Here is a 144,179-nt window from a genome sequence, read left to right as displayed (position 1 = left end):
GAGTGGCTGAAGGCAGACCAGGAAGCGATACATGAAGGCTGGAGGTCTGGAGGTAGGCAGACCAGGAAGTGACACATGAAGGTTGGAGGTCTGGAGGTTCCCACAGTGGCACCAGCTGGCAGGAAGATGCACCTACACCTGCAAACTTGCACCAAGAAAGAAACACAAAACAAAACAGACAAAGGCCACTGGCCGTAACACCTCCCCTCCTAAAACACAAACCAAAAGGTTAGGGTACAATATCGTACACCATGTTATTTAAACAAGCTAAATTCTTGACAAAGGGTCTGCTAACAAGTTGGCTGCACCCCGTTTGTGTTTAATGTCAAGTTTATAATCTTGTGCCATTAAGGCCCAACGCATGAGTCTTTGGTTGTGGTTGTACATCCGAGAAAGGAATACAAGAGGGTTATGGTCAGTGTACACTGTAATGGGCACAGGACTAGATCCCAAGTACACCTCAAAGTGCTGAAGTGCCAGAAGCAGAGCCAGAGTTTCTTTTTCAATGATGGAGTAGTTCAGCTTACTCTTGTTAAATTTACGGGAGAAGTAACAGACGGGATGATCAGCTCCATCCTCACCTTCCTGTAATAAAACAGCTCCAGCTCCCACAGCACTAGCATCCACCTCAAGCTTGAAGGCTCTAGACATGTCTGGAGAAGAGAGCACAGGAGCATGTGATAAAAGTGATTTTATATTCTCAAATGCGACCTGACACTCTGGAGTCCACACAAAATCTACCTTTGGGCTTAACAGTGTAGTGAGAGGATTAGCTACAGTTGAGAAGTTTCTACAGAAGTTTCTGTAATAACTAGCCATGCCAAGGAAACGGCGAAGGGCTTTTCGTGTGGCAGGTACCGGAAACTCAGAGATGACTGCTATCTTAACATCTACTGGACAAACCTGGCCATTACCAACCTCTCTACCGAGGTAAGTAACAGTAGCTTTTCCAAAGTCACATTTAGCTAGGTTTAGTGTAAGGGATGCCTTTGCGAGTCGGCCGAACACTTGCTTTAAAACAGTTATGTGCTCATCCCAGGTAGAAGTATACACAACAAGGTCATCAAGATAGGCATTGCAGTTTGGCAACCCAGACAGAACAGTATTGACTAGACGTTGAAAAGTAGCGGGTGCATTACACATGCCAAAAGCCATGACCGTATATTGTAAGAACTGGTCTGGTGTTACAAATGCAGAAATCTCTGATGCACGTTCAGTAAGTGGTACCTGCCAATACCCTTTTAAAAGGTCTAACTTACTTATGAATTGAACATTTCCAATTGCATCAATACAGTCCTCTATTCGAGGAAGAGGAAATGAGTCAATGACTGTAACAGAATTAACCTTTCGGAAATCTGTTATAAAACGAGGAGAGCCATCTGACTTAGTCTCTAAGAGACATGGGGAGCTCCAGGGACTAATGCTTTGCTTAGCAATGCCATGTTCTATCATATAGTCTGTCTCACCTTTCATTAATGCCCTTTTTACTGGGTTGATTCTGTAAGGGTGCTGTTTTATGGGCTTAGCACCAGCAACATCAATATCATGTTTAATGACTGAGGTTTGTGTGGGAACGTCGTTGAAAAGTTCTGGAAAATTGTCAATTAAAGTGACAATGTTATTCTTTTGCTCTTCTGATAAATGTGAGAGCTGATTAGGCAGCATCTTTAACATCTCAGAGTTTGGCAATCGTGGAGTTTGGTAAGAGCTGGAACACAGTTTCAAACCATCCTCAGCTTTGGAGGAACTTGTTACAATCAGTGCAGAGGAACCAGTGGATGGCAGTGGTGGATCAAATAGTTTTCGGCTTATTTTTTGGCCTCGGGCATTGTAAGGCTTTAACATGTTGATATGACATACCCGAGTCTTCCTCCTCCGTTCAGGAGTGCCGATAACATAATCCGTGTCACTTAGTTTGTCATGAACCTCATAAGGTCCAGAAAACTTGGCAGACAGTGCAGAACAAGGCACAGGTAATAATGCCAAAACCTTGTCACCAACTACAAAAGATCGAGACTTGGCAGAGCGGTCATAATGTTTTTTCATGGTCTTTTGTGATTCACAGAGAGATTTCTTTGCAAGTTCACGGGTATGGTGGAGTCTCTCTCTGAACTGACAAACATAGTCCAGAATGTTCTGTCGAGGAGAAACAGTTTCTTCTAAAAGTTTTTCTTTAAGGGTTTTAAGAGGACCACGAAGTGTGTGTCCAAATACCAACTCCGCTGGGCTAAACCCTAGAGATTCCTGTACGGACTCTCGAGCTGCAAACAAGACAAAAGGTATGCCTTCGTCCCAGTCTTTTTCAGCTTCAGCACAATATTTCCGCAGCATGGACTTTAATGTTTGATGCCACCGTTCTAAAGCTCCCTGTGACTCGGGATGATACGCGCTGGACACAGTATGCTGAATGTTCAACTCTTTTAGGACTTGTTTGAAGAGTTTTGACTGGAAGTTTGTTCCCTGGTCAGTTTGGACTACCTTAGGTAAACCAAAAGTAGAGAAAAACTTTAACATTGCTTTTATGACTGTGCTGGATGTAATCTTACGAAGGGGGATGGCTTCAGGGTAGCGAGTTGATGTACACATCAACGTAAGCAAAAACTTATTACCAGTCTTTGTACGAGGAAGTGGACCAACACAGTCCATAATGATGTGTTCAAATGGTTCTCCAACCACAGGTATGGGATGGAGTGGAGCTGGAGGAATTACTTGGTTGGGCTTACCAGCTATCTGACAGGTATGACAGGTGCGGCAGTACTGGCTTACATCGGTTTTTAAACCTGGCCAGTAAAAGTGCTTAAGTATATTTTGGTAAGTTTTGGTTATCCCCCAGTGTCCTGCCCAGCTCCCTTCATGTGCCAAGGCTAGAATGTGTTGGCGGTAAACAAATGGAACAACAATCTGGTGTACCACATTCCAGTCAGCATCGGGGAGGACAACAGGACACCACTTTCTCATTAGTACTCCATCATTGACATAGAATGCTACTGGCTCAACTCTAGCTCTGTCAACACTTACCACACTAGAGAAACACTTCTGAAGAGCGGGGTCCATCTTCTGAGCTGCACAAAGTTGGGCACGTGTAATGGGTAGAGAATGACTGTCTTTAGTCAACAGCTCATCGTTGTCACCTACATGGTGAACTGCAGGCACCAGTGCATTATCCTGTGGCATTTTGTCATCTGAAAAGATTGGCATAAACAAACTATCAGACAAGTCAACATTCATTTCTTCAGTTTTCTTCAATTTCTGAGCTCGGGTGAGCACACAGGAAGTAGTAACATTCTTTAATGTAAAGTCTTCCTCCTTAGGAAGAAAACTAGGGACATCAGATATTTCCAGTGCAGGAGTCACCTTACCACCAGCAATATCATTACCTAGTAGAAAGGAAACACCTTTAATTGGTAATGCATTACAAACAGCAACTGGAAAAGTACCAGAAATCAGCTTTGACTGTAATTGCACTAGATGTACTGGCCGGGGGACATAGCTCATGTCAACTCCTTGCAGTACTACACTGTAGCCACAAGATGAAAACTCAGAGAAAGGTAAGGAGTCTGCCAGGATAATAGACTGTGAGCCTCCAGTATCACGCAAAATGCGGACTGTACGTGGTTCTGCAGACAATCCCGGAATGGAAACCAACCCATCCAGCAAAAAAGGTTCAAAACAGGGATCCGGAGTGCAGTCAAGTTGGGCTTTTTCTGGGACCTGTGGTTTGCTTTTTATTAAACCCACACCTTTTGGTTTGGTCTGGAAAGAGTTCCGCTCTTTTTGTTTTAAAGCTAAACAGTTAGCAATAACATGACCGGTTTTGCGACAGTAGCGACACTCTTTTCCAAAAAAGGTCCCCTTCTGGTTTTCCCCCTCAACTTTAGCAGACAAACTGTTAGCGGACATAGATTGGAAGGAAGACTTATGTGTGAGTACATATTCATCTGCTGAAACAGCAGCAGAGGACAAAGAGTCTACCTTTTGTTCGTTTAAATGCACAACAACCCGCTCAGGCAAACAGTTTTTAAACTCCTCTAACAACATTAGTTCTCTCAGAGAACTAAAGCTTGTTGCTTTATTAGAAGCACACCATTTGTCAAAGAGGCTTCCTTTCTCCCTGGCAAATTCTACATAGGTCTGAGTGGGACGCTTTTTAAGAGACCTAAATTTTTGCCGGTAAGCCTCAGGAACAAGCTCATAGGCTTTCAAAATGGCAGCTTTAACCACCTCATACTTTAAGGTGTCTTCAAGAGATAGGGCAGCTACAACCTCTTGTGCTTTACCAAGTATTTTACACTGTACAAGTAAGGCCCAAACATCAGGTGGCCACTGCAAAGCTTGCGCTATTCTTTCAAAAGCAGAAAAATAAGAGTCAACTTCTGTCTCTCGAAACTCTGGTACTAAAGCCACATATTTTGTGATGTCAAAGGGGCTGATTGTAGGGGACCCACAAGAACCATTAGTGGGGCTCACAGTTCTTGAAGGTACATTGAACCTTTGGGATTCAAGCTCCAACTGACGAAGCCTCACAACCTTGTCTGCTTCAACTTTCTCAGCTTCAACTTCCAACCGTTTAAGTTCAAGTTGAAATTGTCTGAGATGTGCTTTCTCCTCGGCCTCCATTTTCAATCGGGCAAGACGAACCTTTAAACGAGCATCCAGCTGGGAACTAGCTGATCCAGTAGAAACCGAAAGGGGATCAAACCGGGGAAGTGTGACAGGAGTCTTAATCCCACCAACCACCTCAGGATCAACCTCTGGTGTCTTCCACTTAGGTTCTTTTGCAACCGTTTCAGAGGGGCCAGCCGAAGATAACACTGCAGGAGGTACGGCAGCTGTTGGTTGATCGGCTGAAGAAGCAGGAATGAGGTTCAACTCAACCAACTTATGTACAATCAGATCCCTTAACTCCCTCTTGATAATCTGTTTTGAATAAGAAATTGAAAAGTGACTAGCAATCTGGGCTAAGTCAACTTTACGACAGCTAGTAAGCTGCTCAAGAGAGGGGTGTTCCAAAAACTGAACAATGTCAAACTGAGCCATCTTAAAGCAATAGCGCAAACTTCACAGGTGCACCTTTAACAGAAACAACTTAAATTGCAGTCAAAGGATTGTTGTAATTCAGCTCCCGGACGAGCCCCCATTAAATGTTACGCCCCAACTTGTCTAGGGGAGGGGAAGTAGCATTTAAATATCACAACCAGGAAGGTTTTTTATAAAAAGGTAATTTATTGTCCAGTTTGGGGTGTGAACAAAAGAGGTTGAAACAATAAATACACCCCCAAGGGACACAACACAAATGACAAAAGAAAAACCCACAATGACTTAAGGCCACAAAACCTAGTCCTGATGCTGCAAACAGCATCAAGGCTTAAGCAAAATAAAAAAGGGCAAAAGCCAAAATAAACAAAGCCTACACAAAGCCTTCAAGAGACAGCTATGAATAAGACCTTGTAGCACAACCGTCAGCAGGTTCACAAAGTATCAAATACAAACAATATTGTTCTGACAGTCAACAGGCTAAACCACCCAGCAAAGAGGCAAGCTGCTCTAAAACACAGCTGCCCTGTCTGGGTGGGAGAGCTGGGTTTAAATAAAAAGGTCTCTCCACAGATTGGTGGGGCAATCAGGTCACGTCCAATCCAAATGAGGATATTTGCAACAGGGAGTGGCTGAAGGCAGACCAGGAAGCGATACATGAAGGCTGGAGGTCTGGAGGTAGGCAGACCAGGAAGTGACACATGAAGGTTGGAGGTCTGGAGGTTCCCACAGTGGCACCAGCTGGCAGGAAGATGCACCTACACCTGCAAACTTGCACCAAGAAAGAAACACAAAACAAAACAGACAAAGGCCACTGGCCGTAACACTTATCTAGATATATCTACCCGGCTTATTCCAATGCCATTCCAAACAGATTAATTAAATCTATTAACCAAATCAACCTAAATTTCATTTGGAGAAAGAGACCACATTACATGAAGAAAAGCAGTATGGTTAAAGACATAAAAGATGGAGGTCTCAAAGTCATTGATTTTGACTGTCTAAATGGGACCATAAAAATAAATTGGTTAAAATCTTGGATCAAACACAGCAACTCCTTCTGGTTTTGTATTCCAAGGACCTTGTTCAAGAAAATTGGAGGATTGGAATTTCTTCTGAGAGCGGACTTTAATGTAGACAAATTGCCAATAACACTGTCAGAGTTTCACAAACAAATCCTCTTGTACTGGAAAATGTTATATGTACATAACTACTCACCCCACACAACTGTTCTCTGGAACAACAGATATATTCTGCACCGCAACAAATCTCTGTTCTTTGAAGACTGGTATGGGAGAAATATATGGTCCATAGTAGATTTGATGGATGCCAACGGAGCCTTTTATAATTATGAAAATTTTTGCATTAAACATAATTTCAAACCTTTAGAGTCAGACTTTAATAAATTACATAGAGCACTACCCCAAGAATTTGTTTTTTTAACCAAAAATACTTTGGCATATAGTCCAATTCACCCACAATTATCTACTCTGTCAATTCAAGGGATTAACATTATGGATAGGAAATGCACTAACCAATTCATTAGAAACTGTTTTAATGAATACCTTTATCCTGAAAGACAAAATAAAAATAACATCCTACAAAAATTTGATAAAAGCTCAATAACTAAAGTAAGAACAATGTATTTAGCACTTCCTATACCCCCAAAGGTGAAAGAAACACACTTCAAAATAATGAACAACATTTACCCCTCTAAAGAATTGTTGAGACTTCGATTTGGTATAGATGATAACACATGTACGTTCTGTGAAAATGACATCGAAACTACGGACCATGTGTTCTTCTCATGTTCAGTGGTGCAAACATTTTGGTGTGATTTGCATAGGTGGATTAAACAACAACTATCTTCATCCCCAACCTTTATCTCCAGGGACGATATCACTTTTGGTTTAATATTGCAAAGTAAAGCTGATGAGCTCTGTACGAATACGATTGTATGTCTAGCTAAATTTTTCATTCATAAATGTAGAATTCTCAAATCATCTCCCAAACTTGTTGTTTTTTTAAACGAGTTTAAGCTATATATAAAATCATTAAAAATTCTGAAAGGTCCTAAAGCACAAAAAATATATGATGTCCTAAAACACTTCCCTACAGAATTAAACAGCTAAACAAAGACTGAATTCTCCCCTCATATTATACTTTATCATAATTTTCTTTTATTTGTATCATTGCTTTTTATTTTTATAATTATCTTTATAATTTTCTATTTGTATATTTATTTGGCTTTATGTCTTTGAATGTTTATGCTAATAACCCTCTATAGCAAGTCTATGTTATAGATATATTTCAATTTGTGTGAAAAGATGCTCCCCCTGGCTATATTGTCTATGTAAGCTGACTTGAAGAAACGAACTCTATGCAGCCATGTTTGTTTGTAAATGTTGATATCTTCAATAAAAAAAAAAAAAAAAAAAAAAAAAAAAACAGACGGTGATTAGCACTCCAGTGTATAATATAGCTCAGTGGTCATTACCCTAGCAACCTTATCTCGATCGGCGGCCATTTTGCCGTGTTGCATGATGGGAGTTGGTGGCCAATTTGACCACATTGCATCATGGGTAATGCGGTCCGTCACGTCCCGAATTAATGCAGTTTTTGTCACGTCCCGTAATGGCATAACATTGTTCTTTATGAGTCTGTCACAAGGCTTGGAGTTGGACCCAAGCACAGAAAGAAAAATAGTAGGATATATTTCAGAAGTACCATCTAGGAGCTTAATTCCAAATGGAAACAAAACACTGAACCACTTCTCTGCTTCATTTAGTCTGAATCAGATGATCAATTGGTTTCCTAGCCAGAGCTTTAAAAAACTGGAGCCATACACATGGATTTTGGATATAAGCAACAACACTTCATCTTAGTTGCTGTCAATAATTCTTCGAGGTTGCTATTTATTTAAACTTAGAGAATACAGACAGAAGTTAATATCATGTATGTGAATGTGTGCATATGTGGGCACAAACGAAGCAATGGAAAGATGTGTGTCATACAGTTAAGAAAGGGAACCAGTGAGGCTTTTTCCAATATCCGTAGAATATGTTTAATACCCTTCAAATAAGTTGCTCAGCCTCAGGTCCTATTGTAGTTTTTTTTTTTTTTTTTTTTCAAATAGAGGGAGCATTGTCAGAAAAAAAAGTTGTCCCAAGACCTGTATGTCTTGGGACAACATTGAATGCAATAAAATCCTGTCAGCAGAGGCTGGATTTAGTCTGTAAAGGCGATTTAAAGGAAGCTGCATACACTGGTACAAAGCCAATTACTGATTTATAAATTAATATTTACCAATGCACTTGCATTGTTGTGGACAGTGAAGGCCAGATAATCAATGAATATTAAGTGCAATGGTGGGTAAGATTGTCACATCCTGGGATGAATCTCACTGCTCCATGATTATGTCAACCATCTGTAAATAACTAAAGGGAATGTTCAAATACAAATAATGTCACCAAAATCTACATGAGGTAACAAGGTGGCTGCAACAAGTGTTTTTTCCTTGTTAAATAAAAAACATGTTTTATTCTATAGAACAATCCAAGTTTGAATCTGAACTTTTAAATAAGATGTTTAATATGTGACTTAAAAAAAAGGATTTGTATTTATTAAAATGTGAGATATTTGTAATTGGAGACACATTTAATTGGGGTATCTTATGTTGTGTTTATACTTTCCATCATTGACCCAGGAGCAACAAACACAGGGACAACAGTGTAATGTAAGAGGTTTATTGAAGGTTGGGAAGATGGGGAATATGGAAGTGGTTCTGGGGTTTGGCCAACTGGCAAGGCTCTGGTCACCGACTGTAGGAAAATTAAAGGATTAAGGTGAGCACCAACAACAAGGAGGTTGGCAAGATTGCATGCCAGAGGCTGACTTACAGGCAGGATGATGAATGATGAGCCCGAAGGAATGAGGCAGGTAGCGGATGGTGTTGATGGTAGTAAGTGGAGGTGTGGCTCAGGGCTCGATGGTTCTGTCATGATGGAGGGTGGATAGGCCTGATCATGATCTTTAGCAGTGAGAGGAACAAATGGAATTAGCTGAGAAAGACAAGGAACCATGGAGTAACTTTAAGTTAGGATCTGATTAAGTACCCCTCAGGTGAGCTATTGCTCTGACGCTCTCCATCCATCACCAGCTGCCCGAAAGAGGCAAGGCAAGGCAAGGCAAGGCAAATTTATTTATATAGCACAATTCAGTACAAGACAATACAAAGTGCTTTACATGATTAAGATATACCAAAATAATAAATTGTAGATAGAAAATAGAATAAAAGCAAGTAGGGATAGAATGTAGTAACAAAAAAGAACATTAAAAACAGTAAAACTGTTTAACTAGAACAGTCAAAGGCAATTTTAAACAGATGTGTTTTTAATCTTGATTAAAAAGAACTCAGGCTTTCCGCACTTTTACAGTTTTCTGGAAGTTTGTTCCAGATAAACGGAGCATAGGAACTAAATGCTGCTTCTCCATGTTTAGTTCTGGTTCTAGGTATGTGGAGTAGACTGGAGCCAGAAGACCTTAGTGGTCTGGAGGGTTGATACACTGATAACAAGTCTGTGATGTATTTAGGTGCTAAGCCATTTAAGGATTTATAGACTAACAGAAGTATTTTAAAGTCTATTCTCTGAGATACAGGGAGCCAGTGTAAGGACTTTAGAACTGGGGTTATGTGCTCTACTTTCTTAGTCTTAGTGAGGACGCGGGCAGCAGCGTTCTGGATCAGCTGTAGCTGTCTGACCCACTTTTTAGGAAGTCCTGTGAAAACACCGTTGCAGTAATCAATTCTACTAAATATAAACGCATGGATTAGTTTTTCCAGATCCTGCTGAGACATCAGTCCTTTAATCCTAGAAATGTTCTTCAGGTGATAGAAAGCTGACCTTGTAATTGTCTTTAGATGCTTTTGAAGGTTCAGGTCTGAGTCCATCACTACTCCCAGATTTCGGGCCTGATTGGTGGTTTTTAGCTGAAGCGACTGAAGCTGTGTGCTAACTTTTGATCTTTCCTCTATTGGTCCAAATATTATTACTTCAGTTTTGTTTTTATTCAATTGGAGAAAATTTTGGCACATCCATGCATTGATTTCTTCTAGGCATTTACTCAGTGCCTGAATTGGTTCATAGTCACCTGGTGACATGGTGATGTAGAGCTGTGTGTCGTCTGCATAGTTATGGTAGCTGATGTTGTTATTTTTTATTATCTGGGCTAGAGGGAGCATGTAGATATTGAATAGGAGGGGACCCAGGATGGACCCTTGGGGAACCCCACATGTGATTTTTGTCATCTCTGATGTAAAGTTACCTACTGATACAAAAAAGTCCCTGTCCTTTAAGTAGGATTTAAACCAGTTGAGAGCTGTACCAGAAAGGCCGAGCCAGTTCTCCAGGCGTTCTAACAGGATGGAGTGATCAACAGTATCAAATGCTGCACTGAGGTCCAATTGAACCAGCACGGTGGTTCTTCCACAGTCTGTATTTATATGGATGTCATTAAACACCTTGATAAGGGCGGTTACTGTACTGTGGTGAGCACGGAAACCTGACTGGAAAACATCAAAGCGGCTGGTCGTAGTTAAGAAGGTGTTTAATTGTTGAAATACAACAATTAAGGCCTGATTACCACTCTGAGAGTACAATCTTGCATTTGCTCTTGGTAATCTGCTGCTCTTTAAAGGACACATATTATAAATTCAATTTTTTTCCTTTAAATACATGTGGTTGTGTACTTGGAGTCTCTAAGAATGCAAAAAATATGAAGGAGGATCAGGGTTTGAGCTGGAAAGTGGATGTCGGCATCCTCTAAAACAGGGGTCACTAATTAAAAATCAGCGCGTCCGAATAAAGAAAATCAACAACCAGTAAAGGTCCGGACACATTTTTTATTACAATCCGTTACTTTAAACAGTATTTAACACTGAAATAAAATGTTTGTGCATCCACCTTATACATTGACTTTTTAAACAAAAAAATAACATAAAAATAGAATGTTTTTCTATTTTAAAATCCAAAGTGCTTTTTGAAATAGAGAACCACAATCTTTCACAGTTTGGTATACAGACAATTTCTTGACTTTCACATCTTTTATAAAACAACTGAACTTTTTTAATTTCTTTTTTTATAGCTTAATGAGAGAAGTGAGCTTTAGGCTGCCCTGCAAGGATTTTAAACCTGGGTTTGATTGGCAACAAAGCCAACCTCAACCACATATCAAGGTGCTCATTCGTTCTGCGCCTTTAAATCAGTTATTTTCTCCGTATGTATGAGCAAGCAGATATGTTTGGGAACGCTCCGGAGGGCTTTGCCATATTAACAAGAGAAGCAGCCCAAGTGAAGTTAGCACAGGGGTTGAAGCAAAAATAATATTTGACTGAAAAACATTTTCTCGCCAGCCCATATATTCCCGGGGCCGTGGACATCATGCCGCATTAGTTGGCTCACTTGCTTAATGTGCAAAGTCAACCAAATCTGGTACTTTTAAAATATCCATTGAAAATTCCTGTATCTCTGCCACCTTTCAGCTTTAGAGCCTTTGCGTCATCCTGGACAGCCTCTCCATCACTTTCCACATCATCATCTGGGTTACTTTCATCTCTGCAGCATCAAGTTCTTCCTTCACACTGTTGACAAACTGGTCCACAGTCCACTTTACAATCCCAGCTCCCTTTCCTCCCCGTCCTCTGGAAAACCTCCATAAACTGCAGCTGATTCAGAGGACAGCAGCTTGAATCATTCCATCATCTACTTCACACCTGTACATCAACTCCACTGGCTCCCTGTCTTATTCAATATAAACCAATTTTATGATTATACAAGGCCAACCACAGCCTTGGAAATGCAGGACGCATCACCAACACTATCATGACATAATACATTTTAATTTGACACAGATTGCACATGACATTAATCAGTCTCTGCTTCGCCCGTTATTGTTCACCAATTAATCATTACAGTTTATAAAAAGGCATGATTTAACTTTTTTGAAGCTTAATAAAATTGTTATATTTTAGCCCAGTGACTGGAGACCTGTCTAGGATCAACCCTGTGTCTGCGCTCCACTTTAACTTCATAAAAAAACTCTCTGAGAATCGCTTTTCTCTGGCCTCACCCAGTTAGAACCGTTCTCAAGTCCGTGTTGTAGCTGCAGTTAATTTGTTTTATCTTTTTGATGTAGTTTTCTTAACAATCTGTAAGCATCAAAATCCTTGTCATTTTATTTAGTGTCCTGGAGCGCAGCTGCTCATCAGGTGAACACTGCTGCATAGCGACAGCCGATGCAGCTCTGCCTTCTTTGTTTCAGAACAGCTCAGGTTTTTTTTTTTTTTTTTTTACTTTTTCCGTATCGAACCCAGTCAAATGCGGCACATCGTTTCACATTCCGACTCTTCTTGTTCAAGGGTCATGTTAACTTACCCTGAGCTAACTGTTTTTCTTCTTTTTGTTTTAAATAAAACACAATAGCGAATCACGAGGAGATCCCTGTTGGTCGCCGCGTTTATCAGCAAGGGAATAAACGCTGACAGACGACATGGCCACAGGTGGAAATAATTAATTAATTAACTGCAGGAGCAGATTGACACGGTTACCGAGGGAAGTTGTTGTCAGCTGCTCTATCCGCTGAACTTTATGACCCGCTGGTTTGCATTAATCCAAAGAAAACCTTGGATTAATGCCGCTACTCTCATTCATACCATCTGTGGCCAGTTTAAAACGCTCTCCCAAAAGTTAAAACGATGAACACCGATAAACCTCAGACTGGAAATGTCGGCTTTGGAAAGACCCGCCCTGCTCTCTTTCTGATTGGCTAATGTCCCGGCTCTGCCAGGTTTGATTGGTTGAAAGCAGCTTCTGATTATAACCTTGAATAAACAAGTCTAGATTTTTTGCACTCAATTTCCAAATGAAGGAAATCCGTCACAGTGACGGAGAACTTTAACCCCTGAGTTAGACACTGTCGTTGGACAACATGCAATAATATATAAATGTTTTAAATCAGGTTTGGTCCGGATTAGCCAGCAGTTGGGTCCAGATCCGGACCCTGGTCCGCTAATCCGTGACCTCTGCTCTAAAATGAGACAGGGAGCTTTTCACCTCAGTAGCTGGAGTCTGCTGCAGAGAGGAGCGGCTGTCTAGTGGCCCTGCTGGGTGGTGAAACTCCTTCTCCACCTCCTGAGACAAATACTTAAACAAATTCATCCTTTTACTGCTGATACCAGTCGAGTCTTTTCAGGCAGGATCAGGCTGTGTCTTGGAAATAGGATGAAGTAGAAAGCTGGTGTTGCCGTCCCCTAATGATGAGAAGCCGAAAAGGTGGGAGAGCACAGGCTCATCTAGGACAGGTTCATAGAAGTGGGATCACATGCCTGGATCCCTCGAAGATGGCCTCTTGCCCCATCTCCTCCAGCTGCAGAGGGGAAGGCAAAATCTTCGGTCCCCAGAATCACAAAGATCCTTAGAGTCCTCTCAGAGAGCTCCTATGTTAGCCTGAAGGTTCCTGCCAAGAAGTCTTAGCTTAAGCGTGATTAAGATAGTTGCTGACAGCAACTTTAGTAAAGAGATGACAGAAATGTTTGTCTTAGTGAGGTGGTGTGGTTGAACCCGTTGCTAGGTGTGACACTGCCTTTTAAGAGCTATGATTGGCAGATAACATGAAACAAGCACACAAATGCACTCTTATTTATCAATGGAGAGAAATTATTGGATTACACTGAATTGAGAAATGTGTGACATGATGAATAAATTTCGTAAAATTAAATAAACGTCACACATACCCTGGAATCAATATTGCGATATATGGAGCAGTTCACCTTGATAACCATAAATGTACAATAACACTAACATCAACACCGCGCCCCCACCCCCCAAGGTTACTTCACAGCCAGTTATATTGATGGTATAATTTCCAGGGACAGTCACAGCTAAATTATCTTAATATAGGCAATTCTCAAACACACACATTTCCCTAACAGGGCATATAAATTAAAGATTAAGTGACAATAATAATGCTATGGAGCAGCCACACCTTTATACAAAGATAACTCTCATTAAGATTCGAGTCAATTCAATTCAGTTTTATTTATATAGCGCCAATTCACAACACATGTGATCTCAAGGCACTTTACAAAGTCAAATTCAATCAAATTATACAGATTGGTCAAAGTTTCCTATCAAAGGAAATCCAGCAGACTGCATCGATTCTTGACAAGCAGCATTCACTCCTTATGAAAGAGCATACACAGCAAAAATCAGAGTGTTCAATGTACTCCATATGAGTACACTGAACACTGGTTTCAGTGTATATATAGGTCCAACAGGTCGGTGTTCAGTGAACACTGTAAAAAGTGTAAAATATATACTCTCAAAATAGAGTTATATTTGAACACCTACAGAGTTCAAATATACTCTTATAACTAGCACTTTTGACACCCTTTTCAGTGTTTTTGAACACCTGCAGTGTAAACCTAGAACCTTTGCAAGCTCATAATTTAACACTTGGAGAGTACAAATATACTCTAAAGCTGGTACTTTTTTATTTAAGTTTCAATAGTTTTCAACACCTGCAGTGTAAACCTAGAACTATCAATGAATGAAAAAATACTCCGAGTCAGTGCTTTTTATGTCTGTTTTATTTAACAGTTCTTGGATTTTCAAAAACCATAAACTCATACAAACACATGTACAGGAACCACATATTGATAATCTCTATTAAAACCATAAGTAGTTTGCAGATCAAATGGCTTAAAGAAGTGCAATGTATCAACTTTAAGCATGGAAACATTCTGATCATTTCCCTGTGTCACATGAAAGCAGTGAAAATGCTCTTCAAAACAAAGTGTCTGAAAGTCCTCTGTTACCAGAAAATATTCTCGATTAAATGCAATGATGTCTTTTATCTGACTAAATACAGGCAAATCGTCCTCTTTGTCTGTGCAAACTAAAAGGCCTGGACGATACTCAGTTCCAAAACAAGTGATCCAAGAAGTCAGATCAACTTCACAGTCTAAATCAACCTGCAGTTCTTCTGCAATCATCTCACCATGTGGCAAGTCAATGAGCTGAACAGTTTTTACTGGCCCACAGTCAATACTTTTAAATGGCATTGATTCCCAATGGTATGCTATCGCCATCTGATGTTTTTGGGCCAATGACTTTTTATATTTTTGAAATTTTTGATTGTGTTTTTGAAAAACCTATGTTTGGCTTCAAATCTCATTGACCAAACATGTAGAATTGGACCTATTTTTCGAATGACTCTGGGGTAATGAACCATGAAGTGATGTTTAGGGATCATTCCTCGATGTGGGTAAAGCTCTTTGAAAAGTTGGTGATGGTCAACAATGAGATGCTTCAGACATACTGTCATTCCATCAGTAACAACTGGAGAAAATATAATGTTCATAATTTGCAACAGGAGCAACAAGAGTCTATAGTGAGCATTTCCTTCTCGTAAAACATCTCCAAATATCAAGGGCATATTCCGGATTAAGCAAAAAGTTTGAATGGCATTGAGACCAATTCCGTTTCCAGTCTGCTCCAAGTTTATTCTGGTTGGACGATTTTTTCGTTCAACAAAGCCATAATTGTATGAGTATATTCGGTTACAAACATCTGTCTTGGATATGATTTTGTTGTCTGAGAGGTAAGCAAACAGCAACTTCAGCTGAAATTGCCCCACTCCTTCCAATATGTCATGCATAATGTCTACAGCATAATTTTCAGAAACATGAAAGTACTGTAGATTATTGAATAAACATTGTCGCTTAACTCCAAATGTGGATGGCAGTGTAGGATCTACCATGAGGTCATAGCAATGCTGATCATGCAGTGCTTTATTACGCAATGTTATTCTTGGATCATCATCACTGAAAACCGTTTGTGAGGTCTGTTTGTCTACTAGACAAAAACGACAAAAATTGTTTGCACTGAATGATTCAACATACCCGAGTAATGTGTGCAATCCCAAATTGTCTCCAGTTACTTGTGCAATTGTTCCGTAAACTGGTTCATCAGAGAAAGGAACTTCAATTCCTGTGCACTCAAGGACTTTCAGATCACGTACGAGGGGCTGTAAGATTAAATCAAATCCATACTTCTTCACATCCTCGGTATGAAAAAGTGCTAAAAGATGAATATTCATAAGAGCGGAGTTTATCTTTGGGGATAGGTTTCGTAAAACAAAGTATACACTTCCAACCTTATGGATACCATGCTTGGATCCGAGTGGATTTGCCATTTCAAAATCATCGTAGAATATCTGTATTTGGAGAGAGTTTGGTTTTTCAGAGAAGAGGGGGTGATCTCTAAAATAGTTACCATCACAGAAGTCTTTGTAAAACCCAGTTTTCTCACAAGGCTGCACAAAATGATCACAGATCTCTTGGTTGGTGAATATAAACTTCAAAGTTTGTAATAGAGGAATATAAACAAATTTGTCTGTTATGGGAACTTGATCATATGTGCCAGTAGTTCGATTCCTTCTAGTGTCGTACCTCACTCCTAGGGCTACCTCAACAGGTTCTACAATACCCCATTTCTCACTGAAATGTTTTTTTCCTTTTTGCCTCAGTGTTCAGTTTGCTAAATGGATTTTCAAGGTTGTCAAAATAATCTTCAAACTTTGTTCTGATCTCCTCATCATTAGAGAGTAATTTTACAACATCATCTTTAACATTTGAATGCAATTCCTCTACAAGTTCCTCCATATTTTCAACAACAGTCATTATGACATTAGTAGCCACACCACAGCTTTGGAGATTTGCAATAAGGGATGCACACATTTCTTGGGCATGTTGCCTGGTCTCATTACAGCTTTGAGAATTATCTGGTTGCTCTGGAATTAAATTAACCATGGATTCGTCAAATACGTCAAGTATGACGGGCTCGTTCTCAACTATGACAGGTTCGTTTTCAACTATGACGGGTTCATTCTCAAATTGATCTAGACTTTTAGCGCTATGTTTATTGTGGAGATGTTTTCTAAAGCCTGAAAAAGTCCAAAATCTCTGGTGGCATCCACTCTGGTCACACATCAATTGAAACTTCTTACCAGGATAAAAGGCATGGAAAACTTTGAGATGACGGATCAACACTTGAACGGTAACAAAACTAGACTTGCAAACAAAGCATCTGAACATCTGTTTAGTTAAGGAGCTTAGCTCTTAGATCCTTGACTCTGGGAGTTTCGTGAGAATGACCTACATCAATGTTGTAGATGGTGGTCTGCACAAACGTGTACATGCCATTTAAGGCCTGGTCGTAGGAGATGCCGAAAACATAATGTGCTTTGAAAAGTTCATCAAAGGCTGACAGGGAAGACTTGCCCTTGCAGGGAATGAGATGACCATCCAATGCAATGTAGAACTCGTGGATGTGCTTTCTTGACGTCCCAACTGCCAGGATGTAGGGCTGCCTCTGCTGGTTTGGACCAGAGTGCTCCTGAAGGTTGCGACATGACTGTAAGATAACAATAAACTGAAATTCATCTACACTGAACAATACATTTTGATGGATAAGACACACTCTGATAGAAACCTTTGATGGCACAGTTAGCTTCCCATGCAGAATATATTCAGCATGTTATAAGGCAACCAAGGTTTTTGTACCACGGTCACACAAAGAGAAAGAATTAAACAGAGAGGTCATCAATGTTGGTTACCTTATCACATATCCCTGCAAACTCCAATACGTTGGCAAGACAAACAGACAACTAAAAATAAGAATGAACGAGCTCAAGACTGCAGTCAAAAGAGGTTAACCCCACTCTCTATTCGCTATGCACTTCAAGGAGGCAAAACATAAATTATCAGACTTAAAATTTTGTGGAGGTGACATTAAAAAGAAACCGATCAATAATCTGGGGGGTTACACAATTGCCTTTTGACAATGGCTATTGCCATGGGAGATCAGGACACACTGACCTTATGAAATTTGACTACATGGTCCACAGCTTCTCGGGTACTGATCTTTACAGCTCCCTTCTTTCCACTTGGAGGTGGTGGCAGTAGGTAGACCAACAGTAGCAGTGAGGCCATGTCACTATCCCAACCTGAGGAGGCAGAAGCACCTGCTTTAAGTATGATATACACCTGAACAAAACCTTTGAAACTACATCAATATTAAAACTCTTTTCAATAACAATACTAGTTCTGCAACTAACAATTTTTTTTGATAATCGATTAACCTGTCAATTATTAATCAATTGGTTGGATTAAAAGGCCTGTATTTTATCAGGGAAATTTTATTCTGCACAATGCTCTCCTTCAAACATTGTGCAAACTGAATCTAATGAAAACGCTAGTAAATTAATCTATGTGGACTATACACTGTGAAAAATATTCTTCGTGGACTATACATTATGAGGTGTGTGGTTGAATGTTCTACAGTAACATATATTACATTTTCTGTATTACAGTAAACAGTATTATTATTCAGTAAATGTATGAGATTTTTACCATTTATATACAATTACATAATCTCATTACAGTTACTGCTCTCATAAAAAAAACAATTAGTTTTGTTTCACGTAGAGTTTAAAGACAAATATAAAATCAAACAACATATTTGATCAAAATTAGTATTTTAGTCAAGGGTCATTGCTCTTCCATTCCGACCACCGTTTGATTGATGCACAGACTTGCGCTCATTCAGTGAAGTTTACCGAAGACTAGATTACTGTCAGGACTTTGCGTAAAATGCTGAGGAAAACACATCTCGAAACACATAAAACATCACACAGTGCAATTTTCCCGCAGCAGCAAATTCTGCGATCTCTGCTCTGTTTTTCAGATGCGTTTTATGCATAGAAATGCGTTTTTCACCATTGTGAAGTAACATCACTGACTGGGATTTTCCACAGTGACGTCACAGACCAAACTAATCGATAATGAAATTCTTTTTTAAAATATTTTCACTATTGATTTCATTGATTTGTTGTTGCAGCCCTAAAAAATATATTTGTCTACACAGCCATTTGTCATGCTAAAGAAATTAAACAAGTCGACATTTGAAAGATACACACCAGATTCATGTCAATTATTTACCTGGGACCTCGTCATCCTCTTCAGTGTTCTCCTCTGCAGACTGGATAAGGTGGTCAAGCAGGGGTGTCTTGCTGATGTTCTTGGCTTGCTGTATTACTTTGGCTTTCAGGAAATCCCATTTCTCCAGGAATTTTGATGAAGTCTCAACTCCAAACAACAGGTCAAAGTCTTGCGTCACCTAAGGGGAGGAAGCAAGCATATGTGTATTGATGATGGTGGTATAGTGGTAGTGGTTTTCATCGTTGAACAGCTGTTCTTGGCATTGCAAAAAAAATGTGCTTACAAAAAAAACTTACCAGGCCTTTTGTGTCTAGAAACCTTGGGAACACAGTAAGCACTGTGCTGCATTGCTCAGAATCATGGATCAACTTTTGCCTGTGCTGGAAGGTTTCTCTCATTTTCATGAAGATCTGTTCGTTGTCTGTGCTGTGTTTCAGTAAAGATATGGCCTCACGACACTGGTCTCCCTCCAACTGCTGCACTTTAGTCACTTCTCTCTCTAAGTTTGGTCCGCTGCTGCCTATAGTGCGAGAGCTCCTTCTCCTACCCCCATTGGTACCGCCATTGCTGAGTTCTTGCTGTGTGTTTTTAATCTTCCAGGCAATGTAGCCCTCATTGCTGTCTATGTCAAAAAAGTGTTCCTAAAGACAGTTTCAACAAAGATGGAAATGTATAAAAAAATAGTTTCAGCATGAATTAATAGAGATCTTTGGAAAAGAAGAGTGAGACTTCTAAAATGCACCAGAACATTATTCATTTGTTTATTAAGATTAAGATTTTAAATATGTACTCACATAGCCTTTTTTGGAGTAGGGATCTTTTAGAGAGGGGAACAGTGTTACTATCCCCAATGCATACTGTGCTCTTTTATCCATAGGGGGAGCACGTCTGTGGAATAAATGTTATGTATTAAAACCAACACACCGGAAAATCTATGATCTGAGCAAGGCCACAGCTCAATGGCCACAGTTGTCATTTAATGAGCTTTTTGATTACAACTACCATATATGCAATTGAATACTATGAATATACACTTTACCGAATCATGCACCATAAAGCATTTTACTTACCCATACTTTTCAAACATTTCAGCAACAACGATGCTGACGAGATCACGGCGTGCTCGGTCCTTCATCTCTTCTGTCATTGCATAGTTTGCAAGGATTTTCTCCCCTCCAGGCTTTTGTTCCAGAATTCTTTTGACAAGCTTGACAAGAGAAATAATTTTTGTGGTAACGGTAACAGGTAAATGTAATATTTACAACATAAATAGAAATGTTCTGAAATCACCTCTTTGGCTTGAGAAGAACTGTCATCAGTATGTAGACCTTTTGGGGACATCACAAAGGCGTCATCAATGCGCTGTCTTTTTGGGGACATCAGAGAAGCATCACTGTCCGATGAGGGTGATGATAGTGACAAGGTGTCTGTGCACGAGGATTGGATCGGAGAGTCTGAAAAGGGCAAAAAGATCATCATTCAAGAAAAGATATTTCAGTCAATGTTTCCACAGGTTTAAGTTAGGAGAGGTTAAAAAAAGAGCATGGTGAGACTGCTTCCAGGAAACTGTTTTCTTTGCCATTTATAAATTACATGAGTTTTGGTAGCGTAATGTGGCCAGACCTTAAGCAGTTTAGGCCATGATACAATAACTACTAGATGGCAAGACTGACTGTTTTTTGAGAGGTACTCGGGGCAACAGTCTTACCGGCTAATCCATTTTATCTCAAATGTAGTTTTTCACATCCTAATGTGAACACTGAACAGATAAGAGATAAGGTTAGAAATATGCAAAGAGGTACTTTAACAGAGAAAGCTCAAATCAAGACATTGGTGAGAAGCTACTGTTTTGGTTTTGTGATAGCAAATAAATTACAATGTTAACACATTGGTATTGTAATAGGGCTGTCGCGATAAACGCAATATTGCATTACCGCGCTACTGACAAGCCAACCGCAGAGGAATGCAAGTAATCCCAGCAATCGCGATATTCGCGTGATTACTTTTTTCATAAGGCAATACCTTTCTTGTTTCGAAATTCATGCATAGTATTGAATGTTAAATGTGTTAAAAAGGATAATGAGACTGTTTTCATCATGGTGATTTGTAGAGGCTTCGTAGATTTGCACTTAAGCCTAAACAGTGAATGAGATTGATCGATTGAGCGCGTGCGATGACCTGCATCTGTCTTTTAGATCAAGTCATACAGATCCTGTGAAAAGGTTGCAGGAAAGCGAAATATGTTGTGTCATCCTTTTAATCGTGTAAGGGCATTTACCATGAATGGCATCAGCAACATCGCTGGTCAGCATCCACAGCGCGAGGAAGCCACGGAAAACAAAAATCAGAGAGTCACGCATTAAATCGCATCAGCTTCAGCGTTACCCATGCGACGCATTGCTGGTCAGCTGAGCCTTGAAAAGTGGAGCTCAAAGTTAAAAATAATTAACACCTTGTGTTACTATCTTTTAATGAATCAGCGTTTTTGAGGGGTTATAATGACTCATTCAAAGACAGTGTGTTCCCATTGTAACTGTGGGCTGAGTGACAGCTTTTCAATGCGCAGAGACGCTGATAGATCCGGTTACATTGGTTACTAAAATGTACTCGTTTTTGTGCATGCTTACCACATCGTAACACTTATTTATAGGCCTATAGCAACAAATAAATCAAACATAAATAAAGAAATGGCGACACTCAAAATTACCCCAAGGGAAAATCCATCACCGCGACAGCCCTATATTGTAACCCTGCAATGTACATTGTAATTGTACAACCACTTACCAGAAACTGAAAGAACATCAACAATGGTCCACAGGATGTCTGCTTTTTCCTCCAGGATGTCGCTGAAGACCTCTTCGTCAACCTCTGTTCCACTGTCATCCAGCACATACATGTTTGTCTCAGGGGGTATGCTGAACTTCTCTTTAGCTTTGAGTACAGAAAAAACATAAGTTGTGTTTAAAAATGCAACAAAGTTGGAGAACAATAATGTTTTTTAGCACTATTTCTATCGTAATGGGCAAAGCTACAGTAGACTAGCATGGTGCTAAGAATAAAATTTCATATAAACATACATCTAAACCAGTGGTTGTGTAACTGTGCGTTCACACCAGACACGAATAGCGTGTCAAATTTGCGCCAACCACGTCTAGTTATACGCTTGACCACTTTGTGTCCATTTGCGCGTCAAGAGCGAAATTGACACGCGTAAAAACAAAAGTTTGAGGTGAAATTTATGCACGTCAGAGGCAAGAGTTTCGAAACCCCTTGGCGGCCATCTTTTTTAGATGTTTATCATTAGCATTAACTGAGAGAGTCACCGCTCGTATATGCTCTGGAGAGCAGAAACAGCTGCATAGGGGACATTGTTGCTGTACTCGGGTCCACCAGACCCTCTGGAGGATTTCAGGAGTTTCACAATTTGCTCCAGGAGCTAGGTTTGGTGGACCCAATGGTGAGGACGCTGACGAGGACAGCGTAGGCCATATAAGGCCTCCTCCTCGAGTGGTCACTGCCTGACGAGCCTGCGCTCTACAGCCCGGCGCGAGGTTCACCCTCGCCCGCACCCACCTAATCTATGATTTATTTTTGTTTTGATAATAAATGGAGCCAGCCTCCAAATGAAACCTGTCCTGTGCACCATAATTTATTACTCTATTTTAATTTTCATATTTTAATTATAAGACTATAAGCTATTAATTATAATAGCTTTCAGTTTAATTCACATTTTCATTTTTAATCATGAACTTACAGGATATAGGAGCATATAGGCTAGATTATGCAGTTTGTAATATATGAAGAGTTCATAGTCAGTGTTTGTACAAATTTTGATTATCTTTTCATTTTTTAAGCACTTTTCAAGCATTTTTAAGGTCCCTAAATCCATTTTTCAAGCAGCAACACAATTAAAGAATATAAATAGTATAAACAGCACCCCTTTAGAAAACTACAAGTTAAAATATTAGAATCTTCAATGAAAATACAACTTATGTATATTAAATCACTCTTTGGATATTTCTTAAAAATGTGGTTATATCTTTGTATATTTGTTGTAGGTTGAGTTTTTTGTAGATGGTTGGAATAATAATAATGATAAAAATGAGTATAATACATGAATATCTTCCTTAAATACCTTAAAATATTATTTTAATAAATAAACATTGTTAAGAGTGTTTAAGTGTTAGACTATTTAACAGAATCTAAACATATTCAGCCAACACTGGCTTGTTTCATTCATTCTTTTTAGTGGCAGCTCTATTAGTATGTATTTACACAGCAAGACATGATGCACAGATCTATATTGTCATATCAGATTTTCTTTGTCACGCCCGTTGCTATGGTTACTATCACGAATATTTACAGAACTCACTCTGGTAAACGTGGTGGTCACTCCCGAAAGTTTAATCTTCTAAGCATCATGAAAAACTAAACTTTCGATTGCATACAATGCTGCAGACGTTACAAATTTAAACTTTTACTTTTGTAAAAAGAAACCAGAGTGCTCACACAAAGGTGCACGATGGAAAGACCCTCTCCTCAACATTACAACTATATATATTGATTCGATATGAATTAATGTTTTTAAGGAATTCATTCAAATTCATAATTGTATTTCTATCTTTGTCTCCAATTACCTTTCAAATGGCTGGTGAAGGTTGATTCTCCCATAGCGCTCACATCACATTTATCATCTTCTGGTCAGTTATCGATAAAATGACAGCAAGCAACATTTCTTAATGTAGCTAGGCCTAGATGTTTGCGCGCCAGTCGAATACACAAGGCGCCAAATACATGGAATTACACGAGATGTGCATCGTAACAGAGGCTGCCTCACGAAATTAAACAAAAAATAACGATTACCAGCCAGTTTTATTTATATTTTTAGTTACATCTGACGTCCTGAAGAAATAAATTAAAATCAAGCATTTTCCAAACTTTCTAGACTTTGTAGGAACCCTGATTCGACCTTCAGATGTTTCCATCACTGCTAAAAAAAAAAATCTGTCAATGACTCGGTTTACACCACGTCTAATCTAAACTTAAATTATAAAGAGAACGAAGAGAAGAATGCCATAAACATTAACTTACCCTCCCTGAGAAATGCTGGATATGATGCTCCATTGAGTTTGATGTACTCCTTCTTTCCTTGGTACTGCACTTTGAAAAGCATTGCTGTAGTTTTCCTCACAGATTACTACAACATAAAAATGCAATTGGTTTATTGAACACGCACAATTCCAAATGTAGTGCAAATAAACTCAGACTCTATCATTTCAGGGAATCTCTAACTTAACATTAACTTCCAAGGCTAGCTAACGCAGTGTTTCCCCCAGCTAAGGTGAGGCGGTGAGTTGTGGGAGGGGGGCACATGCTTTGCGTGGACGACGTTTTGCCTGTTTTTTCCCTCCAATTCACTATATGCAGGCGCGAAAGCAACAACCAAAAAACGCGTATTAACGTCAAATACAAATGCAAGCACATCGAGTTAGGTTCGTTTTTTTTTTTTTTTTTTTTTGGAATGTTGGCGAGGCGTTAGCGCGAGTTTCGCCAAGATAGCGCTGCGGGAAACACTGGCTAACGTAAGTCAATTTTGCACAGGGCTGCGGTAGCTATGAGTGCTGAAAAAAAACAGTTTTACTAGATTTAACATTCGCAATTACTTTAGCTACCATTGGTATAGTAAGTTAGCTAGTTAAACTACTTCTACATTGGCGTTTTTAGTGATTTAGTTATGAGAATTAAAACAAGAAGACAAACAGGAATATTCGGCATGATTCACTTGGAGGTTTCTTACCTACAGTCCCGCGGAATCAAAATGTCGGTTTCGGATGTCCGTTGGAAACTGGTGTCCGAGGCTGCGTCATGATTCAACCAATGACAACGCATAGTCGATCTGATGACGTATCGAAACCTAAACTCATATGCGGACGGGAAAGTAACGACTCTCAAAGAGTTCATCATCCCACCATTCACACTACAACAGCTCCACATCAGCACTAAACCAATATACTAACACTTGAGAGGGTTTCTGGTGAAACCTGACAAGTGTACTTTAAGCCCAGTTTACTCCAAAGTGTATGAATTATACTCTGGTCATCCAAACTCTGGGATTTTAACACTCTGACATTTGCTGTGTAGAGCCACAGTGGACAGTCGTCTGCATTGTCGATGGCTTTGCAGCAATCCCGTATACTGAGCATGCATAAAGTGACAGTGGAGAGGAAAACTCCCCTTTCATAGAAAGGAAAACCTCCAGCAGAACCAGGCTCAGTGTGAACGGTCATCTGGCTTGATCGACTGGAGGTTGGAGAAAACAGAGCAGAAACACAAAAAAGCACAGAAGCACACATTGATCCAAGAATCCTTTCTAAGTTATATAGTAATAGCGGATGATCTGCTTCCCCTGGATGATGTCACAGCTAACAGAACGCCAGACCAGGTGTACCTACTATGAAGATAAAAATAGAAAAATAGAACATAAAGTTATAAGCTGAAATCACAAACAAAAAAGGCAAATTAGAGAACAGTAGGAGAACTCAGCTGAGTGAGAAAAATAGACCCTGATGTACTCTAGCAGCCTAAGTCTGTAGCAGCATAACTACAGAGATAGCTCAGGGTAACCTAAGCCACTATATCTATAAGCTTTGTCCAAAAGGAACGTTTTAGGCCTAGTCTTAAAAGTAGACAGGGTGTCAGACCAAAACTGTGAGTTGGTTCCACAGGAGAGGAGCCTAAAACATAAAAGATCTGTCTCCCATTCTACTTTTAGAGACTCTAGGAACAACCAGTAGACCTGAAGTGCTCTGTTAGGGACATACGGGGTAATCAGATCTGTGATATAGGATGTAGCTTGTTTATTAAGGGCTTTATATGTCAGAAGAAGAATTTTAAATAAAATTCTTGATTTAACAGAAAGTCAATAAAGGGAAGCTAAAATTTAAGAACTATGATCCCTCTTGTTGATTTTCATCAGATCTCTTGCTGCAGCATTTTGGATTAGCTGAATGCTTTGAACTGCATTTTGTGGATTTCCTGACAGTAAAGTTCCGCGTACACTGTACGAGTTTTTGCCCTTTTCCGGCCGATTCTTCAGTCGTGCGAGCATTTTTTGAATCAGGCCGAATTTCAGCTTGATCGTACAGGGGGGGGGGGGGGGGGGGGGGCGACTGGCTTCTCACGACCACCTCCCGATCAGGAATCGTACGGTCGGTTGAAATTAAACATGTTTGAAATTCAGTCGGCCGTTGTGAGGTTTTCGTGAGCGCATCCTGCTGTTCAAGCAGAGCTAAAACAGTTTATGAGCTGTTTTTCCCCCAACCTCGCGCAGTGCGCACGCACAAACAAGTACATTTAACTGACTATCGTGACATTGTTGATAAACAAAGAGGAAAAGGCTGGGGTGTTAAATGTGCACGGCCGCCAGCTTACCTCAAGTTATTTCTGTAAAACTGACAGACCATAGTAGTCACGTTTGCTCAGCCATGTCTTTGTCCAAATACGTCGTCGCCTTTTCTTTTTAGGGCTTTCTGCACACAAAATTGCACATATTGCCAAAGCAGCGCGTTTCTCTCCGGTAATGTTTACAGCATGGGTCTTCAACGTTATCCAGGCCAAGGACCCCCAAACTGATGGCGAGATGGAGCGGGGACCCCCTAATTTTATATATTGTATAAAATTGTGTTATATCAAACTGGTCCTATAGTGCCATGTGTAAATGTACCTTGTTATTGTGCATTCAATACTAAGATACTCAAATAATACACAGGTTCATATATTCATGTTTTTATTTTAAACATGTGCGAGGCACAGTGAGTAGGGTGGCCATGCCACTGCCATTTATAAACATAACATAACACAATAAACTGATACCTGCCAAGATCAACAATGTCTGTCAATTGCATGTAATCATGCATAAAAGCTATTTAAATGGACATTTTTAAAACATAAATGTGAAAAGGAAAATAAGTGATGCTTGTTAGTGCCACTGGCATGCATAAACATACCTGTTATATTGCATACAATACTGAACTATTAACATAACTGACAGATTCATGTTTTAATTTTAAACATACATATGGGAAGTGAATCCTCAAACCATCTATGGATGGCATACATACTCCCACATTAGTGAGATGTCTGACCCTGATGAGTAGCACACAACTTGTCTAACCTTGGACGTATGGAGGTTGTAAGGCAGAGAGTCATATCAGCCTCAAGCTGCAGTCTTGACCTGTATTTGTTTTTCAGGTAGGTGAGTGAGAAAAATCCACTTTCACAAAGATATGTTGTAGCAAAGGGCAACAGGCTCATCATTGCTTTTGCTGCCAGTTGTGGAAAGTCTTTATGGCAAGATATCCAAAACTGGGTGAGTGGTTTAGTTTCATATATGTTTCTGAACGTGCTGTCAGTGGACAGTTCAATGAGCTGATCCTCCTCTGTCACAATAACAAAAGTTTTGCGACCCCCATGCAGTACCTCCGCGGACCCCCTGTTGAAGACCCCTGGTTTACAGTATCCATCGACACTTCCGTCTTCTTCTTCTTCTTCTTCTTCAAATGGGAGGAGTGAGTGTGAAGGAGCGGAAGAGAGAGCGAGTGAGAAAATCTGTTTGAGTGGTTTTTCTTACTTTTTTCCATCCTTTTTCACTGGGTGAGTGTAAATATTGTGTATATAGTTGTTTTATTTTGTTTTTTTGGTGGGTTTTGTGATTGGACATGGTTCCATCAAGTCCATGTTGTTTGTTGAGCGGGTTGAGCAGGCGAACCTGTTGGTTGAGTCGGGCATTTCTGTGAACGGCTCGTTCCTCCAGGTGTCGCCGCTCACGCAGCCCGCTACCAGGGTGATTTTATCAAATGTCCCTCCGTTCATTAGCGACGAGTTCCTGGTTAAAGAGCCCTCTCGTCACGGAAAGGTGGTTTCCCCCACAGACATATATACGTAGACGCGTCATAGGGCGCAGGTTCGCACGTCAACGTCACCGCCATATTGTATGTGGCAGAAAAAAGTTGAGTTCTGTTATTGTGAACGTGGATCAGAGAAGATGCCTCATTCTTGTGCTGCAATAAATACACACACACACACACACACACACACACACACACACACATATACATATATATATATATATATATATATATATATATATATATATATATATATATATATATATATATATATATTTGTGTGTGTATGTGTTATAAATATAAGGATCAATTTGTTAAATCTAAACATTGTGGTCTTCATTATTTCATAAAACCGTGTCACATGTGAACCTTTAGGAACAGACTGTTGGGTAAGTATTAAAGAGGTAAAATTAATAATATGAGGAAAAAAAGTCCTAGGTCAATAAAGTAAAAATAAACAAACAAACACAAAAGTGATAATGTTATGATAAAAACATCATATTATGAGAATTAAGGGGGAACATTTCCAGAATAATCACAGTTTGCAGAATTATTTCACTCCTGGAGTAATAGGACCAGGTTAGATTATTTTAAATATTTTTATTCTTTAGGAGAATAAATTCAGGAGAATGAAGCTAACGGGATACGAAAATAAACTTCTAATATTACAAAAAAATACTACGAATACAAAGTATATTCAGAGATTAAAGTCCCTCTGATGCTGTTTAAAGCCGGGCGTACACTGTACGAGTTTTTCCCCTTTTCGGGCCGATTCTTCAGTCGTGCGAGCATTTTTTGAATCGGGCCGAATTTCAGCTTGATCGTAGAGGGGGGGAGGAGGGGGGACTGGCTTCTCACGACTACTTCCCGATCAGGAATCGGACGATCGGTGAAAATCAAACATGTTTGAAATTCAGTCGGCTGTCGTGAGGTTTTCGTGAGCGCATCCTGCTGTTCAAGCAGAGCTACGAGGGAGCGCCCTCCCCTCCTCTCCGTCCCCGCCAGCGGAGGGAGGGGAGCGGGCGTCCCTGAAGCGACCTCCGCCCGGCCCGCTCGCGGGGGCATTGGGGAGGGCGGCAACGCGCTGGCCGCCTGTTTCGGCACTCCTCCGCTCACGGGGGGGGGGGGGTTATGGGGACGGGGGGGCGGGCGACCTGCCGTGCCGCGCGGCCGCCGGTGCGTCTCGTCTCTCCCCTCTCTCCCCTCCGTTCCCCCAACGCCCGGTGCCTCCTGCGGGCCTCGCCAGAGCTGGGCTCGAACCCCTGCTCTGGGTCCCTGTCACCTACCGTCGCTCGCCTGCATCTGCCACCATAGCGAGCGGTCCCAGAGGGGACACGACGTACAGTGTGAGCAGTCCGGTCTCGTCCGAGCGTCGCGCTGCACAGATCGTGAGCGGTGAACTTTTTAAACCCCGCGGTTCCGTCGCACAGTTTGAGATGTATATAAGTACCACGACTGAAAAACTCGTACAGTGTACGCCCGGCTTAAGTGACTGAGTAACTGCAGATTTGCCACATTTAAGATGGCGGACGCTCTGACGCATCGCAGCATAGGCAGAACCCGCCCAATGACGCGTCTACTCTTATATTATGTCTATGGTTTCCCCCGTTAAAAAGATTCTGTCGGGGTGTAAATCACCTTTGTTGAAGCATGTTGTCTCCCACCGGATACAACTCTTTATGATTTTAAATAAACGTGACAAGGAGCTAAACCTGCTTTTCCGAGTGAGAGTGGACGAATTTGACTACGTCTTGTTCGTCACCTCATCCGGCATGAAGTGCTTCGGCTGTGGACAGGAGGGACATTTGATAAAATCGTGCCCAAACAGAGCCGGGTCGGCTCCGTCGGGCTCCGCGGAGCAGCAGCCTGCGGCAGCTGGGGAGCAGGTGGGTGTGTCCTGCGAGGCTGGAGCTCCTGCCGCGGCGGAGGAGTCTGGCGATGCGGGGAACTCCAGCGTAGCCGCGGAGGAAGCCGTGGTGTCGGCTCCGGTCGCTGGAGATCAGCAGGGGAGTTTAGTGGAGGAAAACTCTGTGGATAAAACATCTGATCCACAAAGGAGTGATTGTGTGGTGAGTGAGGGGAGCACGGTGGTGTGTGGTGGTGGGAAAACTTGTGTGGCTCTGCAGTTACTCCTTATTGGACTGGTGAGGAGGTGGAGAATCAGAGTGAAATGGAGCAGGATGGCGTGTGTGGAGAGCAGGAGGGGGAGACTGGTGGTGAGGTGACTAGTGTGTGTGGAGAGCAGGGAGGGAAAGGTGAGGTGGTGGCAGGTGGAGGGGAGGTGAGTGTGGAAGAGCCTGTAGTGGCTCCTGTGGAGGAGAAAGTCGAGGGAGAGCAGTTGATGGAACAGGAGGTGCCTATAAATTTAAAAAGACGCAGTAAGAGGAAAAATGTGATGACTGCTGTTCAGAGCAGTAAGCAGGTCAGCAAGCTGGCCACAGAGAGAAAGGAGGTGTCAGACAGCAGTGACAGTGAGGGTGAGCTGTCTGACAGCAGTGAGGTGTCTCTGTCCCAGGGTAGCAGTGCAGAGGCACGTTATCCTGTGGAGTCTTTTAATAGTTTTCTCCAGGAGACAAAAGGATTAAGAGGAATAAAAGTTGAAAAATATTGTCCTAATTTAAAAATATTTTGTTTCTCTGCAAGATGAAGATAGAAGAAAAGAAGAGTCTGGGTTTTCTGATCAGGAGGTTTTTAGACTAAAGAAAATAATGGGAAAAGTGAGAAAACAATTTTGAATATAATGAAGTGCAATAGCTTTTTATTATTTTTATTGTGCGTATTTTATTGTGGTGTTGTTTTTAGCCTTTTACCCAACATGGATAATTTTAGAATAGCTTCTTTAAATGTTAATGGAGCTAGGGAGGCTGTTAAACACACCATGATTTATGAGAGTTTTAGCCAACCTGCTGGAGTCTAAAATCCAAGGCGTGTTGGTCAGGTCTCAGGTTCAAAACATCACAGAAATGGATACTCCCTCTAGCTTCTTCTTCAGCTTGGAGAGGGAACGTGGGCAGAGGAAGGTGATCCATTCCCTACTATCCGACACAGGGCAGCAGGTGAGTGAACCGGGCCAGATTAGGAGGAGGGCTGTAGAGTTTTACTCCTCTCTGTTTGAGAGTGAGTATAAGGAGAACGAGGAGCTATTTGGGGAGTTCTGTGGTGGGCTGCCCCAGGTCTCTGAGGAGACCAACGTACAGCTGGAGCGCCCCTTGGGGGTACAAGAGCTCCACCTCCTGAATATGCAGGGCCAGAAGGCCCCAGGCATCGATGGTCTTACGGTAGAGTTTTTCAAAGCCTACCGGGACATCCTGGCGGAAGACTTGCTGGAGGTCTATAATGAGAGCTTGGCCACTGGTTCACTCCCGCTTTCGTGCCGCAGGGCAGTCATCACCCTCCTGCCCAAGAAAGGGAATCTGCAGGACATTAAGAACTGGTGTCCTGTGTCTCTCCTCTGCACCGACTATAAGATCCTCTCCAAAGCCTTGGCTACGCGACTGAGAGAAGCTATGGAGCAGGTCATCCACCGGGACCAGACTTATTGCGTCCCTGGCAGGTCCATGGTAGATAATATCTACCTAATTCGGGATGTTTTGGAGGTCTCCGGTTCATTGGGTTTAAGAACGGGCTTGATCGCAATAGATCAAGAAAAGGCATTTGATCGCGTCGAACACGGCTTCCTGTGGAAAACTATGTAGAGGTTTGGGTTCGGCGCTGGTCTGATCACCAAGATCCAGGTGATATACAGTGGCATTGAGAGTATGCTAAAGATCAAAGGTGGTCTGTGATAGACTGGCCGAGATAACAACTAAGTTCTCGTTTTTTTTCCCGCAGTTCACCCTCACAGAAGCGAAGCCCTGGCAGTGGGCGAATGGTGTGAAGGGCTCCCGGTTCTCCCTCAGGGACTTTTATGGAAAAAAGATGGTTTTAAATATCTCGGTCTGTTTTTAGGCAATGAAAAAACTGAAAAAAGAACTGGGAAAACGTTGAACAGAAAATAGAATGTAAACTGGAAAAGTGGAGATGGCTACACTCCCACATGTCATACAGGGGAAGGGTTTTGGTTTTAAATAACCTTGTCGCATCACAGCTGTGGCACAAACTTTCCTGTTTAGATCCACCGTCTGATTTGTTGGCCAACATACAAGCAAAAATGGTAAAAAAATTTTGGAACGGTTTTCATTGGATGCCACAGTCTGTTGTTTTTACCCTGAGAAGAGGGGGGCCAGGGCCTTGTCCACCTGGCCGGGAGAACAGCGGCTTTTAGATTACGTTTTGTTCAGAAATACCTGGCAAGGACCCCTGACTTAGTGTGGAGGGACGTGGCCAGCTGCATTTTAAGACGTGTAAATAATCTGGAGCTGGATGCGGCTCTGTTTTTAACAGATTTAAATCTTTTAAAGTTAAGGGGATTGCCGAGGTTTTATCAGGGTGTTTTTAAATCATGTGCCCTGTTCAAATTAAAGCCATCCCAAACAACTAACTCTCTGAATTGGCTTTTACAGGAGCCTTTAATCTGTGGGTCCAGGCTGGACGTGTGTGACGGCGCGGGACCAGGACCACAACTATGAAACAGCTAGTGGAGACTGCAGGACCGTCCCTCTCCAACGTTGAGGCCATGGGTTCCATGATGGGGGTACGGTCTGCCAGGCTGGTGCGGCGCTTCCTGGACCACCTGAGGGGAAAGATGTCGGCCAAGGAGAGGAGGCTCCTCCGTGCTTACTGTGAGGGACAGAGCCAACCAGACCCGATGGACTCCTTTCCTGGCCTGATCCTGGATCCTGAGTTTCCGGAGGGAAGTGGACCTCTGCTCTCCAGCCTGGACCCACAGAAGATGGTTTTATTCAGTATGGACCAGAAAACTGTTTATAGAGTCTGCTCTAAATTGATGAATCAAAGACACCTCGAGAACCGAGCAGTCTGTGTATGGACTAATAAACTTGCTGGTAGAGCACCCCAGTGGAGGACTTTATATAAGCCTCCAATTAAAAAGCGAACTGGTGATCTCCAATGGAGGATTTTACATGGTGCCATCGCCACAAACTCATTTTTATCTGTTATTAATTGGGGGTTTTTTAAATGAGTGTACTTTCTGCAGTCTGTCTGACAACGTTTTTCATGTTTTTATGGACTGCATAAGACTAAAGACCATTTTTAGCCTTTTAACAAATGTTTTTAGTCTTTTTGGCACAGTTTTTACTATATCTTTATTTATTGGAGGAGTGTGCCAAAATAAAAGTAATAAGGCAAAGGCCAGACTTTTAAACTTTTTAATCAGTGAGGCCAAGATGGCTATTTACTTGTCATGTAGAGACAGACTGAATGGGGGACCTCACCTTGATGCCGTGGCTCTGTGGAAGTGCAACGTTAAAGCCAGGATTAGGCTGGAGTTTCACTTCCACAGAGCCATGCGGAACATGGAGGATTTTATGCAGTTGTGGGGTTTTAACAAGATTTTATGTGAAGTGTCTGAAAGAGGAGAACTTCAATTTAACAAGCTCTTTATTTAAGAATTTTATGTAAATGACACTTGTTTTTTTTTTTTGTTTTTTTTATGAATTATGTTTATTTGGTATTTTTAAACATTTATACAAAAAAAAGAAACAGAACAGTAACAGGGCAAAACTTATACAGCACTGATACAGAAAACAAGACAAAATAAAAAATTGGAGGCATGTGTATAGATAACAGCATCATATGAGAAACCTAGCCAATTTACACATACACTTCATTCAGATTCACATTACTAGTTTTTCCTCTTTGAAATTTTGAAGTATTCAAGAATACGTTCCCATCTTTTTTTAAAAGCATAAGATTTCCCATTCATACAATATCTCAATCTTTCTAGTACAATAACTTCAGAAAGCAAATTTTTCCATAGCTGGATCGAAGGGGCATCAGATCCAACCCATTTAAGCATTATTGATTTTCTGGCCAACATCAATAGAAATTGCACAATTTCTTTATGAGTATCCAAATGACTGGGTATGAATCCAAGAAGACACATGACTGGGCTAGGGAGAAGTGTTTTTCCTATAGCAAAGCTAATTTCTTGACATACTGCTCGCCAGAATGCCTCTATAATTTTACACTCCCATAAACAGTGAATTCTAGTCCCTGTAGTTATTTTACATTTGGCACAGTTTGGAGAACTTCCCGGTGTGTACTTACTATATATATATGGAGATATGTATACATTATGTAAAATATTATACTGCATTTCTTTGTAACGGTTGCAAACTGAAATTTTAGCAGGCAGAGTCACAATGTCCTCCCATGTCTCTGAATCAATTGTACTTTTCGGAGTTTTGTTCCAGGATGATCTCAGATTCTCCATATTATCTTTCTTTAGGGCTTGTAATTTAGCATAGAACCTTGACACAAATTTCCCACATTTATGACAGTCGAGAATACTGTTTTCAAGTACATAATACTCCCCTGGGATTTCCAGTGAGTCCATTTTTGCCTTGACATAGTGCCTTACTTGAAGATATTTATAAAAGTCCCTGGAGACAATACCATATTGTGTTCTCAAGTCCTCAAAAGTCTTAAAATTTCCATTATTACAAAGATCGTGTATTCTGGTAATGCCAGCCTCTTGCCAAGACCTGAAATCAGGTCCGGCGCCCTCTACTGCCAGATCCGGATTATCTATCAGTGTTGTCAAAGATGAAAAATTTTTGTTCTGACCAAACATTTTCCTCAAAATGCCCCATGCCTTAATTGTATTAGTAATTAAAAAAATATCTTTGACCTTGAGTGGGAGTTCTCTGTTTTGTTTATTTAACATATTTATAGGGCGACAAGGTTTACAAACACTTTCCTCGATCTCGAGCCATGGATTAGCGTGTTTTTGGATAGCCCACAGTGAGATAACTCTTGCATGTATAGACAATACATAGTTCTCAACCCTGGGCAGACCCCATCCACCCAAGGTTCTGGGAAGTTGTAAAACCCCCATTTTAATTTTTGGGTTTCCTGCCCGCCCAAATAAATTCTGATATTGCTTTATTGATTCTAGCTAAATCTTTAGGGTTAATAAATAAAAACAGCATAGACACTGGGTAAATTATCTTTGGGAGAATTATCATCTTAATGAGGTTAGCTCTCCCCAAGAAATATATGGGGAGCTTCCCTGTGCCGTCCCCCTGCTCAGGCCGAATGGTGCAGATAAGTGGCCATTTGTCAAGACCGATGCCGTGGGTTTTTTATAAAGAAGATTTATCCAATTTATAAAATTTTCTCCGAGTCCAAATCTTCTTAACACTTCAAACATATATTCCAATTCGACACGGTCGAAGGCCTTTTCAGCATCCATTGAGACAATGATTCCTGGTATTTGTGTCTGGTTAAGGTGTTGAATAATATTGATGAGTCGTCTAGTATTATTTGATGACAGGCGCTCCTTTATAAAGCCAGCTTGGTCTATATTGATTATGTTGGGGACTATATTTTCCAATCTAGTGGCCAAGATCTTGGATAGAATTTTCATGTCTACACCTAGCAAGCTAATTGGTCGATATGACGAACATTGTTCTGGGTCTTTATCTTTTTTGGGGATTACAATAATATTTGCCACATACATGGTATCAGGTAGTTTTGATTTTTCTAGAGATGTATTAAAGACTCGTTGTAATAATGAGCTAATTTTGCTTTTTAAGGTTTTAAAAAATTCAACAGGATATCCATCAGCACCTGGACATTTACCAGATTGTAATGCAGAGATGGCCTTTTCGATTTCCATAGTTGTTATAGGTCCTTCTAATATGTTTGCCTGTTCTGGTTTCAATTGTAGTATAATTAAGTTATCCAGCAATTCATGTTCTAGTGCACCTTTTTTTACTTCGGAGCAATACAGTTTCTCATAAAATTGTTTGAAGCATTCATTTATGCGTCTATTATCCATATGACGATGACCGTTTTCGTCCTGAATCGAGGATATAAAATTCATGCCATGTGATTTGTTTACTAATCTTGACAAATATTTATTTGGTTTGTTACCGTGTTCAAAGAACTTTTGCTGTGCAAATAGTATATCCTTTTCAGCTTTCTTTGTTATTATATCGGATAATGAGGCCCGGGCTGTTTTGAGCTCCCCCAGAATTTTACCTGATTTAGTTAAAATATATTCCTCTTCCAATTTTTTAATTTTGTTTTCATTTTTATTTTGTTCTGCTAAATGTTCTTTCCTCTTACGACTGGAATACGATATTATTATACCCCGCATATATGCCTTATAAGCCTCCCATACCAATCTGGGGTCAGTATTATTATTGTCATTGAATTCTAAAAAGATGTCTGTCTGCTCTTCTAGCAATTTTATAAAATCTTCATTTAGCAGCAGCAATCTGTTTAATCTCCATGAAGCTCTGCGATCCAATGGTCTGGGCGGATGCATCGCCAGCCTAACAGGAGCATGGTCAGAGAGGGAAATAGTTCCTATCTCTGTTTCTTCCACGTGTTGGACCAAGTGATTTGACATAAATAAATAATCGATGCGTGTCATTGTTGAATGTGGCAGCGAGTGAAAGGTGAAACTTTTAATAGAGGGGTTAAAGTGCCTCCATATGTCTATTAGATCTAGTTCCTCAAGAATATTTTTTACAGCCCTAGAATTTTTGGACTGGGTGTTTTGGGGGGGGGGGGGCACCTATCCATATGGGGGCATAAAGAACAATTAAAGTCACCACCAATAAGTATGTTTGAGCAATCCATCTCAGCAATTTGACTGAGGAGGACTGCAAAGAAATCCTCGTCATTTATATTTGGGCCATATACACTGCCAAGCAAAAAATTCTCTCCATTTAAAATACCCTTAATCAAGATGATTCTTCCTTCTGTGTCTTTAAATGTGTCTACAACTGTGAGAGGGAGATTTTTATGTATTAAGATTATGACCCCCCTTTTATTTGTTGAGTATGATGAGAAATAAACTTGTCCTACCCATTCTCTTAAATATTTTTTATGTTCCTCATCCGTGAGATGAGTTTCTTGTAGAAATGCTACTTGGTTCCTGTCTTTTTTTAAGCTATTTAGGATAGTCTTCCTTTTTATTGCATTATTAGAACCTTTTACATTCCATGTGCATACCTTAATGCTCATCCTCAGAGTATATCAATGCTACTTTATGCTGTTTTTTTAATAAGACATCAATAAAATAAAATACAAAGTTACACTGCACCATGCCTACCTCAAGTTGTATTCTGTGCTGACAATTCAACAAAAAAGTTCCAAGCAAAAACCCGAACACTACACAGAGCTTGGACCAGATTCTAAAGAAATAGCAGTCATAACAAACTACATGAAAACTACATAAAAAAATAAAATATAACAATAACGAACTTGTCATACCTTAACTCCAAGGTACAGCAGAAAGGGGGGGAGGGAATCCAATGAAGAACCAAGATCAGAAAAAGAAAAAAGAATAAAGCGTTCTGCCCTCTCTGGGTCTGAATATTAAGCCCCCATGGATATACAAATGGGGAATATAATGAAGATGTTCCATCTCAACATACCGTTCTTATTTGTATAACAGTATAATCAGAACTGAATAACATGAATAATGTTATTAAAGTACCTATTTTAAGAGTGTTCAGTGTTTACCTCTCATCATTACTCTGTCTTTTATGCGACTCGAACGTGTGGAAAGATCCATGTGAAGTCATTTATAGAGTGTCTTGACGAATTCGTTAATTTCTTTCATATCAGATAGGAATGTGGTCGTCCCATTCTGGTTGAAGATCTTGATAACTGCAGGGAACAGGAACGCGTACTTGACACCGGCCTCTCGCAGCTGTCGCCGAGCGCCTGAGGATTCCTGTTTCTTTCTGACAATTTCCGCAGAAAAATCCTGGTAAAAGGAGACTCTACGATCTTCTACTTGAATTATTCCTTTATTCCTTGCAGCGTTGAGAATCAATTGTTTATCAAAATAGTTGTGGAGTCTCACCAGGACTGCCCGCGGGTGGTCTCAGTCCCATCGCCCGGCCGGAGGTCCTGTGCGGTGGGCTCTTTCGACTTTTATCTGTGTCTGCTGCAGTCCAAGGACTTTAGGAATCCATTCCTCGAAAAAAAACGCCGGTTCTCTGCCTTCAATGCCTTCTTTTAGTCCCATAATCTTAATGTTCTGGCGCCTGCTTTGGTTTTCGAGACTATCCAGCCTTTCCAGTGTTCTTCCAATAGTTTTCCCCATACCGTCCATTCTAGGTGTGCTTCTTGTTGTTACGTCCTCCAGATCAGAAATGCGCTGTTCAGCAGTAGCCATTCGCCGCGTCATGCTATCTAACTTTTCTGCAAGTTCAGAGACTGGTTTAAGAATTGCAGCTACTTTTCTGTCCAGTATTTCTTCGATGTTCTTGGTAACTCGCTCTACTATGATGTCTTCTTTCAGAGTGTTAGCTTCTTCCACGTCGCTCACAATGCACCCCTGCTCCATATCTACAGCCATATCTCCTTGGTCATTTTGGCGAGCTGCGGATATGCTAGCGCTAGCCCCACCTTTCCGGCCTCCTTTCTTCTTTTTGCTCGATGCAGCAGGTACAAAAAAATTATCTAGAGACATGTCGAAGCTTAGCACAACTATTGTTTCAGTTCACACGGTGGGTTGTTGTCTTAAATTGTAGATTTACTTCGATCCAGAGAGGAGACGAAAAACACGCGTCTATTCTGCAGCGTGCATCACGTGATCCCCATGACACTTGTTTTTAACTGAATTGTTTAATTGTTCGGCCTTTTGTAATTAAAGTTTTGTTAAAAAGTTAAAAAAAAGTCTTCTTCATCTTCTTCTTTCTACGTTCGGACGTACAGTGTGGGCACTCAGGTCGCGCCCGAGCTGTACACAGATCATGAGCGGTGAACTTTTAAACCCCGCCGTTGCGTCGTACAGTTTGAGATGTATATAAGTACCACGACTGAAAAACTCGTACAGTGTATGCCCGGCTTAAAGAATTACAATAGTCCAGCAGCCAGACTGAAGTAACAAATGTATGGACAAGGTTTTTCATCATCACACCTGGACAAATTATTTCTAATTTTGCCAATATTCCAGGGTGAAAAAATTAAACCCTGAAAACCGGTTTAATATGGGATTTAAATGACACGTCTTGGTCAAAAATAACACCAAGGTTTTTTACTTTACGACAAGAGGCCAATTTAATGCCATCCAGATTAAGTGATCGATTAAGAAGTTTCTTTTTTGAGGACTCTGGTCCAAACAATACAACTTCTGTCTTGTCAGAATTTAAAAACAGGAAATTTAAAGTCATCCAGGTTTTGATGTCATTAAGATATTCCTGTAGTCGAAGTAATTGATTGGATTCATCAGGATTTATGGGTAAAATAAGAAAATAAGAGTGTCATCAGCATAGCAGTGGAAATTAATCCCATGCTGTCTGATAATTTTACCAATCGGAATCATATGGTAAGGAGAATTGGCCCAAGGACTGAGCCCTGTGATACTCCACAAGTAACATGAACAAGCTGGAATCTGTCAGAGAGATAAGATATAAACTAGCCGAATGCTTTCCCTTCAATCCCTACAGTATGTTCAAGTCTTTCTAGGAGAATATTGTGATCAATTGACGTGATCACGGATCCATCTATTGAGGTCGACAGCTTTAACTATGTGTTTAAATAGTTGTGTTTGCACCGTTGTCTGACATGGGCCTCTTCCTTGATTTCCAATGCAGACAGCATTGCGCTTAAATCTTGTTCAACCATCCCTCCGGTTTCAGCTGGAAAATATGCCGTCATTTGTCATTGATGTAATATACAGTCAAATTAATGAACAGATCCATCTTATTGAGCAGCTCTACCACAGCCGGCACTTCAATGTTAGAAATTTTCTCCATTTTCTCAAACTCACTATATCTTTTGCTTCTTGTTTCAGACTGGATGGGGTGGAGTCACGTGACTACATACTGTACACATAGAGCAGCATCTTAAAGAGATATGACCATAGCCTACTTTTACCTATAAATGACTTTACCTTTTATTTAAAAAAAAATATAGAAAATACCGACATGGGCATTGTACGCCTACAATAACCACATTGGTTATTGTAGTACATTTTTCAGTCAGTAAATTGTCAGTTTATCGGCCAGGCCAAGTTAAACAGCATCAAAATGTTTGAATGCAGAGTATTTACATCTTCATCATTATTTTTGATTTGCTTGTTGTTATGTTTTCTTGCCACATTGGACATTTTACTACTTCATCTATTTGATATCAATTTGAACTCACCTGTCATAATTTTACTGGAATTGTCTGCTTGTATAAACCAGTTGTATTTGGCAAAACGACCAACATAAAATGGAGAAAAAAGACGGAGAGAATCAAACTGGACAGAGGAGCATCACCTCTGTCCACACATCACTGGGAGTAGTATAGAGGAGTGTTGAAAGGTAAATTGATCCCAGGATCACTGTGCTAAGAGTTGGACTTTGAAGTGCATTTCTGCAGATCAATGCATCTTTTTCTTCACTATGCAACAATCAAAAGCCAGAGAGGAGATGGCATCACAAAAGCAGATTTCTAGATGGCCCCTTAGGCTATGGATACATCATCATGTAATATACTACAAATACTTTCTCACTTTTTGTCTGGTCTAGAGCGTATATTTATGCAGTTTTTCTGTGTCTTTTTTCCATCCATCCATTTTCCAAACCACTTATCCCTCATGGGGTCGCGGGGGTGCTGGTGCCTATCTCCAGCATTCACCGGGCGAGAGGCGGGGTACACCCTGGACAGGTCGCCAGTCTGTCGCAGGGCAACACAGAGAGACAAACAACCATTCACGCACACACTCACACCTAAGGACAATTTGGAGAAGCCAATTAACCTAACAGTCATGTTTTTGGACTGTGGGAGGAAGCCGGAGTACCCGGAGAGAACCCACGCATGCACAGGGAGAACATGCAAACTCCATGCAGAAAGACCCAGGGTATACTCGAACCCAGGACCTTCTTGCTGCAAGGCAACAGCGCTACTCACTGCGCCACTGTGCAGCCTGTGTCTTTTTTCCATTTATTCTATTCTATTTTTTTTTTATTTTTTTTTATTTTTTTTTTTTATTTTTTTTTTTTCCAAAATCTTTTCCCGTACCCTGTCATGACGTCGCGTACCCCCTAGGGGTACGCGAACAATAGTTTGGGAATAACTGTTTTAGAATAAATGGATAAAAGTGTCTTTTTTCCATTTATTCTAAAACAGTTATTCCCAAACTATTGTTCGCGTACCCCTAGGGGGTACGCGACGTCATGACAGGGTACGGGAAAAGATTTTGGAAAAAAAAAAAAATGCAGGAAAAAAAAAAAGCAAATGCCGTACAATAGTGGCATCGTACGCGAAGCAGCAACCTTAAATTCAATGAATAGCTTGATACTGATAAAGTTGGTTAGAGGCGAGCTGTGACGTCCCCGGAGAAGGACAGGAGGAGCCGCAGGGGGAGAGGAGTGCCGTCATCAGCGGGCGGTGGAGGGGGTGTGGTTCCTCCGCTGATCGCAGCCGGCGGGGTCCAGCCGCTGTGGAGAGGCTCCGTCAGCGTAGCCGCGGAGGTCATTATGCAGCCGGGAGGTGAAGAGGAGCCGAGCGCCTCAGCGCACGGAGGAGCTGCGCGCAGCGGAGTGTGCGGCTGGCGTGGGCCAGAATCTGTAGGACGCTTCCTTAAGAAGTTTCGTATGAACTGTCAGGGGGCAACTTTCTTCCACCGGGAAAAGTTGCTACACATAGCAGTGAACTCAAAACACCAATGTTCCCACGTTTTCACTTGCACATTAATAAGTTATAGCCGGTAAAAAATCTAAACTGTGGCGCTCCCCTTCGGAATTTGTAGAATTTTGTATTGTATTTTTGAAATCAATAAAAGTTTTAACCTTCAGCTTTGTGAAGTCTAAATATTTTAAATATCACATTCTAATAAAATGAAATAGATTTTTTAAACTCCTAATACATTGTTCTATTTTTAAAAGAGACATATCTCGTTTTCTTAATATGGTTAATATCTCTATATGGTTCTTGGTTGAATTAAAATATTATTAAATCTGATAATTTTGGCTGTACCTTTATTCGGTGTTCATTTGATCACACTTGAAATCCGCTCTATATGATCCATTCATGCGGGTCAAAAAGAAAAGAAAAAGAAAAAAGACGAATAAGCTGACAGCTGTGATGAACTCAGGAAGGTGGACTTTTGGTTTAAGCAGACAGACATGCGACAATCTAATAACATAAAGCTAATATTTTTGTGACACATGTGAAAATGACCACAGAGCCATTTTCTTTCTCATAACGTGTTATATTGAGTGACCAATCGAGTTTTAACCGACATAGCAATCCTTTATGATAGCACTAACAAGTGTTACATTTTCAGTTTTTTCACACTAACTGAACGATAATGTAACGACACCATTGCTATATTTCGTTAAGAAAAGTAAAAGATCTTCATTTCCACGCCTAATAGGTTGGAAATGAGGCGGAGTTGACTGGGTTCATTCTTCCAGCTGAATGCGCTCTCGGCGCAGGGAATACAAATTCTGGCGGGGATAAATCGTTTGGCACATCAACACCTGTTGCCTGTGCTATTCTAGCACAGCAGGTCTTGGTGATATCACAGTAAATTGGGCAAAAGTCTGGACTATTTCTGCCCTGCGATGGACTGGCGACCTGTCCAGTTTATACAACGCCTCTTGCCCATTGACAGCTGGAGATAGAGACCGGCACCTTGCGAACGCAGGGATAAGCGTGTTAGAAAATGGATGGATGGATGGTCTGGGCTATTTCTTTTTTCTTGCCATCAAGATCACTACCAGCTGGTGCCAGAAAATGCTATTATTGGGCTTTCTTCGTCTGGAAACAGATGCATACAAACATCTTACGGGCGCAGCCATGATGACGTGGTGAATGCGCTCAGCTGACAATACAGCGATCTGATTGGCTGAGCAGCAAAAATTGAATCACGTGACACAGACTATGTGTGGAAGACGATTTAAGACTGAAACTGTCGCCGATTCGGCCAGACATACAGGGGTTATGCGCGTCCTCTCAAGCACACCCCTCACATTAGAGTCACAAGGACTCCGCCACGCTCCGCAGTTTTGGCTGTATTCTGAACAGGCTCGTTATAGTCTTTGTTCTTGTTTGTTACATGTTATTATGTTATGCCGTTTTATAATGCAGATGTATTTAGTATCTGCAGTCAAGTTAATAAAACTCTGATCCCTATGTTGAATGTTTCTTTTTTTTTTTTTTTTTTTGGGGGGGGGGGGTACGCGGATGGAGATGAAATGCTCCAAGGGGTACGCGACTGTTCTACACTAAGCACTGTTCTAAAATGTTTATTATTGAGAGCGTTTTACAGTCTGTACATAATATAAAAATTACTCTACACTAAATTGTTTGTACATTTTACCACTTTTTATTCATGATTATGAATACGAATATGTTTCCAATTATTTATTTATCCTCAATAAAATTACTTTAACCCATCCTCCCGCTCTAACTAATTAATTTCCCCAATGATAAAGTTTATCTAATCTGCATTTTAATAATTGCATGATTGTTAAAGCAATTAATGTGCACATATCCTCCTCTGCTTAGGCGGGGGATGAGCTAATCAGCTCTCTCTGTTTCCACTACCTTCCCTTAGACCAGGGGTCGGCAACCTTAACCACTCAAAGAGCCATTTTGACCTGTTTCACCCAGTAAAGAAAACAGTGGGAGCCACAAAACCCTTTTGAAATTTTAAATGAAATAACACTGCATTTAACAGTTTTTTTGCCTTTGTGCTAAGTATAAACAAACTATACTGTTTTACACTTATGAAATCAATGAACGACTGCAGAGAAAATGAAATAACATTTCTGCATGCAACAAAACATTTTTAACTCTGAAAAAAAGACGTTGAGTTGAGGGTTAAGTAAAATTCTCAACGTCTATTTGAGTCCTTGTAGAAATGAAAAACATTATTGACTGGCAGCAAAAAAAAAATACTGTCCTCTCTCTGCGTGTCGTCATTCTTTTACCGGCTGCGTGCAGTCAGCAGTCAACTTGAACAGGTGACGAGCTCTGATGCATATGACACGCCCACACCCCGCTGCCGCCACTGCTACAGGGGGGATTAGAGCTGCAATACTTTTCATTGTGATTCAGACAGGTGCAGTTCATTTTAAAGATGCAGTTTTAGCATGTATTCAGACAAGAACAGGAAAACCGGCAACCGGCGGTGGGGGCTGAGGGAAGCTGAGATGTGTTGTCATGTGCGTGTTTACCTGCTGAATGTAAATGCTGTGAAAGTTTTTCTTTCTCTGATTAATAACAACTGTATGGAGCGCTCTGTTATTGTTACTCTGTGCCGATCTACCAAAGTGTTTTCTGTCTCGCTCGCTCGTCATTGGACACAAATCAAATTAAACTTCTTTGTGTTTGTATTTTGCGGTGTAAATTGTGAGTCAGACCCAGATTTAGAAGCTGGTACATGAAATAAACAAAGTGAGAACACACACAGGTAGATCATCAGAGTTTAGTTGGTGAATCCACCTGGATGGTCTCTGCTTCAGAGATGTTTCAGGCCATCTGTGGAGGTGTGACCAATCTGAGTGCCTCTTGCTTTCTGTCGCTCCAAGCTGAACAAGCGATGCACCTGAAAATCCTCAGAATTCTGTTGTAGATGTTGTGTGTAACTTTATTGCAATTTCATTCAAATTGTCAGGGTTAGGGTTAGGGTCAGAACCCGTCCCCCCCCATGATACTGAACCAACTCCAATCTTACATCCCTTAGAGGAGGCTCTGTCCCCACCTGTTACATCTGATTATTGGAAGAAGACGAGGAAACTGTGCCCTTTTCAATAGTAGTGACAATAAATCGAACAGCGAGAATTCTCAAACAGGGGACACAGCAGCAGCCGCACGTAACCAAAATTGCCAAAAACACTGACAGAGAAAGCATCATAGAAATAATTAAGTTCTTCCATTTCCCCAGAGCTTGCGTCAGCCATTTATCCAAAGGATTGTCTATTCCTGATTGTTCATGCATCATTTTACTCAGAGTCCTCAAACCTTCTAAAGTTTTAGTCACCAACCCATCCAGTGCTGTATTATTAGGAATGAACGTACAACACATGTCTCCAAACATGGCACAAACACCCCCTTTTTCTGCCAAAAGCATATCCAGTGCCATCCTATTCTGAACAGCCATAAGAGAGGTAAGAGCTAATTGTTCCGCCAGACCCTCAACAGCATCTCTAGTCAGATTAGACAAACGTAACACATTGTAATGTATGTAATTAATTCTGTCAACATTCTTATTAGGAGTAATCCAAAGGAATATGGATTCAAAACCTGCTGCAACCTGATCTGCCAACTTATATCTGTCGGGAACCCCCCTGGGCACGCCGATCGAATCTATGTATGTAGGAGAATTACGTGCCAAATCTATGTAACAAGTGTTCCTGGTTTAAACTCGGTCCCATTAACAACAGTGGTGCCACCAACCTTACCATGGCACACACACCCACAGAGCCAAAAGGGATCCGGACAAACAGCTGTTTTCCGCCACAATAATAATACAAACCAGCTCTTGCCCAAGTTGCTATATCTTTCACAGGAAACACCCATTGACAACACTCAGGTGGAATTACTCCTACCCTAGACGTAACTTCTGTCCACGTCGCCGTGAAATTAAAACACACATATTGCTTAGTTTGATTATCAGGAGTAAATGGCCCCGGTACAGTATCATTGTTTATAGGAGGGAAAAGATCATGATAGAATTCACACCCCACCGAGTGGCCTTTTGTCAGTCCCAAAATGCAATTATATCCTTTAGGATCCTCAAAAGGAAACAAAGGTGCTGGTTCTGTTGTTAAGATTGGCCTCGCCGCAGCACATGCTACACAGCTCTCAGCCGTATATTGTCTGGCCGTCTGAGCCATCCGAGAAACCCACAAATTGCGTCTCCTATCCCCTGTAGAACTCTCAAGAATGTTACCAGGGGTCAATTTATTATAATCTACATGAAGTCCTCCTGAAGAGGATACGTCTCTCCCCCTTTCTGGTGAACGAATCTGTTCACCAGAAGTAGTCACATTATGTGGAGAAATTTTAATCAAACCAACGGGACTGTCATCCCGTAAACCTGCTCAAAGGATAAAATCCTGACGGACTAATGCTACAAGGTTTGGGCTTAGCAACTCCACTACTATATGCAGAATAAACCCCAGTGTATGCCCCAAAATAAGGATTAATGTTCAACCCAGAAATGGTCAGGATAATAGGATTAACACCTTGTTCCACCCGATGAGGACCTCTAGTAATGGTTAATGCTTCTTGTAATAATTTATCAAACCCACCATGGCGAACCGGAACAGCCTCATTTCCGGTATGCCATCTCATACAAACCCAGCGGTAGCACCAGGGAAAAAGTTTGGGAATACCCTCCGGCAACACACAAGCATAAACATCAGATTCCTGCCAGAGTGATGGGTCACTCCCACAATCTACCACTGAGCATAAATCGAATTCAAATACAACCCTTGTTCCTAAAGTGTAATGCAGTTCAATACCATGATGTTGAGTCAGACAATCATCTTTATCCTGAATGGCCTGCTCCTGACGCCTGATAGGATCAGCAGCACCGCCTATGGTGTCAAGAACCAGAGGGCTTCATTCTGACCCTGAGTCTGGTTCTATTCACAGCTGACTGAGCCCAATCAGCTGAGCCGCTCCTTTAAACCTCCTGAACCTCCATCAACGACCTCTGAGGTTCTGCTGCTGGTGCACACTGGCTCCAATAACACCACATATTACCTTTTCCTCCCAACCTCACCGCGTGTGAGGTTCTCTCGATCACCTTGAAGGGTCCCGTGAACCTCGGCTCTGACCACTTTCTTTTAATGACCTGGAGCCAAACCCAGTCGACGTCTGGAGGTGGTGTTCCTCTTTCTCCTTCCTTGGGATGTCCACGTATCTTGTTGTACGCCTCCAGCACAGCCTGCAACTGTGAAAAGTACTCCTTACTTGTCAGACTCTGCAGGTCGCCTGCAGTTCCCGGTGGTCGACGTTGGGGCCAAGGAAAGCTTCTTCCCGTCTCCAGCTCGTAAGGAGTAAATCCTATGGTTGAATTAACCGAAGACCTGATTGACATCAGAGCGAGAGGCATGGCATCAACCCATGATAGTTTCGTCTGCGCACAGATTTTAGCCAACTTATTTTTCAAGTTCAGGTTCATCCTCTCCACTTTGCCCTGCGATTGTGGGTGATACACTGTTCCAAACTTGTGTGTGAGCCCTGAACTGGAATCCACTCGTTGCAGGTCCTGGTTCTTGAAGTGGGTTCCATTGTCAGTCCTTATCTTTTCAGGGAACCCGTGCCTGGGAATGTAATTGTTAATGAGGCATTTTATCACCCTTTTTGCTGTCCTCTCGTCTAGCAGGCCAGGCCTCTGGCCATCCTGTAAAAGCGTCCACACACACCAACAAATACTTAAAGCCTCCAGCAGGGGTCACCATGTCTGTATAATCAAGAATCACTTCCTTCCCAGGAACTGTGATCAAAGGAAATCTGCCCTGCAAAGGTTTCAAAGTCTTCTTTGAGTTAAATTGCCAACACAGTGTACAACTTTTTACAAAATGTTTGAAAATATCTGACATAAATGGATACCACCAATGGTTCAAGTCTTCCATCATCTGTCTGACGCCGACATGCCCAACACCATGGGCAGACCTCTCAACTTTTATCAAAAGTTAAGAGTGAGATTATGCTAATTTGGGGGCGGGGCTTGTTTGGGGGCGTGGTTAGCCTGACCCTGGAAGAGCCGGTGGAGTCATCTCCATCTCATTTTTATCCCACCAGACAATGAAGTAGACATGTATTACTTTTGTTAAAAAGAGAAAGAGACGTATTAATACTTTATTGTCCAGTTAATGGATTAAGACATAAAAAAATACACAATTGTTCAAATAATACTGAATAAAATTAAGTAGTTTTAAGTTATTGAACGAATTATTACACTGTTACACATTCATCTATGGGTTGTTTATCATTGTAAATCTATAACCTGATTGGTGGATCAGGCTGAGTTTCATCAAGCCTTTATGGTCAACAATTTCCCCTTTAGCAGCAACACTGAAGCACACAGAGGTTCCCGCTGCGTCTTTACGCACGATCCAGCTGCTGATGTCTCCCTCTTTTCAGATCAATGCACTTCTATACTGTTACAGTTTATAACATTCTCATCACCTTTCACAGCGACAGGTTTCTCGGTCAGTCGCTGCGCTGATCAGACGAATTTCTATTGCTCTCGTCAGTGCGCTCTGGGCGGTGAGGTGGGCGGATTTTACCCCCGTGCGCTGCGTGCGACGGATAAAGAATGGGGAAATGCATAATTACTGTAAAGGGCTCCTATACGTCTTCCATTGAGGAAGCAGAGCCTGAGGACTCTGGGTCGGGTTCTCCCATCTCTGGTGCTGAGGTTGCCGAGGTTGTTAAAAAGCTCCTCGGTGGCAAGGCTCCGGGGGTGGATGAGATTCGCCCTGAGTACCTTAAGGCTCTGGATGTTGTGGGGCTGTGTTGGTTAACGCGGCTCTGCAACATTGCGTGGACATCGGGGGCAGTTCCCCTGGATTGGCAGACTGGGGTGGTGGTCCCCCTATTTAAAAAGGGGGACCGGAGGGTGTGTTCCAACTACAGAGGAATCACACTCTTAAGCCTCCCTGGTAAGGTCTATTCAGGGGTTCTGGAAAGGAGGGTCCGTCGGATAGTCGAATCTCGGATTCAGGAAGAGCAGTGTGGTTTTCGTCCTGGCCGTGGAACACTGGACCAGCTCTACACCCTCAGCAGGATTCTTGAGGGGGCATGGGAGTTTGCACAACCAGTCTACATGTGCTTTGTGGATCTGGAGAAGGCATTCGACCGTGTCCCCCGGGAGATCCTGTGGGGGGTACTCCGGGAGTATGGAGTACCGGACCCTTTAATAAGGGCTGTCAGGTCTCTGTACGACCGGTGTCAGAGTCTGGTCCGCATTGCCGGCAGTAAGTCGGACTCGTTTCCGGTGAGAGTTGGACTCCGCCAAGGCTGCCCTTTGTCACCGATTCTGTTCATAACTTTTATGGACAGAATTTCTAGGCGCAGCCAAGGTGTTGAGGGGATCCGCTTTGGTGGCCTTAGGATTGCGTCTCTGCTATTCGCGGATGACGTGGTCCTATTGGCTTCATCAGGGCGTGATCTACAGCTCTCACTGGAGCGGTTCGCAGCCGAGTGCGAAGCGGCCGGGATGAAAATCAGTGCCTCCAAATCCGAGACCATGGTCTTGAACCGGAAAAGGGTAGAGTGCCTTCTCCGGGTTGGGGAGGATGTCCTGCCCCTAGTGGAGGAGTTCAAGTATCTTGGGGTCTTGTTCACGAATGAGGGGAAGATGGAGCGGGAGATCGACAGGCGGATTGGTGCAGCGTCTGCTGTGAAGCGGGCGCTGTACCGATCCGTTGTGGTGAAGAGAGAGCTGAGCCAAAAGGCGAAGCTCTCGATTTACCGGTCGATCTACGTTCCTACCCTCATCTATGGTCACGAGCTTTGGGTCGTGACCGAAAGAACGAGATCCCGGATACAAGCGGCTGAAATGAGTTTTCTCCGTAGTGTGTCTGGGCTCTCCCTTAGAGATAGGGTGAGGAGCTCAGTCATCCGGGGAGGACTCAGAGTAGAGCTGCTGCTCCTCCACGTCGAGAGGAGCCAGTTGAGGTGGCTCGGGCATCTGGTCAGGATGCCTCCTGGACGCCTCCCTGGAGAGGTGTTCCGGGCACGTCCCACCGGGAGGAGACCCAGGGGAAGACCCAGGACACGCTGGAGGGACTATGTCTCCCGGCTGGCCTGGGAACGCCTTGGGATTCCTCCTGAGGAGCTGGCCCAAGTGGCTGGGGAGAGGGACGTCTGGGCCTCCCTACTGAAGCTGCTACCCCCGCGACCCGACCCCGGATAAGCGGAAGACAACGGACGGACGGACGGGCTCCTATAAAGGGAACAGGGGTACTGACAGGTCTAAGATGAAGCCCCTGATGTTACAAGTTCTTTAAAATTACCCTTAAAAGTGCGCACCTGAATTAAAGCGCGAGGCAGCACGCCCACCGAAGCGCCACTGATTCTATGTTGTTAAAAACGAAACAGCATTAAACACAGCTAGTAACTCTCCTATTGACTTTAACTGGCACACGTTGCTACCGATGTTAGGGAATTAAACGTAGTGATTCACGTTTTGAATGGTGAACGGTGACAAAAGCACCTGGTCCGAGGAAAAGGAGGGGGGAGAGGAGCAAGCGCGGAGGCACAGGAATACGGTGCATGTAGTTAAAAAATGCAGAATTAATAAAAACGAAACTTATAAAACAGACCAAGTGGCGTTTTAAACTGCATCTGGTTAGCAGAACTGTTTTATGATCCAGCGTGCAGCCATGACTGGTTCTGAATGAACCGGTCATCTGGCAGCAGCTCTCCCCGCCCCCTCCCCTCCTGTGTACGCGGTACAGGACTTTACCGGCTTACTTTCACCACTGTTAAGACTAAAATTATTCATAACTCTGATCACTCTTCCTGCTGCTCTGTTAACACGAACTGCAGCATGAATTACTGATGGCGAAAAGCTGTGAAAGAAGCCGAAACAGCTCAGCAGAAGGCGGAGTTTTGTCGTCCGCAGCCCAGATGGGCTTTGTGATTTTTATGCGTGAGAAATTCCATGTTTGCGTGTGAAACGTCATGTGTTGCGTGTGAGCGTGTGAAGTTAGTGAAATGCGTGTGTCACACGGTCAATGCGTGAGAGTTGAGAGCTATGACCATGGGCCTCAGAAAAAAGCTCCTGTTTCAAACCTGGAGGAAAAACCAGTCTGCCATCTGGCCCTCTCCAGCAACCTTCCTGCTCTGAGGCTCCTCTGAGCCTCCACATATTCTTCTCCTCCGGAGCTGCTCTGCTCTTCAACTATTTAATGTTACTCATGTTCAACTCCTCTCTCAGCTCGTCTTCCACCGTCACCATCATCATCTGAGGCGCATATCCAGCGGCTGCTTTGGCAGCCTGGTCTGCAGCCTGATTCCCTAATGCAACGCCTGAAGGGGGTACCGCGCGCGAGCTATTTTTAGAAACACAACGTCACGATGACGTCACATCACGTGGTACGCAGTGGGGCAAACTCCGGAAAGCCGCCGCTGTTTCGCTGTAAAAGAGACGTGCGTTAGCCTAGGTTTTACTCAGTAAACGACTGCTTTTTTCAAATCTAAGACCATGGTTTTTAAACATTGTTGCTATGGAACGTGCAACAGCGACTCGAGTTACGCTGATCGGCCGCATATGAAGGATGTTTTCTTCAAGACTGCCAAGGAGAAATGTATGCGCTTGGAACACCGGGGCGGTCGGCCTACACAACAGTTCAACCCGGAAAAAGTTACCAAATTCAAGTACATATGTAGCAAGCATTTTGTCGGAGGAAAGGGCCCAACCGAAGAACATCCTGACCCAATTCCAGCGACATCAAGTCAAGGTAAGAGTATTTTGGTGGCCGACATGTTAATAAAGTAGCGCCTGCTACCATGACAGCATATAGGGTATCATGGTAGCAGGCGCTAACATGATACCCTGCTACCAGGATAGCTTACTCAAAAACATTTCAAATGAGACAAACATTAAACATATACCCATTCCTGGACGGTGATTGCAAACAACAACAAAAAAAAACGGCCGACACTGCCATGATCGCCGCGCAGGAAAAAAAAACAAAGCTTACCGTTCATCAACTCGACCAGTTTTCCAGTCTTTTTAAGCCCTCGACACTCAAGCCATCGTTTGAGCTGAAGGTTGGTGTGTTCTTCGACAGTGCGACCAGTAAACCGTGTGCCTGGGACATCGTCTTGGGAAAGTTTAACGGCTGTAAAGTCGGTCAAATTGCTGGTTCTGTTGTGCTTGTAATAGCTGGGTTATCCGTGCGTTCTCTCCTGTATGCCCTACCTAAGCGGCAAAAGGGGCGTTGCTCTTGAGACGGTGACGTCACGTGCGCGGTACCCCATTACTGGTATCATGTCCCTTGCACTTTATCACGGCAATTCTGGCCGGTAATTTCAAAGCATCGGCCAGCTCTCTCATTTCCATCTCGTGTTTTATGGGTTTTCCCCCCGCTGTCAAAAATCCTGCTCTCAACCACTGACATAACTCCACATGAACTGCACCTGTGGCATATGCTGAATCTGAATATACATTTACCTCCTGTTGTTCTGTCAACTTTAATGCCTCAATCACTGCTATTAGCTCTGCTCTCTGCGCTGACTGAGGTCCTTGTAGCCTTTCTGCCTTCCTTGTTACAAATCCTGAGCCTATTCGCTCTACAACAGAATAGGCTGCTCTGAGTCCTTCACTTTCATGTCTGAAACAACAGCCATCTGTGAACAACTGTCTCACCTGTGGGCCTTCAATAGGACTGGCCTGTAGATCTGGTCTCACCTTCTCCATCCTGGAAACCAATTCTTCACATTGATGGGGTTCGTCATCCGTCATGCCATCTGCCATGTTTACACCTTCATGTGTGAATATGATGTTGGGTGCTTCCAAGATTTTGGACAGCCTGTGTTGTCTGAATGCAGTCATAGTGAAGCTTTGTGAATTCACATAAGCCACAACACTGTGAGTTGTCAAAATGGTTAGACTGTGTCCCATGACTAAATGTTCAGTCTTTTGAATCATTCTGGCTATTGCTGCTGCATATTGTGTGCATTGGGGGTGATGTTTTTCCACGTTATCCAACATTACTGATATATACATTAAACTTTCCTCTCACCTGTCTTCCGCTGAAACAAAACGTTATTTAAAGCAAAATTTGTTGCAGAAACATCAAGAAAAAATGGGATAGAGTAGTCTGGAAGAGTCAATTCAGCAGCAGATGCAAGTCGTTGTTTAAGCAGAACAAATGCTTCTTCCGCTTCCTGAGTCCAAATCAAAACATTATTTAGTTTTCTCATACCTTGCGCCTTCACGAGGTCCCTCAAAGGCTGCGTCAGGTCTGCATAGCCGGGAATATAGTTACGGCTGTAACCAGTCAATCCTGGAAAAGACAGCATGTCTTTCACGTGCAGCGGTTTAGGATGTGTCAAAATGCTCTGTTAATGACTGGAGGACATGCTGGTTGTTCCTGCGGAGATGACATGGCCCAGGAAAGAAACCTGTTTTCTGGGAATTTGCAGTTTATCCTTACTGACCTTGAACCCATGTTCATGGAGGTGTTTCAGAACCAGCTCTGTAGCCTGAAGCAGTTGGTGAAGCCAACAACAGATCGTCCACGTACTGAATAAGGGTGGTGTTTCTTGGCAGAGGACATGTCTGCAAAACATCTTTCAAAACCTGATTAAAGATACTTGGTGATAGGGCAAATCCCTGTGGCAGTCTGGTGTAACGCAGCTGGCGACCTTTATAAGTGAATGAAAAAACGTCTCTGCATTCTTCAGCCAAAGAGAGACAGAAAAATGCGTTCGCCAAGTCGATACATGTGTACCACTGCTGAGAGGGCTCCAAACAGGAAATGGCCACATATGGGTTAGAGGATTCGTCCCCCCTGTCCCTAGTGTCCCATGCATTATACGATGGCATGGCGGAGCATGCTCCCTAAATCCAGGGAAAGCATGCACAGCCATTTCGCTATTAATTTGAATGAGCCGCTAGGGCTCATGGAAGACCTGAAGGAGCAGGTGTAATACTGAGCATTGGCCACTGGATGGCAGCCTTGCCTTACGTTTTTGAGAATGTCACTAGGGTTCACTGGGTGACAGGAGGCTATCAAATGGGTTCTATTGGGTTAGGGTTAGTGTTAGTACTGGTAGTCCAGTGTGTGTGTGTGTGTGTGTGTGTGTGTGTGTGTGTGTGTGTGTGTGTGTGTGTGTGTGTGTGTGTGTGTGTGTGTGTGTGTGTGTGTGTGTGTGTGTGTGTGTGTGTGTGTGTGTGTCCCCATTAGGGTGTAAAGTGTGACATGTGGTAATTAAACGTGTGTTATTTGGTTAGACCAAGTGTTTTGGTACATGCAGTCCAATGTATCAGTGTGTGCGTTATGGATGTTGGTTCTCCAGGACCCAGAGTCTGTTCCAGGACCCAGAGTCTGTTCCAGGACCCAGAGTCTGTTCCAGGGAGGGGGTGTTAGCTCCAGGGAGGTTGTTGCGGGCTAGTGGTGCCTCCTTCCTGGGTACATGACTCCGTGGTGCCCCCCCCGGTTACTCCAGGACCCTGGAGGTTCCTCCAGGACCCAGGGTCTGTTCCAGGACCCAGAGTCTGTTCCAGGGAGGGGGTGTTAGCTCCAGGGAGGTTGTTGCGGGCTAGTGGTGCCTCCTTCCTGTGCACATGACCTCCGTGGTGCCCCCTGGTTTCTCCAGGACCCTGTAGGTTCCTCCAGGACCCAGAGTCTGTTCCAGGACCCAGAGTCTGTTCCAGGGAGGGGGTGTTAGCTCCAGGGAGGTTGTTGCGGGCTAGTGGTGCCTCCTTCCTGTGCACATGACCTCCGTGGTGCCCCCTGGTTCCTCCAGGACCCTGGAGGTTCTTCCAGGACCCTGGAGGTTCCTCCAGGACCCAGAGTCTGTTCCAGGGAGGGGGTGGTAGCTCCAGGGAGGTTGTTGCGGGCTAGTGGTGCTTCCTTCCTGGACACATGACCTCCGTGGTGCCCCCCCTGGTTCCTCCAGGACCCTGGAGGTTCTTCCAGGACCCTGGAGGTTCCTCCAGGACCCAGAGTCTGTTCCAGGGAGGGGGTGTTAGCTCCAGGGAGGTTGTTGTGGGCCAGTGGTGCTTCCTTCCTGGGTAAATGACCTCCGTGGTGCCTGCCCTGGTTCCTCCAGGACCCTGGAGGTTCTTCCAGGACCCTGGAGGTTCCTCCAGAACCCAGAGTCTGTTCCAGGGAGGAGGTGTTAGCTCCAGGGAGGTTGTTGCGGGCCAGTGGTGCTTCCTTCCTGGGTAAATGACCTCCGTGGTGCCTCCCCTGTTTCCTCCAGGACCCTGGAGGTTCTTCCAGGACCCAGAGTCTGTTCCAGGGAGGGGGTGTTAGCTCCAGGGAGGTTGTTGCGGGCCAGTGGTGCTTCCTGGACACATGACCTCCGTGGTGCCTCCCCTGGTTCCTCCAGGACCCTGGAGGTTCTTCCAGGACCCTGGAGGTTCCTCCAGGACCCAGAGTCTGTTCCAGGGAGGGGATGTTAGCTCCAGGGAGGTTGTTGCGGGCCAGTGGTGCTTCCTTCCTGGGTAAATGACCTCCGTGTTGCCTCCCCTGTTTCCTCCAGGAACCTGCTGGGAGATCCATACTGGATGTGGAGGTTAGGAGAACTAGAGCAGGCTGCTGCTGCTGGGAGATCCATGCTGCATGTGGAGACCCAGAGCAGGCTCATGCTGCTGGGAGATCCATGCTGGATGTGGAGACCCAGAGCAGGCTGCTGCTGCTGGGAGATCCATGCTGGATGTGGAGACCCAGAGTAGGCTCACACTGCTGGGAGATCCATGCTGGATGTGGAGGTTAGGAGAACCAGAGCAGGCTGCTGCTGCCTGGGAGATCCATGCTGCATGTGGAGACCCAGAGCAGGCTGCTGCTGGGAGATCCATGCTGGATGTGGAGGTTAGGAGAACCAGAGCAGGCTGCTGCTGCTGGTAGATCCATGCTGGATGTGGAGACCCAGAGCAGGCTCATGCTGCTGGGAGATCCATGCTGGATGTGGAGACCCAGAGCAGGCTGCTGCTGCCTGGAGATCCATGCTGGATGTGGAGACCCAGAGCAGGCTCACACTGCTGGGAGATCCATGCTGGATGTGGAGGTTAGGAGAACCAGAGCAGGCTGCTGCTGCTGGGAGATCCATGCTGGATGTGGAGACCCAGAGCAGGCTGCTGCTGCTGGGAGATCCATGCTGGATGTGGAGACCCAGAGCAGGCTCACACTGCTGGGAGATCCATGCTGGATGTGGAGACCCAGAGCAGGCTGCTGCTGCTGGGAGATCCATGCTGGATGTGGAGACCCAGAGTAGGCTCACACTGCTGGGAGATCCATGCTGGATGTGGAGGTTAGGAGAACCAGAGCAGGCTGCTGCTGCCTGGGAGATCCATGCTGCATGTGGAGACCCAGAGCAGGCTCACACTGCTGGGAGATCCATGCTGGATGTGGAGGTTAGGAGAACCAGAGCAGGCTGCTGCTGCTGGTAGATCCATGCTGGATGTGGAGACCCAGAGCAGGCTCATGCTGCTGGGAGATCCATGCTGGATGTGGAGACCCAGAGCAGGCTGCTGCTGCTGGGAGATCCATGCTGGATGTGGAGACCCAGAGCAGGCTCACACTGCTGGGAGATCCATGCTGGATGTGGAGACCCAGAGCAGGCTGCTGCTGCTGGGAGATCCATGCTGGATGTGGAGACCCAGAGTAGGCTCACACTGCTGGGAGATCCATGCTGGATGTGGAGGTTAGGAGAACCAGAGCAGGCTGCTGCTGCCTGGGAGATCCATGCTGCATGTGGAGACCCAGAGCAGGCTCACACTGCTGGGAGATCCATGCTGGATGTGGAGGTTAGGAGAACCAGAGCAGGCTGCTGCTGCTGGTAGATCCATGCTGGATGTGGAGACCCAGAGCAGGCTCATGCTGCTGGGAGATCCATGCTGGATGTGGAGACCCAGAGCAGGCTGCTGCTGCCTGGAGATCCATGCTGGATGTGGAGACCCAGAGCAGGCTCACACTGCTGGGAGATCCATGCTGGATGTGGAGGTTAGGAGAACCAGAGCAGGCTGCTGCTGCTGGGAGATCCATGCTGCATGTGGAGACCCAGAGCAGGCTCATGCTGCTGGGAGATCCATGCTGGATGTGGAGACCCAGAGCAGGCTGCTGCTGCTGGGAGATCCATGCTGGATGTGGAGACCCAGAGCAGGCTCACACTGCTGGGAGATCCACGCTGGATGTGGAGGTTAGGAGAACCAGAGCAGGCTGTTGCTGCTGGGAGATCCATGCTGCATGTGGAGACCCAGAGCAGGCTGCTGCTGCTGGGAGATCCATGCTGGATGTGGAGGTTAGGAGAACCAGAGCAGGCTGCTGCTGCTGGGAGATCCATGCTGCATGTGGAGACCCAGAGCAGGCTCATGCTGCTGGGAGATCCATGCTGGATGTGGAGACCCAGAGCAGGCTGCTGCTGCTGGGAGATCCATGCTGGATGTGGAGACCCAGAGCAGGCTCACACTGCTGGGAGATCCATGCTGGATGTGAAGGTTAGGAGAACCAGAGCAGGCTGCTGCTGCCTGGGAGATCCATGCTGCATGTGGAGACCCAGAGCAGGCTGCTGCTGCCTGGGAGATCCATGCTGCATGTGGAGACCCAGAGCAGGCTGCTGCTGCTGGGAGATCTATGCTGGATGTGGAGGTTAGGAGAACCAGAGCAGGCTGCTGCTGCTGGGAGATCCATGCTGCATGTGGAGACCCAGAGCAGGCTCATGCTGCTGGGAGATCCATGCTGGATGTGGAGACCCAGAGCAGGCTGCTGCTGCTGGGAGATCCATGCTGGATGTGGAGACCCAGAGCAGGCTCACACTGCTGGGAGATCCATGCTGGATGTGGAGGTTAGGAGAACCAGAGCAGGCTGCTGCTGCTGCCTGGAGATCTATGCTGCATGTGGAGGTTAGGAGAACCAGGGCAGGCTCATGCTGCTGCCTGGAGATCCAGGCTGCATGTGGAGGTAAGGAGAACCAGTGCAGGCTCATGCTGCTGCTGATGAGAGCTCCATGTTGGGATGGAGAACCTTTTGTCACAGCTGCACCTTTTTTTACCCTACCCAGGTCTAACCAATGTAAATCAATGTGTTTTTTTCGGGTGAACTTTGCCGTCTTTGGTGGGCTGTCACGGGGTCACGGTGGGTCCTAAAAATCGGGGACCGCAGGCATCTGGCTGTCAAGGGATGGGGCTATTTTTTGAGCCATGCCCCGTGAACCTGTGAGCTTTGGTTTGGCCTCCAGGAATTTTCAAAGTTGGCCAAAAATTACACCATTTTGTCACACTGCAAAAAGAGAACTAAAAATAAGTAAGATTTTCTTCAAATTAAAGTATTTGTCCTTGATTTGAGCAGGTAAATAAGATTATTTACCAATGGAATGAATATTTTTTCCCCTAAAATAAGATAATTAGACATCCTGCACTTGAAATAAGAAGATGGAGATGAGTTGTTCCTATTTTAAGTGCAAATATCTTATTCAATTGGCAAATAATCTTATTTATCTGCTTAAAGCAAGGAAAATACTCTCATTTCAAGAAATATTTTCTTATTTTTAGTTTTATTTTTGCAGTGCAAAAAAAGGGACCTGTCCGCTAAGAAGGGGTTAGGTACAGGAATTGTAGGTGTCTTCAAAACAGAATTTACAGCTCTAAGATCATGTGTCATGCAATATTTACCAGTGTGTTTCTTTTCCACTGGCAAAATGGGTGTGTTCCAGGCTGATACAGAGGGTTCTAAAACTCCAGCTGTCAAAAGGCCCGCGATGGTGTGAGCAATGCCTTCCTCCGCTTGGGGTTTATGTGGATACTGATTCACCCAAATAGGAGAGTCAGTTGCAACCTGAAATGAAACTGGAGCACATGAAACTAATCCCACATCCGTGGGACTGGTTGCCCAGAGTTGTGATGGGAGAGCATCCAACATCTCTGCTGCTTTATGATGGTCGGTACGTTCCCTGCCATGGTGTCGAGTCAAAAGCTCATGTTTCAAAAGAACTTTGTCAGTTACATCACAAACAATCTGATATGTGTTAGTGGAATTTGAAAACAGGAAACCTGGGACGCTGGGCGGTGCCCAATCATTAGTCTGGAGGGAACGCTTAACCATCCACGCTTAACTAATTCACTGACCTGTCGCTCAGAACTGAGAGAAAGAGAATTATGAGGAAATTCCTTCATCTGACATCATATACCATTGCTGTTGTTCAGGAGTTAACATCACCGCGGCTGCCACCCCCTCAGGGGACACATACACTCACCGGCCACTTTATTAGGTACACCTGTCCAACTGCTCGTTAACACTTAATTTCTAAGCAGCCAATCACATGGCGGCAACTCAGTGCATTTAGGCATGTAGACATGGTCAAGAGAATCTCCTGCAGTTCAAACCGAGCATCAGTATGGGGAAGAAAGGTGATTTGAGTGACTTTGAACGTGGCATGATTGTTGGTGCCAGAAGGGCTGGTCTGAGTATTTCAGAAACTGCTAATCTACTGGGATTTTCACGCACAACCATCTCTAGGGTTTACAGAGAATGGTCCGAAAAAGAAAAAACATCCAGTGAGCGGCAGTTCTGTGGGCGGAAATGCCTTGTTGATGCCAGAGGTCAGAGGAGAATGGCCAGACTGGTTCGAGCTGATAGAAGGGCAACAGTGACTCAAATAACCACCCGTTACAACCAAGGTGGGCAGAAGAGCATCTCTGAACGCACAGTACGTCGAACTTTGAGGCAGATGGGCTACAGCAGCAGAAGACCACATCGGGTGCCACTCCTTTCAGCTAAGAACAGGAAACTGAGGCTACAATTTGCACAAGCTCATCGAAATTGGACAATAGAAGATTGGAAAAACGTTGCCTGGTCTGATGAGTCTCGATTTCTGCTGCGACAGTCAGATGGTAGGGTCAGAATTTGGCGTCTACAACATGAAAGCATGGATCCATCCTGCCTTGTATCAACGGTTCAGGCTGGTGGTGGTGTCATGGTGTGGGGAATATTTTCTTGGCACTCTTTGGGCCCCTTGGTACCATTTGAGCATCGTTGCAACGCCACAGCCTACCTGAGTATTGTTGCTGACCATGTCCATCCCTTTATGACCACAATGTACCCAACCCATGATGGCTACTTTCAGCAGGATAATGCGCCATGTCATAAAGCTGGAATAATCTCAGACTGGTTTCTTGAACATGACAATGAGTTCGCTGTACTCAAATGGCCTCCACAGTCACCAGATCTCAATCCAATAGAGCATCTTTGGGATGTGGTGGAACGGGAGATTCGCATCATGGATGTGCAGCCGACAAATCTGCGGCAACTGTGTGATGCCATCATGTCAATACGGACCAAACTCCCTGAGGAATGCTTCCAGCACCTTGTTGAATCTATGCCACGAAGAATTGAGGCAGTTCTGAAGGCAAAAGGGGGTCCAACCCGTTACTAGCATGGGGTACCTAATAAAGTGGCCGGTGAGTGTATATGTTCTTAGATGTGACTGTCCATGCGTTACCTTCAAGTTCTGCAGCAAATGATTCCTCATACCAATCTGCATGATTTCTGCTGTAGAACAGAGTGATGTGTGGCGGATCAGGTGGAGTCAGGTAGGAACTTAGGCTTTGAATCCAAGGCTTCCAAAGCTGGAACACCGAGAGAACACCAGCTTCAGCAGGTTCTGTTAAGAGTCCCCAGTAGATGTCAGCAAACTCTTCCCCCACGGGCCGAACCAGATATTGTCCATCCTGGAAAGTGTGACCGCATGCTAGAGAAGAACCGTCTGGAAAGGTAACAGTCAAACCTTGAGGTCCACAAAGCACTGCGGCTCCCAGTTTAACCAGCAAGTCTCTTCCCATCAAATTGACAGGTGTAGATGGAGACCATACGAATGAATGATGCAGTGTCTGGTTTCCAACTTTCACCGGAAGTGGTAAAGTCAATGGCAGATGCTGTTCCTTCCCTGAGAAACCCATTAGTGACACAGTCTAAGTCGACAGCACAGAGGCAGATGGCTGATCGATTATAGTGGAATATGTAGCTCCAGTGTCGACTAAAAAGTTCATGTGATCTTCTCCAACCTTCGCTGGCAGCATGGGGTCTGCGGTACTCATGCTGTTGGAGTTATTTTCAGGGATGTGTCAAAATTGTCCATAAAAGTTTTCCCCGTGCTGGGGGTACTGACCTTGCGGAGGCGGGGCCATATTAGGGTTTGGTGGCACAATCTCACCTCCTGGTGGGGATTGACAATCCCTTGCCCAGTGTTCAAGTTGTCCACAGTTAAAGCAAATGTCGACAGGTGCTCTCCCAGGTCCGCCATATCCACCTCGTCCTCTCAGACCACCTGATCATGACCATCTGATCATCACAACCAGGCATCTCAGGATTCTCTTTCATCAGCTGTGACATCAAAGGAGGCACACCTTTCAGGACTGCTTCCCTGAATAATTCACCCAAGTTAGATCTATCGCCTTTTGGATTTACACCTGTGTGTTTGATCCAGCTCTCCTCAGCTTGAGTAATATAATCCTTTGGATGCTGTAAGAGATCCCAGTCAAACTTGGGAACCGCTGCAGGAGTTGCTAATGGGAAATGTTTTCTTATTGCATTCCCCAAACGAGTGATAACTGAAGAGAATAAAGTTTCATCCCTAATGTTGGATGCTTGGGCCTCATATTCAATGTCATCTGCAGTTGAAGCAGGAACACAACGGCCTAGAACAGCTCTAAAATCACCCAAAGCCAGTTTAGTTCCTTTAGTTAGATTATCAAGTTCGGCAAGCCACAATCTGCCACCAGCTGCAATACTAGGCAATTTGTCCACCAGGGCTTGTACATCACCAAATGAATAAGGGACATAGTTTTCTGTGCCCATATTATTTTGTAATATAGGCATCTGCACTCTAGTGGGACAGTGAAAACAAGTTGTCATTGAATGCATCCTGTGAAAGCTATCCTTTAAATTTCTTCTCACACCACGAGTGCGTGGTGGCCTCTGACTCCTGGCAAATTCTGCTTCTTCAGTAGAATGATATAACCCATTATTATCAACCATGCCTTCTTCAGCATACGTTTCTCCCTCTGCTGTGACGGCTCCAAGCACTTTCTGTCTCCACGCCGACTGGGTCTTTTTATCTAACTTTTCATGCATTTCAACAAAACCCATCAGCACTTCTACCTGTTCACCCAAGGGCTTCCAAGGGGCAGATCCCCATGCGTCGTCCTGAAACTCCTGGTCAAAAGCTCCCGCCATGATCCTGGCTATTGTTACTGGCTACACACAGCTTCCTGAGTCAGTACTTTTCCACCGTAAAAAGAACACGTGCAAAGCTATTCACGGCCACACATACGCATGCGTAACCACCCGTTCACGCACACACAAGAGACTTCGAAGCCGCGCACACACATAGAGACAGACTCACACCGGAGCTCTTGATCATTCACACCATGGATCCCATTTTTACCAAAATAAAATTGTTAAACCTCTGTCCCCCGTGAGACAGAGCTTTAACTCCCACCTCCGGAAGAGCTTTGAACACGTCCCGAGGGAGGTAGGGGACATTGAGTCTTAGTGGACCATGTTCCATGCCTCTATTGTTGAGGCGGCTAGTCGGACCTGTGGCCACAAGGTTGTCGGTGCAAGTCGTGATGGCAACCCTCGAACATGCTGGTGGACACCAGTGGTGAGGGAAGCTGTCAAGCTCAAGAAGGAGTCCTATCAGGCTTTATTGGCCTGTGGGACTCCAGAAGTAGCTGATATGTACCGGCAGTCAAAGCGGCAGGCGGCTCGGCTGGTCACTGAGGCAAAAACTCGGGCGTGGGAAGAGTTCGGAGAGGCCAAAGAGAAAGACTTCTGTACTGCTTCAAGGCGATTCTGGTCACTATCCCGGCTTCTCAGGAGGGGGAAGCAGTGCAGTACGAACACTGTGTATAGTGGGGGTGGCATGCTGCTGACCCCCACTGGGAGGAGGCCCAGGGGAAGACCCAGGACATGCTGGAGGGGCTATGTTTCTCTGCTGGCTTGGAAACGCCTTGGGATTCCCGCGGAGTAGCTCGCCCAAGTGGCTGGGAAGAGGAACGTCTGGGCCTCCTTACTGAAGCTGCTACCCCCGCGACCCGACCCCGGAAAAGCGGAAGAGGATGGATGAATGTTTTGACTTCCAAGGTGAAATATTTAGAGATCTCTGGTTTATACCAACTGCCTAGAAATCACAAATGAAACACGTGATACAGTTAAGTTGCAGAAGGGAAGTGTAAGAAAAACAGTGATGTTCCAAAGTTCTATTTGCATAAAAATGTAATATATGTTCATTTTATTTCCTTACATAGATTTTCTGGTGGTGAAAAAGAAAGTAACTGCATGATACACAATGAGTGGGTCAAAACCTACAAACACTGTCCAAATTCCTTTGTCATTTAAACTTATAAATAGAATGATAAGGTTAGTGACTGTCTAATTAACGTTACCTTAATGACTAGGTTATTTATATAGTTATTGTTTGCTAGTTGTATCAGAAGTGTTGGACAGGCCTTTTACATATGCAACCTCTGTTATGTGTGATTGTCAGGATCCCCAGGTGTGTGATAACTTATGGTAGCTCCCTGGGGATCCTGCGGTCTGTGTATATGTTACTTTTTTCATATTGTCCATCCCTAAGTTCTCATTTGTGTTTAGTTTTGGGTGTAAGGTTTAGGTTAATTAGACTCTGCTATCTGTTAGATCCAGTTTCTGTTATTTTGTGTTATTATTTTAGTAGTTCTGTTCCTTGTTAGTTTAGTCTTCCCCATGTCAGACCATTCTCCATTTCTCTGCTAGGTTCTGTTATTCCCTGCACCTGCCAGTTAATTGCCCCTCCTTTCCTGAGCTGATTGTTCCTTCAGTTCACTGGTCTAATTATCCACCAATTGTTTCTCTCCATATCTTCCCTTTTATATTCAGCTCACTCTGTTAGACTCACTGTCAGGTTGTCCATCTTCATCCATGATTCTGTGCTATTCTGTTGTCATTCATGCATTCCCTGCATAACTGTAAGACTGTTGCCTTTAATAAACTTTTACTATAGGAGAAATAATTACTTTAATGACAATCAAGTGTTATTGATTTTATTTAGCATATCATTTTTTTAAATGTTGTTTCCTCAAGTAATGTTTTTTGTTTAAATGAAATTGTGAATGGATTCTAAATTAGTTAAGCTAATTTAACCTCACTCCACATTCTTTAAGATGAACTTTGGTTCTCTAACTTATAGATCTGCAGTAAACCCAAGATTCATTGAATCATTCTTATGATGATGATTTTCAGCTATATTTATTTGTCCTTTTGTTCTTATGTGTACATAGTTCTTTAGTTTCTTTAATCTTAATTTTGCTTAAGAGTTTAGTTAAATTTCACTAGACCAGTAGAGAGGATTTGTTGATTGAGATATATTGTTAGTTCAGGTAAACGTTATATCATGGTGTTCTTTGGATGTTCATTTTAATTCTGTTAATAAATTCTTATACTTAAAGAAAGTGTCCAGAGTTTGCTGTTAGAAGAATGACAGTGTTTAAATCACTCTTTCAACTGTTGTCCTAATATCAACTGAATAAGCTAATATTCATTGAACAATACCTAACAAGCCGAGAGTTATTTGATAAATATTATATAAATTAAAAACATGTGTAATGGATGACTTTGAAGGTTTAGCTCTGAGTCTATCACTACACACCAATTTCCGGGCTAATCAGTTGTTACTAGCTGAAGTTGTGTGCTAACTCTTGATGGCTCCTCCTATCAGGATTTGTCCAGATGAACCCAAACTCAACACCACACACAGAGCTAAGTTTAAGAGAGTTTATTGCAGGATGAGTGGGTTGTGGAAATGACAACCAGAGTCAATACCAGAGTGGTGAAGATGCAGATGAATGCTGGAGAACTGGGGAACGCTGGAGAACCGGAGGACAGCAGGGAAGCCAGGAGTGCAGCAGGAGGGAACCGTAGGCGGTGCAGGTAGACAGGCAGCAGGGAGAACTGCACCCTGACACTCCATTGGTCCAAAAGTTATTACTTTTGGACCAATGCACATCCAGGCATTGATTTCTTCTAAGCATTTACACAGCACTTGAATGAGTTCATAGTCACCTCGTGACATGGTGATGTAGAGTTGTGTGTCATCTGAAAAGTTATGGTAACTTATGTTTTTTTTTAATGATCTAAACAAGAGGGACCATGTAGATACTGAATAGGAGGAGACCCAAGATGAACTCTGCATGTGATTTTTGTGGTTTCTGATGTAAAGTTACCTACTGACGCAAAAAGTCCCTGTCATTTAAGTAGGATTTGAGTGCTCTACCAGAATTGCTAACCCAGTTTTCCAGGCACTTACACAGAATGGTGTAATCAACGGTGATGAATGTTGCAGTCAGGTCCAACAGGGCCGCAGGCCTAGACACGGTGTCATCTCGGATGCTCAAATCATGTGCAGACCAGCTAGCAGGGGTCTTTCTGGACATCCTCAACCTCTCCCTGCGGCTCTCTATGGTCTCTGCCTGCCTGAAATCATCCACCATCGTGTCACTGTCACTGTCCCCAAAAAACACCTGCCTCAATGATTATCGTCTTGTTTCTCTGACCCCGTCATCATGAAGTGCTTTGAGAGGATCCTCCTGCAACACCTCAAGGATGACCATTCCTTCTGGCCTGGACAGTTTGCAGTTTGCCTACAGGGAGAATCACTCCATGGAGGACGCTGTCTTGTGAGCACTTCACTCAGCTTTAACTCATCTGCTGCATCCCAACACCTATGTTAGGATGCTATTCATGGACTTCAATTCAGCATTCAACACTGCTCCCAGACATGCTGGCTCTGACGCTCCACAACATGGGATTATCCACTTCACTCCGCTCCTGTTGGGATTGTGGGATGCCGTCTATAGGATTTGGACTCAATTTATGCAGAACGATTCCAAAGAAGGGCCAGACGCATCTACACTGATCCCACCCACTCAGGCAACGCACAGTTTGCCCCTCTCCCATTAGGTAAAGGATTCAGAAGCATTGAACCCAAAACAAATAACTTAAAAACAGTATCTGTCCAGGAGCTGTGAAGGCTATCGCCCTCTGATGGGAGACAATAATCCAACAAATGTTAAAAATAATCCCACTGTTACGGTGGTTTCTCAGAAGGATGCGATAGAGACCCCTGCTGAGAGTTTGTCCATCAAATGTTCATCACGTGTTACAACCATTTGTTACAATCTGTCATAGTTTGAGTTCCTGCCTTAGTTTAGTTTCTGTTTTTGGGTTCTTTTCTATTTTAGCTTGTGTCCTGTTTCTGTCTTGGTTCCATCTTAGGTTGGGCCTTATCATTTATTGTGTGTTCTTGATTGGTTCTTGAACTGTTTTTTAGTTTAACCTATTTTCACATGTCAGTAGTTCAGGTCCACCTCCAGCCACTTCCCTGATCAGCTCCTCCTGGTCTAATTAGTTTCATTCCTTTCACCTGCTCACTCCCCTACTTAATCCTGCCTTATTTCAACCTTTGCTTGTCTGGCTGAATTCAGGGTCCTCTGTTTCTGACACATGACAACAATCCATATAATGTTAAACATGTTAAAGTCCATTAAATGCTACAATCACCACATTGTTATTGCCTATTTTTTTTATCTTTTGCATGCTATAATGTAAAAGAAAACTGTACACATTGTCCTTTGCATTTTGTTTATGTGTACTGTAGCTGGAGTGCCCTGAAAGAAATCTCACCATGGTAACACGCGGTGACAAAGATTTTTTGAATAATACGAGCACTGTGGTTCTTCCACAGTCTGCATTTATTTGAATGTCATTGAACTCCTTGACAGGGGCAGTCTCTGTACTGTGGTCAGCACGGAGACCTATCTGGAAAACATCAAAGCGGTTGGTCAGCGGTTAAGAATTATTTAATTGTTGAAACACAGTGTTTTTCAATAATCTTCATGATAAAGGGGAGGTTTGAGATAAGCCCGTAGTTCTGCAGGAGTAGTTTGTCCAAAATGGTCTTTTTCAACAGTGGTTTGATTATTGCTCTTTTTAGGGACTGCGGTGATACAACTGATAGAAGGGACGTGTTTATTATCAGATGACATGACAGGCATAAGCTGTGGGTAGAACATTGACGCAGTATGTTATAAGAATTATTATTCTGAAGTCACTATGGCCTCACACCACTCGGACAGAGGAGGCCTGGAGACCTGATGTCTGTGTATAAGATCCACTGTTTTCTGATTGCAAGGCCAAATACTGCAGCTGCTGAGGGATCCTGATTGTTTACGATAGACTGTCTTTGTTTTGTCTCATGGGAAGGCCACGGTGCAGTATTAGGGGAAGCCCGAAAAGCGAGGCAGGGAGAGACAGGGCAGACAGAGACCGCAGCGGAACCGTGGGGTGCGATTACTTTCCATCTATGTGAATCTCTGCTCTGTTTCTCAATAAAGGTGCTGGAACGTCATACCACCGTCTCGTCATTTAGTAAAGATGGGAACTCAGTTACTATTGTTTAATATTCCACCCAAAACTCCCATAACAAGTAGGAGCAGGAATTTGGTGTAATTTCTTCTAAGCTTTTGCAGTTTATTTGGCTGAATTGGGACATTTTTGTCAACATCATTTCTAGTTGGAGACAACTTTGATACTGAACTTCATATGTGTGACAGACTGCCCCTCTAATCTTTTGGATTTTCTCAGCAAATATGGTAGCAAATTCATTGCAGGCCTGGTAGAGTTGAGATACAAGAATGAACTACTAAAATGATGGAGAACAGAAAACTGACAAACAGGAGTCGATTATGAAAACACTGAACAATACTAAGAGTAAAACATAAACAGGCTCCAGGATCCTCAGCTACAAGAAGTAATCAAACCTCTGGGGATCCTGACAACTGCACAGTAGCAGCCCACTGCTTCCAAGGGATAGGTTAAATGCAGAGAACACATTTCATTGGAATGTATGTTACAATTACAGTAAACATGCTTATTATCTGTCTGGGATTTTATATCATATTTTTTTCCAATGATATCCGGGCCTTTTATTTAACTTGGATATTGTAACTTGCTGTTGGGCTAGTACTGACCATGACACATCTTTTTTTTTTCTCTAGCTGCCATGCTGCTAAAGTCAGAAATAGCATGCATAATTGGGTGAATCTAAGTAGAATATTGTAAATCTCCTATACATCTAAACTAACAATCCATGTTTTTGCTCTGAAGTCAGCATTTCTCGATCTTATGACTTAATGGCAATGATTATTGCAATTGCATTACGTTGAATTATTTTAGTAAAGCTTACTTTTACTTTCATTGTTGTTTGTTTACTCTCATACCAAGGATGAAACCAATTATTTTCTTTATTAATACTGTTGGGGGTAAAGCGAAGTAAAATCACCATGACGTTAGTAAAAAAATATTTCCGACGGCACCTGAATGTAACAAGAATTAGGCATGCATTATGATTTGAATGGACGGACCAATCAGAAGCCTCGCAAGACAGACGTTTCGTCATACCAAACCAATCAACATCCAGCTCCGTTGTTTGCCTTCATTTTTGAATTGAGCTCTAACAGAACACTGACAACCTCTTTCAAGAAATTAGCTGTCAACAAACAGCAACAGATTGTCGGACTATTTTCACCTAGTAAGAGCAACATGCATTGATTGGGTATTGGGGCTTTCGTTCAGGAGGACCTCACGGACTGGTTTAAAGTGTTTGAAGAGGAGTTAACGGGGAACAGTTGAGTTATATTTCATTAACTTTGTAGGTCAGCAGTGAGTTGAGTTAGCTTGAGAGCTAATCGAAGGTAAGTGGTTCAGCTCTCAGCTGGCCTCCTCGTGTTGTTCTACTTTTTATTCAGGTTTTAGTTATTAAAGCAGCTACGTTTAAATGATTTGCTATATGGCATTAAACTTCGTCACTAAGCCTGAACCGATTATTAACGTATGTCATGGTTCTAGCTCTCGGGGAAACTCGGCCCGTTTTGTTCTATAATGCGTTATTTGACCCTTTTATTCTCGGTACTTTATGAGCTAACGTTTACCCGAACTAGTTTAGGAAGTGCTGCAAAGCACCTCAGTATGCCCCTCATTTGTCTTTGTGCTCACTCCCCGGACAGTCTGAAGATCCCAGGGTTCCGGCCATGGCTGACAGCAGCATGGTAACTTTAGGGACAGCTCGGAGTCTGCTGCTGGATTCTTCAGTCTGTGATTCCAGGATTGTTGAAACCACTAAGGACCAGGCGTTCCTAGCCATGACCTGTGAAGATGGGGAAGGTAATGAAAATTTACATATTTTATTTATACCCTCACAAGTGCAACAATATACTGTGGGTAGGTGACTTGATTTATTTTGGATTTTACAAAAACCTCCTATTACTAGATGTTGTATACAGTGGTGAGAAGAGGTTAGGACACCCTATGATTTTGAGATTTTATAGCACAGGTTGCCTTTCAGACAGGAAGGGGAAAGAGATGCAGCAAAGGTCTAAAGGTCAGGAGTGGAACCCTGGATGGCTGCAAAGACAACTAATAGCTTTTGCATGGGGGTACCCGCTGTCCTCCTACATCCCTCCTATGCCTGTCTTTTTCCTAAACATTTGGCCATATAAATTAGGGATGCACTATATTGGTGGATGCTAGTCATTTTTAAGAACATATCGGTCTGATAAGTAAAACTGGGCTGATATTAATAACAAATGCTTATTTCCATCCTGTTTCTGTTTGTGTGTGTTTCAGGAGGGGAGGGGGTTGGACATGCTGTATTTGTTTGGTCATGTCACAGTGAGAATGATGCAGTGCGGGATTGATGGGTGTTTTACAGAAGCAATGTCAGCAGTGTGGTTGGCAATGTATATATATTATACAATATCAGTTATTGGCCATAACAGCCATATTAAGCTTGGATATCAGTCCAATTGTTCTCGTATTGGTGCATCCCTATAATAAATATTAAATATACATTTTAACAATGCTGACAAACTTAAGTAATATACATAAGCAGTAAAATCTAAATCAAACACAGAGGACATAATATAAAATGTAATATAAATGCAGTTTATATGCATTATCAATTTATATGCATCATTGCAGATGTAATATAAACTGGTGAGTCCCAATAATTAATTTTGACTCACTAATGTTTATCCCCAACCTAAAATGATTAAGTTCACACATTGTGTAACACGTCAGGATCACATGATCAGAACACCAATACTCAGCATTTTGAAGAAGCTTTGCCTTCCTTCCACCTTAGACATTTATTTCGATGAGCTTCTGAATGTTGAAGTGAAAGTAAAAAAAAAAACAAAAAAAAAAACATGTTAAGACTGAAAGCTCTCTTAGGCCTTCAGTGAGGAGATTTGAGCATCTTTAATGAGTGTGGAAAGGAATTCAAAGAGCTCTCTAAGGAAGTGGTAATCAGTCATTACTCTGTCCATAAAGTAACCTACAGAAATCCAAGAACTGGATGGGAAATAGGAAATTGATCTTGTTGGGCTGATTTGAAATGGACTGCATGCAAGGAACCCCTCAAAAATCTCACAGCTGAATGTGAAGGGTGGGGCAAATGTTCCTCAGATTGATGTCAGAGACATGGCTACAGCAGGGATCGACTGAACACATTTCTACTAGAGGTTAAAAGTAGTTAATAGCTGGTAGGGTGTCCTAACTTTTATTCTCTGCTAGAATGCGCTCAATTTAAAATACCAGCAATTTGTATGTGAACACTTCTATTGGAAGATTATATTTAATGGGATATCCTAATTGATTCATATAATCTATTTATTTTCATGCAGTGCATGAAGTTAAGATTTGGTAACTGGCCTGTTAGTTGAAAAGCACACAAGAAAAAAAGCTGTAAGATTCAACTTTTCCGTTTGTCACTGCAATAAGTAGAGTTTTGCTGCAATGTTTCTATTTTGTCTTTCTTATGCTTCTCTTTTTTTATGGATGGAATTTCTCTTTCTTTACCTCAGTTCCCACAGACCTCATTTCATTTGGCTTTTGTTCACTCTAGTTCTGCTCCTGTTCCCTCTCAGATATGCTACCCAAAGTGGAGACACGTGTTGTTCTGGTGGGAGAAGCAGGCAGAAATGGAGCTCTGCTCAAAGCGCTGCAGGTATGTCTGTACTCTGAAGTCAGTGACGTGCTGGAAAACAATGAGATTATGTATGTATGGATACCAAGACCTTTTCTTTTCTTTACTGGTAGAGCTGCACAGTAACTTAAATCACAATAATCTTTGCAATATCCCTCGACTGACATATTCGGTAAGATTTTTTTCATTTCAAGTACCAAAACATTCATGCTCTGCATAGTGGTAATATATCTGGCCAGTTGGATGCACTTGAACTACTAGGGCTGGGTATCGATTCAAATTTCAAGAATCGATTTGTTTCCGATTCTCAAAAATTAGAATTGATTCTTTTCGATCCAATCTCAAATCGGATTGCTGGTATTAAAAACATTTTTAGCTGTTACTTGAATTACATGACTGTGTGTAATTATGCAACACAATGATACTAGTATTATATTAACATTCAACAGCAAATTAATAAAGTAGATGATAGTTAATGGTGGCTGTAAAGACCAAACCCTCTCCCTGAATGTTGAGACAATTGCTTTCATAAACATGCTGGGGGGCAGAATACCCAAACAGATCCAGGGTAGAAAACAGAGGACACTATCTACAGCTGCTATTTCTATTCAATTTAGTTAAAATTTTTTTTAAGAAACCAAAAGGAACACTAAATTTTGGACCCTAACCTGGTGCAATATGACATTAAAAATTCACCTCCTGGACTGGAGTGTGAAGGGCTCCTGTGATCTATGTTGCGTTTATGCCTCCGACCACTAGATGAAGCTTGGTACTATCTGTCAGTGTGCATAGAGAGGAGGACTGTGATGCTGCGTGTCTTGGAGACCACCTACGTATGACTTGTGAGGCACCTGTGTGACTTCTTGCCGCCGAGCAGTTTATAGTGACGCCGCATATGTGGTCATAAAAACTGAGCTCTGTGCATACCTGTCAGTGTGGAGTCCACGCATGTAATGCCGGCTCACACCGGAATTTAACTTGTTTTTTTTTTTCTTTTCTTTTTTTTTTTTTAAATCTATCTTTGCTGATATGAATCGACCTTTAGGATTTAATATGAGAATCGATTCATAATTGGAAAATAATTTTTTTTTTAACACAGCCCTACTAACTTCTCTGGTGTTTTCTCCTACCATTCAACAAGGGGGGCTCCCTGCCAATGAAATTGCAAACTGTTTTGCGGGAAGAAGTCTCCGAGGCAGCTGCGTCTCGCAAACTCCTGCAGCACCAGCCTCTGCACCACAGACTGACAGGTGTAAGGTGGATGTCTGCTGTGGGAAATGTAGGAATTTGTCACAACAAATGGCCAATAAGCATGCTTGACTATGAAGTTTAAAATGTCCGCAGATAGTACAACCAAGTGTGCAGCCTCCTTTAATGTTTCTCCTAGCTAGTGGTCACGCTTTTACATTTAGTCCAGAGTCACCTGGGTTTGCACGCAGGTAATCTCACACTCCCGCCAGGAGAGAGAGCGCTCAGATACTTATTTTTACCTGCCTTGGTAAATGTTTCTGCATTTTGTAAACGGGGCCACTTCCTGAGGATAATCAACCGTGCTTATTGGCAGCATGTCTTGTTCTATCATGTTACCATTTTTTGCTTAATGCCCTCCGCTTTTCTGACATTAGATCCTTGCCTTCTGAGCACATCAGTCAGTTTTGGTTGAGAAGTTGACTCTGCTCTGCCAGGCAACCTGGCTGAATGGCAGTTAGTTGGCTGACAACGTAAGAAGCTTGTTGAGTTTATATTTAAAATAGAGCCACATAAAAAGCACTTTGCATCCTCATTAAACAGTGCAAAAATAATCCCACACTGGACTCCGTTTGGACCACTTCATATTGCATCTGCCATTACTTTTTTCTACTGCGTTGTGGCTCCACTTTAGAATAACCCGCAGCACCCTCTGCTGGATGGTGGCCATACTACAACACTGAAAGGTCTGTCTAAGAGGACATTATCAGTTAATCGGATGGAACAAACTTTAATCTAATCATTGAACTACAGTTAATCGTAAATTGATTGTTTGCATCCCTAGTCCTGATTTATAGAATATCAAATATAGAAAATCACTGACCCTCTGTTCCCTCTGGTACCACATAACTGTCTTCATACAATTATACTCTGTCAAAATACCAAAGTGTTAAATAAAGTAACCTACACTCTAGATGTGTTTCCATTGTTCTCTCCTGAATCTTTGATCTCCAACTTTATTTCCCGTGAACCCTCTCTGTCTGTCTGTTGTCTATCTCAGCTGGTCATGCTTCTATGTAAACCACTGAAACACAGACTGTTCCCCGATACACTCCTCTACAGTTCCCTCCTGCTTGCATTCTGTTGCTGAGGGCTTTGAACATTATATGAATTTTTAACAGAATGTTATTTTGCTCCTTGTCCAACCACCTACAGTAGTGTGATATTTCTTTGAAGCCACCTTCTTTAAACTTTGCAAGGACAAAGATTTTCCCCCGTCTTCTTTCACCCGCCCCTTGCTGGGTCCAAGAAATCCACCCCTTGCTGTCTTTTTGTCCCCACGTAGTGTTAATTTGTATGCATTTGTACCTGGCTTTCTGCAGTTTTCCTTCTTCCTGATCCTTTATATCTGCCCATCTTTTGTTGTGGTCTCCTTTTTTGAAATGCCAGTGTTTGACCTCCACATCCTGCTGGTTGGTTTTTACAGGCCATCAGAGTAATGGAGGTACCCGTGGTAAAGATAAGAGAAGGCGAGGCGGGTTCCGAGGAGAAAATGATGATAAAATCTATAGTCACTATGGTACAGTACAGTGTCTGCCTTTCTGTGTGAATGACTGTGACACTTTGGGACGTGCTGCATGAGCTTTAATTCACACTGGGAACTCATTCAATCAGTCTGCATGATTAACTCACTAATGCTGAACAGATTTGTGGATGAATATTTAAATGGTTCCTGTATTCGCTGATATCTGGTACAAAGGACTAATTTGATATAAAAATGTGAACAAAAAGTGAATATTTACTGCATTCAGACATAAATTAAAGCAGTACTTTGTGTCACAGGGGTCTGAACACCAAATCCAGTTAAAGCGAGAAGCCAGATTTTTAAAGTCTTCTGTTTAGATTTTCTGACCAGCAACTTATTACCAATCCTGTCTGCAGGAAAGAATGTTTTGATGTAAAGAAATGTGGGCAGTAAAGCTGCCAATGATGGCTTTTTGTTCCAACTAATCTGACAAATTTTCCTGACAGATTTTTAAAAACTCGTTTCAATAAAGTTCATATATTTATTTCCATCAGACTTTGAGCTTTATTACATACCACAAAATAAAATGTTAACAGCTATATACAGTATGTATAAAGTGTGTGTAATCCCCAGTTGGACAAATAAATAGATTTAAGTTCTTAATGTTTATGCATATACAAGTAAAAGCCTAGAAGTGTTCCGATTTCAAATCTAAAAGCTGAACTGCAAATAAACAGACATTGGCCACAGCTCATTCAAGAGTGCAACTCTAAAGTAACAGGTTAATATCAAACACTTATCAAACAGGTAGGAATGACTAACACTTTATGTAGCTTAGAACATACTTGTTCAGTCTTAATTTTTCTGATTTAAAATTCATACATTTATTTATTAACATTATTTACTCAACTCATTAAAACAGAATGAAAGACCATTGTCAACTGTTCAAAGTCAGCACATTATATTCAGGCAAAGGTTGGTTCATTCATGTGTGGGTTTAATCTTAAGAAACCTGTTCAGGAAAAAATGGAGTAGAGAGAAGATGTGTTTAACGTTATCGAGCGCTCGGCATCCTAAACAAATGTAAAGTAGGTCTGTCGTTTCTGGCAGCTCATCAGGAGCCCCTTGCTGTTGTCTCTAGCAGCACAATTGTCATCAAACGTTACAAGGTGTTCAAACCACACGGCTGTTTTTGCCCAGTTCGGCCACTTTGACTGAGCCTGTCTCCTTTTGAGAATAAAGTAAACAACTGCATTATTCACACATGCAGACACAGGCCAGTGCCCCAGACTGAGGCCTGGGAACTCTCTTAACACACAACAATGTGGAGGAAATTACTCATAAGTTTTGTTTTAAAAGTAAAAACACACACACACAAAAAATGTGGAGCCAGGCTTAGCTTCCAAGGTTTGGAATTGCTGATCCAAACATTATCACAGCTCAGTTGTTTATTGAATAGTCTTCCCATAAACTGCTGTAGGGTTTCTGTGGGACAGTTTTAGGTACTCTACTTTTATCTCTTGATCCTTGACAAGCTGATGGCTCTCTTTCATCAGTCAGGACACTGAAAGTTATTTACCTCAGGTAACATGTTAGTGGCTCCTGACCTTTTTAGCACAGTCCTCTTCAAAGATCAGCAATCCCTTTTAATCCCATTTATTTCACAACTGTCCCCATTTGATTGTGGCCTGAACAATGGCTGACTGAGAGGGGAAGGATTTGCTTTAACAATAGACTAAAGTAAACTCCTAGACTAAAGTAGTTTGGTGTTTTTGCTTTTTCCATCTAACTTTAGAACAATTTTCTAACTAAATATTTTGATCTTTTAATGACTCAGCTGAAAGAAATTCACTTACAGTACAGTGACAGCAGTTTTTTTAGGTTTTTTTTTTTTTTTTAGTTTTTTTTTTTTTTTTACTTCTCACCCAATTAGTTTTCTATGAAGTTTTGAATGCGACTTTTTCCCCATCAGTAATTGTCCTTTAATAATTTGCTCTACACATCCTTTCCATAATTCTGTTCAGAACTTTTGTAATGGACATTTTAAATGTGTTTAGGGAATCTAACATGTTGGGTGTTGATTATATGGTGGATGGTGGTGCCAGTTCCTGTCCTTTTCCTCTGTTCTGCGTCATATATCTTTTTTTTTTTTTTTTTTTTTCACAGTCTGTGTTCTAACGAGGTCTAATACTACAGTAGCATGAACATTTTCCTCCCTTTCGCCGTGCTGGGGCCTAAGTCAGCCTGGCAGTTAGTAGGGGGCCATTGATTTAAACAGCTCAGCTGTAACTTCACACTCTCATTTCCACGGATAAAATTGATTGTTTTCAAGCAGTGCTTCGTGCTTTTCAGTATATAAAACTGAATAATTGTGCACTGCAGACTATTATTTCTGTTTTCCTTGATGGATTAAAGATGGAGGGGGAAACATTTCAAAACATAATGAAATTGTTTATTGAAATCCTGTGAATGCAGTATTACAGCAGCAGAATGGGCCTCTGGTGATACAGAGCTTATAACTCAGGGAGGAAAAGGTTCATGTCTTTTCTACCTCTAAGTCCAAAATGTATTTAATGCTGAAAGGTTGCCCATTTGTTTTATTTGTTTTATTTTTTGTTTTATTGGGATCTTTTGTTACTAAGAGAATTATCAAAATAATTCCAGCCATTTACATACATTTTCTGTTATATTGTTAAGATGACATTCGAATCTGACAAATAACCATAGCATAAAAGCCTGATTAGCAATGTCAGCAGGCCTCATAGCTGATTAGCTTTTTTGCGGTTTAGTTTTTCTGTTTTCTCTTTGTACTCTGATCTCTCTGTGATTATCCCTCCTCCTCAGGACATCAACACCCCATTCTTAAAGACCGACAATGTCCAGGATATTGAAGATGGAGACAGCACAGATTTTGAGACTGTGTTCATCCTCACAGACTTTAATTCCCCTGACTACACCTACCTCTACAAACACGATAACCGCATTGTCGGGCCTCCTGTGGTGCTGCACTGTGCTGCAAAGGAAGAGGCGAGTATTTTAATCACATTAAAGTTATTTTACGCTGGAGCATGAGATGGATGGAACTTGTACTTGATTACTTTTTTAGTTTCTCAGAGTTTCTACACAGACAGGAAATGTCTAGAATTACATTTCAGTATTTTTTGGGTCTGAATAAGTTCGGGAAAACCAAAGAAGCCTTTGTATTTTATACAGCATTGTTTAGATATTAAGTCCTGCCTTCTTTCTTTGGTGGGTCCCTTTTTTATTGTTTGTTCTTTTTTGTTTATCTTATCATCCTTTCTTGTGTCCTTCCCTTCTCTGTTCTCCCTATCCTTTCATTCATGTCCATCCTTCCTTTTTTGTTTTTGCTCTATCTCTCAGGTTCCATATTTAAAGTCTGGCCGCTGTTAAAGTATCTGCCATGAATTCATAGCAGCTTTTACTATTCAATAGTTTAAAATGAAGGAAAATCCCAGAGAGCTTTATAAAGTCCAGTCTGTAATTTATTTATTTATTTTTGTTTGATGAGAAATGCATAGGAACCCTGACTCATGTTACTAGCTGATGCTAAAACTGTTAACACCCGAAGCAATTATACAGAATTTTCATTCACTGATTTTCAGTCGTTTTTTTTTTTTTTTTCTTTTTTTTTTTTTCTTCTTCACAGCCACTCCATTTTTCATGCCGTCCTCTTTACTGCACCGCCATGCTTAACCTGTCGCTGTGTTTCACTGGCTTCAAGAACAAGGGGGAAATGGTGAGAAGATTTTTACTCAGATTCTTTAAAAGTTTCTCTTGGCATGGAAACAACCACATATGTGCATATGGTATGTAACATCCACGGACAGTGCCTGCTGCTGACATCGAGTCACTGACTACAACAGTTCAGTTCTGTGTATGCAGAGGATTCATAAATTAGAATCAGTCAATTCTGGCATCTTTTGTTGCGATATTAATGTTGCCATTGGGCTTCTCTTTGTAGAAAAACCTGGTAAACCTGGTTCATCATATGGGCGGAATAATCCGGAAAGACTTCAGCACCAAGGTTACTCATGTCGTTGCAAAGTCCACTCATGGAGAGAAATACAGGGTTTGTACATTCCTATTTTCTCTAATCATGCTCTTATAGTTGTTTTTGGCAAACATGTACCTTTGTGTATATAATCCGCATTCACTTGTGTAATGGACAAAATAGACTTTTTTTATTTAAAACTATTTATGGAATTTATGGAAAGAAAATTTGCTTGGTGTTTAGAGATTTTCTACATCCTTACTGCTTGGTCATAGCGGTAAACCATAATGCCCTGTCCAGACTAACAAATTATTAGGCTAAACTGAGATTTTAGTTATGTCTGAGATCTAAAAATAAATTCCAAAGCGAAGATATTTAAATAGAGTTTTGTTGTTTCCGTCAGACTTGATAAATGGAAATGTTTGTAATACTGATCTACTGAAATACTTCAGGAACACTTTTCCTGAGCGGAAAGCAGCCTTTTTCAAAAGGGGTTGCTTTGTCTCGACTCAATTAAACTTCAAGAATTCTCTATTAAAGCTGAAGACTTGGAGAATATGAGAAGCAATGTTGGACAGAATATGTAGCCATCTTCCTCAGGATGGTTTCCCTCTACATTTTAATGTTAATGTTGAAGTCTTTACTCACTGCCATCAGTGTTATCGTCCCTTTTGTTCAAGTCTCACAAACTCGTACCACAGCCACACCTGATTAAAGAAGAAACCATAGTGGTGTAGTCAGGGCCTTTTCCTTAAATCATTTATAACAATTACCAGGACTTGTTAGGTTAATAGCTAGGAGGATTGCAATGCATTATCTGATAACTTGTACTGAGGGGTGCTTTTGCCCTCAGTGGGTTTAACCCAAATATGACATCTTAGGAAATCTCTGTCAGTAATGTGTCATTCGTCCTTAGTATATTTGATATTTTTTTGACTGCAGGCAAATCTTTAAGTTTGGTTTTGTTTGGTGGGTTATTAGGCAATATTATTATTATTATTATTATTATTATTATTATTAATAATAATAATAATAATAATAATAATAATAATAATAATAATAATAATAATAATAATTGTTATTATTATTATTAGACTCCGTGCAACAGTCCATTTCTTCATACGGCACTGTTCCTTCTCAACATGTCTACCAGGATCTCATCAGTGATGACATAAATGTTTATGAGGAAGGAGTAGAATTATGTGAAAATAGAACTCAATCAAAAATCATTAAAACCCAATGTACAACTAAACTCTAATCTTTTTCTCTAAGGTGAGACAGAAGTCTTGATCTTTATTTCTGGGGTTTGTTGTATTGCTTAGCTTGAAGAAAGGCAATGGAAGAATGAGCAGTAATTACTGAGCAGTTCTCCTTGCTGAGAGGGTTTGTCTGGGAGTGATGTCAGAGTCATAATTCAGCTCCCATCTGGAGAGTTTTCAGACTGAGGATGAAAAGGTTTGCTGCCCTGACATGAAGGAATAGACTGCAGATTGTCTTTCTTTTGTTTGCAAGGATGCACAGGAATTTGACGCAGCACTTTACCCTCAATTTTTTTTTCTTGGTTTTTATTTTTCCTACCTCTTAACTTGTAGTAGTGTTTCTTCCCAAAGGCATGTAGCAATGTTTTGTTTTTTTAAAGAGGAAACACTCACCTTAAAATGAACTGTCATGCCTAGAAATCTTTTTTTATTTTGTACCTGAACTAGAAAGTTTTTTTTCTAAATGGATCTTTGGTCATATGAATTGATTTTTAGGAATTAATAAGAGTCGATTTAAAAGTGGGAAAAATCGTTTTTTTTTTTTTTTTTTTTTTTTTTTTTTATATAAACAGCCCTAGTCATACTTCTCATTCTGATTGACAGTGTGATCTGGACAAATTAGTACAGAACTAAACTCTGGTTATAGTGAACTGCACTGAAAGGACCGGACGCTTCCCCCTCCTCTCTTTGCCATGCAGTTCAGTCTGTTTTTTTGCCATTGTCTCTCAGGTGGCAGTGTGTATGGGGACTCCTATTCTCTCTCCAGCTTGGATTCAGAAGGCATGGGAGAGAAGAGACGATGTGTAAGTTTAAAATCCTGGTTGAACACAAAACAAAGAGACTTAAACGTCCTACATCTTAAAAGCAAATGAAGGGAACCGGAATGAAGAAATGGAAAAAGTGAAACGTGGAATAATTTTATTTTTTTTTTTTTTTTTTATCCTACAATTTTCAGTGTTGGCAAAAACCTGCATTCAGTGTAAAGTGGGACTTCGCTGCACATTTTTGTCCATACCTGATTAAATAATTTTCTTCTGAGGTTTACATGACAAAGTTAATTCTAAGTTAACAATGGGTCAAATATTTAGTGAAAAAAAACATGTACTCAGAAATCTGCCAGCGGATCTTCAGCTTAACTCCAACCTGCCTGTTTACATATCCATTGCGTATGATTGGGTGCGCATGGCACACACTCCGTTGAGGTTCTGGATGTTTAACAGATGCACGGTACTGTGCACCTATGAAGTGACCGCAGCGGATACAGTCGCAGGCAAATTTTGAAAATAAATTATAAAAATGTATTCTCTTCAAATGTGCATTTGTTTCAGTGTTGAAGATGGAATAATTGACCTCTTAATAACCTTGTTTCTCACATTCCTTTTTGTAAAGGCATTTTCATGCCAATGATGAGGAGTTCCGAACAGAGTTTAAAGTACCTCCTTTCCAGAACTGCACTCTCAGTTTTTTGGGTTTCTCAGAAGAAGAAAAGGCCAACATGGAGGAGAGGACTCTTAAACATGGTTTGTAATTTTGTTCACGTAAAACCGAAGCAGTTTGTTTTGTACGTTTTTACATTTTGGAATTCTTTACTTGGTTAAAGTAGACAACTGGACAATTTACAAGCAGAATTGATTTACATTCTTTAGAGGTTATTCAAACAATATAGTATACATCACTTAAGATATTTTCCTGCAGTTAGCTCTTTTATACGTATTTTTGATATGCAGATGTATACTTTGTGCTATTTGATGAGCTAACGAACATTAAACGGTGCTACAAGCATCTTTTAATCTACTGTGGTTTGGGACATAGTTTTAGATAATTGATGGTATTTTTCTTTTTTTCTCCACCTGCTAGCCTTTTTCCTGTTGTGTCCTTTAGACGTGATGCATGGTTTCAGACAGTCCCTACCACCACAGACCTGTGTTTCCGATGCTCTGTTTTATGCAATGAAGCTACATATACATTTAGGCACCTCTGTTTTCCACATTACAATCATGAGTTTGTCACCACAAAGTAGAAGTCAGATGGTATTTTAAAAGTTGACTTTCATATTAGTACATGCTGACACGACCCACATCTTTGCTTCAGACTCAGATGGTTATGATTTGGAGTTTAATACCTACAACTTTTAATTGCACAGTTTAATACACACATATTTTCTGTTTAAGAAAAACAAAGATTCAGGGAAAGTTAGAAACAGACTTGGCTGTTCTCCTGACACCAAACCACAGGAAGAATTCGGGGTATAATAAGTTTTCTGTTGGGAAGGTGAACACACATCTGGCTGGCATAGTGGATTGTTGAAGTTCAGAGATTTTTTACATTTAATAAAATCTGAATCTTCCAGAGGGGTCTGTAGAACTCATTGCAATGTACCAATCAAAACGTGCATGTTGTATTTAGGCAACTGGGTGATAGAACTTAATTTTTGGTAAATCTGGTCCTCAGTGTCAATACTAACAGCACCGAATGAAAAGAAATGCAAGTTTTTTTTTTTTATAATAAGTACAAATTAACCGTTTCAATACAAGCTTACACATGTATAATAATGGCTCAGCAATAAGAAATGTGATGCCTATAGTTCTTTATTCACTCTTTGAATATGGATGGATTAATTTTCTTTGTGGTGTGTGTGAAAGGTGGTCGATTCGCTGCAGTAGGAGATGACCAGTGTACACATGTGGTGGTGGAAGAAAACTCTGTGAAGGAGCTGCCAGTATTTCCCTCCACAAAACTCTTTGTGGTTAAACAAGAGGTGAGCTATTTATGCTTGGATGTCCTACTACTTCAATGGAAAGTTTAACTTTGTAAAAATAGAATCATTAAACAAGACCAACTCTTATCTTTGGTGGACCTTTTGTCCACATACCATTTTAGTTTTAGTTCTTACAAAACAGAGCAGTCTCTTGAAAAACATTTCATAAAGACTGTTTTGTCAATTTGTACTTGTTTACAATAAGTCAACTGTAGGGAAATCTGGTTAAATAACTAATAAATATAGTGGTGTAAAGTGTTTGCTCCCTTCTTAATTTTTTTTTTTTCATGTTAGTCACATTTAAGTGTTTCAGAACAGCAAAATAATTTTAATATTAGTCAAAGACAACAGAAGCAAACACAAAATGCAGTTTAAAGGGTTTTTAGTGAGAGAAAAATCCCTACCTACATGTGTGAAAAACCGTGTCTGATTGCCAGATTTCCAGAACACATCTTGATGGTCCCCAAGCCTGTTGGGAAAATATTCTGTGGACAGACTGTGGGTAGAGTGCCTTCACCGGGTTGGGGAGGATGTGCTGCCCTTAGTGGAGGAGTTCAAGTATCTTGGGGTCTTGTTCACGAATGAGGGGAAGATGGAGCAGGAGATTTACAGGCGGATTGGTGCAGCGTCTGCTGTGAAGCGGGCGCTGTACCGATCCGTTGTGGTGAAGAGAGAGCTGAGCCAAAAGGCAAAGCTCTCGATTTACCGGTCGATCTACGTTCCTACCCTCATCTATGGTCACGAGCTTTTGGTCGTGACCGAAAGAACGAGATCCCGGATACAAGCGGCTGAAATGAGTTTTCTCCGTAGTGTGTCTGGGCTCTCCCTTAGAGATAGGGTGAGGAGCTCAGTCATCCTGGGAGGACTCAGAGTAGAGCCGCTGCTCCTCCACGTCGAGAGGAGCCAGTTGAGGTGGCTCGGGCATCTGGTCAGGATGCCTCCTGGACGCCTCCCTGGAGAGGTGTTCCGGGCACGTCCCACCGGGAGGACGCCCAGGGGAAGACCCAGGACACACTGGAGGGACTATGTCTCCCGGCTGGCCTGGGAACGCCTTGGGATTCCTCCTGAGGAGCTGGCCCAAGTGGCTGGGGAGAGGGACGTCTGGGCCTCCCTACTGAAGCTGCTACCCCCGCGACCCGACCCCGGATAAGCGGAAGAAGACGGACGGACGTTACAGATTTTTTGTCGCTCCTTTCAGAAAGGGAAACGCATTGATTACAAAGTTAAATATTTTAAGTATTTATTTGTGATTATGGCTAACAGAATGTTGTATCTAAACAAAATCACAGAAAATTGAGCAGAAGGAAAAAGTGTGGTAGGGAAAGTTACATGAACAACACAGGTAACCGTAACCCACAGTGTTGTCAAGCAATATTCATTCAGAAATTTGATGCTGCTTCACAGGGAGTGGACTGATGCTGGAGTCAGTGCATCAAGATCCACAAGGCACAGACAAATCTTACACATGGGCTAAAAATGTCAGTCCTTATGTCAAGCCACCTCTTCTCAGATGAAAGTACATTTCACTTCATTTTAATTGGAAATCAAGGTGACAGAGTCTGGATGGGAGAGAAACAGAATCCATGTTGCTTCAAGTCCAGTAGGAAATTTCCACAGTCAGTGATGATCCGGGGTTTCATGTCATCTGCTGGTTCTGGTCTATTGGGTTTCTGAAGTCCACAGGTAATGCAGCCATCTACCAGGAAGTTTTTCTAACACTGCAGGCTTCCTTCTGCTGACAACCTATTTGGAGATGCAGCAAACTGGCCAATGAAATTAACATAGTTCCCCGAAACCTTACTTTAATTTATATATACATATGTGTGTGTGTGCGTGTGTGTGTGTGTGTGTGTGTGTGTGTGGATACTATTCCAATTTTGAGACACAGATTTTTGGGGTTTTTCATTAAGTAAGGTAAGTTGTAATAATCAAGATTACAAAAAGAAAGACTTAAAATACTTTGTGTAGTAAATCTATTTGAATTTCACTTTCTGAAATAAGTAACAGATACTTGAACTTTTTCACAATATTGTATTTTTTTTTTTTTTAGATAAACTTAATTATATTTATACACAAGAGTTAATCATTTTCATGAATCTTAATGTCTATATTTAATGAAAACTCTTGATAAATAAACTGATGTTATAGTTTAGGTACCGAAGAGGTAGATATTAAACTGAGTCAAGAAGGGACAAAGTGTTTGCTTTTTTTTCAGCTTTCGTCCGAGCTTTGTTATCAGGATCCTGTGTGTTAACCCATATTAGTGCAAGATTTTGTGTCAAAGACCTGTTACCGATGCATTTTTCTTTCAAAGGAGGACTTAAAGGTGGGTAGATTGTTTGTAGGGTGCCAGCTCATTAACCACAAGTCTTCACTGTCCTGGTTTTACTTTAGTGGTTCTGGGGAAGCATTCAGATGGATGGTCGAGCTGGCGAGTCCATGTACCTGTATGAAAAGGTGAGTGCATATTAATTAGATTTGATGCTGAATATTTAACCTCTCTCACATGCAATATGCTTCACTAAACCAAAAGAACGTATAGATTTTATTGTCCTTACACTATGTTTTACATCTGATTTTGTATTCAATCAGTTGCCCTTTTTTGCTGCAAATATTTACCTTTTTGCTGCAGAATGACAGCCCTGCCATGAAAAAAGCAGTGTCCCTGCTGTCCCTCGCCACCCCCAGCAGTAACCGCAAGCGGCGCCGTCTGAGAGAAACCCTTGCTCAGCTCACCAAGGAAACCGAAATCTCCCCCTTCCCACCACCACGCAAAAGACCATCAGCAGAGCACTCCCTGTCCATTGGGTCTCTACTTGACATCTCTAACACTCCTGAAACCTGCAAAGCCTTAATAGGTGAGAACAAGAGGAGCCTGTGTTTCTTTTTTTTTGTTTGTTTGTTTGTTTTTTATCCCATCCAAAAGATTGCTGTGAAAGGTGATTATTGAAGGAAAAATAACTGACTACTATATATGTGCTTTTAATGAATTCTGTCATACTGTTATAAGTGTCACACCATACCCCTCTGTATTCCAGAAGACAGAGTAGGGGACAGTACTGTGACCAGGGATAAGATAAGGAGAAGGAAAACCAGAGAAAGGAGAAGTAGGTCAGACAGGCAAGAGAGGAGAAAAAGGTCCCACCAGAGTACGAGTACCTGTCAGCAAACACCTGAAGAGCAGCAGCAAGGAGCATCTGCAGGTTGGCTTTTGTTTAAAAGTTCAATTGGTGATAAGCAAGCATCCATTTGTTACAACCGTTTATGGACTAGTTAGAGCTTCCTAACCAGAAAACAAGGTCTCATTTTGGCAGTTTTAACTCAGCCTTTTCTGATCTATACTGAATGGGCAGTTCACATCCAAGCAGGCAGTTCACATCCAAGCAGGCAGCTTTCCAGGTTTTTCACTAAATGTCACAAAGAAGGTTGTTGGCTAAACCTGTTTACACTCAGCCATTACTGTTTAACTCAGTTTTGGAAATCCAAGGTTAAATAGAAAAGATTTAACAAGCTCCTAAACGAACAAAAAGGCTAGAAGTGTGAACCTGCATTAAAGAATCACCTTGAATACTACCTTTTAGAATAGGACAGTCCTTTATTGTCCCTCAGGTAGGAAATCCAAGGCTATCAGCAGCAAAGTAAAAGGCAAAAAAAACATGCAGATCACACAAGGTAGAAATATAAAACCAAAAATTAGGAAATACTGTAGGAGACTGTACAGTGAGGGCAATTTCACAGCATAAGATAAAGAAATACTGTACAGTTATTAAAATATCCAGTTTTTTTTTTTATCTGTGCTTAAAACTGCTAATCTGACTCTAGCCTGATGTATTTCGCTCCGCCTAGCTCCACTCACATCCATCTGGGACCTCTCCTTAGAAATTGCCTTTTTTGAAGGCTGGGCCTTATCAAAGATCCTAGCATATGATTGGATAAGCCACTTGTCTGTCATCTTTATCAACGTGCTATTTCAACCACTCACACCGCAGCCAACCCGTGACGCTGTGAGACCGACACAGGAAAAAAACTAAACTTTTATAAATTTTTTTTTATGTTTGCGGCTCTAGTGGCACGCGTTTTATTGACAGTGAGCTGACAGGAAGAGGGGGGAAAAGACAGGTGGCAAAGCGCCGTGGGTCGGAGTCGATCCCGGCCTTTAGTCCTTGACCGCGTCGAGGACTAAAGGCCTCCTAATATGGTTCGCGCCAACAGCTCCACCGCGGACGCACCCCGGAAAACAAAACTTGCCAAATCCGATCGGGAGAAGGGCGAAAACATTGTTTCCACCAACAAAAGCCTTCAGAGCCGTTCTCTGATGTTCTTTTAATGAAACAATATTAGGTAGATTGGACAACACGGAAGAAATAGCAGCATCAATGTTAATGCTTGCTTCCTCGATGTGAGGCGCCATTGCTGTCTGTCTCACGTCACGATCGCTTCTCCACTACGTCACATCTATAAAACTCCAGCCCTGCGTCCTGATTGGCTGGGCAATAAAATTGGTTGGAGAAATCATTCTCTATGGGAGATGTCCCAGATGGATGTGAGTGAAGGTAGGCGGAGCGATATCAATCTGGCTAGAGTCAGGTTATAAAACTGCTACTCCTGTTATGAAATGTAGGATCAACAGGTTTTATCCAAGAAGGTCTAGGAGGTCATCTCTTTGATCAGCAGAAAACTTTTCAAACTTTATTATGTGATCTGTTTAAAAGGGAGGCATAGACATGGTAATGGTCCCTGATGTAGAGGCAACTAGAATGCAAACCAAAGTTGTATATCTGACCTCCTTAGAGTAACATCAACAAATTCGTCCTAGATTTGTTAGATGTCACCTGGATCTGTAATGAACTCATAGGCACTCCTGTCAGTTTGAATCTATAAATCTGTCCCACATATTTCTATCCAAGCGCTGTTCTTTAAACAGATTCATATGAAGTTAATCAGAATCAACTTTATTTCACCAAGTGTGAGGGTACAAACAAGGAATCTGACTTCAAATTCTAGCTCTCAAATCGTCTAAAGTAACAGCAAGCAGAACAGCAACTACAATCTATAACACAAACAACATTTTCAGGGGACAAGGTTAAAAAGAACAGCAGAAGTAAGTACACCCAGAGTGACAAACACTTAAAAGTTAGGGTAGCCAGCCAGAGACACAGCCTGGCAGTAGAAGCTGGCTCTGTCTAAAGCGCACCAAATAAACCCTAATATTTGTCTAACAATGCACATAGCTGTAAAGCTACCCAAGACCATACAGACAGGTCCTTATGAAATAGTCATCAACAAACTGAGCCCCTCCTCTGAGTGCTTCTATAAAAATTAAACACTCAGTTATGCTTTTCATTTCTGCTCAAGTTCTGTTGAGCAGATTATTACAATGTTCAAAAAAGGTTAAAGGAACATTTAAAAAGACATCAGGATGCCACATCATTTGATGAAAATTATCAATCCACAGAGGATTGAAAGAACTGATGTTGCAGGCTGCACCAATTTGCTGAAATGTTATTGCAGCAACTCCAAACAGTCCTGAGTAGTTTCAATGGCCTCCATAGGCTTGTACGCATGCCTTAAAACATTGGGATATGCTCCTTATAAGAAGATGAATCGTTTTTTTGGGGTATCTCCTCCTGTATCCTGACCAGGGTATCATTGAGTTCCTGGAGAGCATGAGGTACAACCTGGTGGTATCAGAGGGACCTAAACATGATGTCCCAGAGATGTTTTGTTGGATTTAGGTAAGGGGACTGTGGAGGCCAGTCACTGGTATCAATTCCTTCATCCTCCAGGAACTGCCTGCATACTCAGGCCAGGCATTATGTACCTGGAGGAACTCAGGAAACACTGGGTTGTTAGACCCAAAAGGGTCTAACGAAGGATTTCATCCCAATACCTAATGGCTGTCAGGGTGCCATCAGTTATCCTGTACAAGTTAATGCGTCCCTCCACGGATTTACCACCCCCCAGTCCCCCCACCCCCAGATCAACTCTGACCCACCAGCGAACCCATAATACTGAACCACGCTGCAGGCAGCATACTTTTTCCACCAACACGATTCGGAGCTCATTCTGGTTCCAGCACCTGTTTTCAGACTGCGGTTGCGTGTTTCCGCTGAGATAAAAAAGAGGTGCCCGACCACGAAATGTGGTTCAACTCCGGGACCACCAAATAGCTGGTTCTTCTTCTGAACTATGACTGTCAGAACGTAAATACAGTATGAAAAAATAACATAAGACACAAGTGAATTACCTAACTTATTTTTATTTTTGTTGAGCTGGTAAAATTGTTTTTATATATTAATGTAGAAACACAACAGGAAAACAGGCTGTATATTCATTCAAATACTATCCTTTCAACACAAACTCTATCCTAAAATGTATTCCTTTTTCTGGTCAGCCAGTATGGATTGACACTGGATTTAATTGATAAAGGATAATAATTATTTAAACATGTATGGTTTTAACCATAACCATGTTCTTCTTTGTAAGGTCCAAGCTGCAGTAATTTTTTTTTAGGAGACGCCTAAAAAGGGTTTGGATTATCTACCCTTCAGCCTCCCAAAAGCGCCAGTCCTTTGCTTTCTCATGATGTTTAACAGTGCCTATTATATTAAAATAAAAAATATATATATACATTACCACAGATGCGTAGTATTGATATGCTTGATGCCCAACATTGGTGGAAATGGTTGTTGGCTCCTGACAAAGCACCAAAGTTCTACGGTGCCCAAACTGAACTGGTCCGAGAATTAGAGTTCTGGTGACGGAAAAGGCCTACTATAGAAACTCTCCTGGAATGTCCTCCATGCTCTTGAGACTGCGCTGGTAGACGCAGCAAACCTTCTGGCAATAACTCGTATTGAACTCGTATGGACTGTAGGGTCCAGGTATTGCCTCATTTTTAGGCTTAGACTTTATTGTCCATCTACTCCACATTCACAATGTATCAGTAGTGATTCTGATCCTGGCCAAATGCAAAACTACTTAAATGTCAAAATAAATAGGGGAAAATGTCTGTGGGATCTGCCTTCAGAACCGTTCTTGTTTTTGCGGTTGTCTCCTAGCTGCCCCTTTAGTGCCTGTTGTTAATGCCGTTAACACCAGAAAAGCCGGCACAACCGCTTCTACTACTACCTAAGTCTAAGTCTAACTGATTTGATATTATACACTGATTAAAAAGTGTTCCTTTTTAATTGTTTGTGAAATGTATAGTGCAGTGTATATAAAGGATTTTGTGGGCCAAATAATTCTTTAGTTTTTATTATTTGGTCTTTTATTTATTTTTATTTTTTTTTTTAAAAAGGGGGGGTATGACATCTGGTTGTCTTTTGTGCTTCTGTCCTGTCATATACTTCCCGTCTTCCTCCAGAGAGTTCAAAGCCTTCCAAGAGTTCAACTCCAGTTGTTTCCAAGCAGTCGGCCCGATGGCAGGTCTCCAAGGAGCTCTATCAGACCGAAAGCAACTATGTAGACATTTTAAACACCATCCTACAGGTAGGAGTATGTGTGTGCTCTGCATTCACAGCTTTAACCCTTTTCCACATACTAGTTAGCAGGTTACCCCCGACAACAGCCTCCGGCTAGGCAATAATCATTAAGTGTGGGTGTGTGTGAGTGGTACCTTCATCCTGGCTGCTGTCAACATTTGTTGCAGAGATTCATGACAGCCAAGTGAAGAAGAATGTGACCCCGATCATTTCTCCTGTGTCTCCTTAGAAGAAAAACAACTTAGCTTATTTTGTGTTTTCCATGTCTTCGATCTTATTTTCACTTGGTCCTTGGTTTTTATTTACAGAATGAACTTCATTAGTTGTAGTTGAGTGGAGATGTCAATATAGTACAACTGCAGCAAAGTGTAATTAAAATAAAACGCTGAAGTGCTTTGATGTCTACCTTGATATGTTATGATATACAGTGCTGTTAAAAGGTGTTTGCTGCTTTACAGATTTTGTTTTTCTCACATTAATTTTTTTTAGATCTTTGAACAAATTTTTGTTTCAGACTAAACAGAGTAAACACACAAAGCAGCAGTTATCAAATTATGATTTTATTTATTGAGGGGGGAAATTATACACACCAACCTGGTGGGAAAGCAATTATCCATTGCTAAATCATAAATTATCTGTGATTTTAACCAGATCTGACTACATGACCAATCTCAACAAGTAACACATTATGCCCCCCAATCTTTCAGTCTGAAAGGGCCAATCAAGCCATTTCTAAGTCTTTGGAGTGTGAGCAGTAGTGAGAGGAAGGCTTGTCACAATAACAAATTTCGCTGCATAATAAATTGTCCCTCAAATCATTGCAATAAACAATAACATTTTGAATGGGAGACCATTTTCAACAAATACAATGACAAGGGCATAATAACGCAAGTATACCCTCACAAAGATCAATAAACCTTTGGCACATCTACCTCTTCTACTTTTCTGTCAGTTGCACTAACAGCAGCACAGCCAGCTAGCGTAATAACTTTTGCATGCATCGTTTTGTTCTCATTCAAAAAACGTTGGGGGACATTTCCGGGACACAGGTCATCCAAAACGGGGACTGTCCCCAGAATTCGGGGACGTCTGGTCACCCTAAACTATACTGTCTGTGAGTGTGGACAGTTTTGCAATGCCTTTTCTGTATTCTGTTTGTCAGTTAAATGCTCCAGTGATTGTTTAATGCCAGGAAGACAAAGATGGCCTGCTGGTTGTATTTTTCCATCCCAGCTGGAAAAACTGCAACAGCTGAGTGTTTCCCATACATAGGAGAGCTCCCATACACATAAATCCCCAACCCCCCTCCAAAAAACAAACAAAAAAAACACACACACAAGCAGCGATCAGCATCAGCACTCTACTTCATGCACCTACAGCCAGAATGTAAAGCTGGTGTTTCAGAGCTGAGTAAAATTTTCTTTCCCCTTATTATATGACTATTCTACAAGGTATTGATTAAGTAGCTAGCTGCTGGGGGGGCCATACTTTTCGCGATGCAGAAAACATGAACCAAATTTCATATTTTAAAGTAAAGGGTTAAACCTCAAATCTACCATATGAACAAAATGGTGGGGCGCTCAGCGTGGACACCTGCCGTCAAATGGAAATACGAGTGCTAGCAAAGGGCTGATCACTTTTTTGAACAAACAAGTGCTCGATCTAAAGTCTCCCTCCCTCATATTTGCAGACATGACTCCAGGCATGTAAAACTCTTGTCTTTACGACCACGATCACCCAGAAATTTTCCGGGGCGGGAAGAAGTCTTCCCATTGATTTGCCACAAGAAATGTAGGCGATTAGTACGCCTGACCATGAAGGGTGATACAAGGTTTTTTTTTTTTTTTTTGTTCGGGAAAAAAAAACAAAAAACTAAAAAACGTGTTTCCAATTGGGCTTCTTTTGAACACGTTGGGCTGGAAAAATAGCTTCAAGTGGGTTGTTAATAATTTTATTTTTTTTAGAAAGAATTAATATGAAAATTATATCAAAATAGTTGTCATGATGTGGCAGGAACGTAAATACTTCTACATTTGAATAAAATGACTCGTGTCACTAATTTTATAATGAAATGTGTAATTTCATTTACTTCATTTATTACAAAGTGTCACTTTGAAGTGGTCAATATCAACTGTAAATGCCTCAAATAGGTTGAGATCTTCTGATCAATTTTAAAATGTTTCATAGAGAAATTTTATATTAAGATAGATTTACAACTCAGGCTATTGGTAAAACATTCAGCGGTTGCTATGACAATGTGGGAAGGTGTGCAGATTATTTGATTGTCTGATTACACATTTTGTGGGGAGATTTGGGCTGTTTTTTTTTTCTTTAAATTGGGTGAGTTTTACGTTGTATTTGGCCTGAAAACAGTCAGATGTGGCAACACTGTAGTGCTGTGTCCGTTCAGTTAACTCAAAAGTCAACAATAAGTGTAAACAGATGTTTGATTAACATAAGCACTGATGTCAGGCTAAACACTGACTAAAGTGAACATTCATTCTAGGACAGGTAACTCCAGCAGCTAAGGAGCACAAGAATCAGAACAAAGCAGTGTACCATTCTGCCTTCAAACAACCAGAAAGTTTCTTTCATTTGGCTTACTGTTGTGGTTCTGTTCCTCATGCCCCCTGTGGTCATTAGTGACAGTGACCACAGTCGTTTCCAAGTAGGCTACGAATGTAGTGACCCACCCCCAACCCTCTCAGTAGTTGGCTAGCATGTTGATTTTCATGCTGTTTTGATTGGTTGAATTGTATGATTGACAAATTGATATCGGAATAACAGAAAGTTGGACACCAAGATATAAAAATCAAAACCCAAATAACATGTGATTAATGGATATATTGCTTATTGCGACAGGTGCATTGAGAAGCATTGTCCGCAAATGGAGAAAACATGGAAATGTGGGGAACAGTAGTTGACCTACCTTACTCTAAGGTGCATTGCCAACTCATCCAGGAGATCACAGAAGAACTCAGAAGTACATCTAAAACATTGCAGGCTTTATTTTTTGCTGCCACGGGTGTATAACCAGTTCTTAATTTTGAGAGGCAATTACTTTTCAAGTTGTGTTTTTTTTTTCTTAAAGACAACATATCTTGCCTTTCAGTTCTTTTTCATGTTGAACTCATCCAGTTGTGATCTATATAAAGTGGAGCTGCAGCTCTTTGATCTGGATTCCTTGTTAATTTACCCCCATGCCCCATTTCTTTTATCCCTGTTCTGAGATGGGTCTGAGAGCAACTCATTTTGTTGCTGTGTCTTTAAATCTAAAAGAGGCACAACACACCCTGACCCCTCTAGGTCACAGAGCGTTCAACTGCACCCCATACGGCTATTTTTGTTGTATGCTGTGGGATGGTGTGGGATGGTGAACTGAACATTTTGACTGATCCACTTGTAGCTTTGTCATCCTTCAGCTTGGACGACAAAATCTCTTCTAGACATTGGTAAGCAGAAAGTCCATGACTTTGTTTAGCAGCTCTGAAGCAAATGGTGAGATGTAATTGTGGAGGAAAACTGAACACAAAAATATTATCCAAATAGAATATAAAGATATCTACGCAGCACCTAGACAGACTACATTCAATAGTTCTGCACTCCGAGAGACTTCAAGTACACAACCAAATGTATTTAAGGACTAAAGAAAAATCATTCTACATAAAATGGGCACTTCACAAAAGGTAGAGTCTGCGATTTTTCCCGAAGTTATCCCAAGTCCCTTTTTGAATAACTGCAAATGCAAAAGATCATCTTACCTACATTTCTGCTCTTCAGAGGGATTTCGTGAGAAAAAATCTCCCAAATCCACTCTGCTCTCATTTTTCTATTGAGGTCTTCCTTTTCTTCTCTTAAACATGAACGCGGTTTGCTTTTTGCGACTCTCAGCCATGTTCAAAGTATGCAGTGAGGGCAGCAGAGCTACAATGAACAGCTAACGGCTAAGCTAATCGGATAGATAAACTCTAGAAGTACGCATGCGCTGCCAGCAAGCAGAAACTATTAAGGAATGTGCACACACACTGGCGTTACGTGAGCACATCAGAATGATTGGCATGTGGGACAACCAATAGATAAGGTGATACCAACTAGAAGAGGGGGGTGAGAGCAGGACAAATACTCTGACCAATCCCTGCCATTCTGTCCTTACGGCAGGGATTTGTCAGTTTTTACTGGCCTGCAGCTCTCACAGAGGTACATTTTTTTTAAACCTTTTTTCTGAATACATAATGTACTACTAACTACTTTCAGGGTGGAAGGATGATTTTACCTAGTATAACAGTGTTTTTTTGAACAGTTTACCAACTATAGCTTACAAGGAAATCGTCATCTGAACACAGCATTTTTTATGTTCTCCAAGTTGTCTTTTTGTGATGTTGAAATTAGTTTTATGGTGTAAAGCGCAGAAGGAAACTGTGAGTGGGCAAATACTTTAAAAGTGTTCTGTTGCTTTGACAATCTTTCCAGCTTTTCAAGCATCCATTAGAAAAAGAGAGCCAGGTAGGTGGACCCATCTTGGCTCAGGAGGAAATGAAGACCATTTTTGGCAGCATCCCAGAAATCTATGAGGTTCACACCAGAATAAAGGTAGTTTAGTTTTTCAACTGTGCCAAGCGCATTTTCTACCGTAGTCATCTCCTTGGTGATCATATGTTTACATTTTTTTTCACCAGAATGACCTCGAGGAGCTCCTCACAGAATGGTCAGAAAGCAGAAGTGTTGGAAACGTCATTCTCAAATATGTGAGTTCAAAGTTTTACATTTTTACAGTAGGATGACATTTTTTTTACTAGTTATGAAATATTAATTTAGTTCTCAGTTGTTTTTTATTTATCATTTATTTTCTCTTTCCTCAGTCAAAAGAGTTGGTGAAGGCCTACCCCCCTTTCGTCAACTTCTTTGAGATGAGCAAAGAGACCATTGTTCGGTGTGAGAAGCAGAAGCCACGCTTCCATGCATTTCTCAAGGTGAGACTGTTCAGTTGGGACGTGTAACATGTAGTTATGCTGTGTTCAAGTCCACCAACTGAGAAACTGAGTCTATTTCTGTCAGGAGGTTTGTCTTTAAATGTAGCATGTTTACATTAAGTGTCCTTAAAAGAAGCCAATTCATCAACCCTTATGGAAATGAGGGAGCACAGCCAGCTCTCAGTTTCCTCCAACAGAATGTTAATTTTCAGATCTTGGTTACCTAGGGCTCTGCTGGTTTCTATGTATAATTTAAATACTTCATTCAGGTAATAGAATCACGACAGGCTGTTGCACATCACGATGCATTTTCTTGTTTAACTTATGTGGTTTCTTTGTGATGGTGACTCCCCATTGTAATGGCTGACATTTATCTACATCAGATGGGGAGGGGGTTAAAGACCTATAAAATACGGGATTGATTACCTATAGGGCAGCAATGAAAAGAATCTTTTTAAAATAAAAGGTAAAGCTTCAAAGTGAACATCAAGAGAATGTTTTGTGTATTATACTTTTCAGAATAACTTAAGCTGGATGGAGAGTGTCTGTGAATATCACTTACCAGGTCTTGCCTCAGATTCTTAATTAGATTTATGTCTTTGAGTGGCTCTTTCTAACATCAATCTGCTTTGATCTAAACCTTTCCATTGTAGCGCTGGTGAAATGTAGAGTGGTTGTCTTGCTGAAAGGTGAACCCCCGACCCAGTCTCATGTTTCTAATCGATTTTATTTAATTACATTTTATTTATATAGCGCCAATTCGCAATATCTCATCTTAAGGCACTTTACAAAGTCAAATTCAGTCAAATCATACAGATTAATCAAAAATTTTTCCATCTAAGGAAACCCAGCAGATTTCATGAAGTCTTGAGAAAGCAGCATTCACTACTCATGAAAGAGCGTAGAGCCACAGTGGGCAGTTGTCTGCATTGTTGATGGAGGATGTTTAACATGGAGGAAAACCTCCAGCAGAACCAGGCTTGGTGTGAACGGTCATCTGTCCCGACCAACTGGGGGTTAGAGAAGACGGAGCAGAAGCACACATTGATCTAGGAATCCTTTCTAGGTAATGGCTGACGATCTGTTTCCCCTGGATGATGTCACAGCTAACAGAACACCAGACCAGGTGTACCTACTATGAAGAAAAAAAGACAGAACAAAAAGTTAAAAGTTGAAATAACAACAAACAATGCAAACAGTAGGAGTGAGAAAAATAGACCCTGATGTCCTCTAGTAGCCTAAGCCTGTAGCAGCATAACTACAGATAGCTCAGTGTAACCTAAGCCACTCTAACTATAAACTGTGATGTGGAATTTGGGGGTAACTATATAAGCTTATCAAAAATTAAATAAAAAAAAAAATTAAAATTAAATGTAGATATGGTGTCTGGAGAGGGGCCTGTTAACTAAAGGATCTGCCTCCCATTTTACTTTTAGAAAATCTAGGAACCACCAGTAGACCTGCAGTCTGAGAGTGAAGTGCTCTGTTGGGAACATACGACGTAATCAGAGCTTTAATCTATGATGGAGCTTTACACATGAGAAGAAGAATTTTTAATTCTATTCTTGATTTAACAGGAAACCAGAATCAGACAGACATACTTTAATAATCCCAGTGAAACCAGTGAAAGGAAGCTAAAATTGGGCAAATGTGATCTCTCTTGTTGATTTTCATCAGAACTCTTGCTGCAGCAGTTTGGATCAGCTGAAGGCTTCAAACTGAATTTATCTCCAGCATTGTCTGGTATTTGGTTTTGATGTTCCCATCAACTGTGACCTGTTCTCTAGGTTGCGTAGACAAATATGATTTTTACATGTTTGTCATATTTTGCCATACAATGTGATTCTGGTCTAATCTGATCAGGGCACCTTCTTCACATGTTTGCAGTCTCTCTTCACCAAGGGTTCCCAAACCTTTCCATGCCATGGCCCTCTAAGCAGCATTAGCTTCTAGCCCGGGACCCCTTTTGTAAACCCACAAACAATGCTACAAAATATGTGCAGAACAATTTGCTTTTATTCACTATTCAATACCTATTACATCAGTTTAGCATCAGAAGGAGTGAAGTAGGCAAAGTACCAACATGTGAAACTCTTCAGATTTCTTCATATGTATCTTTTTTTTTTTTTTTTTTTTCCACGTCACCATTATACACTATGCTGTTTTGGTCTATCATATAACATCCTTGGAAATGCACTGAAGTTAGTGATTTTTATGTGCATTTTACATAGATAGTTTCTGATTCAGGGTTTTTTTCAGGTTCAAAAAAACACAATGTCTAACACTTTATGAACCAACAGATCAACCAGGCCAAGCCAGAGTGTGGCAGACAGACTCTCGTCGAGCTGCTCATCAGACCAGTGCAGAGACTGCCAAGTGTGGCCCTCCTCCTCAATGGTAACACACACACACACACACACACACACACAGTGAAAAAAAATACATATTTACTTCTAACATCCCTGCTTATCGTTCATTTCTTGATTTCTCTCCTTCCACACCTGCCATCAGCCTCTGTTGTTGATGGGTTTCTGTCTGTGATCTCTTCTTTCTGTTCTTTTGAACATGCCTTTGTCGTTGTGATGTTCCATCTCCTCCAGCCTGCCTGCTTCTTACCAAACTTTCTCCTTTTATCCTTATTGTAGACATAAAGAAACACACGTCAGATGACAACCCAGACAAGATAACACTGGAAAGAGCAATAGAGTCCCTGAAGGAAGTGATGACGTGAGTTGATATGGCTGTAACCTTTTGCTTTTTTTGTGTTAAGCTTACATTTACTGCCGTTTCATAATTTTTTAAATATAAGCGAGATTAAACATCAGCTGCTATTTAAGTATTGACTTAAACATATGACACAAATCTAAAGTTTTGGATAAAAGATGTCAGTAGGGTTATTTCTGTCTACTTACTCCACTACTTCTTATCAGTCAATACAAGGCTCACCCATAAGCAATAAAAAGGTACACATCGATTCAACCAAAACGTTTTCTAGATCTCTATCTTTTTCTCTTTAGAGGTTACCGGGCACAGAATCTTTGATGCTCACTTCCGAGCACTTTGGATTATGCATCTTCTGTAGCACGCAGGATTTTTTCAGGTGTTGTGTTGAGTTAATGATTCTCCACCAACTAGTTCAACATCATACAATAGATTATCTATTGTATGATAATCTATTGTATGATCAAACATGTTTGAAATTCAGTCGGCTGTCGTGAGGTTTTCGTGAGCGCATCCTGCTGTTCAAGCAGAGCTACGAGGGGGCGCCCTCCCCTCCTCTCCGTCCCCGCCAGCGGAGGGAGGGAAGCGGGCGTCCCTGAAGCAACCTCCGGCCGGTGTTGGGAAGGGCGAGCCGTCAGGTCCGCGCAACGCGGACCTGATTATTGAACATAAGTCTAATGATTAAGATTGTTATTACATCATCAAATATTCAGTGTGGTCTTACATCTTCAACACCCTTAACTGTTTTCAAATAATTTGAATCAAATCTGACCAAAACTTCAGTCCCTACTATACTAGCTACTTTTTGGAAGGCTGTCTTGTCAAATTTCAACTCATTTTTACTCTGCTGCACTTTGTTCTAACTGTTTATCTGCTGGGCCTTAATGGTATTAAATATAATCATTTAGATTTCTTGGCCTTAAATGTTTTAAATACACCCAGATTTTCTAGGATTATTATTATTATTATTATTATTATTATTTTGCTTTTAGAATTCCATGGGAGGCATTCATTTGCTCAATGCATTGTAGTTTTGGCTGAGTTATGTTATGCTGTGAAAAACCTCCAAGGCCCATGATGCATGTCAAGGAATACTTTTGCAAGCAATTCCAAGATATATTCCTTTTGCTTAAAGGATCAATAGGCAAAATGTAATTATTTTAGATAGAAAGAACTGAAATATACTTTTGTGAAGAGCTATATGTATGTTTTAGAGGGACTATGGTATGATGTCACACCACATCTGTTGTTCTCCAGTCTCTTGTTTACATAGCCAGGCTCGCCATGCATGTATGTGAACAGCTGCCACTCAGGGCTGAGCCCCTCCATGCCCATAAAATGCCACCATCAGGCACAAAATGGCAGATGCCATGCCCAGCGGATCAAAACGTTTTCTTTCTAACAGGATTATAAAGTTATGAGTTACTTATTCACTAGACATGTTCCTCCAAAAGCAGGGTTTCCGCGGGGCATTAAAAGTCATTAAATGTGATTATCTGTGGCAATAAAAAATAGCTAGTTTTTTCCTTAAAAAAAAAAAAAAAATCCGGTCATAAAAACAGTTTTGTCAGATATATTATCATATATAACTAATTCTGCGTGTTTGCGCTGAACTGCTTCCGGTTCATTGTAAAGCCGTATGTTTTTACAATGTTCGGGAAAGAAGCTCGAGGCGGAGAAAGAGCTAGAGAATGGGGAAAATGCTCATTTCAACAAAAGTGGATGGAAAACGAGGAATTGGGGACATGGCTGCAGCCTGTCGACGGTAAGGATGACGAATGATTTTGCCGTGTTTGTAAAAAAAAACAAAAAAAAAAAACAATTAAGCTGCACAAAGGGTGTCAATGCTTCACGATCTCACATGAAGTCGGACGGTGTAGTCCAGGGTGTACGTGGGTGTACGGCGCATACCCACTTATTTTTCAGTCAGCATTGCCTATATCAACTCAATCGCGCTCAGTTCCGTGTCTGCCCGTGACCTGCTACTTCCACGCTCAACACCAGATGTGTGCGGTGGATTCTGTCTGTGCACTCTGACTTCAAAAACTGTCCTCCTAACCAGCCAATCACAGACAGGTTTCTTTCCATCCAATCAGATTAGGGCTTGCAAATACTGCATTCAGATGGATTAAATGAAAATGCTGCATCTTTTGGCAGAAATTAATAAACATAACGGTGGGATTTAAGAAAAAACAACCAATAAACAGTTTCATATTTTAGCCTAAAATATTTAGTTTAAAATAATTCCTTGAATTATTAAGTGAGGTGTAAAAAATCTTTTTCTCTTTTCTTTCCAGCTTCTGGGTGATGATGCAAAAGTTTCTTGTGATCATAATCATTATCATTATCATAATTATTTAAAGAGCACTTTAACACGAGGTAAAACAAAATAACATCTAATAAAATGACTTGAGTAAAGACTCAACAGTTTAAAACAATAATAATAAGCTGTTTTAAATCCTTAAAAACAAACAGAAGTTCTTTAAACTGAACTCTAAGATAAACAGGCAACCAGTGAAGGGAGGCCCGGATGGGGTAATGTGCTTTAGCCTTTGAACCAGCTGCAGACATTTGAGTGAGGACTGACCGATTCAGAGATAAAGAGAATTACACTAATCAAGCCATGATAAAATGAAGGCTTAGAGTAGTGTTTCCATATTTTTGCCTTGAATAAATAGGTTTTACCTTTGCTTTTTTCCTTACATGATAAAATGACTTAACTGAGGTCCCTTTTTGACTGTCAAGTTTAAAATCACCGTCCATTTTAAAATCGAGGGGCTAAACATTCATTGTCGGGGTGTCTGAATCAACAGGATCAACACTTCTTTGGGTGTTTCAACTGGTATATTTGACAATTCATGATTTGCAAATAGATTTGAGTTTTGATGTTCTCCTCGTTATTAACGCTATCTCTTTCTATAGATTCTCTTTCTCATTCAATTTAGGACTTTAGGGCTGAACGATTTTGGAAAATAATCAAATTGCGATTTTTAATCTTAATATTGCGATTTAATGCGATTTATTTATTTTTATTTTCTCTCCCAGTCTAATTTCTCATGTCTTTTTAAACATATACAAACAAATCTGTTTCATAATAAATCAGGTTTATTTAAGCACAGATTACAACAATAAACGAAACAAATCTGTGGCTTTACCTCATTAACATCTTTTCATGTTTCATGAAACATGATATATAAACATATGGACTCCACTCCTTAAACACTGTCAGATTTTAACAGGACAGTCTATAAATAAATAAATAAGATAAGATACGAAATTAATGACTGATCTCCAGTCAGTGGCATCAAACATACTAAAGTGCAGGATAGCATAGCGAACGAATGTCTTCTTGACATTTTATAAGTAAATTAAACTCTCAAACAAAAAATAAATGAGTGTATGACCTTTTTAAATCCTAAGAAAAACTTTTTTAACAATCATATAAATTATATATTCACTCAGTAAGAGCAGCAAACAACCATTGTAAAGTGCAAAAAACGCATGGCACTGTCAGCCACAAAGATATTGTCTTTTTTTTTTTTTTTTAGTAGCTCACAGATTTTTTTTGCCAGGAAAATCAGCATGTCAACTTTTGCTGGTTTCAAAGAGGAGCGAGTGCAAGTCACTATATTCCCTCCAGCACTGAAAAGACGCTCTGAAGGAGCACTTGTGGCAGGGACACAAAGATACTTGCGGGCCATATTGCACAGTTGTGGAAATTTAATCCTGTGCATCTTCCACCATACGGCCTTGTGGTGTTGATAAAGGCTTGTCGTGTTACCTTGTGAGGTAGCAACAATAGCGAGGCATGTCCGGCACAACACCTGACTTTGCACAGCGTCTTTTTTTTTTTTAAACCCAAAATAATTCCACACAAGTGACGTACTGCTCCTCTTTGGTAACGTACCTTCAGTTGTGTCGGTTTTTGTCCAGTCTGAGGCCATTGTTCGGCAGGTAAGTCGCAGACGATATCGACTTTCCCTCAGTGTTACTTTGCTAGCGAGTTAACCCCGATCACGTGACCCGTCAAATCGCGTCCATTGCGGTTAGAAAATCGCAATTAATCGTTCAGCCCTACTTATTATCTAGGTCTATATTGAAAAACCTACAGTAAAGTAATAAAAATTTGATTCTGAATGTAGGAATTCCTTCAATATAAACCAAAGAAAAATTTACATTACCTGCCAGAAGCTGGATAAAATCTTTAAAAAAGCGACAACAGTATTTTCACACCTCACGTAGTAGCTCAAGGAAGTATTTTACTCTAAATGTCTAAGGCTAAATATTTTAGGCTAAAATGAGTAAACCCTAGTGATGGATTTTTGGGTAAACTAAATAGAGCAGTGTTACATGTCATTGTTTCTAAAACAGCATTTTCTGAGCTGTGTCTAAAAGGGCTAACATTGAGAGTATACCCACTTCTCCAGGGACCACTACACCACTGTGGACATCACAGATCAGCTGCAAGGGGCAGACAACAGCTAACAATATCAAGTTACTTTTCTGTAACCAACGCAGTCACTTCCGCAGTAGCTACCGCAAACAGCACAGAAGCAGCTGGAGCAAGCTTTACCTATCAGACGGTCTTCGAACAACATTTGGATCCAATGCAACACTGCATCCGGAGGTGCTCTGTTGTCTGAACACAGCCATCAAGAATCTCTCTCTCTCTCTTTTTTTATATATTGGGTGCCAGGTTGCAGTTGGAGCGGAGATAGAGGCGTGGCATGATGGACGTCTTGTTTTGGTCTACAGGCAGAGCTCAACCTAGTTTAGAAAAATCACTTATTGCTCCTTTAGGTAAAGTTAAATTATTAGGTAAATGACTTACATCAGCTTACGTTATCACTCTTAAATCATTTTGGTTTTAAAGTTAAATCATAAAACGTCATCCAATTACTAATCTGCAGTTACTACCAGATCTACTACCAGACAAATGTGGAAGGATTTCCCAACCAGTGTCCTATGTAACTTGTGATATTTCTGTATGTTTAAAGAAGGAAATAGTAGGCAACTCAATAAAATCAGTGGCTCCCAAATGTTTTATGTTGCACCACCATTGAAGAATTAAAAAGAATCAGGTCCCCCATCCCTTCAAAATGTAACTTTTAGTGTTTTCTGTTTTAATATATTAAAGTCATCACTGAAGAATACCCAGAATCCTTTTTAAAATTAAACAGTTAAATACATTATATAACAATGGTTTTTAAAAACAAACATTTTTCTACATTGTCTCACTTTTACTCTAGAATATTAGCTCATTCTCTCTCAGGAAAGACAGCCCATATTACTTTTTAACTAGCCATGATTGGAGGGTTATGGCTAGTTAAAAAAATAAAAAAATTAATTCAGACACCCAAATTAGAAGAGCTACAAGCAACCCATTAATACTAAAGACAAACATCAGTTACATTGTTTTATGCTTTTTTTTTTTAGGAGTTTATTTATAATTTTTATATATAGACAACCATACATTACAGAGAACCCCACCACACACACACACACACTTAGGGGACAAGCCACACCACTTGAGAAGGCAAGGCAAATTTATTTATATAGCACAATTCAGTACAGAGACAATGCAAAGTGCTTTACATGATTAAAATATAGGAAAATAAAACGGAATAAAAGCAAGTAGGGATAGTGTAGAAACAAAAAAGAACATTTGAAAACAGTAAAACATTTTAACTTTAACATTCAAAGGCAATTTTAAACAAATGTGTTTTTAATCTCGATTTAAAGGAACTCAGGCTTTTAGCACTTTTACAGTTTTCTGGAAGTTTGTTCCAGATAAGTGGAGCATAGGAACTAAATGCTGCTTCTCCGTGTTTGGTTCGTGTTCTAGGTATGCAGAGAAGGCGGGAGCCAGAAGACCTGAGTGGTCTGGAGGGTTTATACGCTAATAACAAGTCTGTGATGTATTTAGGTGCTAAGCCATTTAGGGATTTATAGACTAACAGAAGTATTTTAAAGTCTATTCTCTGAGATATAGGGAGCCAGTGTAAGGACTTTAGAACTGGGGTTATGTGCTCTACTTTCTTAGTCTTAGTGAGAATGCGGGCAGCAGCGTTCTGGATCAGCTGCAGCTGTCTGATCCACTTTTTAGGCAGACCTGTGAAAACACCGTTGCAGTAATCAATTCTACTAAAAATAAACGCATGGATTAGTTTTTCCAGATCCTGCTGAGACATTAGTCCTTTAATCCTGGAAATGTTCCTCAGGTGATAAAAAGCCGACCTTGTAATTGTCTTTAGATGCTTTTGAAGGTTCAGGTCTGAGTCCATCACTACACCCAGGTTTCGGGCCTGATTAGCGGTTTTTAGCTGAAGCGACTGAAGCTGTGTGCTAACTTTTGATCTCTCCTCTATTGGTCCAAAAATTATTACTTCTGTTTTGTTTTTATTCAACTGAAGAAAATTTTGGCACATCCGCGTATTGATTTCTTCTAGGCATTTACTCAGTGCTTTACTGGTTTATAGTCACCTGGTGACATGGAGATGTAAAGCTGTGTGTCGTCTGCATAGTTATGGTAGCTGATGTTGTTATTTTTTATTATCTGAGCTAGGGGGAGCATGTAGATATTGAAGAGGAGGGGACCCAGGATGGACCCTTGGGGAACCCCACATGTGATTTTTGTCGTCTGGGATGTAAAGTTACCTACTGACACAAAAAAGTCCCTGTCCTTTAAGTAGGATTTAAACCAGTGGAGAGCTGTACCAGAGAGGCCGACCCAGTTCTCCAGGCGCTCTAACAGAATGGAGTGATCGACAGTATCAAATGCTGCACTAAGGTCCAATAATACCAGCACGGTGGTTCTTCCAGAGTCTGTATTTATATGGATGTCATTGAACACCTTAATAAGGGCGGTCTCTGTACTGTGGTGAGCACGGAAGCCAGACTGGAATACGTCAAAGCGGCTGGTTGTTGTTAAGAAGGTGTTTAATTGTTGGAATACAGCTTTTTCAATAATCTTACTGATAATGGGGAGGTTTGAGATGGGCCTGTAGTTCTGGAGTAGTAGTTTGTCTAAATTGTTCTTTTTCAGCAGTGGTTTGGAGGAGGAACTTAACTGCTGAATGATCTGCTCTAAGCTTTTGTGGTTTATTTCGCTGAAATGGGACATTTTTTCAGAAATAGTTCCAGCTGAATAAAGCATTGGTTCTGGTGTTGATATGGTAGTACAAAGTGATCCTCTAATTTTTAGAATTTTTTTCAGTAAAGAAGTTAGCAAATTCATTGCAGGCCCTGGTGGAGTGGAGTTCGGAAGTCACGGACACAGGAGGATTTGTTAGCCTGTCAACTGTGGAAAATAAGACACGAGCATTATTAATGTTTTTCTTGATGATCTCTGAGAAGAAAGATTCCCTTGCATTTTTCAGTTGTAAGTTATAGACTTAGACTTAGACTTTCTTTATTGTGATTTTGTATACACAGAGTGCATACAGAACGAAATTTCGTTTTCACACAGCTCAGAAAGATTGCAGTAACTCTACAGGATACCTTGCAGTGAATTACAGTACAGGATAAAAGTGCAGTGATAAATCGTAGTCACTTACAGGATAAGTTTCAATTGACTTCCGGATAAAGTGCAGCAGTGAACAGTAGGCAGTTGAAATGTAAACAATGTATATCTGTAAAGTCTCTCTTTTATAGATGTCATAGTGAACCTGGAGTCTGTTCTTTCTCCACCTGCGTTCAGCTTTCCGACATTCCCTTTACACTGGTTTAAAATGGAAAGTGATGGTGAATGATCAGTCGTTTTATCTAACAGTTTAAAATAAATGGTGGCATTTTAGAGCAATTAATGCTTAGAAGAAAAACTTGTGAAATGTTCAGGATTACTGACATTTTCTCACATCCACCTCCCCTCGACTTGTCTGCAGTCACATCAATGAGGACAAGAGGAAGACTGAAGGCCAGAAGCAGATCTTTGATGTTGTCTATGAAGTTGATGGATGTCCCGTAAGTTTGAAGATTGCTGCTCTTTGCATGTTTTGTATACATACAGTAATTTAACAGTCCAGCAGCATTAGTTTGCTTTTATAGGCATTCTCACAAGGACATTGACCATTAGCATTGCTAATGGTCAATGTCCTTGATTTGTCAGTGGGCTGTATATGTCAAAGCTCACATAATGTGTGCATTCTACTTGAACTTATCTTTCTCTTATCAGGCCAACCTGTTGTCTTCCCATCGCACCCTGGTGCATCGAGTGGAAACAATCGCTCTGGGAGACGAGCCATGTGACCGTGGGGAAAATGTCACACTTTTCCTCTTTAACGACTGCCTAGAGGTAAAATTAAATTAATCTAAACTATTCATTCTTATATCATTCTTATATCTCAACATGTTTCAGTCTGTCAATGTTTTTTTTTTTTTTCAAACAAATTATTTTACGACGATGTAAAAAGTAATTGGCTCTAGCAACACCTGAAATTTGAATGAATTGGAAGAAAGATAAGTGTTTGCCCTTCCCTGACGCTGCCATACACCCTGATTTCCCCAGCTATATTAGGTCAGTTTGAACTTGTGTCCTTTCCCCAGATTTCCAAGGCCAATGCCTGCGGGCTTCTTAATGCCCAGGGGATAGTGTCCACCCAGGTTCCTTAGGGTCTTCAGCAATGTTCCCCCTAATTTTTCATGTGTCTGAGCATTCATTGGACCTCTGTGACCAACATCACACGTGCACACTGAGGCTGCAGCAGTATTACGCCTGTTCAGAACCTGAGATTATAAGTTACATGGCTTACTAAAATAATCAAATTATAACAATACTTCCTTTTTAGATACAACTGATTTAACCCAATTACACGAAAAAGATAAAAATCTTGGATTTTCAAATGACCTGTACAGTATGTTTTATGTCAGAGTAGGGGTCCGGCTAAGGAAGAACTGAGAGACATGTGCATCTTCAGTGTTAAAATTGTATTACATTTAAATTATTTACATTTTGTGCAATGAGATTTAGCACAAGCATGTGGTACTGTGCAGCCTGGCTTCAGTCAGTCTGCTAGAGGGCAGTTGTGGCTACAATGTAGCTCACCAGCGTTGGGGTGTGAGTGAATGACTGACCAGTGTAAAGTGCTTTGGCCTCGTCGGACTTGATAAAGCGATGTACCAGTACAAGCCATATATTATATTGCTATAGTCCTCAGGCATGCGCTCATATAGAAACATATAAACAGAGGTAGAACAAGAAGGCGGGTCAGAAACCAGCAGAATCTGTGCACTGCAAAGGACTTAAATTGCAGCTGATAACTCCAGTGGAGCAGCAGCACTCCAGAAACAAACAGCAGGTGTCGTGCTCAAAGACCAACCAAATTGGTTGAAAAATGAAACTTATGATCTCAGATAAGCAGATCCCCAAAACACAGACTATATATATATATATATATATATATATATATATATATATATATATATATATATATATATATATATATATATATATATATATATATATATATATATATATATATATATATATAGTGAACCTGGAGTCTGTTCTGAGAAATATGATCTTTTTAAGTTTCATCAGAACTCCTGCTGCAGCATTTTGGATCAGCTAAAGGCATTTTACTGCATGTTGTGAACCCTCAGATGGTAAAGAATTAAAATAGTCGCCTAACAAATACATGGACTAGTTCTTCAGCATCATACTCGGACTGGATATCTCTATTATTGGCAATCATATTGTGAGAATCTAATATGTGCCCATGTCTGTTTGCAAAATTGGTTCGTGGCTTGCAAACTTAAAAATGGTGGGCTTCACATACATAACTGAAATAAAAAAATATAAGGAAACCAATGTCAAAAGAAAAACAGTGAACAAACTTAGAAAGAAAAAAAAACTGGACCTACTGATCCGAGGCCACTTAAAAGGATTCAAAAGGTTGGCTTCTTGGAAGCGTTCGTTCAGAATACTGTTTTTGTCTCTTAGTAGTCCATCTGGGTTTGGTGTCGGTGCAGTCACAGGAAGTGTGCGTGTTAATTAGCACAGGTCAGCAGAAGGACAGGACAAGCTGTGAAAGAGACGAGTTGAGAGGCTGTGCTGATTCAGGACTGTCAGTGGCACCTCCTAATCAGCCACAGTCATGCACATTTCTCCTTTAGGCTGCTTTACAAGGACTGCATATAGACTCACTGTGGTTTCAGAGTAGGTGGTCTTGTTGCTCTCCTCCATCATCAGCAACTGTTGATTTAATCTCAACCCCTAATGTTCTTTGATTTGTTTTCCGTGTCTTCGCTCTAACCTCCTAATTAATGTGACAGTAATGAGTTGCATCGTTTACCTCCATGAATGCTTCATTGATTTATTAAGTAAAGCTCTGCCTCTTTTCACACACCGAAATGCACCCATACACAAAGGCTGAAACTTTAAAGTCGGCTCTGTTTGCTGTTTCTTTTAATATCACCGTCTCATTTTGTCTCAGATTGCGAGGAAGCGTCACAAGGTGATCAATACCTTTAAAAGTCCGCTGGGACAGACGAGGCCTCCTCCCCCACTGAAGCACATAGCTCTGATGCCACTGTCGCAGATTCGCAGAGTATTGGATCTCCAGGACACTGAAGGTAACAGGCACATGTCTGAAACATTAAGCAGTAGCCCATCATATAAATTGCTTCCACCACATGCATTCATGTGCACATTAATAAAACTGCACATGAAATTAGTCTTACAAATGGCTATTTTAGACTGACTGTATCATATGGAAGCTGAATGGAGTGGCTTAGCAGAGACATAAAAACAAATTAAGCTATCGAAACATCTACTTTCAGTTGAATTTAATTAAATACATATGTACAGGCATAGTCTTAAAGCTGCATTAGGGAGATCAGAGAAGACCGTGGACTTGGCCTGAAAATTTGGACAAGTACACCTTCGAGGTCCCCTTGCTCCCTGCTGCTCTGAAGCCCTCCCTCCACAGGTCCTCCCCCACAGCGGAGCCTGCCTGGTGCTCCGATGTTTACCCTCATTTAATTTCAGGCTCTGTCTAACTCTTTCTTTTTAGCTTGCTTTTTGTCATCAGCCTTTTTCTGTCCCAGTTTAGGAGGTATATAAAAAATTTACCTCCCAGACTGGGACAGAAATGCACCAGGTTAGTGTCCAAATTTAGTGTCCCTTTTGGTTTAATAAAGTATTTTTGAATTGAATAGAAATAGCTGCTTGAAGATATCTCTGACATCCTCTGTTTTCTACCCTGGATCTGTTTGGATTTTGTGCCCCACAGCATGTTTATAAAAGTAATTGTCTCAACATTCAGGGAAAGGCTTTGGTCCTTATAGCTGCCATTAGCTACCATGACCTTATTAATTTGCTGTTGAATGCTAATATGATACTAGTATCAATATGTTGCATAACTACACAGTAATGAAATTCAGTTAACAGCTAAAAAATTTTTTTTTAATACCAGCAATTCAATTTGAGATCAGATAGATAAGAATCGATTTAAAATCTTGAGAATCAGAATCAAATCAATTCTTGAACTTTGAATCCATACCCAGACCTAAACAAGGCACTTCTTGCTGTTCATCTTTCAAAGAAGAAATTGTGGATTCTTACAAAACAGATGTGATGGCAGTGGCTACGGATGCGTCCTCCTGGGCTGCCATGTTTATGTGGGCTCGGCAGCTGTTGCTTTTGTCACAGCAGTATGTCCCACCTTAAACCATAATACTGCAACATGATTGGCCCATACCATTTTTGGTTCGGTCACAAACTGCTTAAGCGGGAGCAGTACAAGATGGATTCTCGTGTAATTATGAACTCACAAATACCGTGAGAATTCAGCTTGTTAGCAAGATTAGCTCTTTGTTCCTGTTTGAGGAAATAGTGTACATGACTCAAAGCGCATGAAATATAATTGTTTATAATATCTGTGAAGTACCGTATTTCTTTGACTATAAGTCGCCCCAATTGTAAGTCACATCAATTAAAATGTGTCATAAAGAGGAAAAATATCCTATATAAGTCACACTGGACTATAAGTTGCGCCAGACTGTACACATTTCTTTAGAAATTTATTTCACACAATCCCAAGACTAAAAACTGACAGTTATCTGGTAAGCCAATTTATTCAATTACACCGCTGCATCCAAAACCGGCTGAATAATATGGAACATACCTGGGAGGTTGAATGGGCTAAATTAGCATAATAAGACAGCACCTAAAACCAGGAAAGTTCTTCCCAGCGAAACAGGCCGTTACACTTCAACATCATGCTGAAATTAGACTGTGAGCGTAGCAGTGCTACATGCTAAGCTAATGGTACAACACGGATGTTTGAGACCAATATAAAGCTTATTTGCATCAGTGAAATCATTTTTTTTATAGGTTTTTAATTGGAAGCTTAACTAAAGAACCTTTAGATCTAGAATAGGGCTGGACGATATAGAAAAAAAGCTTATTGATTTAAAAAAAAATCCATATTGATCGATATCGATAATTATTGAAACTATTTAAACCCATATTTTATGTGCAGCTCTGCCTGGACATTTTATGATATTGCTGAATTATTTAATTTTAATAAAGAACACAAACACAGAATTCCAATTAAAATCTTTATTTAACCAACTTTTTTAACCATAACAGAATTTTTTTTAAAGAAAAATAACTCATAACTAAATAATAAGAGATCTGAGTTATGTTATTAAATACTGACAAAGAATAAACTAAAGTGACCAGTAAAATGACGAAAATAAATATACCAAATAAATAAAATAGCCTATTTAGGTGGGAATAGTACACTAGTTTCTTCTCAGGTTTCATAACTGAGAGGCTGACGCAGGGCTGAGGTCCGAGGTTGTGGCGTGGGAAGACACAGATTGTAGCTCATTTTGCACTGATTCCATGCACTAGTTGCACAATTTAGGGAGCGACTGTTGCATCAACTAATATGATAGGCTGAAAGGAAGGAAGGAAAACTGTTTATATATCGTTTTTTTTATTTTTATTTTTTTTTTTTATTATATCGACCCTATTTTTTCCTATCGCGCCACACGTCTATCGATCGATATATATATTGTTATTTAATTATCGTCCAGCCCTAATCTAGAACTTCTGAGATACCAGCTGTGTGAACAAGATCAGACCACTGGCAGTAATGCCAATATAATGGAACATATTGTAATTTTCTTCTGAACCGACCATCACCTCGTGCTTTTCAGCTTTGTAATTATTTTTCACTGCTCTTCTGTTTCAAACAATTTATTCTTCCATTCCTCAATCAGTGAGAGTCTTGTTTACACTCTAGCTGCTATACTATTACTTTCCTTTTATCCCTTGTGATTAAATCTAAATTCTTGGTTATGCTTCCCTGTTAGTGTCCATACTCTTGACTCTTGTTTGCCTCTTCTCTTCAGATTGTGTAAATGCATTCGCCTTGGTGGTTCGCCCTCCCACTGAACAGGAGAACTTGTTGTTCAGCTTCCAGCTGACTGGAGAGGAAATGGTTAAGAGTGACTGGCTGCGTACACTGTGTCGTCATGTTGCCAACACAATCTGCAGAGCTGATGCGGTGAGATGTCACTCACAAAAACGCTCTTTCATACACAGACAAATTAAGGGAAAGCCAAATTCTGACACTGTGACAAAAGGGAAAAGAGGTAATAACTTTGTCATGCTCAGTTGTTTTCTCACACTTCAAACAAAAAAGTTGTATTCACAAAAAGCTAATTGATGCAGTTTTTTTATTTATCATCAGACTGGAAGGAAAAGTATTCTAGAACCCATGTTGTTAAGGCTGGTTCACACGGCAGGATTTTTAGCCCGATTTCCGCACCGATCCTCCACTTCCGAGGGCCGCTGATTATCGGCTCTTAAAATAATGTTAAAAGATTATCTTGCTGTGTGTGGTGTGTTAAGAGCGATCGGGTCCACTTGGTAGAACGTTGGGACCGCTCTGACCTCAAACTGGGGATATTCAACATGTTGGATTGTCTTGCCTCGATATCCTACCATGTGCGCTGTCTCCAGAGAACAAATAAACAGGCAGCCTGTTGAATGTGACGTGTAGCCAATCACAAGGGGCGGTGAGGAATTCCCAGAGAGGGAGAATAAAATAACAAGATTTCCTTTCTGATATCTGAATGCTCCTAAGTGAAATCTGTTCATGTGTGGTGTGTTGTACTTGTCGTCTGACCGGACACCACACACTGTGCGAACAAACCTGTTTTATTTAGGATTTTTTTATCGTTACGTCTGGTGTCTCTCAGGCTTTGAAAATTGGCAGACTATTTTAAAATCCTGCCGTGTGAACCAGCCTTTAGTTGTGAATGAGACCTGTGAGAAGTTGTTCAAGGTCAACTGTAAATTTACACAGGATTTCTGTTTCTAATATTAGCCCCTTTTCCATTGCAAGCCCCAAGCTTTGCTGGGGTAAACCAAAGCCTGGGACTTTAAAGGTTGATGTGTTCCGTTTGCTAGCACAATGACAAATGGGAAATTTGTGAGGAAAACTAGTACAGCTCTGATCCAGTGGGTGGCAACAAGAAGATACCATAGGCCAAACAGACAAAGTCAGAGAAACTGTGTCTCTATCCTGCCACTCTTCCACAAAACAAGATGAAGAATGCACAACTGGTTTTGCTAATGGTGTTACACCTCATTAGCCCCTTTTACACTGGCCTTACCCTATTCCACCCACTCGAATCCTCTTTATTACACTTGTGATGGTTTCTGGCCCAGTACGGCCAGACGGTGTTGTGTACTCTGCCGTTATTAAGCATTACTGTGTGACATTAGTACTTTAAAGAAATCTGTGAGAAACTGTTAAAAAAAAGGAAACAATTCATTATAGTTAAAAAATAAATAAAGAAAAAAAATACAAATAATGTTTGTATTATTGTATATGCAAGAATGTCTTGAATATCCTTTACAGATAAAATTATCCACCAGGATATCTAGATCACACATCAACCCGAACTAATAATAAAGCACAGTTTCTCTCTACCTGCACAGGTACTGTCTGATCTGCTCCAGAGTTTGCCACATGGGGTTAAAATTTAGGGTTTAATGAGGAAGTTTTTGCCTCAGCCATGGCGAGAACGACAAAAAGGACTTTAAAGCCCTAAACCATGGACTTTTGACTACAGGGATATTCTTTTTATAGGTTGGATATTCACACTGTGCCTTCCTCCGCTTTCTCCACTGGTGCCGCTGCAGGATAGAAGAGAGCCTGCCTTGTCCCGCACACACACAGTGGTTTGATCAGTAATCATGCACATTTTAGAGTCAAATGTAATAGCTTTAGGTGAGTGTAAAATGAGAGATAGTCTTGCCAAATCCATGGATGTGGTTTACGTTATTAAATACCCACCCGACTGCGTATAAAAAGCTAATTAAAACTTTTTTTCCCACCTCAGGCGTGGTTTATGGTTTGTAAATAAGAGTTCACAGTACATTAACTTAAGTTTACTTGAACAGTCAGTCTTAGGGAAATGTGTGTTTTCTGTGTACAAGGAAAATGAAAGGGCTCTGTTTGATCATTAATACTCCATTAAAATATCAGTCTTATAGATCTTTGTCGGAACAGTTTATAATTGATTAACTTAAAATGCTGAAAACATCCGATGAAGATTTTCACACAGCCACTTCATCTAAGCCACGTGCTTTTGAAAAGTCCTATCCTCAGAACAGGACCCTTTCCTGTAAAACTCAAGCTCCTGCAATCTGAAAAGGACCTATTGATTAAATGAACTTTTCCTCATTCGTGAACAAGACCCCGAGATACTTAAACTCCTCCACTTGGAGCAGGACATGCTCCCCGACCCGGAGGAGGCACTCTACCCTTTTCCAGCTCAAGACCATGGCCTCAAATTTGGAGGCACTGATTCTCATCCCGACCGCTTCACACTCTGCTGCGAACCACTCCAGTGAGAGCTGTAGATTATAGCCTGATGAAGCCAACGGGACCACGTCATCTGCAAAGAGCAGAGACACAATCCTAAGGCCACCAAAACAAATCCCCTCAGCACCTTGGCTGCGCCTAGAAATTCTTTCCATAAATGATGAAGACAATTGGTGACAAAGGGCAACCTTGGCAGAGTCCAGCTCTCACTGGAAACTAGTACGACTTACTGCCAACAATGCGGACCACGTTCCGACACCGGTCATACAGGGACCTAAAAGCCCGTATTAAAGGACCTGGTACTCCATACTCCCGGAGACCAGGGCGAAAATTACACTGCTCTTCCTAAATCCGAGGTTCGACTATCTGACGGACCCTCCTCTCCAGAACCCCTTAAAAGCCCCTACTACAGAGGCTTAAGAGTGTGATCACTCTGTAGCTGGAGCACACCCTCTGGCCCCACTTTTTGAATGGGGGCACCACCGATCCAGGGGAATTGCCCCTGGCGTCCACGCAATATTGTAGAGTCATGTTAACCAACACAGCCCCACAACATCCAGAGCCTTTAAGGTACTCTGGGCAGATCTCATCCACCCCCGGGGCTTTCTCACAGAGGAACTTTGTAACCACCTTGGTGACCTCATCACCAGAGATGGAACCTGATCCAAAGCACCCAGGCTCTGCTTCCTCAATGGAAGAGGTGCTGGTGGGATTGAGGAAGTCTTTTAAGTATTTTTGCCTACTGACCGACGACATCCCAAGTTGAGGTCAGGAGCACACCATCCCCACTATAAACGGTGTTGCTGCAGTACTGCTTCCCCCTCCTCAGGCACCCGATGGTGGCACAAGAATCACCTCGAAGCCATACGGAAGGCCTTCTCCATGGCCTCTCCGAACTCCTCCCATGCCCAAGTTTTTTCCTCAGCAACCATCCGTGCAGCATGTCGCTTGGACTGCCAATACACATCAGCTGCTTCTGGAATCCCACAGGCCAAGAAAGCCTGATAGAACTCCTCGTTCAGCCGGACAACATCCTTCACTGCTGGTGTTCACCAGTAGGTTCAAGGATTCAATTCAATTTTATTTATATAGCGCCAATTCATGAAACATGTCATCTCAAGGCACTTTCCAAAATCAAATTCAATCAGATTATGCAGATTGGGTCAGATTATACAGATTTGTCAAAAAAATTCCTATCTAAGGGAACTCAGTTGATTGCATCAAAGTCTTGACAAGCAGCATTCACTCCTCCTGAAGAAGCGTAGAGCCACAGGGAGAGTCGTCTTCATTGTCCATGGCTTTGCAGCAATCCCTCATACTGAGCAAGCATGAAGCGACAGCGGAAAGAAAAACTCCCCTTTATCGGGAAGGAAAACCTCCAGCAGAACCAGGCTCAGTATAAACTGTCATCTGCCTCGACCGACTAGGAGTTACAGAAGACAAAGCAGAGACAAAACAAGAGAGACAAACAAGCACAGAAGCACACATTGATCCAGTAATCTGTTCTACATTAGATGGTAATAGCGGGTGATCTGTCTTTCCTGGATGATGTCACAGCTAACAGAACGTCAGACAAGGTTGCCACCGAGACATGCGCCGAAAACCTTGCGGCCACAGCTCCAACTTGCCGCCTCAATGATGGAGTCACGGAACATGGCCCACTTGGACTCAATGTTCCTCCACCTCCCTTGGAGCATGTTCAAAGTTCTCCTGGAGGTACGAGTTAAAGCTCCATCTAAGGCAGGGGTGTCAAACTCATTTTGGTTTAGGGGCCGCATACAGCTTAATCTGATCTCAAGAGGGCCATACGAGTAAACTTATTGCAAGATTAAATAGAACTAATAAAAGTGGGCTTGTTGTTGATTTTTATATTAAATGAATTTCACTTTTACACAATATATTATCAATAACCTCAGCATTTTTAAGAAAAGTATGTGCAATTTCAACAATACTTTTACTCAGTTAAACATTTACTTGTGCATTATGCATAAGAACTGATCACAGTGATTGAACAATGTTGAAAAACATTTATTCATATTCACATCAAACTGATAAAAATTAAGAAATTATTTAAAATCAATTTTCCAAATCTGAAGCTCAGTGCTACCATCTGCTGATTAAAACACAGATTATTGAACTACGGCCTAGGGTGTCCTAGTGCCAAGAGCACATATGGACACCCTTAATCTTGAATTTAGTGTTTGTTATGGACAATTCATGGCGAGCACAGAAGTCCTACAACAGACCACCACTTGGGTTCAGATCAGGTGGGCTGTTCCTCCTAACCACACCCCTCCGGGTCTCCCGCATTGAAGTCCCCCAGCAGAACAAGGGAGTCCCCAGGCCCCAGGAGGGGTACTCTCCAAGGACTCCAAAAACAGTAGGTATTCTGAAATGTTATCTGGCGCATAAGCACCAACAGTCAGAACCTGTCCCCCCCACATGTATGCGGAGGGAGGCCACCCTCTCATTCACCAGGGTAAAGATGAGGGGCAACAAGTATGCCCACACTTGCTCGGCGCCTCTCACTGGGGGGAAATGCAGAGTGGAAAAATGTCCAACTCCTCTTAAGGAGACTGGTCTCAGAGCCGTGCGTCGAGGCAAGTCCAACTACTGTACCCTCACCTCCAGGCCTGGCTCCAGAGTGGGGCCTTGGTGACCCACGTCCGGGCAAGGAAACATTGTGTCCAAATATGTTTTTCTTCATTAGGGGTCTATGGGCTGCACTTTTTTTTCCCACACCTAGGACCTGTCTGCCTTTCGTGACCCTAGTAGGGGCATGAAGACCCTGACAGCATAGCTCCTCGGGTCACTGGAACACTCAAACCCCTCCACCATGATGAGGTGGAAGCCCAGGGGAGGAGCAGATTTTTTTAAAGAGTTAATTCCACGCAATAATGCTTAACTGCAGCACGGGAAAAAAACATTGACTGTGGCTTAAAGCCACCCCAGGAGGCAATCACCAACCCTCGGTCCTTACCAGGTCTGCGGGAAACCAGCAGAAGTGCAGTGGAATAGAGAGAGAGGGCGGGGCGGGTAAAGTGGTGCAGGGGCCACAACAGCTATGGAAAAAGGATACTTATGTTGTAGGCCATTTCATCTGAAAAAGTGTTGAAACCCATTGGTGTTAGACAAACTCTTACTAGGATGTGTAATAATGACCATGAAACCCTATCATCCTATGTATTTGTGAAATACGACCATGAATGTAGGAGCTGACAAGAGTAACAACACATCCTTAAGTAAAAGCAATAGAAATGCTCTAGCACATAAACTAGATGTTGATTTTAAGATGACTCCGAGTACTGCTGTGAGGTTTTATAGAAGCAAATCACCATGTCAGTAGCTATCACAGTGGCTATCTGGACCACACCGGTTATGTTTTTGTTCAAATAATTGCTCAGAGTACGCTTTCATTCACTGAAAGATGAAACAGTCTAAGCTTGGTCCCATTAACTGAGCCACAGCAAAGCTGCTGTTTTCAGCAGAGCAGGCAGCAGGGGGCGATGTTGTCTTCTATTCGTTCTGCCACCCCACAGCTGCATTCCTAATTCTTTTTCAACAGGTCAGCATCGCAGTGTGAATACCAACAAGATGGAGCTTCACTTGTTAAAAACCCTTTGCAGAGACAAAATTCTGCCCCACTTTCTGTTTTCTTCTTGTTTGCTCTTCTGTATCCATCTACACTGATTACACCCTCTAGGTTTAGATTGATCAGATTAAGATTAAAGTTTTTGTTCATTTTTGTCTTGTAACCAGGAGGATCTTATTCAGTGCACAGACCCAGACTCACTGCAGGTCAGCACAAAAGATATGGACAGCACACTGAGCAAAGCCTCCAGAGCCATTAAGAAGACCTCAAAAAAGGTAATAGTTAATTCACATGACTGCAACTGTCAGCTGCATGTAAGTGATGCCTGTTTTGCCAAGAATAGGGCCATCTTCTTCATTTTGAATTGTAAGTTTGGATCACTACATCCATAAAGTTGGAGTGAAATTACTTTTTTTAAAAGGGATGATTTTGTGTTTATGCAAACAAAATTAAGTTTGAATGTCAATTGAAAGTGCATTTTCTTGCTTTTCTTGACGTTTTCCACTCACCTTAAAATTACAGCACAGGGACATGTTTGCAGCTATAATTGGATCCACAAAATGTTTGAGCTTATTTGTTTTAAATGGAGTTTCTTAAAGATGACGCATGTCTTAATGGGGTACCGCGCGCAAGCTATTTTTAGAAACACAATGTCACGATGACGTCACATCACGTGGTACGCAGTGGGGCAAACTCCGGAAACCCGCCGCTGTTTTGCTGTAAAAGAGACGTGCGTTAGCCTAGGTTTTACTCGGTAAACGACTGCTTTTTCCAAATCTAAGACCATGGTTTTTAAACAGCACGCAGGCTCAGCCTGGCCCGCCCACTCAGCTCTCACACAAACTTAATACACAAACAGCTGAGAGAGACCGCAGCAGCGAAAAAACATGAACAAGGGAAGTAGCACCGTTTGGCTTTATTTTAATACCGTAAATGAAATCAAGCTGTATGTTTTGTAAAAAGCCGGTTCATTTCAGTGGAAACACAACAAATTTATCTAAGCACGTGAAAAAACATGAAAACGTCGAGCCCCAGAAACGGAGAGAGGAGACGAAACTTCTCTCATTGCCCCGACAGACCCACAGACGTCTCTGACTGAGGCGTTTCAGTCCTCCAGGGAACATCCAGGTAGATCAGTGGATGGATGGATGGATGGATGGATGTTACTGGAGCCCACACATAACATGTAATTAAGACCTTGAAATAACCCAGTACATATATTAAAAAGTGTTATTTAAGATAAGATAACATTAGCTAATCCTTATCCTTATCCTTTATCCCACGACGGGGAAATTTATAGGATTAAAGCAACAGGCAGGTGCACACAACACAGACAAAATTACATAAGGATTGAAATATATAAGAGGTGGATTAGCGAAAAAACACTGAACATAACATTATTATTATTATTATTATTATTATTATTATTATTATTATTATTATTATTATTATTATTATTATTTAATTGTAATAATAAAATAAAAAAACACAAAACCCAAAAGGTCAACAGTTTCATGATACATCAAGCTTAGGGACTGGCTAATATACAGCAGGTCAAAAAAGGCCATATTTTGGCTGCAGTGCTTGCTGTTCTCTTATGAAGAAAAGATCAACTAGTTCACTAAATTCAATAGATGGGTTGAAAATATCCAGTATAAAATAAGTGCTACAAATGTTACAACACTTTTGTTCATATGGCAGCAGAACATTAAAATAAAAGTGCTCTTTACACTACTTTTGAATTCATTCTTGGAGTTTGTAAATACAATGCGATTAATCGCGATTAATCAGGGCGATTAATCGCGATTAAAAATTTTAATCGTTGCCCAGCCCTAATATATATATATATATATATATATAGAGATGATATAGATATTAGAGAGAGACTATATATATATATAGAGATATAAGATAGATATATATATAATATTATATATATATATATCTATAGTATATATGTATGTATATAATATGTTGTTATATATATTTATGTATATATATGTATGTATGTATGATGTATCTATATGTATGTATGTATGTATAGATATGTATGTATGTATGTAGAAATTATTTATATATATGTATGTCTATATAGTATGTTGTATGTATGTATATGTATGTATTGTATGTATATATGTATGTATGGTAGATGTATGTATGTATGTATGTAAGATATGTATATAATGTATATCTATATGGTATGTATATATATGTTTATATAGTATATTTATATTGTATGTATATATATAATATATTATATATTATGTATATAATATATATGATATATGTATTGTAGGTATAATATATATGTATATATATATATATGTATATATATATATATATATATGTATATATATATATATATGTATGTATGTATATATATATATGTATGTCTCTATCTCTCTATATATGTATGTATGTATATATATATGTATGTATGTATATATATGTATGTATGTATATATATATGGATGTATATTATATATGTATGTATTCTATATATATATTAGTATGTATGTATATATGTATGTATGTATATATATATGTATGTATGTATATATATATATATGTATGTATGATATATATATATGTATGTATGTATATATATGTATGTGTATGTAATATATATATGTATATATATATGTATATATATATGTATATATATAGTATATATATATATGTATATATATATATGTATATATAATATATGTATATATAGGTATATATATGTATATATATATATATATATATATATATGTATATATATGTATATATATATATATATGTATCTATATGTATATATCTATATATATATATATATGTTGTTAATTTATGTCTTGTTGTTGTATTATCTTATATGTCTGTCTGTATTATGTATGTATGTCTGTTATGTATGTTGTATTATCTCTGTATGTATGTATGTATGTATATATATGATGTATGTTTGTAGGTAATATAATATATATGTATGTATATATGTATTTATGTATGTATATATGTATAATGTATGTATATGTATGTATATGTGTATATCTATAATATATAATATATATGTGTGTATATATATGTATATATATATATGTGTGTGTATATATATGTATATATATATATGGTGTGTATATATATGTATGTATGTATATATGTATGTCTGTATATATATATATATATATATATATATATATATATATATATATATATATATATATATATTATATATATATGTGTGTATATATATGTATATATATATATGTGTGTGTATATATATGTATGTATGTATTTGCTCTTACTACAGGCGAGTTACAGGAAGAGGCAGCTGCCTGTGAGACAGTATTTGTGTGAAGGGACTCACAGCAGCACTCGCTGCTTTCCCAGGACAGTCACTCCAAAAGGATGGTTACTTTCACAAGAAGTCACCAATAACCCTGAATAAAATCACTAGATTTTTCTGTAGTCACTTTTTTGAACCAAGGTCGCTGAATGGGTCTGAAAAGTCACTAAATATAGCGAGAAAGTTGCTAAATTGGCAGCAGTGACCAGGTGTTTTCCTCAGATTAAAGGTATTCCAGCCGCTGGCCTTCCTCTTTGCCTGACAAAGATTGCAGCGAGCGTAATTTGTGTTGCTTTTTGAAAAGTGGAGCCATACTTATGACCGCTTTCTATCAACCATGCTTGCTTTGTTTACTGGACCAGCGGCAGCTGACTTGCATGCTGTGTTCATGCATGGAATAATCGCCCCCTCTTCCACCCCCGTCACAATGAAGTATGTAGGCATCGAAACATGGTACCATTTGATTTTACATGACTCGATACTCAGGACTATAGATGGGATTATGTTGGTGCCTATAAAAGTACAGAATTTGGTACCCAGCCCTAGCTCTGCCCCGTAGTCACGCAACACGCTCTTGTTTAACGACAGCTCAAACGCCTTCTCCACCTCTCCTCTCGCTTAAACGTTTACACTAAAGATGAACTTAAGCCAGATGTACTAACAATGCTGGAGAGTGATAAGATTACAGATATTGTTACAGAAAAGAGTCTGTTTCAGGTTACTCATAAGTTCTTTATTTTGTTAGGTTCAAGTGAAGTATATGTTATTTTGTTGTAGGCAGGAAACTGGATTTGTTATAGTTTACCTTTAAAGCTGTATACAGTATGTTGTTGTATAATGGTATTGGTCATCTGAGAATAAAAAATCATCAAGTTAATACTGTAACTAATATATACCTATGTTTTTCATAAATATTTCAACCCAGTAGATGAAAATGGGTCAGTTTCTAACTCCCAGGTCTTTTTTTTTCTCCCCAGTCCAGCACTGAGTACTTTTGCTTTTAAAGTATTACTGCACTAGTGCTATATTTTCAGCTGTGTTATTGTTCATTTTCTAAGAGGAAAGGAGAATAATTGACTTTTACATAAACTGTCATGTTTTCACTTTTGTACTCCGTTTATATTTAATTAAAAATATTAACATATGCACTAGTATACTATTGCTGTTCATATGGACAAAATGTAACAGCGTACAAAATAAATCAATATCAAAACTTTTAAATCAATATCAAATTGGGTTGATATTGAATCAAATTGTGACTCAAAGAATCAAAGAATCAACCCAGCCCTACTTAAATGGCTTACGCTCATAACTTCATTAAACTGAACTTGAAAAAATCGTTTTATAAGTAGAACCATGACTATTAACTTGCCTACAAGTTTGTTGGTTTTATGATGATAAAGTTAACCACTATGTAATTCAAATGGGAAAATGATCTATGTTACCTTTAGGAAAACTAACAAAGACTTGTCTTCAAAACATAGATTTAACCTTTTGTTGTTCTGCTTAGGTAACAAGGGCGTTTTCTTTCACTAAGACCCCCAAACGTGTGATCCAGAGGGCGTTCTTGGCCAACACCACGCCAGATGAGAAAAGCCAAAGGCTGAGCTGTGAGAATCAGCTTTGCAACAGCTCGACGTTGGCTGTAAGTATTTGTATGATTCTATCAAACAGAATATTAGCTTGATACTGAAGTACTAGCGTGAGTTCTGCTCATGGTTTGTCATTTATTTACATATGGATAAAGTTCTGATGTAATGTTTAAATTGACTTAATTTGGAGCAAAGCAGTCACTTTAGCCCTATTCGCACAGGATTAGTTTGAACTAGGGTCCTCATGTAATAAATAATCCCCCTACTTCAACTTTTTGTGTGGCGCATTCACACAGGATAAACAAAGTCTGAGATTTTCTGAAATTTACGGACATCTCTGCTGCTTATTGCGCATGTGAGTGGCTGTGTAATAGAAGCAGTGCATACAATACTCCGCTTATAAGCGTCACTGAGCTATCTTTTCTCTAAAGTCAGCGGTAGATTTTGAGTCGTCAAACTAGGGCTGGACGATAATTCAATAACAATATATATCAATCGATAGATGTGTGGCGCAATAGGAAAAAAAAGGGTTGATTAAAAGTTCGATAGACAGTTTTCCTTCCTTCCTTTCAGCCTATCATATTAGTTGATGTTACAGTCACTACTTCCTCTCGACCAATCGTAATCGCGGACCCAGGCACGCCGTCACAAAGCGCCACCCTCTCAAACCACAACACAAAACATGTGAATATGTCGCAGCAAGGAGCGGCGGAGGAAACGGTCCCAAAACGGGGCTTTACTAGTTCCCCAGCCTGACAGAAATAAACCACAGTGATTTGTAACACTTGCAAGGAACCGGTAAAAACAAAGTCTGGTAACGCAACCAACTTGTTTCATCACGTAAGCCGCTCACACCCGCAGCAGCGCGAGCTGTGTTAGCCCCGCCGCCGCTCCGTGTCATGTTCTTTGGAATCTTCTGGAACATCTTCCAAAACAAAGCAGGTATATCAAGCTAAACTGGGCTCCCTTCTTTGTGATAAAATGAAAAAGGTCCAAGCGGCATAAGGACATCACGCATGCGGTAACATGCTTCATAGTGATGGATATGCTGCTGTTGTCTGCAGTTGAAAAACCTGGCTTCAAACAATTACTCGCCACTGTTGGTCCGCGATATAAAGTTCCGGGACGCACGTTTTTCTCTAACAGCGCTCCCTAAATTGTGCAACTATTGCCAGTAATCAGTGCAAAATGTGCTGCAATCTGTGTCTTTCCACGCCACAACCTCGGACCTCAGCCCTGCATCAGCCTCTCAATTATGAAACCTGAGAAGTAACTAGTGTACTATTCCCACCTAAATAGGCTATTTTATTTATTTATTTGGTATATTTATTTTGGTCATTTTACTGGTCACTCTAGTTTATTCTTTGTCAGTATTTAATAACATAACTTAGATCTCTTAAGTTATTTTTCTTAAAAAAAATTCTGTTATGGTTAAGAAAGTTGGTTATATAAAGATTTAATTGGAATTCTGTGTTTGTTTTAGCAATATCATAAAATGTCCAGGCAGAGCTGCACATAAAATATGGTTTTAAATATTTTCAATAATTATCGATATCGATCAATATGCACATTTTTTTTTATCGATAAGCTTTTTTTTCTATATTGTCCAGCCCTACGTCGAACAGAATCTGTTCTCCTGTCTATTGCACTTTTCAACAAGAGCTAGACCTCGAGCTGTTGTTGTATTTTACAGACAGCAAGAGCCACTTATTGTCTGTTCCCATAAGTAATACGTACTCCACCATCCTCGCCGACAAAGAACAGGAAAAGTCGCATTTTCCGACGAGACGACCTATTCCAAAACAAGACCGCATGGGCCAATGTTTTGTTGTTGCCAAAACCAGCTTCCTAATGTAGCTTCTTTTTTTTTTTCTTTTTTTACAATATTTGCCGTTGACACATTTTAAGAAAGGCACTGCTAAGAAGACAGAGGGTCATGGATCAAACTACATGTCAGCTGTGAGACAGTTATTCTTCCTGCTGATATTCGCCTTGTTGATGATGTGTGCTGGACATCTACAGTTCCACCTTCAACAACGGAATATCTCAGCAGTGATAATTCATTGGTTTCCCCGAACACACTATTTCAAAATCTTTCACTGGATTTTTCAATTCACAGAATTTTTCTTCTTTATTCAAGTGATGCTCCAAAAGAAAAAAAACATGGCACCCATTTTTCATGAGTTTCAAATCTACAAAATTGCTTCAATGCTCCAAACGAAAAAGAAAAAGTCCCTCCTGGGCCTGTTACTCACCTCATCAGAAGTGTTTTTCTTCTGTTGCTATTTCTGTGGAAAGTATTGTCAGAATTGTATTGATAGGGAAAGTTTCAAAGCAGTAGCTTCTCAGTCATGTGGCCCTCCTTCAGAACCATCTCTAAGCAGATAAAATCTCTGTATTTGGACAGCTCAACAGAAAAGGGATAGACCCAACTGCTGTTGCTTTCACTATTGTGAGTGAGCTCCAAGGTTTTTGAATGGGTGTCAGGGGTTTCACTCTGAACAAAGGGCTGAAAAAAAGCAGGTGGTTGAAAATGGAACCTCTCCTGTTGTTGATTCTTTGCTAAAGCAGAAAGCTTTTTTTGAATCTCTATTTAAACACAATCTGAGAGTGTATGCACATTGAGATTTTGTCTAAATTATACAACATTCAAAGGTTTGATCCATGACCTGGGTCCATGCAGCTGTTCCATGAGGTTTGTGCTTCATGAAAGAATGAAGGTCAAACCTCAGCAGGTCTGACAGAACAACAGTGTGGGTCTGAGAAGATGCAATACCAGCAAAGTCCTCTGCAGCTCACAAGCAAAACATAAAAACAAACTTTCTCACAAACTCAAAGGAAATACAAAATATATATTTAACCATGTATTTATGTTCAGGAACGTCATTGTCCTTTGGGTTTCAAATTAAGCTATTTAAGTGTTTGTATTTTCTTAGGCTTTCTTGTATTATCAGTTATATATTTTCTTTAGTTGTGCGTCAAAGGAATGGATGTGCCTGCTATGTTGTCAAGACCAGGGGCCCGTTCTTCGTACGTCGCTAACTCAGTTAGCAGGATTTCATTGTTGACGATTTGGCATGATCTTGGATCGTTTGGTTCTTCGAAACTCATCCCGGACTTGCTGTCATAGCAACAGGTGCGCTAAATTAAGCGTGCTCGCGAGCAGGCTTATTTCATGTAAACAGGATTAGATCGCAGCTGTATAAGCGGAGGAGATAGGGAAGTCTGTCCAGCCAGTGCACTTGGACCACCTAGTGGCAGAAGACGGAACAGAATTGTGGAACACCATTTTTTAATGTTTAATAAAGGACGAAACAAATAATGCTTAGTTCCTGTCATTTTATTTAAACAATTATTTATAAAGAAAAGCCAGCAAGTCATATTTTGTCTGCAATAAGAGATAGTTATGTAAAGTCAGCAATACTACAAATGGTGTTTTAGAACTTTCTCTGAAGGTCCTTTTGAAGCAACTTGATCTCTAGTGCAATGTTTCTCTTTTTCACATTGTGGAGTTCAATTTGTGTGTGTTTTTTTTTTTTTTTCAGGTCAAAATACAAATTTTTTGTTGAAGAAGCCGTTTATATAGGGAACGGATGGCACCCTGTGTCATTTTGTAAAAAAAACAACAAAAAAAACAAAAGGGTGATACATGCCTCATGCAACAAATGTAAAAATAACCCATTTTTTCCCAGCCTTCTTATTGGTGGCTGTTATAAACAGACAAACATATCATTCAACAGTGGCTTTTAAAAAAGAGGAGGAAGTTGCTTTTTAAAATACAGTTTAAAACTTAAAGGCTTCCATTTTGTAGAATATTCTTGTACTTCACTTTTTCCCCATGTTCTAGTGGCTCCCGTGGAGGCTCTGACATAAAAGAACAAAATAAATATGAAATTATTAAAATGCAAAAATTCATACTGTAGAAAGTGATAGAAACATCTACCTTGGACAGTATTTACGCATGTAGTTTGTCTATTTTTTGCCAGCCCTCTCTCCTGGCTTTAGCAGACTTTGAGGTGTTACCTGTCGTTTTAATTAATGACTCAAATTCGGCATAACCTTCCATTAAAAGCTCGTGTTCTGCTTGGGAGAAAAACTGTGGGCGTTCTTTGGCCATGCTGAACAGCCAATAGCAGCGTTGCTGATCATTGTTTCTACTATCGATACATTTCCCCTTTTAAACAAATGCATGAACGCGCAGTTATCTCAGATAACTCAATCCAGCCATACTAATCATAAACAACAGGTGTGTTCGAAGAACCCAATTAGCCGGATCATGATTAGCCGGATGAAATCATCTTGGATGTCTCATTTGATCTTGGATGTTTTAAGCAACGTACGAAGAACGGACCCCAGGGCCTAAATGAAACCTTTGTTTTGCTTTTAAGGTGCATTGATAGATTATGACATAACTAGAGCTGTTGTGGGAAGGCCCTAAACTACAGAGGACAAGCCTTTCAAAGATTTGTCACATTTGAGCAATGAAGCTGTTTAAACATTATGGGAGCAAAAGCTCATTGATAGTAGGCACGTTTTATCTGTCTTGTGCCATATTGGCCAGGTTATTTGTGTACAGGAGAACTGGTTCTCAAACACTATCTGGTAAAATAAAAGTGACACTTGGTTGTCTGAATGTATAACATATTTTACATTAGGAGAATGTACATAAATGATTCAGGATGCAGACTGCCTCTGTCAATAGAGGCAGTGTGTTGCCTGGAATATTATTGGAAAACCGATTCTCTGGCACCCATCTGAACTGCTAAAATGCACTCACAGGCAACTTTTGTAGATACACCTGTTCACTTTTCTTAGAGAGCTCAACTCAGACCATCTAGGCAGCAGAATATTCAGAAAATTGTGTGTATTTTTTCACTAAATCTAGTAAAGACCAACCTCTAAGGCTTCATTCGTGCAAAGGCGAACTCGTTTGGGTGGTATGTTGACAAGCTATAGACTAAAACTGTTTAAAGATGTTTGTATTTTACAGTTTTAATATTTTGTTGGACTTGTTTGATCATTGCTAATATATTATATTTTGTTGTTTTTATATCACACTGTATGCTCCATGTGTCTTCCCTTCTGTCGTGTGCTTCAGATGCCTCGTTCTGCATCCACCTTCTGTCTGAATGAATCTGCCAAAAACAGTACGGTAGTCCAGCGGTCTAACTCTCTGGACCACCCCCCTGTCAAAACCAGAATCCCTGTGTGTATTCGTACCCCCTGTACCCCACCAAAAAGACCGTCCTCCAGCACCGTATCAGAATCCACCAAAGGCCCTGACCTCAAATACAGTACGTACATCCTGGAATACAAGTCCACCTCTCATCCTGCCCCAGTGATGCCACCCATTTCAACCCCACCCAGTCCGCAGAAACCTACTGTAACACAACCTGTTCATAGCTTCATTCAGCCTAAAAATATCCACCTGAAGCCTGTCCAGGATATCTCCAGACCTCTTACCTCAGGAAAGTTTCAGCAAAGAGCCCCGGCTCCTCAGTCTGTTAGCATAAAAAACAGAATCTTGTCTGAGTCATGCAGGGATCCTCAAGAGGAGCGATACAGTGCTGTACTGACCAGTCGCAGAGAGACTCTGATCTAAACCAGCGCTGAGTCCTGGAGTCCCATGTGAGCAAAGCTTAACTGTTGTCTTGGTTTCTTCTGAGGGTTCTTCTAAAGTAGAATTTAACTTCACTCAATGTGGTGTGCTCTACATTTGACATTAAATAAACAAATGACACTGGTGAAGTTTTAGACCCAAATCAACTCCTTAGAAGCTTAGACCCAGCTGCAATAGGAATTCCGTATAAGGATCCCTGAGCAAATAACATTATCAGTGGATGTTTTCAAGAAGTGCGTGAAAACTTTCATAGATGCAGAGGTGGGGCGAGGATTTTAAGAGTTGATTTGGAAGTATCCAGTCAATCTATCTGGGCCTCTAACTGGTGGTGGTGTTAATGATCACAATGTGGTTGGTAAAAGTTGGCTGTATACAAAAACATGTGATTGAATCTAATCAGAAAAAGGTTTAGGACAAGCTTAAAATCGATCAGATTTTAAGCTTCCCAGCATCTTTCCAACATGATGGAAACAAAGCTCTTCAAGACCATGCTGTGTGGATTAAATAGAAGACTTTTAGCACATATCATTCAGTATTTTCTATATATTAATAAAGATACAAATAATGGGACAAATATCTTTATTTTGCTAATTACTGTTAAACCAATGAGTAGTTGGCAAGTCAGTTGGCAATATAAAAACCTTGTGTAGTAAAACAGCAGACAAAATAGTGCTTCACTGTTGTAGAAACGTTTTCCCATAAGGGTTTTTAAGGTTTGTGGAGCTACTTTACTTTGTAGCCACCACTCTTTGGCACAGTCTGGTGACCTGACAACATCCTATAACTTTTCCTGCTCATCTGCCTTACAGGCAAAACAAGTGTGTGCTGTAGCTTTTGGCCTCTGCTGGATGTTATTTGTTATATTAAATAACTGCAGGGGAGGGGCTGTCTGTAGCGCTGCTATACCTAAGCCTGGGCTAAACTGGGAAGATAACGATTTAGTCTGTTAGTTTTGTGAATCTTGTTTGTCAGTTGTATAATCTTACATAAATCTGCATATCAAAATGACTCTGAATAAATGGATAACATTGTTAGAACCACAACAATCCCACTCAATGGAGAAATTATTCTTGTAATAATGTTATAATATTTTAGTTGTGGTAGGAATTATTATTCTCCTTTGCTAAGTAAAAATAAATATGCCATGTTGAACGATTTTTATTTTCTTTTGAAATTTGATGTTAATACCATAATTCCCTAATATTCTTAACATGATCTTTATGAGAATCCCAGGCCGCGTCATTCCTAACACTAACAGTTCAGTAAACCTCTCCTGAGGCGTTTTTCCTGACTGTTTTGTCAAAACCTTTTGTAGGAATGTTTAAAAAAGTAGGTTGGTTTGTGGTTTATTCATAACTGTTAACTAGCATGCAAACATAGATTCTAATATTGATCACAATGTCTAGACATCAGATTTTCAAACCCAGTACTCTAATACTGATGAAACCTCTGTGTTTGTCGGGATTGAGTGGACCACAACTCCACATTTATTTTTTTTAGTGAAGGACTTCATTGATCTTAGCACTGAGGATGAAGTAGAATGTCCAAGTACTTCTACAATTTCTCTGCATAAAAATGTGAGTATTTAAAATTTAAGGACTGAACAAGGATGTCACATTTTAATGCTGTTTGTCATAACTGAACAGTCAACACAGAATGTTGCTATATGCCGCACACAGTGAGTTGCATAAGCACACGTATAACAAACAGATGAATGCTGAACAGTACTTTAAATATTGTTGCCATTTAGCAGCTGGAAATAATGTATGAATTTGCCAGATTTATAATTTATTAACATCAGTGAATACTCAAGCTTTTACAAACACATGTTGTTTATGTTTATATATATATATATATATATATATATATATATATATATATATATATATATAGAGATAGAGAGAGATACGATAGGATATATAATATAGAGATATAGATAGATATAGATACACACACACACACACATACATACATACATATATATATATATATATATATATATATATATATATATATATATATATATGTATGTGTGTGTGTGTGTATATATATATGTATATGTATATATGTATGTATATGTATATATGTATATATATGTATATGTATATGTATATATGTATATATATGTATATGTATATGTATATATGTATATGTATATATATATATATGTATATATATATGTATATATATATGTATATATGTATATATATATGTATATATATATATATATGTGGTATATATATGTACTGTTATATCTGTGTGTCTATATGTGTATTCTCTCTCTGTCTCATCTCTCTGTCTCTCTCTCTGTGTCTCTCGCTCTCTCTGTCTCTCTGTGTCTCTCTCTCTCTCTGTCTCTCTGTGTCTCTCTCTCTCTGTCTCTCTCTGTGGTCTCTCTGTGTCTCTCTGTCTCTGTGTCTCTCTCTCTCTCTGTCTCTCTCTCTGTGTGTGTCTATCTCTGTGTATCTCTGTGTATCTCTCTCTGTCCCCCCCTGTCCGCGTTTTTCCCCTTTTCGGGCCGATTCTTCAGTCGTGCGAGCATTTTTTGAATCGGGCCGAATTTCAGCTTGATCGTAGAGGGGGGGAGGAGGGGGGACTGGCTTCTCACGACTACCTCCCGATCAGGAATCGGACGATCGGTGAAAACATGTTTGAAATTCAGTCGGCTGTCGTGAGGTTTTCGTGAGCGCATCCTGCTGTTCAAGCAGAGCTACGAGGGGGCGCCCTCCCCTCCTCTCCGTCCCCGCCAGCGGAGGGAGGGAAGCGGGCGTCCCTGAAGCAACCTCCGGCCGGTGTTGGGGAGGGCGAGCCGTCAGGTCCGCGCAACGCGCTGGCCGCCTGTTTCGGCACTCCTCCGCGGTCCGGAACGTGCTGGCCGCCTGTTTCTGCACTCTTCCGCGGTCCGCAACGCGCTGGCCGCCTGTTTCGGCACTCCTCCGCGGTCCGCAACGCGCTGGCCGCCTGTTTCGGCACTCCTCCGCGGTCCGCGCAACGCGCTGGCCGCCTGTTTCGGCACTCCTCCGTCCTCTGCCGTGCCGCGCGGCCGCCGATGCGTCTCGTCTCTCCTCTCTCTCCCCTCCGTTCCCCCGACGCCCGGTGCCTCCTGCGGGCCTCGCCAGAGCTGGGCTCGAACCCCTGCTCTGGGTCCCTGTCACCTACCGCCGCTCGCCTGCCTCTGCCACCACAGCGAGCGGTCCCAGAGGGGACACGACGTACAGTGTGAGCAGTCCGGTCTCGTCCGAGCGTCGCGCCGCACAGATCGTGAGTGGTGAACTTTTTAAACCCTGCGGTTCCGTCGCACAGTTTGAGATGTAGATAAGTACCACGACTGAAAAACTCGTACAGTGTACGCCCGGCTTTAGGAAAGTTTTCAGTTAATTTTGTTTTCCTGTCAGTCTGTTCTTCTTGTCTGTTTTCTTTTCTTTTTTTTTTTTTTCGCGTTCAGATTGCAGCCTGACTGTCTAAAAAAGTATGGAATTTTGACACTTGATAAATGTAAAGGAACTTGGGTAATTGAGCTTTGTTTTTGTAAGTTGTTTAGTTGATGTAATGCCAGGTGAGTTAAAGAACTAGTTGTTTCCTTCTCCTCTGTGTTGCTTCTTGTCTCCTGTTTGCTGGTCCATTGTTTGACAACTAACACTGACAGAGGCCACATGAGCAGCACACTCATATTAATACCATGACGAACAATAGCTAATAGTATCTGTATTATTCTGAAGAAATCTCCAGGCATGAACTGTTTTTTTTTTTTTTTGTTTCTGTGGACTCATTCTTTACATGTAACACATTTTGCTACTCTACATCTTTTAACAGCAAATACAGGAAAAAGATTTTTTAAACTTGTTTTATGAATGTGTTCCTATTCATTTGACTTTTCCTCTGTTTGCAGGCTCACCACTCTCCCTCCATGATCAATCTGCCAACTATGTTTGAGAGGAAGTACCACACATTCACCCGGTCAACCACCCACCTCTTCTGATGTTTTGCAGGATTTTAAACCAACTTCGTCTACCAGCAAGATAAACTCTAAGAACTTTGCCTATATAGTTAAATCCAGCATTGATGCAGGGCCAACCTTTCCATGTTGCCCAATCTGAAGCTCTAAATGGTCTTTCGCGTTCAGGAAATGGCATTTGATAGTGTTTTGGAGGCAAACTTGGCGGTAGGGACATACTGCTATTTGCCAGTATCAGAATTGTCCCGTTTTCAGTGTTGTCGGGAGCAAAATAGGAGGAGAACATAAAAACAGTTGTTCATCATCCTGATGACGATTTTGAAGCATAGCCCATCGATGTGGCTTGCAATAACTTCAAGCTGTTATGGTGTTTTGTCATGCAGAGGGCTGCCGGTGAGGGACAGCAAAGACTGGTAAGGTAACTGCACAATTAAAAAAGAAATGAAGGAGACTCTTTTTGTTACTTTTTACTGATGCCCTACATTAACACGGACCACCTCTGTTTATCTGGTCGGTTTCTTGTTGGATATCCTCCATTGCTAGCATCATTTGCTTCGTTTAGTGACGTGTTGACAATAACTGTAACACAGGAGTACATATTTGTTCAGGACCTGTCACTGGATGTCTCTGGAATCTGATCATTTTAGTTTGCTAATGTAATATTAATTTCAAAGATGATGCTTTTCTATTTAGCATTACAAAGTTTAGTCAAAGTTCCTCTCACTGACATTTTAAAGTACCTTTTTTTTTGTGACAAACGTCTATTAACTGACATTTTATTTTTAGTGGGGGAAATGTGTTTTTATCTTTAAAGCTGTTTTATTTCGCCTATCTTCTTCTTGTAAACTTATTGTAGTTTACAGCTTTTATAAAGCTATATTAACACTTCACGGTATTGGGAAGAATAAAGCATATTACTCTTCTTCCATGTGTGACTATTATCATCTGCAGTGGAATGCATGGAAAGGGTTGTTATACCAGTGTACATATTTCTTATCAGTAATTTGACTGTGGCCAATCTTTTTCTTGCTATTTATCTTAAGTTCAATTTTGTCTGTCATTTCTTTTTACTGTTTAATTTGTCATTAGTTACTTTATCTCCATATTAAATGCACTTAAACATGGCTTATTCCATTTTGTGTATGTCTTTTGTAACCAGGCCATGAAAAGAAATATTGGTAACTTGTTGAGGGTGTGCTGACTATATATGGAGAATCACTGGTGTGGAAATAAATCTTTCCCCTCTTCCTTGCTGGAAAAGGGTTTTTAAATGTTTGTGTGCTGGAATTATGAATACACATGGTAAAAAGTTGGTTTATAAAGCAGAAACGTTTAGTTGATCTTAACATAACAGATGGGTCCATTGAGCCATACTATGATTACTGTTAAAATTCAGTAAAGTTTAATTTAGGCAAAGTTGGCTAAGCATAATTGGTTCTGATTTGGTGCGTGTCAATCATGCCCTCTGTTCTGGTGTCCAAATAATTCAGTTATATATTTTTGTCCAAGGAACATTATTCCAGAAACATTTTTCAAACCGTTTTGAAGGATTTTCTTCACTTTAAAATGTTTTGTTCTATTGATAAAATTTTCAATAATGTTAAAACTTCAGTCATCTGAACACCACGCCTGTCTAGTTCCTGTCCGTCTCCAGATCCTGCTCTGGCTGCCCCGGTCCATTCCCGTCAGCTACCTCCTGCACCCTACAACTCTGTCTGGTAAACTGACTCTGGCTCTCATCATCCACTACCCCCTGTTGCAATAAACTCTCAAAACCAGCTCTGTGTGTGCGTGCTGTGTCCAGGTTCATCCAAGACAAATTATGACAAGCCCGGCCAGGCACAGCCCGAAGAGGGGACATGGGTCTCCCTTCCAATACGTTCACCACCTGTAGGAGGGGCCAAACTGGTTGGGTGCGTTGTGAAATAGATGGCGGTTGAGGGTGGGGACCTTTGTGTTCCGATCCTCGGCTGCAGTAGCTGGTTCTTGGGACGTGGGAAGGAGCCAGAGCTAGTGCGCAAGAGCTAGCCAGAGCTAGTGCGCAAGAGCTAGCCAGAGCTAGTGCGCAAGAGCTAGCCAGAGCTAGTGCGCAAGAGCTAGCCAGAGCTAGTGCGCAAGAGCTAGCCAGAGCTAGTGCGCAAGAGCTAGCCAGAGCTAGTGCGCAAGAGCTAGCCAGAGCTAGTGCGCAAGAGCTAGCCAGAGCTAGTGCGCAAGAGCTAGCCAGAGCTAGTGCGCAAGAGCTAGCCAGAGCTAGTGCGCAAGAGCTAGCCAGAGCTAGTGCGCAAGAGCTAGCCAGAGCTAGTGGCGCAAGAGCTAGCCAGAGCTAGTGCGCAAGAGCTAGCCAGAGCTAGTGCGCAAGAGCTAGCCAGAGCTAGTGCGCAAGAGCTAGCCAGAGCTAGTGCGCAAGAGCTAGCCAGAGCTAGTGCGCAAGAGCTAGCCAGAGCTAGTGCGCAAGAGCTAGCCAGAGCTAGTGCGCAAGAGCTAGCCAGAGCTAGTGCGCAAGAGCTAGCCAGAGCTAGTGCGCAAGAGCTAGCCAGAGCTAGTGCGCAAGAGCTAGCCAGAGCTAGTGCGCAAGAGCTAGCCAGAGCTAGTGCGCAAGAGCTAGCCAGAGCTAGTGCGCAAGAGCTAGCCAGAGCTAGTGCGCAAGAGCTAGCCAGAGCTAGTGCGCAAGAGCTAGCCAGAGCTAGTGCGCAAGCTTGAGAGGTTCTGACTAGAGATTTTGGACTCACCTCGACGCATGGCTCTGGCTCTGGAACCAGTCTCCTTGAGAGGGGTTGGACATTCTTCCGCTCTGGAGTTGCCCCTGGTGATAGGCGTCGAGCTGGAGTGGGCATACTTGTTGCCCCTCATCTTGGTGCCTGTACGTTGGGGTTTACCCCAGTGAATGAGAGTGTGGCCTCCCTCTGCATACATGTGGGGGGACGGGTTCTGACTGTTAGTGCTTATGTGCCAAACAGCACTTCAAATTACCCACCCTTTTTGGAGTCCTTGGAGTGGGTACTGGAGAGTGCTCCTCCTGGGGACTCCCTTGTTTTGCTGGGGGACTTCAACACTCACATGGGCAATATGAGCGTTGAAGTCCCTGGAGGGGCGTGGTTGGGAGGAATGGCCCACCAGATCTGAACTCGAGTGGTGTTCTTTTGTTGGACTTCTGTGCTTGTCATGGATTGTCCATAACGAACACCATATTCAAGCATAAGGGTGTCCATAAGTGCTCTTTGCACCAGGACACCCGAGGCTGTAGTTCAATTATCGTTGTCGTTTCATCTGATCTGCAGCCGCATGTCTTGGACACTCGGGTGAAGAGAGGGGCGGAGCGCTCCACTGACCACTACCTGAGCTGGCTCTGATGGTGGGGGAGGAAGCCGATCAGACCTGGCAGGCCCAAATGTATTGTGAGGGTTTGCTGTGAATGTCTGGCAGAGTCCCCCGTGAGACGGAGCTTTAACTCCCACACTGAGTCTGAATGAACCATGTTCCGCGCCTCTATTGTTGAGGCGGCTAGTCGAAGCTGTGGCTGCAAGGTTGTCTGTGCATGTCGTGGCTGCAACCCTAGAGGGAAGCTGTCAAGCTGAAGGAGGAATGTTTTTGGGCTTTATTTGCCTGTGGGACTCCGGAAGCAGCTAATGTGTACTGATAGTCAAAGTGGCAGGCGACTTGGCTGGTCGCTGAGGCAAAAACTCGGGTGTGGGAAGACATCGTACGGAATTCTTTCTCCATGGCCTCTCCGGCTTCGAGGCGATTCTGGCGATTCCGATGGCGACCTTGCCTCTGTGGCAAGGCTCTGGGGGTGGATGAGATTTGCCCAGAGGACCTTAAGGCTCTGGATGTTGTGGGGCTGTGTTGGTTAACGTGACTCTGCAACATTGCATGGACATTGGGAGCAGTTCCCCTGGATTGGTAGACTGGGGTGGTGGTCCATCTATTTAAGAAGTGGGACTGGAGGGTGTGTTCCAACTACAGAGGAATCACCCTCTTAACCCTCCCTGGTAAGGTCTATTCCGGGGTCCTGGAAAGGAGGGTCCGTCGAATCCCCGATTCAGGAAGAGCAGTGTGGTTTTGTCCTGGCCGTGGAACACTGGATCAGCTCTACACCCTCAGCAGGATCCTGGAGGGTGCATGGGAGTTTGCCCAACCAGTCTACATGTGCTTTGTGGATCCGGAGGAGGCGTTGGACCGTGTCCTTTGGGGGGTCCTGTGGGGGGTACTCCTGTAGTATGGAGTACCGGGCCGTTTAATAAGGGCTGTTAGGTCTCTGTATGACTGGTGTCACAGCCTGGTCCGCATTGCCGGCAGTAAGTTTGACTCGTTTCCAGTGACAGTTGGAGTCCAACCGATTCTGTTCATAACTGTTATGGACAGAATTTCTAGGCGTAGCCAAGGTGTTGGGGGGGATTAATTTTGGTGGACATAGGATTGTGTCTTTGGTATTCGTGGATGATCCTATTTCATGGTCCTATTGGCTTCATCAGGGCATGATCTACAGCTCTCACTGGAGCAGTTCGCAGCAGTGCCTCCAAATCCGAGACCATGGTCTTGAGCCGGAAAAGGGTAGAGTGCCTTCTCCGGGTTGGGGAGGATGCGCGGCTCCTAGTGGAGGAGTTCAAGTATCTTGGGGTCTTGTTCACAAATGAGCGGAAGATGGTGCGGGAGATCAACAGGCAGATTGGTGCTGCATCTACTGTGAAGCAGGCGCTCTACTTGTCCGTTGTGGTGAAGAGAGAGCTGAGCCAAGTGGCCGAAATGAGTTTTCTCCATAGTGTGTCTGGGCTCTCTCTTAGAGACAGGGTGAGCAGTTTAGTCATCTGGGGAGGACTCAGAGTAGAGCCACTGCTACTCCACATCGAGAGGAGCCAATTGAGGTGGCTCGGGCATCTGGTTAGGATGCCTCCTGGACCCCTCCCTGGTGAGGTGTTCCGGGTGGGTTAGAGAAGACCCAGGACACGCTGGAAAGACTGTTTCTCGGCTGGCCTGGGAACGCCTTGGGATTCCCCCAGAGGAGCTGGCCCAAATGGCTGGGTAGAGGGACGTCTGGGCCTTTCTACTGAAGCTGCTACCCCCACGACCCCAATGAATGATTATAATTAGGTCTAAGGTAGATCATGGGCCATTGCATATGCGAAAGATCAGAAAAGCATGCATCTAAAAAACAAGCATTTCCAGTTATAGCAATCTGAAAAGTACAGCAGTTGTAAAGACTATTTCGTAAAACTAATGCATATCGTATATGTTCCTCCACAGTGCTTAGTTTCAACTTGGCTACACCTGTTTACTACTACATAACAGAATCGTCTGTTCTTTGCTGTTTTGTTGGTAGTTTTTATTAAGTTGCTTCTGTGAAGTGGGGGCTGGTACATTGTAAAACAATTCCTTGAATCCCTGTTAGAAAGACTGATTTGCTTAGCTCCCTTAAGGGAACTAATTTCTCCCTCATTTGATGTAGAAGTTTGTACAAAGGTTTTTATATTGCTTTAGACAAAAATGGGATCTCAACCAATTTTACATGCACCTCAGAACCCAGATTCAAGATTTTTATTGACTTATCGATCTTTATAATGACAAAGTTCTTTAAAGAAAGTCAATCTAATCATCAAACCATTACAAATGACTAGTGTTCTTCCGAAGGCAACATCTTGACTGAATTGACAATGGAAGTGTAATCTCACTGCAGGCACTGGAAGTGACCAGCAAAAGTATTCACCTTCTTTGGCATTTTTCATCTTAGACTTAAAATGGATTGTTTGAAACCTTTGTGGTTTTCAAATTTGCCAATCATGGTGTTTTCTGGCAAATGTCGAACGTCCTGCACGGTGTTGGGTTGTAAGCATAACCCCCAGCTGTGGACGTTGGGCCCTCATACCACCCTCATGGAGTCGTTTCTGACCGTTTGAACAGACACGTGCACATTTGTGCCCAGCTCCTCCTTGCACAAAGGTAGTGGTCCTGCTGCAGGGTTGTTGCCTTCCTATGGCCTTCTCCAATTCTCCTGATGTACCTTCTTGCCATAGCTCGCATTGATGTCATTCTAGATGAGCTGCACTACATGAGCCACTTGTCACCACCTACAGACCCACTCCTTTATTGTGGGTGTCTTGCCAATTGACTCTAGTTTCCACCTGTTGTCTATTCCATTTGCACAACAGCAGGTGAAATTGTCAATCAGTGCCGCTTCTTAAGTGGACAGTTTGATTTGACAGAAGTGTGATTTAGTTGGAGTTACATTGTGTCAGTGTTGGTCCTTGGTTAGCTGCCTACCTCCTGTATATGATAAGAAAGCATATACAGAGAACTGTACCGGTTCAGATATCGCCTGGTCAAACAAGGTCTGCAAGCCTTTCAAAGAAAACTAAACTTCACAATAAAATAGCCTGAACAAATCTTCTTACTGAATATGATAAAAATAAAAAGCAAGCCACTATACAAATAACTTAAATATTTTTGATTTATGGCTCTAACACCAATTTTTCCTCTTTAAATGACACTGTTAAATGATGTGCTTGTATATTTTTATAACAGCCACCAAGAAAAATCTCTCTACACTGTCGTGCTGCGCTAAAGGATCCTGTCTATTGCACAATATGCGATTAATTCGAATAACTCTGAAATTATTCTTGCACCTTCCGCTACAGGTTGCAATGGACATGGCTACGGCAGACTTCCCTATCTCCTCCGCTTATACAGCTGCGATCTAATCCTGTTTACATGAAATAAGCCTGCTCGCGAGCACGCTTAATTTAGCGCACCTGTTGCTATGACAGCAAGTCCGGGATGAGTTTCGAAGAACCAAACGATCCAAGATCATGCCAAATCGTCAACAATGAAATCCTGCTAACTGAGTTAGCGACGTACGAAGAACGGGCCTCTGGTCTAGAATAACAGCTAAACAGCCAGTAACTCTGTCTTCCAGCATCCACATCTTGGTATCAGAGTTACTGGTCTGAAACGGGAGGCTCAATGTTTTTTATTGTGTTTAAATACAGATGTAATGTATTGCATTGACAAATGTTGAGACACATAAAACACATTACTTATAAACAAAATCAGCTCTTCTCTCCTTTTCAAGGGAAAGGTCTGACCCTGTCATACCGACTCATTCTCTGTTCCATTGATTTGACCAGTTTCCTCTCAATGGCCAGTAGAGTAAGTTTGCTTAAATGCTCTTGGTCCATGATGTGTATGACTTGACTCTTTTAAGCAAGAGAAACTACATTCTACACTAGCTGATGTGGCTCCTATTGGGGCAACCAAACACAACAGCTTGTGCAGCTGTGACTTTGCACCATCTAATTCCATGCTTGAAAAATATCAGTTTTCCTCTCTTCCCTTGCAAATTACAATTTTAATATAAAACTTGAATTAAAAATTTTAGTCTCCTTGAATCAAATAAGTTACCATATATTTTCAGGACACTTTGGAATGCCTGCTCTAGAAACACTTGTTTCATTTCATCAAACTTCCCTCGATTGACCAGTTCCAGAAACTGCAGACTTTCTAAATTTGAAAAACGCCTTGAAATTTGTTCTGTCAGATTATCAGCAATAGCCATGTACAGCTTTCTGTAGTGATCCTGAGCAGGTCAGCTGACAGCTCTGTTAGGGCCCGGGACAACGCGGTCTTTTTGCCCTGCCCCCCCCACCCCCCCCACCCCTACACCTGCCGCCACCACACACACACACACACCAAAAAAAAGTCAACTTTATACTTCATGCCCTGGAAATCTATGTATTTTATACTGGATATTTTCAACCCATCTATTGAATTTAGTGCACTAGGTGATCTTTTCTTCATAAGAAACAGCCAAAATATGGCCTTTTTATACCTGCTGTATATTAGCCAGTCCCTAAGCTTGATGTATCATGAAACTGTTGACCTTTCGGGTTTCGTGATTTTTATTTTATTATTACAATTAAATAATAATAATGATAATAATAATGTTATGTTCAGTGTTTTTTTTCCTAATCCACCTCTTATATCTTTCATCTCTTATGTAATTTTGTCTGTGTTGTGTGCACCTGCTTGTTGCTTTAATCCTATAAATTTGCCTGTCGTGGGATAAATAAATCATTAGCTAATGTTACCTTATCTTAAATAATACTTTTTAATAGGATATATGTACTGGGTTCTTTCAAGGTCTTAAATACATTTTCTATGTGGGCTCCAGTAACATATGATAGATAAAACATAAACTGCTGCTGAAGATGACCACTCTTATCTACCTGGTTGTTCTCTGGAGGACTGAAACACCTCAGTCAGTGACATCAGTCTGTGGGTCTGGGTCTGTCGTGGACAATGAGAAAAGTTTTGTCTCCTCTCTCCGTTTCTGTCGCTCGCCGTTTTCTTGCTCATGTTTTTTCACGTGCTTAGATTAATTTGTTGTGTCTGAATTTAACCGGCTTTTTACAAAACACATGATTTCATAAAATAGAGTCAAACGGCGCTTCTGTCCCTCTTCATGTTTTTCCGCTCCTGCGGTCTCTCTCCGAGTCTGATCAGCAGCAGCGCGGTTGTTTGTGAGAGACTGTTGAGTGGGCGGGCCAGGCTGAGCCTGCGTGCTGACTGGCTGGCGCCGCTGAGCCATGTACGAGAGGGGAGGGGGAGCAGCAAAGTATGCTGACTGACACTCTGACCATTAAAATGGTCAGTTTTGGGCCCCTCCTTTGTCCAGGATTACGCCTGCCTGTCGGCAGGTGTAATCCTGAGGGTCATGCATTTGTTACTGGCGGTGCTTTCTCATGTGCTCATCTCAAGGGTGTGTTATGAGATTTGCTGATTTTGAATAAACAACATGAGAAGCCTCCTCTGACCTATTCTCTTTGACAAAGGCCAGGGAAGATTCAATTTTAGTTTACAAAACCCCACATCCATAGCCGTCTGCTAGACAATGTCAAAATTGAAGATTTGGTTGTATGGGTACAAAAGGAAAACAAACTCCAAGTTTTCCATCTTCCTTATGTACCCGTTGGCACTATCTATTGTCTCATCATCCACGTTTTTTTTTTTCAGATACAAGCTTTTCAAAAACCTGTAGCAGCATATCATAATTATTTGCCACAGTGCTCACAATGCAAGATGTAAAATTCCATCTAGTAGGAGCATTTTTCATCAGTTTTGAACACCCTACGGATTCAAGAAATTATATTCACTTTGTAGACTTTGGAAAAATAAAAGTGGCAAACCCATAGAGTGTTACAAAAAGTAAGTTGACTGAGGTAAGCATTTAGCACCCTGAGACAACACTAGGTTAAGCCTGTGTGCATAACAATGCACAAATGTAGCACTGGGAGCTATTTCTTTAACCTTGGCCTAAAGGCCATTGAGTGAAGAAGCCATGACCGCTGCCCCATTGGAATTGTGAGGACAAAACAGTCATATTTAGGGTTCCAAGTCCGCAGCACAGGCGAACGGCTATGCCGTTCGTCTGCACTGTGTGCAGAAAACCCTATTGTTTTTCGTGTGTTTCTTCGTTTTTCTCGCAACATTCTTCTCCGCTAAAACGCGTTGTGCGGCCCGTGTGGAACTGTAACTAACCTATTGAATCAGGTATCAAAGTACAGAATGTGCACCGCTACTCAAACCCAGAAATTCAGATCCCTCAACCACTAGGGGGTGCTATAACAAAGGACAATGCGTTTTGGCCTATAACCACCAAACTACTGGTCCCACACTCAAAAACTTCACATCACTTTGTTTAGTGGATGATTCCGCAAAATAAAGGGAATTGGCACACCTTTCATTTCCCAGCTACTTTTCGCGGTACATGGCTACAAAGGTTAAACCTTTCTTGTTAAACTCCTCCTACATTTTTTTGTACAATCCGCGGAAAACTCAATATATAACCGTGTAATGGACAAATGAAAAAAGTTAACGCAGCGGATTTTTAAATTTTGACTTTTTTGAAAAGCAATACTAAAATAAGTGATTGTTAGCTAGGTAGCTCTAAATATAATTGCTGATTATGCTAAAACCATAGCAGATTTTAACATGTCTTTCATAACCCTTACTCCAAATAAGATTTAGCCAGCATCCCTAGTCATAGCCCTGAACTAAAGTATTAAATATGGTAATGCTTGAAACAAGTAGGCGGGGCCTATTTCCAAAAGTGTGAAAAAAAACCTTTGTAACTAGGAAAATTCACCTAAAATCAATGTTTATGTGTAATGAGTTCAGATTTCCAGGATGTATTCCTTGATTAAGGTGTAACAATTCTCTTACTGCATGTATTGAAGTTTTTGAAAGTTCCAAACTCTGTTTTTTTAAGAGTTTGGAAAATGGAAAAATCAATGTATTTTCCACAAATATTGTTCTAGGCCAATGTGGACATTTGTTGATCATATGGAGTCTAAACTTGGATTGCAGTTTGGTAAAGATCCAGGCGATTTTTACCTATTTACAAGACATTGAAATTTACATGTACAAGACTATAAAGTTCAATATTTTTTTTCTCTAAAATTATTTTATCAATGACAATGAAAATAATCAAGTGCTTAGAGAAGGCACTCCTGGAGATCCATAAATATCTTTTAGAATTTTAGAGCAAACCGTTGATTTTTAATGAATTTATTTTGTATTAGGTACCAACATATCAAAAATAATAGCTGACACCTGTTGGTGAAACAAATATAATACAGTGATGAATAATGAATGAATAATAAATTAGGTATTAAATTATGAGACCTGCCTGCACTACATTTGAGTGTATCCAGCTGAAATTTCCCTCCGCCATAGGAGCCGACGGTAGTAAAGGCAGACAGAGCAACTCTGCCCGTATTTTCTGCAGTTTATGGTGCAATAACCGGTGATAACTGCTGAAAGTAGATTACTTGGTGCAGATCACTAACCTGGCTCTGCCAGATAGATTTGCTCCGCATATCCATCTGGAAACCTTCCGTTGAAGTAATTTTGGGAAGGGGCGAAAATACTGGTTAGCTGATTGGCCTATGTTGGTGATAGACGGGCCAAATAAACCAATCAGATTCGTCGTCGCTCGTAACAGAGCGACGACGAAAACACAACCACAAGCCAAGCTACTCTTGCTGCTGCAGGTAAAGGCTCGTTAGCTCAGCAAAGAAATACTCTGTAATTCCGATAAAACTTGCTCGATAGCCACGCTAACGCTAGTTTCATCGGCTGAAGCCGCCATGTTCTTTAGACTGAACTGACGCGCTTCCCGTTACGTCACACCTCAACCGCCTCAAAGCCAACGCTGATTGGACGTTCGTTTGGTGAACGGCTCCAAATTTTCTTTAACGGAGAGTATCCAGACTGATCTGCGAGGTGAAACCTTGAACACTCGCGAGATCAGGATGGTCTCACGAGGCTAGCAGATCACCATTTTGAGCAGACATTGGTTCTGAAGATGAGCTTTTACACGCTGATAACATTGCAGAAACCCAAACCCATAAACCGTACTTTAATGCTTATTAATTTGTTGTCTCTGTATTTGACAAACTAAGGCTGAATTGCGTTGCCAAACGAAGTACCTGGAGTTACTAATCAGTTCCTAAACTTTCAGGGTATTAAGCTCCTGCCCAGTTGCAAGAAAAGTGTAAGACTGGAATGACCTGGAAATTTAAAACCTTTTTCCAGGCTTAAACTCTATGAATATGGATATAAACAGCAAGCAAAAATATTCAAAGAAATTATTGTTGTTGGTGTGAAAGCTCAGAATTAGATGTGAGAGAGAGAGAGAAACAGAGAGTGAAGAAATGAACAAAACTTATGACTTTATTGAAATGTACAATTTTTATTAATTTATATGTTTATGCATAATACCATGTCTATCTTTGTTTAAGAGGCAAAAAAAATATATCGGCATGAAAACAGGTATTCATTTACACATTTGTTTACACACTGTGTAAACATCAGGGCGTCATGATTAGTCATTTAGCCATTATAGTCCCGAGTTTAACATTTGGCAACAGGATGTTTTTATTCCAATTCTGAAAAGTGCTTGAAAAATAACAAAATAAAAATATTTTTTGTACAAGCATGTATTTTATTAGTGTCATTTATTGCAAAATTGCATATTAAAATGCCCAAACAGGCTATTACACTTTCAGAAATAAAAGGATAAAATATGCGATTTATTTGCAATTAATCTCGAGTTAACTATCAACATTATGCGATTAATCGCGATTAAAATTTTTAATCATTTGATAGCACTAATATATACCGTAAATCCTCTAATATAGGCCCGGTCCTTTATTTCACTCAAGTGCATCGCGGTCCAGGCCTTTATTGGAAAGAGGCCAGAATTAGAGACAGGCCTCTATTGCTATTTGAGCAAAACAGACTCCCAGTGGAATGAATAAAAATGAGATTTTGTGTCTATTTGAACCTATAAAATACTAGGTTCATTTATTGAAAAAGTAGTTACCATAACAGTATACAGAACATTAACAACAAATAGCCTACTGGTAATTCAGGGTAAATTCCAGTGTAGTAATATGGTAACAAAAGCGTAGCAAACATACCAGTAGTGCTACTAGTGCATTGTAAACACTTACCGGTGTTATGCCATAAGCTGGTTGAATATGCTTATTATTATTATTAATTATAATTTGGTATTATAATTTAAATAATAAATCATTCAACTCAAAATTCCGCTATAACAAATATAGTTCAAATGGTGGTGATGTTAGCTATAAGCTTGTAAGTATTTATACCACTAATGCATTAGTTAATTTGCTGTTATGAACTCATTTATGCTGGAATAAATGATCAGGTCGGACTGTTAGCCGACGAGGTTTATCCAGCAGGCTGTGAGAACCCCAATGTAACTGCAATTAGAGTTTAAATCCTTATTCCTTATCACCATCCAATGATATTGTCTCTGTATTAATATCAGATGTTAACTCCAAAGGAGGTTAGCTCTGAATTCTGAATACCCAGGCAACTGTGAATTGGACTGAACACAAAACAATGTCTATTCCGCAGTCGTTGGTTTTATTGAACCAAAAGCAATTCCCTGTTACAGTAATTCTCTGATTCAACAACTTTGGAATTCTTACTCATTACTAAACTAAAACATGCAAAATATATATGTGGAAATAAAGAACAAAACAAAAATAAACAATGGATTAAAATGAGCGGTTAGCAGATCTTAACTTAACTCATAGTTGTTTAACACCGCCCTCGAAACACCGGCATTTGACGTATCAGCATTGACAGACAGAACAGCTTCGGGAATCTCACTGGACGCTTTGATGTCTTACCAAAAGCTAGTTCAGCTAAGCTCCCTACAGTTCAGATACACGTCACCCTCCCAAGATGGCTGCTACGATGACGTATGAGGGGAGGTCCTAATGATGTAACCACGCTTACGCTGATGGGATAATGCCTCGCTTCGAGAGGGCGCAGCTAACTGGGAGTTTAAAGCAAAGCCCGCGACTTGAGCTCGGACAAAGAGATTAAATTGATAAAAAGAAGCGAAAAGAGAGAGGGGGAAAGCAGGGAAGAAGATGGAAAGAAATGAAGCAGTAACCCACGGCGGGGTTCTTGATGGATCACAAATCAACACAGCAAAAT

At 41.3% G+C, this 144,179-nt stretch overlaps 2 protein-coding genes across 10 annotated transcripts; one reads left to right on the top strand and one right to left on the bottom strand.

The window, feature by feature from the left end:
- Positions 1–14,707: 14,707 nt before the first annotated feature.
- On the bottom strand, positions 14,708–25,096 carry LOC118564258. Its single transcript, XM_036141688.1, has 9 exons — positions 24,185–25,096; positions 21,878–22,024; positions 20,384–20,547; positions 20,164–20,300; positions 19,888–19,981; positions 19,390–19,734; positions 19,094–19,271; positions 17,972–18,099; positions 14,708–17,489 (listed from the first exon to the last, which is right to left on the bottom strand). The coding sequence occupies exons 1-9, from the start codon at positions 24,264–24,266 to the stop codon at positions 17,193–17,195; spliced, it is 1,572 nt and encodes a 523-aa protein (XP_035997581.1). The 5' UTR covers positions 24,267–25,096; the 3' UTR covers positions 14,708–17,192.
- A 43,170-nt stretch (positions 25,097–68,266) lies between these two features.
- Positions 68,267–131,923, top strand: ect2 (epithelial cell transforming 2). Of its 9 annotated transcripts, none has more exons than XM_036141624.1 (27): positions 68,267–68,346; positions 68,822–68,978; positions 70,742–70,821; positions 73,475–73,567; positions 76,358–76,540; positions 77,181–77,270; positions 77,496–77,603; positions 79,514–79,587; positions 80,174–80,304; positions 81,427–81,542; positions 83,937–83,999; positions 84,175–84,400; positions 84,581–84,745; positions 88,909–89,033; positions 93,497–93,616; positions 93,703–93,771; positions 93,886–93,996; positions 96,297–96,393; positions 96,642–96,723; positions 104,601–104,679; positions 104,891–105,010; positions 107,151–107,289; positions 110,080–110,234; positions 116,325–116,432; positions 120,996–121,130; positions 126,176–126,705; positions 130,587–130,710. In XM_036141624.1, exons 2-26 carry the CDS (start codon positions 68,846–68,848, stop codon positions 126,677–126,679), a joined length of 3,306 nt encoding a protein of 1,101 aa, XP_035997517.1. In that variant the 5' UTR covers positions 68,267–68,346; positions 68,822–68,845; the 3' UTR covers positions 126,680–126,705; positions 130,587–130,710. The 9 variants fall into 9 exon arrangements, 8 of the variants coding, with proteins under 8 accessions (XP_035997517.1, XP_035997518.1, XP_035997515.1 ...); XM_036141625.1 differs by having other exon boundaries at positions 68,273–68,442; positions 84,584–84,745; XM_036141622.1 differs by having other exon boundaries at positions 68,273–68,442.
- Positions 131,924–144,179: the final 12,256 nt, after the last annotated feature.

This window comes from Fundulus heteroclitus, chromosome 9 (genome assembly GCF_011125445.2).
Source record: "Fundulus heteroclitus isolate FHET01 chromosome 9, MU-UCD_Fhet_4.1, whole genome shotgun sequence".
Classification (NCBI taxonomy): Eukaryota; Metazoa; Chordata; class Actinopteri; order Cyprinodontiformes; family Fundulidae; genus Fundulus; species Fundulus heteroclitus.
This window is presented reverse-complemented; position numbering and strand designations above follow the sequence as displayed.

Bases quoted from the DNA above. Each gene is read 5' to 3' on its own strand.
- LOC118564258 (XM_036141688.1), bottom strand. From the start codon at position 24,266: ATGCTTTTCAAAGTGCAGTACCAAGGAAAGAAGGAGTACATCAAACTC. The intron at 22,025-24,184 runs GTAAGTTAATGT...CTGTACTCAAAG, and splicing joins TCCAGCATTTCTCAGGGAGG to CTAAAGAGAAGTTCAGCATA. The intron at 19,982-20,163 runs GTAAGTAAAATG...TTTATTCCACAG, and splicing joins GAAATGTTTGAAAAGTATGG to ACGTGCTCCCCCTATGGATA.
- ect2 (XM_036141624.1), top strand. From the start codon at position 68,846: ATGGCTGACAGCAGCATGGTAACTTTAGGGACAGCTCGGAGTCTGCTG. The intron at 105,011-107,150 runs GTAAAATTAAAT...ATTTTGTCTCAG, and splicing joins TCTTTAACGACTGCCTAGAG to ATTGCGAGGAAGCGTCACAA. The intron at 121,131-126,175 runs GTAAGTATTTGT...CGTGTGCTTCAG, and splicing joins GCAACAGCTCGACGTTGGCT to ATGCCTCGTTCTGCATCCAC.